The 108145-nt window shown below is 38.3% G+C and overlaps 4 protein-coding genes across 4 annotated transcripts; 3 read left to right on the top strand and 1 right to left on the bottom strand.

Moving 5' to 3' along the window:
- The first annotated feature begins 600 nt into the window (after window positions 1–600).
- Window positions 601–43182, top strand: LOC135479804 (run domain Beclin-1-interacting and cysteine-rich domain-containing protein-like). Its single transcript, XM_064759710.1, has 12 exons — window positions 601–638; window positions 6462–6621; window positions 7505–7730; window positions 16740–16846; window positions 35347–35539; window positions 36100–36840; window positions 37655–37776; window positions 38227–38400; window positions 39338–39380; window positions 40156–40212; window positions 41268–41321; window positions 42738–43182. The coding sequence occupies exons 1-12, from the start codon at window positions 601–603 to the stop codon at window positions 42824–42826; spliced, it is 2004 nt and encodes a 667-aa protein (XP_064615780.1). The 3' UTR covers window positions 42827–43182.
- Window positions 43179–54073, top strand: LOC135479803 (run domain Beclin-1-interacting and cysteine-rich domain-containing protein-like). Its single transcript, XM_064759709.1, has 12 exons — window positions 43179–43194; window positions 43727–43772; window positions 44432–44570; window positions 45007–45084; window positions 45600–45673; window positions 48117–48181; window positions 48686–48986; window positions 49236–49314; window positions 50236–50310; window positions 50915–51008; window positions 51958–52030; window positions 52782–54073. Exons 1-12 carry the CDS (start codon window positions 43179–43181, stop codon window positions 52879–52881), a joined length of 1140 nt encoding a protein of 379 aa, XP_064615779.1. The 3' UTR covers window positions 52882–54073.
- Window positions 54074–64579: 10506 nt separating this feature from the next.
- LOC135479361 (protein Star-like) lies at window positions 64580–71561 on the top strand. The gene is made up of 3 exons (XM_064759185.1): window positions 64580–65154; window positions 67967–68161; window positions 71136–71561. Exons 1-3 carry the CDS (start codon window positions 64786–64788, stop codon window positions 71490–71492), a joined length of 921 nt encoding a protein of 306 aa, XP_064615255.1. The 5' UTR covers window positions 64580–64785; the 3' UTR covers window positions 71493–71561.
- A 7265-nt stretch (window positions 71562–78826) lies between these two features.
- Window positions 78827–102680, bottom strand: LOC135479138 (protein O-mannosyl-transferase TMTC4-like). Its single transcript, XM_064758892.1, has 16 exons — window positions 102225–102680; window positions 100565–100781; window positions 98316–98403; window positions 97619–97725; window positions 95838–95975; window positions 91142–91303; window positions 90181–90383; window positions 88006–88183; window positions 87516–87572; window positions 87228–87299; window positions 85597–85676; window positions 84728–84835; window positions 84048–84189; window positions 83009–83123; window positions 80652–80834; window positions 78827–79098 (listed from the first exon to the last, which is right to left on the bottom strand). The coding sequence occupies exons 1-16, from the start codon at window positions 102638–102640 to the stop codon at window positions 78950–78952; spliced, it is 2415 nt and encodes an 804-aa protein (XP_064614962.1). The 5' UTR covers window positions 102641–102680; the 3' UTR covers window positions 78827–78949.
- Window positions 102681–108145: the final 5465 nt, after the last annotated feature.

Raw genomic sequence — 108145 nt, 5'->3', positions numbered from 1 at the left:
ATTTCTAGTATGGAGCCACCTCACTGAAACACCATGCTGAAGACACTAAACATGACACTCCATCCAATCTCATTGTACTGAAACGGGCATGACCAGTAATGAGTTAATCATTAGGTGAAATACACTAACTGATGTTTAAGTTGTCTGTATGATGATTCTGTGTTGAACCCCAACAGTATTTAATAAAAGGTCAAAGAAAATTGATTATAAATAAACTGGAATGTGGAGTTGGTTGACATCACTGAAAACTTCTGGGCATTCATCAAGATGGTATGCATATCTGTACATCACACGGAAAAGATCATCAGTAAGTCACCAGAGGTCATTGCTTTAGTCATTTAGGCACTTGTTTCCTAGTCACTGCTAGTGAAAAATTCTTGAGTAGGCCTATGGTGTTTGAACAACAATCAAATAAATAAATCAATTGAAAAAGAAAAGAATTGAAACAAAAACCTAATAATGGTGAGTCTAAAATACTAGTGTAAATGCTGTGGGTCGTTTGCCCCCAATTTGACAGCACATATAGGCTATTTATGCAGACGTGCGCCGAATACGAAACTGTGGCTTTAAATCTACGTGTTCTTTCACTTGTCAATAAAGATGGCGGAAAAGTCAGACGACGCCGACAAAAATGGGTGGTGAGTTTCAATTATTTGTTACTGACGCGTGATGTGGACTGGACGCAGGCTTCTGCTTAACATGGAATAGTCTTCATATATTCTTCTCGCTACCCCAGTTTTTACTTATGTGTTTTGGTAAAAAGTCTTTCTGTGTTGACATGAAATCACGGGGGGCTGGGTGTTGCGGGAGTGCATGATGTAGATCATCTGACATTCACTCATTCAGTTCCGCTGATCACAGTGTCAGACTGTCTGTCACTCGGTCAGTGTGTGATTCTCATTTATGAGAGATGAAAATATTCGCCAATTTGTCTGTAGACTACAAGTGTAGTGGTTTTATTTGTTGTATTTTTGGGCGGTATGTAATGATGTACAGTGTATAGGCCCCGATATTGTGAAAGTTCAAATGCCCCAGCTATTGTACATACATGTACATGTACATGCTGCAGGCAGGAGTATTTCTGTTATTTGGGCTGTGTCAGATTCAAATCTTTTTGGCAGATGACAGGAAAACATACTGTGACATATTTAAGTGTGAAATGGAAACTAAATACTGACTTTCCGTGAGAGTCATCAAAAGCATGATGTTTTCTTCCATGTAATTTAGTCCATTTCAGTGAGTTATTTTAAAATTTTGACATTCAACATGACACTGATGACTGTCAGAATTTTAAATAACATGCTGGAGTCTTTTGAGATGGACTAGGAGCAAATAGTTGCTCACGTAGTTTTAAATATTACATTCAAATAAAGACGTAATATAAATCTAGACCAAACAAGGAAGCTTTCCCTTCTGCTAGCTGTGAAAGCTCAAACATTGTAAAGTGGAACACGAGCATGCACCAGATAGATATAAATGCATTGTGTGCTCCATGATTATATCTGTCTGTAGAGTTTTTGATTGATCATTATCATGATTGTACCTATCCATTTCTGGAATAATCCAATAAAATGTGTGTGAATTTCAAGGACGAATGGCAATCACATTACATATTTAAGAAAGAAGGCTAAAAGCAAGGATTTAGCCAGCTTTCTAATGTACAATATACTAGCATTAATAATTATCATGATTATATCTATAGTTTACAAGGACAGATCCTTTGTTTTGTGTCCAACTTTGCTATTTTTGAATCCCCATGTTATACAAGTTTTGGCATGAAACAAAATTCTGGGCAAGTGAAAATATTCCGGAGCAATCAGTTTTAGGATTTTTGGGTTGATGGCAACCAGTTGAAAAAGTAAAGTTACACCACTGCTACATTTACACTTATCAGAGCCTTCTACAGCTTTTTAATTGGGCTAAAATATTTTGAAATAATAACATGATTAAGAAACAATTAACTTAATGTCTTGTATTTATTTTTGCATTGTCATATAAGTGAAATATTCTTGATCATTTTTGACCAATCAAATAAATATATTTATTTGCTTATTTGATTGGTGTTTAACGCTCTACTCTAGATTATTTCACTTATACGTTGGCTAGCAGCATTTTGGGAGGAAACAGGGCATAGCCCTTTGGAAAACATAACCATTAGCAATTTGCTGGCAGACCTTCCCATTCATGACCATAATGGCTTATAGTGTACTTATCAATATTTGTACATTCAGAATACATGATGAATAGGAAGAATTTTTAAGAGTGTTTAACCATGCAAAATGTCCTTGTGTTTGACCCTGCTTATGTATTAAACTCAGATAACATCCACTTCCATCATTAATCTTTTCCACATTGCATTCATCTCATAGCATACATGTAATTTGTATCCCTCCCATTACACACACGACAGGTCAAGGAGTTGTGACATGCATGAGTGTTTGCCATTGCCATGCACTGTAACGCATGCCAATTAGTTACGCTTGGCCTTTTGAAGTTCCTGTGCAACCACTTAATAGTCATGCTTGATGCAAACAAAGTGGACTCCTTGAAGTGAACTAAGCGAGCAAACATTACCTAATTTTCTTGGACTGTCTTGTGGATATACACATAGACATTCCACTATTAGCTAAATGTTGGAGAATTGTCACATTGGTGTGACAATCTACCATGTAGTTCATTGAAAGGCAGTAACCGGCAGTACTTTTTGTGGAGAAACAGAAAACCTTCTGTACTACTAATCTTTTTATTCTCTGTCATGTACATGTACCTGTAGCTGGCCACTTTTCAAGGGGAGCCTTGTGCTGAGAAAATTCATTGAAATAAAAGAAAGCTAAAATGTTTATTAAGGTTCATCATACAGACAACTGAAAGTTATACATGTATGTAAAAGTACTTTCATTTATTTCTTATTTTTTCTTTTTAAGAGTGTTGAAGAGCACTCAAATATTTGAATACTGTGGTGGGCTTTATGGGCCATATTGACAGTATCTAGGAACTTTGATGTCACACCACCTTTTTTTATTCCTGATGTTCACTAGATAAAGGAATTTTTGGGAATCAGTAATCTTTTACTCATGGGAAAAAAGAGTTATAAATGCAAATATTCAGTGTCATGATTAGAGTTGGAAGAAGTTGAACTCCTTGTGACGGCAGAGTTCCTAAACTCTGATAGTATGATCCATAAAGCCCACCATAGAATTCAGATGTTTGAATGCCTAGAACTCTCTTCACAAAAATATATGTAAAAAATATGAAAGTATATTTTTGCATAGTTTGAAGTGGTCTATTTAGTGATACTTACATCAATTTATAGCTCAGTCTTTTCCTTTGAATTTTTACTGCCAGCATGTAATAAGTTACGAAATGTCAAAATCTTTAGTCCGTGAGCACTGTAAAGAATCATACAACTCCATAAATCAGAACATATTTTCATAATAAGAAATATTGAACAGTAGCTGAAAATGTATAAATTTTCAAAATTTATGGAAATGGCTCTAATTATGTATCATTTATCCATCTTTTGTTTGCTTGTATCTTACGTTAGTGAAACATTTGTTTTCAAACATATATATGAAATTAAATATAAGAATTTATAAGAAAAAGTAATATTAGTTTATACATGTGTACAGTAATTTACATGGATCTTATTTAGATAGGCTTGTGTAGCTATTTTTTTTTTTTTTCTTTTTTCTTTCCAAGCTGTATATTTCGATAGCTTTATTAGTTGATCAGCAGCTGGACAAACCATGAAATTAGAATTGCTATAGTGGTTTCCATACTACTGATATTTTTAATCTTCAGGTGGTCAGTCGATCACTTGATCAATCATTGTGAGTCAACAAAACTGACTCAAGACAACTGTCAATTTCTATACTGAGCAGGTCCAGCAGAAATACTGATACATTTACTTGAGACACTGGGGTCACAAAGCAATCTTACACTCATGTCAAATTTTCAGGCCACTTAAAATTCTTATTTCTGATGTAACAAGGTGAAAATGTTGTTTGATAGCGTAAATTCAGGGTAAGTTATTGTATAACAAAGTTTAGCTAAAATACGGGAAAGGAACATACCAAATTTAATGATTGAAATTTTGACTTAGGTCTATATAAAGATCGCTTCGTGATTGAAATTTTGACTATAAGTCTATGTAAAGATCACTCTGTGATCCTGGCCCCAGGTCTTAAGCTGAGTAAGCAAATTGTTCAATAAGTTAGTCAGTGTGGGTTGACAAAGCTGATGTTAACACAGCTAACTGTAACAGCTTCCTTACTGAGGGTTCATGCGAAATATACCAGTACTTTTGGCCTTGAAGGGAAACTACTCCCTTGTCTGTATGTCTTAAAACCATGTTAAATGATAAGGATCAAGATAGTTTGAATTGCTTTCCTAAATTGCTCAAAAAAAGAAATGGAATTGCATTGAAACTGCTGTTGTTAGTTTCAGAGGATAATTAAATATGGAATTAAAAGCATTCTGCCATTTCTAATTTTGCATGGAGTGACGTCCTGCAAGAATACTGGACATCAGCCATCGCTGATGTATAGCCACAAATGACATCATTCCAGCACAACTGACATGACCGACTTACTCTACCTGACTCTGCCTGATTCATTGTCTAATCAAAAATATTGTGACATCTCTTCAGGGGAACCTGTTGGTGTTCAGTAATAAAGGGTGGATAAACCTGAGCCAGCCGGCAATTTCCAGGGCCTGATCAAGAGCGTTTTTGAACCCCTGAGAAGGGTTCGGGAGTCTCAAGTTTAGGATTGGAAGTGATAAAAATTTTCATATTTTTTGTGTTATTTGCATATACAGAAGTGGTGAAACCTACAGATTTGCAAATCAGAAAAGGTACTCAAACTATTTGGCTAGATAGGCCCTTGTTTCTAAATGCACACAACATGGCATGGTTGAACTGATACCTGCTGTCAAGGGAGGCAAATCCTTGCAAAGGGAAGCAATAAATATAATCTGTATATGCAGAATTCCAAGGGTTTCACTCACATGTGTATATACATGCACACGTAGTCTTAAATTCATAAATAAGTCAATCAGTCATTTAATCAGGATGAACCTGGTATATACAGAACCAGTGTCAGTGTCAGTACCAAAGGGTACATCCATAACCACATGTAAATGCAGGTACATTTGCCCCAAGGTAAATGAGTCAATCGATCAAATAATGTCAATAGATGTAGTCATATCTGTCAGTTGCTTAGTACATGTAAAGGAATTCATTTATTTGTGTATATGTATACTTGATATCCAGGTAATGAACCATATATGTGTACATAGAGTTCGGCAGACCATGCTGGAGGGATTCCACCCATGGGTGTCCGCAGTGATCAGCTGTTTACAGCTTCTAGTGACAGCTGGCAAGTGTAAATCTAACCAGATGAATCACCCCACAAACCTACAGTAATCTACATATAAATGTACATATATATATATATATATATATCTATGTGTACATGTACATATACTTGTGTAAGGCCTGTACCAAGTAAACTTTATGATGTGTTACGAGAGAATTTTACAGGATACAATAGGATGAGGTGAGAAAAATTGGTCCTATTTATAGCCTGATGCGTTATGTTGGGAACATCTGTGATCAATATAGTCTTCTATCGGAGACAGGTAACAGACTGATTCATGGACTCAGACAGCCCTTTTGTAAACAGAGCTGTTACACTTTTTATAAACATCCTGTAGACATTTATTCTGAACCAAGGTGGATTTGATGCAGTGCTAACTTTCATGATGTCTGTCTTTTTGCAGCAATAAAAGATGTCTGAGAACAACAAAATCGGCATCAGCAGTGTTTCTTTGGTGTAACTCCCAGTATAAGAAATTTGAAAATGAGAAACCTGATTTAATTTCTGATTAGTGCATTTTATTTATTTATTTATTTATTTATTTGATAATTGGTTCAATACCATTCTCAAAAATATTTCACCTGGTGGTCAGTATTAGGGGTGAAGAAAACCAGAGTTCCTCAGGGAAAAAAACACTGACTTTTGGCAAGATTCTAAGGAACTTTCCCACGTTACATACAGATATTCACACCATATTGATGGAAGACAAACTTGTAGTAAAACCTGCTTTTTGTGACTTTAGTACATGTACAGTATGTGCATGCACTTACGTATTTGAGTGGAGATTACATACAAAATACCCTGTGGTTTCATAACAGGACATAAAGCTACTTTTCAGCCCATGCGTGTTGTTACCTGTACACCTAGATATACCCATGCAGATGTACCAAACACACCCTGACACAGTCGGATTTGAGTTGCCTAGTTTCTGCTCGATTTAATCAGAGATGATGCAGGTGCAGATCCTGGGACCCAAACAGCCCCAAAGCTCACAGATTGGTGCTGTGGAATACCATGGTAGCCTTTTGTTGTCAGAAACACATTGGTTTGATTAATAATCTTAATGACTTGTTTCTGTTTCAGTCCTGACTTGCAGACATTGTTGTTGGGTTTGAAGAGAACAGTAGAGGGTCTTTTAGCGACACACAGTAACAATGTGTGGTCAACATATGGAGGACTCTCGCGGCTTTGTGTTGCCGTGGAGAATATCCTTATCCATCGACTTAAAGTTTATCACTACCGGGTAAGTAGAATCTTAAAGTTTTATATACCAGGCTTAGAATCATGAAGCTAACCTAGACTTGCATGTGCATGTAAATCACTCTTTTTAGTAACTTCAAAACTGTTCACTGTACTAAAATTGTGGCTTACATTTGCCATACGTGTACCTTAGAAATTTTTGTTTATAAGTTGTCTGAGACGTCTATGACAAAATTGCAAATAATTGTAATTCATAAATAAGTTAATACTCACCAAATCTTGTTTAAATCAAGGACAGCTGTGTGACATTGTATAGAATGTCTGAAAAATGTTTCTGATCAGTACATATCTAATTTATAGTGTACAGTTTGTAGCTGCATGTGAAAACAAAATCAGATAACTGTGCCATGGTGAATTTAAATTAAGGGTGAAAACACGACCGACAAAAACAGTTAAAAAAAGGAAACAGAGCCAGTATAGTGATGCTGGACACAGTAGCGACTCAGTCAAGAAAATGACATTTCTGTGAATAGTGAAATGTCTCAGCATGCCATTAAACATTTGTAGGCCTACATGTCCATGTTCTAGTACATCCTGTTTCGTAATCTCCTTTAAAGGGCCTATTTTAAGGGCATTTTTCTGCAATGACTGATAAAGTTAGTACAAAACATTTTGATTAGTGACTAAGATGACGAATTGACAGAGCCTGTGTATATTTACAACAGTGGATTATTGTGCCTGGATTTAATTCAATGGATGCATTTTCTATTTGAAGGTTCATAATATCAAGTATACTACATGTAGGTTACAAGTAGAAAAAACTTAAATGCCAAAATATATTTACTTTCTATTCTTTTCTACAAAATGAAAACCATTAATTAAGTATGAAAGATAAAGTCAACCTCTTTTTTTTCCACCTTATCCAGGGTGACTTAGGCTGCGTCCCTGACTATTGGCCGTTCATCCAGGGACTGAAGTGGCTACAGCCCACCAGCGCACCCACCATTGACCGTCTGAATAGGACGGCCCAGACCACAGAGCAGCTGGGCAAGGGACCAGTGTGGGTAAGGGAGAGCTTACAGGCTCATACCTTGTCCTCACAGCTGAAGATACTGGTGATGAATTACGCTCATGTGTCCCAGTTCTACCATGGTAAGTTGTTCAGGTGTCTATAAGACATAACATGGAGAAGTTGATCCCTGTTAGGGCCTGATCCATTATACTGATTTTGAACCCCATGTTCGTTTATAGGGTTTGAGAATCTTTAGTTTTGGTGCTTATGAACAAGTAGTGATAATAACAAATCTTTAATATTTCCAAATATTTGACCTAAAAAATCACCTCAAATCTGCCGTTTTCAAAGCAGATAATAGGTATGAAATGTTGCTTTTAGGGCTGAAACATTTTTCAAGAGGAGTGTCATGATACCTACCAAATAAACCCCAGAGCACCTTAATGAGATGAATAAAACTCTCAGGATTAGACAAAATGAGTAACTTAATTCATGGACAAAATTTTAGGTCACTAATTGGATTACTCTGATGGAATTATTCTTGAATGTCAGGTCGGCTATGTAATACCATTTTCTTGTACCATCCCTATCAGGGATTAGAAACTCCTTATTCTGTCCAACTTAATGTTAGGACGCCTGTTTATGCATGCTTAACCTTTTATCTCAGTTCACTCCCTGACTTCCACAGGTTAGAACCATTCCAATGTTGCTCATGTGTTTGTTGATCTGTTGGTTTCGTCTCATCTTTCTAGCAGGGTGGGCCCAAAGCCTAGCCTACATTATTAAAGTGCCACATCACTGTAATGCCATGCCAGGGACACCGGCGATGACACATTACCCTGTATCAGTATACTAATACATTTCCATGTACAAGCAGCACCTAGCCTTTTTTTTGAAAGCTAAGCAGTCAGCAGCAAATTAACAAGTTGACCCATTTTAAAGTCTTAAACTTAGGTATGGCCTGGCATGGGATTGAATCTTATAGTCACCCACTTACAGGATTCACTGACTTGAAGATGTGAATGGTGTTTGCATCCAAGCCCACACATTGATTTCCTTTCAACATTGAGCCATTTGAAACACCTTTATTTTTTTCAAATTATGCTTTGTGAAATGTGCTAAAACATGGTTTTCTTGCTGTTAATGCACATATAGGTTTTCTGGTCTTTTGCCTTAATTTTGGAAATATAATTTAATAACATGTCATTGATTTTTTTTTTAAATGTTTGTACTACCTACATGTACATGTATATGTCATGTATGTCTGCTTGTCTAGTTGTGCAGTTGTTGACAAAATGGACATGTGCACATACATGTACCCTAATTCTTTAACTTTTCCAACCACCTCTGCAACCAATCTTTTGAATTCTAGCCCGCTGCCATTTGCGGGCCGTGTGCAAATATACATATTAAATAGAGATGACTTTGCAAACAACATTGAATGTGTCGGTACCTTTACCTCCCCACTTAATATCAGTTCATACTGTGTATGTTTACAAATAAGAAAAGTTGAGTTTGTTTACTTGTTAGATTTGCTTTTATGATTTATACATAGGCAAACTATCAGAACTTCCTTCAGTGATAAAAGTGTTACTTCACACAGTTTACAAATATCGCTTCTATTTTTACATTTTTGATAGTTTATACCCTTGGAAAACGAAACATTTGTTTCATGATGTTCCAATCTGAGCTCAGCGGTGTGACGTCATAATACATGTACGGTGTACTTTTACATTCCTGCATCACGCAACAATAAGACACTGTCGTACATACACAGCTGTGAAGTATCCAGGTCAACTACAGTGGCTTAAGCTTGCTGTTGATTGATCTAAAATGCAGGACCTCTGCGGAGGGAGTGAAAGGAACAGCAGCGAAAAGCTGCTTCAAATACACCTTTTTGTCTCATTTTTCTTCATTTTTTGGAGTAGATTAGACTTTAACACCTTCGTCTTGGTGTTTTTGGTGTACAAAAGCAGGTTCAGTGGTATCGGGTTAGACAACAAACACCACTACGGCAGTGTTAAACCCTTAAAATTCTGCGATCGCTTTGGGCCATAGAGGAACAATTTGCATAGTTTTATGAAGCTTGCATCTTTAGTGACACAGACAAATCATTTTATCATTATTTTTATAATAATAGTGCATAAATTCTACTGAAAAAAGTTCATCAGAGGTTGAAAAGGTTGAAGATTTACAATATACAGTGTATAAGGTTGAATATTAGAAAAAGTGTATGGGTTAAATCAAACAGACTCATTGTATTGATACATTTTTTTAAACAGATACCCAAATGCATTTGTGTTGGTGTAAGTTGTGAAACTAAAAGAAAAAAGGTCTAACAGCAACCTGCGGATGGTCGTGGGTTTCCCCCGGGCCTTGCCCGGTTCCCTCCCACCATAATGATGGCTGCCATCATGTAAGTGAAATACTCTTGAGTACAGCGTTAAACACCAATCAAATAAATAAATAAATAAATAAGAGAAAAAATGTGTGTTGTTAGAAATCCAAAAACATTGGCAACATCGTACACCAAATATACATGGCTGAGCATTATTTGTGAACATGGCCAGGTACATCTAAGTTAGCGGTACAAAAGTTAGAAAGCACATCAAATGGAGTGGTTAGAAATTAAAGGTCACAACGGCAATACATATAGTATAATCATATACCTACACATCAAACGTTTGATTTGCTTAAATTCAACAATTAGAGAAACCTGCAGATAACATACTGATCATTAGAAATCTAAAGATTCTCTTTAGACCTATTTCAGTGTCAAAACCATTGTGTCTTAAAAGGAAAGTTAAATGATAGTGAACGAGATAGTCTGAAGTCAATAACTACAAAAGTTTTATGTCGTTTCGAATTTTGGCTAGTGTGATGTCATGCAGGAACACGAGGTCACCCATCACTGACACATAGCCACAAATGACGCTGTACTTTCAAATGCTGTTCACATCATCCCAGCATAATTGCCTTACTCGATGTTTTTTACATGATTCAACATTACATCAGGAATATTAATACTACACAATAAGAAAATTTTACAAAATTTATGGAAGATTGTGTTTTTTGAAGATTCTTGTCTTATAGGAACTTATAATTAAAGTGTAAATTCTTTAAACTATAGAGTTTCTTCTCACCAATTCAATACGACCTTGTTTCAACATTCGTATAGAAAGTGTTCATGTGTCCCAGTGAATTAAGTCTGTGGTTAATTGATTAATTGTTAATTAAAGGCTGGATGTAAATAATTCATCTTGTCAGAAATCAAAACACATATTGACAACAGCGTACTAAAACTGTTTCTTTGTGTGCATCATCATGTTGTCTGAGTGATCAGATCAATTCCTTGTCCGCAAATTCATAACAAAGTATGAATCATGTCTGACCTATTTCCCGTGCATCCCAGCTATTGTTCCTTTTCTGGGTGAAGTGGCCAAGTGACCTACTTTACTGGAAGCTGATTGGATGAGTTATTCATCTCAGGAAGGATGACTTACATTTATTGTAGGAATGATGTGATGTGTTATATATGTAATGTTTTGACTCTTATCTACAGAAAATATATCCGGTTAGTTTGGAAATTGCTTTTTCTGAGTGCAGGTGCTGTCAATTTGTCTACAGTATAGTGTTGCATTGCTGTAAAGTGTGGCATCCTGAATGTTAGTGATATGTATGGACAATGTACATGTAATTAAGGAGCTATAATGAAAGTATCCTTTGTGATTTTCCAAAGATACAAATACATGTATCTTCAGTTTTAACATGTATGTTGGTTAATGGATGCATGGTAGGTATAATATACATGTGTGTATATATATATGTATATCTTATGTAACACTCTGGACAATTTTCTCTTTACCATTATTTGTTTGAAATTAATGGTCATGAACTATTTTACTTTTTCCAATTTATCATGGTGTAAATGTACTCGAACTATCACGGCTTAGTTAGTAACAGGTGATGTCTGTATCGCACTCCAGTGTCCACGAACTGTTTCCTGTTTTTGTAAGAAAGCTTGACGTGGATCATTGGTGAGATCATTGGTGAGATACAACCGCTTGCAGTTAACCACTGGATCACTCCCAGTCATAGGCAGGAAATTTTTAAGTTCTTTTTCAAGATTTCTCCACTAATAAAATTGACAGCCTTTTATCCTTGCTTTTGCATGGATACTGCTTTTCAGCCTATGAAAAAAATTGTAATATGAAGACCACTGTATGGATAAATCGCTCAGGCTGTGTATTTTAAGTGTGCACTTGTACCTCATTTTGCTAAAAAAAAAAATAATAATAATAATTTTAATTATACTTATGAAGACAGTAGAGCTACTGTAATTCTTCAACCTTTTCACTGGGTTGAAAAATGTTCCTCGAAGTATAGTCCAAGAGCATTATTCTGTGTAGACTAATAATTTTATTGAAGTTCGGGAGGCCTATAGTTGGCAACCCAACCCATACCGTTTTGTGCCTAATATCAACTCAGAAAAAATGCTAGGGGCCTCTGTGGCTCAGTTGGTTAGTACATCAGGGCAGTACAATGACCCAGGAGCCTCTCACCAATGCGGTCGCTGTAAGCTCAAGTCCAGCTCATGCTGGCTTCCTCTCCGGCCGTATGTGGGAAGGTCAGCCAGCAAGCTGCAGATGGCCGTGGGTTTCTCCCGAGCTCTGCATGGTTTCCACCCACCATAATGCTGGCCGCCATCGTATAAGTGAAATATTCTTGAGTACAGCGTAAAACACCAATTAAGTAAGTAAATCAGGTAGAAAAAATGCATTTAAATCACACTGAAAGTTGCTCCTTCATGTGCAAAACGGTTGAGGAATTACGGCAAGTGCATTAGTGTGTATTTTCTGAGATGGTGTAAGAGGAGGCTGTATGTGTTTATGTTTATTATCATTTGTGAGTGTACAAGTAGGACATGTCTTTTCTGGTGGACTTGTTAAATGCATGGCCTACCTGGGTGCTTCAGTTTTTAGCACATTAACACAGAAAAGACAGCTAGATTTGACAGCAGCTGCTATGCCCCTTTTTGATGTAGATTTTATCACTATCTTGTTAGAGTAGGCTCGGGTCTTTTACATTTTTATTGATTTATAAAAAATTCTTTTATATTTATTTTTCAATTTATTTATTCATTTATTTATGTGATTGGTGTTTTACACCGCACTCAAGAATATTCCACACCACAGTGTCGACCAGTATGATGGGACAAAACCAGGCAGATCCTAGGGGAAACCCATGACAATCCGCAGGTTGGTGGCAGACTATTTTTTAATGTAAATGATGGTAACCTATTTGATTTATTTCATTAGCGTTAATAATGTTGTACTTCAAAAGAAAAATCCACCTGTGTGCGTGTATACAGTGGTAGTCAGGTTTTTGGTTGTACCTGTTGTACCAGTGAGGAGTGCCTGGAGTAAACCACTGACCTCTGGAAAGTTACTGATTAACATACTTACGCTGTTCAAGGCAGTAGTAAAAGTTATTATTGCTATACATTGCATTCAGTGAGTCAGAACTCACTTCCTTGTTAAAAATCCTCATACAAGGGAATTGCAGGATTGCCTGGAGTAAAACACACTGACCTCTGGCAACCTAGGGATTAACATTCCCACTGAGGCTGTTAACACAGTAGTGCAAGTTATTATGTTATAGAAGTGTTCTCTCCTTCTTAGTAAAAAGTCTCTTTTAACAGGGCCTGGAGTAAACTCTGACCTGGCAAGTGACTGATTAACATTTCAGATTAATTTCAGATTTGAGGGTAGCCAGTCCTGGATTTGAACTCACAGCCTCATCAGTCACATTGTTCAAACCTTGGTTGAAGCTCAACTATTGTGTTTGTTCACGGATAGACTTTGCCCCCAATCTTCCTATTTAGTATTGATCAGATCACTTAATGAATAGCTGACCAACATCTGCCACAAAACTGTGTTAATGGTCAACCATTATGCTTATTATTGGGGAATTAACGTCTCTGTATTATTATGTTCGCATATACAGTACTGAAGTCACACGCCTGCTCGTGGACTGCGTCGTTCGATTAACCTCTTAACCATATTTTGGGGGTATGCACAGAGAACAAGGTTGATATGATGAAGACGATTAACCCAGTGACATACATGGATATAATGTAACCAGCGGCCAATTCTAATGCTTGTTTACAATGATATCAACTGCTGAGTCACAGGAGGTGTCGGTTCAGCCCCAGAGTTTAACAGGGAGTCATCAAGATACTCCGTCTTCCACCTTTCCATAAAGGCCACTCCAATTTAAATTGTTGTTTTACAGGTGACACAAATATTTTTGCAATGGCTGAGGAGGTGTAGAAATAAAAATGAACAATCAAAATCGAATTTGTGAGAAATTTGGACTGTCCCAGATTTTTTTTATGTTGAAGACATATACATGTATGGGAAATCTTTGAAAAACAGGAAAATGAGAAAAATATCAGAACTGGACAAAAAACTCACAGCGAGTTCACATGCAGGGAACTCAAACTCTCATCGACTGCATTGGTGAGAGGCTTTTGGATCATTACGCAGCACTGACATGCTAACTACCTCGGCCAAGGAGCCTGTACTTGTATGACTGCCGTATGATTTTATGACATTAAAATGTGCACGTGTATGTGTCTTTTTTTCGTAACATATAGACTTACTTGTAGATTTACAGATTTTCACAGTTTGTATCATCATCAGTGGAGTTTATCATATTTTCCTGCTGATGGACTGTATGTGACCTAAACTTCCGACCATCCATAAGGTACTCATTGTGCCGCATTCTGATAATTCTGTAGCTCTTAGAAAGGTGTCTTGAGGTTTGTTTGGAATGTAGGACAAAATCCTACCAGAAAACTGGTGGGGGGAGACATTTGTGGCCTAGGAGGTTAGGATACCAGTGCTGCACAATGATCCAAGAGCCTCCCAACAATGTGGTAACTACATGTAGCTGTGAGTCTAGCTCATGCCGGCTTCCTCTCCAGCCAAGGTCTGGCAACAAACTGCAGATGGTTGTGGTTTTTCTCCAGGCTCTGCATAGTTTCCTCTGACCATAATGCTGGTGCCTGTTGTATAAGTGAAATATTCTTGTGTATGGCATAAAACACTAATCAAATAAAAATAAATAATTACTAGAAAAATGTAAGCTTTGGCTCCAAAAGTAATGTGTTTTGACCCATGTTTTTAACCTGAAAAATGCTTTTCTTGTTGAATTTTTAAAGAGTATATGTACTCTCCAGTAGCGAGGCATTCTGGCATTTTTATTGTTTGTTGCTGCGCAGATCTCGGACACTATATCAAACTGTATTGACAGGCTTGTGATAAAGATCACAGTTCTGAAGGTTCAATAAGCACAGACTTACATATAGGAAGAATAACGACAGCTTGTGCAGACAGCGTGGCATATATACTATGGCCAGGGTTATTGCCCTGAATTACTTATTGTAGTGGTTAGGTGTTAGACTTGACAGCTGGTTGGTTATCGCTAATAATAATATCACACTGTTTACTTCTGAAGACATCTGCATGCTTTTACAAATGCATGTTACTGTCTTGCTGGTTTGAATATACATGTACACATAGCACTGAAATTCATTAGATTGTGCACCATACAGAATCTGGCTGGGACAAGTTTGAGGTGACATTTTTTTATTTGCTTGTTTATTTTGACCAGTCTTTATTAACGTCGTTCTTTCCTTGATTTACGCGCCTACAAAACCTGACAGTAGCCTTATTCGCATTGAATTTTGTTTCACATTGTCTGGTTGTTTGCAGCCAGTTTAATGAACTTATTTTGATTTCTCTGCCTTTTATTTTATTGTATTTATTTATTTTATTTTTTCCATTTTTATGCAGATGAATTTATGGTGGAATTTTTTTGTCTATTGTTAATATTGTTCCAGTGACAGTTAAAGGGTGTTCAATTCAATCCCAGCCTTAGACACTGTGTTTCGGGCAGAAATTCAGGTGGTCTTATATATACATGCTGTTTGTTGAAGATTACTCACCCTCAACAAATATGACATACATTGAGATCGCTTCAGGTGAAAATCCCAGGGTCATTGATGGAAAGTTCATTAGTTATTTGCCAAAGGCCGATGGCTTTACTCTGTGCGCTCCAGTTTCCTATGAATGAAATATTCTAGACAGGTTCATGCAGACCTGGAAAACCCTTGAAAGTCATGCAGTTTGAAATTAAAATTTCCAGACCTTGAAAGTCATGGGATTTGTTTTCAGGTCATTGAAAGTCATGGAAAAAGCTTACCTGTGTAAAGATTTGCTTGTTTTAGGTCTCAAATCTTAGGATTTAAGTGGAGCAAAATTGTAATTTGTTATTGATGATTCTGTTGTTTGCACTTTATAACATTGTGAGATATGTGCAAATGGCTAATGCCTGGTCAAATGTCCACCAAAAAGCAGAAAACACTATATGTACACAGTGCTGATCAGTTTAGAACAATTTTATGTGAGGAAGGTCCTGGAATGTATGTATTTTGCTAAACAAACCATTAATTCTGCTGAAAAAGGTTGCAGAATGTTTATAGTGACATCGAATGTTTTCAGTATTATAGATCAGTATCTGCTCTAAACTCGATCAGTTTTGATAAATACTGTTGTCAGCATCTGACTTGCATTAACCTAATTAAACTCCTATGTCCATTGATAACTTTGTATTCATGACTCAGAATGCGCTTGCTTTTGTTAGTGTTGTGTATGTATTTGACACAAAGTAAGGAGGTTGAATGCAGGACTGCATTCGTCCTTAGCTTAGTGCATTCGTCCTTAGCTTAGTGCATTAAGCAGCAAAGCCATTGTATTTCTTCTACCACACCAAGGATTGTAAACATTTCTCTGAAGTTAGTCTTAAAACAGTCTTATTTGTGTTCCAAGAATTTCCAAGAATGGTTGGCCCTTTCAGGAACCTAAATTGTCTCTGTGCTGTATATTGTACATCAAACTTTCATGCAATCTCAGCCTTTATATGGTGTGGACACATCTTCAATTTGAAGGTCATGTTTTCTTTTGTAAGCAGTTTTAGATACTTTCAGCTAGGCAGTGTACATTGTACTTATGCCTGCAGACTGTCATACTACACAAGGTGGTAAACAGGGCTTTAATATACGGCAACTTCTCTCTCTGTTGTAGATGATGCATTCCTGTGTAACAGGGACTACTTTCAGGCCATGTACCTGTGCCTACAGGCCGTAGAGTTAAACAAGGTCTCCCTGCTGACAGAGATTGACTTAAGCCTGGTAAGTTGTACTCCTTTATCCTTCTTTCCCAGTTTCATGTACTTTGCTACTATTTAAGCATTTACATGAACAGTCAATGAAACCCTTTAACTGGGGTGAATTGACAAGAGGCTCTATTTCAGGGGTTATGTGTGACCATTTGTGACTGTTTTATCACACTGACATCAGTGCTCTGGTTTTACTGTCTATGCAGTACGTTTATCACACTGTCATCGCTGTTCTGGTTTTACTCTCTATGCTGTACGTTTATCATACTGTCATCGCTGTTCTGGTTTTACTCTCTATGCTGTACGTCTATCACACTGTCATCGCTGTTCTGGTTTTACTCTCTATGCTGTACGTCTATCGCACTGTCGTTGGTGCTCTGGTTTTACTCTCTATGCTGTAAGTTTTTTTGTTATATTACTTGTATATCCAATGCAGTTCAGCATTTTTACCATTGCATAAACAACTTTATAAACTCTTTAACTTTGTGACTGCTGATAATTTGATCATCCCCACAAAATTACCTGTGTTCTGGCTCATTTTTTCTTTGTAATTGTCCATTACAGAATATTTTCAGGAGAAATCTCAAACAAATAAATCACTCCAACACATTCATACTCTGTGCTGTCTTTAAATTACTGTAAATTGACAAAAAATTCAGCCATTGCAAAGTAATTTAATAGTTTCACCTGATTCTTAGTTCTGTTGATTTTAAAAAGTTGTTTCAGCATGAAAGATAATATTTAATAACCCTTATTTGCCTTGTGAAAAACACTTTTTGGTGCAATTTCTGGGGCATATACATGTACGCTGGATGGTTATTGCAAGAATCAAAGAATTAAGCAAACTAGGCTGAAAGAACATTTTTATTTTTTTTTGGGGGGGGGGGGAATTCATGAAATTTGAAAAACTCTTCCATGAAATGATAAACTTGAAATATTGTGCAGTACATGTGTATATGTATGTTTGAGAATTTTTGGATGGATCCCAAACCTGATATTCTGAGGCCTTGTGTAAACAAACTTTTGTGTTTTTTTTTAACTATACCCTATCGAATATACCTTCTTCAGAGCACATAGGCTTTTTAGTGAAATATGCATGGTGTCTGCACTGCTGAATTTGAAAAGACTGCTCTGTCACTTGCATATGTTGCCATATAGCTTATATTGGTCACTTGAGTAATTTCACCACTGAACAGGAGTAACTGGAATGCCACTTGTTTTATATGCAGCACCTTGTATATTCTGAAGGCATTATTCAGTGTTAACAGATAAAACTGCACTTTTTGTGAAGCCCTGAAATTGGCCAATCCAACCAATGTAGTTTTGTCCTCAAAATCATATTAAAAATGTGGATAAGTGGCACTGAAAGTTGCTATACAAAACTGTTTAGGAATTAGGACACACCATGTATAGGTTTATGTAAAGGTTAATATCACAAGAGGTCAAGGTCATGGCGGTCAGCACTTGGTGTAAAACACCCAATATTATCTGATGTCACAAAAGAAGTTTGTTTAACGTTTAGTTTTGACAGCTTTTTGGAAGCAACAAGAAGCTGTACCAGTCGAGATCTGCAGATGTATAAATTTTTTTCATGTCATATATCTTCGATATAGACCATTCACTTATTGAGAGCCTCCTTGTAAAATGTAGCAGCAGTGTTGTGAATTTGTGCTAGTTGCTGTACATACATGTATCAATTCACCATCTTCGTGTTACGGTATATGTATACATATGTAGATGTGGTGGCAGCAGTAGTAAGGGTGATCACCACCAAGTATCAACTATTCTTTGCTCTATTTTTCTAGAACAAATAATTACTGTGGTACCAGCTGGTATTTCAGAATTCTGGACTGCATTTACTGTATGTACATGACAGATACAACTCACACATGTACCTAAAAGTGTGTGGTACATGTCCCTCAATGAAACCCACTCTTTCTCACTTTACCAACATTTTTGTTAATTTATTTTATTTCAGAAAACCACATTTTAATAAATAAGTGCTTTAAGTGACCTGGAAGCCCTGAAAACTGGCTTGCTTTTATCAGTTCAGAGGCAGCCAATTTTTAACGATGACCGTTTGATATGGGTACAGAGAGAAATGTACTCAGCATGTGTTAACTTTATCTTACTCTATCTAAACTGAAGAATGCATGTATAACATCGCCATCATTCTGCAAAGTTCATGTGCATTGGAAGTGGAAAGGTGAAGTAAAGCCTTCATGATATTGTACATGTTAGACCAAGTCTGTAATCACAGAATTCTGCAGCGTGAAGTTTAAATACCTGATTTTGGTAGGATTTTAATGAACTATCACAAATGCATGTACATGACCAGAAGTCGACTTCGTATGTAGTGTGTTCTTTACTTCCTGGGAACATGGACAATGTGTACATGTGCCTTCATATATATCACCAGAGAAATAGGTTTGTAAGTTATTAGAAACACATTGGTAGTCTGATGTCAGACAACAAGCTGTCAGTCAGAGTGAGAATATTTATATAAGGTTTGGGGAGGGGGGGTGGAGTGAGGGCAGGGAGGTAAATGTACATGTAATTACTGAGGGAGGGAAAGAAAACAGGGGCTGGAGGTGGGGGAGGGGAGGTCTCACTGGTTCTGACCACACAGATACATGCTGAAGGCAGCTTGGTCTAGTACATGTATATATAGCAGAGATACAAAGCTGAACCATCTTCCTGAGGCTGTCCCATGCTCATTCTTGTTCAACCATATCAGACTAGGTTTGTCTTTTCTTTCTATGTAGATGTGTTCTTAGCTTAAGGAGTAGATTAATTGACAGGATTGCTTGGATTCATGCCCTAATTCCTCAACCTTTTCACATATGAAAGAGCAAATTTCAGTGCAATTTATGTATGATTTTAATATGATGTATGGAGACAAAACCACATTGACTGGGTTGCCCAGTTTCAGGGCTTCACAAAAAGTACAATTTTGTCAGTCTACACAGAAGAATGCCCTCAGAATTTTCTGGAATAAACACTGTGCAAACATGCGAAAAGGTTGAATATTTACAGTATGTGTACATTTTGTTCTGTGAAATAAGTGTATACACACTGTGACTACAATTAAATGGTCTTCATTTGTATTTATGCATATATTTATATATATTTATAAATGTACATGAGAAAAATATGTACATATATATGAGAAAACGTCAGCCATTTAGAACAGGTTTAAAGGTCTTTTGTCTCAACAGATGTTGAGTAATTTGTCACAAAAAAAAGTACAAACAAGTAAAATTAAACATGTTGTACTAATCTGAAAAATGAGAGAGAGCATTATCTTAGTTCAATATTTCCTCATTTATCTTAGTTCAATATTTCCTCATTTATCTTAGTTCAGTATTTCCTCATTTATCTTATACCTTAGTTCAATATTTCCTCATTTAGCTGAGTTCAGTATTTCCTCATTTAGGTGAGTTCAATTTTTCCTCATTTATCTTAGTTCAATAGTTTCCTGCCTGATGATGCTGAAGTATGTAATAAAATACTGAACCTGAATATGAAGCCTCATATCTTTCCAGTGAACTATGCTCTTCAAACTTATCAGTGGAACTATGTACAGGTTTTGGGAAACTTATTAGTGGAACTACATGTATGTACAGGTTTTGGGAAACTTATCAGTGGAATGATGTACATGTTTTAGGAAACTTACCAGTAGAACGATGTAACCTTTTAGGAAACTTATCAGTGGAACTATGTACAGGTTTTGGGAAACTTATTAGTGGAACTATGTACAGGTTTTGGGAAACTTATCAGTGGAACTATGTACAGGTTTTGGGAAACTTATTAGTGGAACTATGTAAAGGTTTTGGGAAACTTATCAGTGGAATGATGTACATGTTTTAGGAAACTTACCAGTGGAACGATGTAACCTTTTAGGAAACTTATCAGTGGAACCATGTAGAGGTTTTGGGAAACTTACCAGTGGAACGATGTACAGGTTTTAGGAAACTTATCAGTGGAACTATGTACAAGTTTTGGGAAACTTACCTGTGGAACTGTGTACAGGTTTTTAGGAAACTTATCAGTAGAACTATGTACAGGTTTTTAGGAAACTTACCAGTGGAACGATGTAACCTTTTAGGAAACTTATCAGTGGAACCATGTAGAGGTTTTGGGAAACTTACCAGTGGAACGATGTACAGGTTTTAGGAAACTTATCAGTGGAACTATGTACAAGTTTTGGGAAACTTACCTGTGGAACTGTGTACAGGTTTTTAGGAAACTTATCAGTGGAACTATGTACAGGTTTTTAGGAAACTTACCAGTGGAACGATGTACAGGTTTTAGTAAACTTATCAGTGGAACAATGTACAGGTTTTGGGAAACTTACCTGTGGAACTATGTACAGGTTTTTAGGAAACTTATCAGTGGAACTATGTACAGGTTTTGGGAAACTTACCAGTGGAACGATTTACAGGTTTTGGGAAACTTACCTGTGGAACTATGTACAGGTTTTTAGGAAACTTATCAGTGGAACTATGTACAGGTTTTGGGAAACTTACCAGTGGAACGATTTACAGGTTTTTAGGAAACTTATCAGTGGAACTATGTACAGGTTTTGGGAAACTTACCAGTGGAACTGTGTACAGGTTTTTAGGAAACTTATCAGTGGAACTATATGTACGTACAGATTTTAGGAAATTAGTCAACTTATAATTTTAATGGCATGTGTTAACTGGCTGTGAATTCCCCTTGAGTTTTGGCAAAATTGAAGAACAAATAATTCAGCATCATGGAAATTCATCAGACTATCATCACTATTATTATTATTATTATTATGGTACTAAGCTACAGTATCAGAGGTTATGCTGTTCCTCAAGCTATCTTTGCTTTGTTGTATTTACACGATTCACCTGCAGCAGATAGAGGTCAGTGACCTGGCGTATTGAAACTTACATCAATAGACCAAGTTAATTCTTTCATTATATCCCTTGAAAGACCCTAAGGGCGTGTAATTATACGGTTTACAAGTATGTTAAAATTAGTTCTTAGCAGGCTCATGTGGGCATCATTTACAACAGAAAAGCCTATATAGATGGGAAAAACTTACATGTATGGTTGAAGGGAACAGCCTGTTGTTGTGAAGTTAGGCCTGTATATTGGTGATGTGAATTTAGGCATATTGATTGGAATAGCCTGTTGTTGTGAAGTTAGTGATGTGAAGTTGGTGATGTGAATTTAGGCATATTGATTGGAATAGCCTGTTGGTGTGAAGTTAGGCCTGTATATTGATCATGTGAATTTAGGCATATTGTTTGGAATAGCCTGTTGGTGTGAAGTTAGGCCTGTATATTGATCATGTGAATTTAGACATATTGATTGGAATAGCCTGTTGGTGTGAAGTTAGGCCTGTATATTGATGATGTGAATTTAGGCATATTGATTGGAATAGCCTGTTCTTGTGAAGTTAAGCCTGTATATCAGTGATGTGAATTTAGGCATATTGATTGGAATAGCCTGTTGTTGTGAAGTTAGTGTTGTGAAGTTAGTGATGTGAATTTAGGCATATTGATTGGAATAGCCTGTTGGTGTGAAGTTGGGCCTGTATATTGATCATGTGAATTTAGGCATATTGATTGGAATAGCCTGTTGGTGTGAAGTTGGGCCTGTATATTGATCATGTGAATTTGGGCATATTGATTGGAATAGACTGTTGGTGTGAAGTTGGGCCTGTATATTGGTGATGTGAATTTAGGCATATTGATGGGAATAGCCTGTTGGTGTGAAGTTAGGCCTGTATATTGATCATGTGAATTTAGGCATATTGATTGGAATAGCCTGTTGGTGTGAAGTTAGTGATGTGAAGTTGGTGATGTCAATTTAGACATATTGATTGGAATAGCCTGTTGTTGTGAAGTTAGTGATGTGAAGTTGGTGATATGAATTTAGGCATATTGATTGGAATAGCCTGTTGGTGTGAAGTTAGGCCTGTATATTGATCATGTGAATTTAGACATATTGATTGGAATAGCCTGTTGGTGTGAAGTTAGGCCTGTATATTGATCATGTGAATTTAGACATATTGATTGGAATAGCCTGTTGTTGTGAAGTTAGGCCTGTATATCAGTGATGTGAATTTAGGCATATTGATTGGAATAGCCTGTTGTTGTGAAGTTAGTGATGTGAAGTTGGTGATGTGAATTTAGGCATATTGATTGGAATAGCCTGTTGGTGTGAAGTTGGGCCTGTATATTGATCATGTGAATTTAGGCATATTGATTGGAATAGCCTGTTGGTGTGAAGTTGGGCCTGTATATTGATCATGTGAATTTAGGCATATTGATTGGAATAGCCTGTTGGTGTGAAGTTGGGCCTGTATATTGATCATGTGAATTTAGGCATATTGATTGGAAAAGCCTGTTGGTGTGAAGTTGGGCCTGTATATTGATCATGTGAATTTAGGCATATTGATTGGAATAGCCTGTTGGTGTGAAGTTAGTGATGTGAAGTTGGTGATGTCAATTTAGACATATTGATTGGAATAGCCTGTTGTTGTGAAGTTAGTGATGTGAAGTTGGTGATATGAATTTAGGCATATTGATTGGAATAGCCTGTTGGTGTGAAGTTGGGCCTGTATATTGATCATGTGAATTTAGGCATATTGATTGGAATAGCCTGTTCATGGGAACAGCTTACTGATGGAAAGAGCCAGTCTATAGATTTTAGTATTGTTTTGATGGAAGTATGTGTAGATTGAAAAAAAGCCTTTTATGAGCTGTACAACTTAGTGCTGTGGTAATTTCTTTAAAGTTAGAGTATATACATGATTCAGAGAAAACTGATCCTGTAAGCCACGCCCAAAGTTTAACTGGGGTAGACTCAGACTCGACACTGTCCAGTGTGTAAAAAGTACAGTAATTGTACAAAGATGGCTACGTGTATGTACACATCAGGTAATATGGTTCACATATATGTAGATATGCTAAAGATGTAGGCGTTTCGGGCCTGTATGGTCATGTCTACCCTCATCAGTAGTCAGCGCTAAAGTGGAATGTTATCTGCAGAATTTCATGCAAGTTTTATATCTCTGTGGTGTCAAGTTGTGGACGACCTCTGGATTGTATCCAGTGTGTAAGGGTTCGCCTAGATAGAGAGAATAACCATGAGTAGGCAAACAACTGGAAGTGTCAGATAGTCATGACAGCGTAGGCAAACAACTGGAGGTGTCAGATATTCTTGACAACATAGGCAAACAACTGGAGGTGTGAGATGTTCATGACGGCATAGGCAAACAACTAGAGGTGTCAGATGTTCCTGACAGCATAGGCAAACAACTGGAGGTGTCAGATATTCTTGACAACATAGGCAAACAACTGGAGGTGTCAGATGTCCATGACAGCATAGGCAAACAACTGGAGGTGTCAGATGTTCCTGACAGCATAGGCAAACAACTGGAGGTGTCAAATATTCATGACAGCATAGGCAAACAACTGGAGGTGTCAGATATTCATGACAGTGTAGGCAAACAACTGGAGGTGTCAGACATTCTTGACAACATAGGCAAACAACTGGAGGTGTCAGATGTTCATGACAGCATAGGCAAACAACTAGAGGTGTCAGATGTTCATGACAGCATAGGCAAACAACTGGAGGTGTCAAATATTCATGACAGCATAGGCAAACAACTGGAGATGTCAGATATTCATGACAGCATAGGCAAACAACTAGAGGTGTCAGGTATTCATGACAACATAGGCAAACAACTAGAGGTGTCAGATGATTATGACAGCTTAGGCAAACAACTGGAGGTGTCAGATATTCTTGAGAACATAGGCATACAACTGGAGGTGTCAGATGTTCATGACATCATAGGCAAACAACTGGAGGTGTCAGATATTCTTGACAACATAGGCAAACAACTGGAGGTGTCAGATGTTCATGACAGGACAGCATAGGCAAATAACTAGAGGTGTCAGATGTTCATGACAGCATAGGCAAACAACTGGAATGCCAGATGTTAATGACAGCGTAGGCAAACAACTGGAGGTGTCAGATGTTCATGACAGCATAGGCAAACAACTAGAGGTGTCAGATGTTCATGACAACATAGGCAAACAACTGGAGGTGTCAGATATTCTTGACAACATAGGCAAACAACTGGAGGTGTCAGATGTTCATGACAGCATAGGCAAACAACTGGAGGTGTCAGATGTTCATGACAGCATAGGCAAACAACTAGAGGTGTCAGATATTCATGACAGCATAGGCAAACAACTAGAGGTGTCAGATGTTCATGACAGCATAGGCAAACAACTGGAGGTGTCAGATATTCTTGACAACATAGGCAAACAACTGGAGGTGTCAGATGTCCATGACAGCATAGGCAAACAACTGGAGGTGTCAGATGTTCATGACAGCATAGGCAAACAACTGGAGGTGTCAGATATTCTTGACAACATAGGCAAACAACTGGAGGTGTCAGATGTTCATGACAGCATAGGCAAACAACTGGAGGTGTCAGATGTTCATGACAGCATAGGCAAACAACTAGAGGTGTCAAATATTCATGACAGCATAAGCAAACAACTGGAGATGTCAGGTATTCATGACAGCATAGGCAAACAACTAGAGGTGTCAGATGATTATGACAGCTTAGGCATACAACTGGAGGTGTCAGATGTTCATGACAGCATAGGCAAACAACTGGAGGTGTCAGATATTCTTGACAACATAGGCAAACAACTGGAGGTGTCAGATGTTCATGACAGGACAGCATAGGCAAATAACTAGAGGTGTCAGATGTTCATGACAGCATAGGCAAACAACTGGAATGCCAGATGTTAATGACAGCGTAGGCAAACAACTGGAGGTGTCAGTTGTTCATGACACATAGGCAAACAACTGGAGGTGTCAGATGTTCATGACACATGGGCAAACAACTTGAGGTGTCAGATATTCTTGACAACATAGGCAAACAACTGGAGGTGTCAGATGTTCATGACAGGACAGCATAGGCAAACAACTAGAGGTGTCAGATGTTAATGACAGCGTAGGCAAACAACTGGAGGTGTCAGATGTTCATGACAGCGTAGGCAAACAACTGGAGGTGTCAGATGTTCATGACAACATAGGCAAACAACTGGAGGTGTCAGATGTTCATGAAAACGTAGGCAAACAACTGGAGGTGTCAGATGTTCATGACAGCGTAGGCAAACAACTGGAGGTGTCAGATGTTCATGACAACATAGGCAAACAACTGGAGGTGTCAGATGTTCATGAAAACGTAGGCAAACAACTGGATGTGTCAGATGTTCATGACAGCGCTGTTAACATGTTGAATGCTATATAACATCTAAACAGAGCTGGGTGTACCTGTAGTATTGTAACACTGAGATTATGGGGGCCAGTGTGTTGGTATCCCATAGATAGATGGATTTTGGGTGTGTCGTTTTTTAACAGTGTGAAATTCAGTACTTTCCAGGTGAACTGCTGTGCAGTGTGCCTGGAAACAGCGTAATGATTGTGGGGATGTGGGATAGCATATAGCAAATTTTGCATAACGGCCTAATACTCTTGACTTAGAAGAAATTCTTCTAGCAGCTGTGGTGGACCGAGCATATACGCTTTGGCCACTCTGGCGTCTCAAGCTTTTTTGCGTCGGGTTTGTATATACACTTGTAGAGAATGTGGCTGTTATCTGCAGATATACAAACATCCATACACAAGCTAGCGAGCTAGTCTCTGTGCAGGACAAATACAGATCAGGCTAGTTTAATATTGTAGGAGCGCGGACCTCAACTAGAGCATGAAACTATAAGCTTTGAGCAAAAATTCAGAGAAAACTGATTCAGTAAGCCACACCCAAAGTTTAACTGGTGTAGACTCAGACTCATATGAAGTCATATGGGTACTATACTGCATTCACAGTTGCAAAAGACACAAGTAAATTATAGTATAATCTCTTCAGAAACAGTTGTATACACAGCTGAAATAGACACAAGTAAATTATAGTACACTCTTTTCAGAACCAGTGGTATATACAGCTGAAATAGACATAAGTAAATCATCGTATACTCTCTTCAGAACCCGTTATACATGTATATACAGCTGAAATTGACACAAGTAAACCATAGTATACTCTCTTCAGTACCCACTTTATACACAGCTGAAGTAGACACAAGTAAATCATAGTATACCCTCTTCAGCACCCACTGTGTACACAGCTGAAGTAGACACAAGTAAATCATAGTATACTCTCTTCAGCACCCACTGTATACACAGCTGAAGTAGACACAAGTAAATCATAGTATACTCTATTCAGTACCCACTGTGTACACAGCTGAAATAGACACAAGTAAATCATAGTATACTCTCTTCAGTACCCACTGTATACACAGCTGAAATAGACACAAGTAAATCATAGTATACTCTATTCAGTACCCACTGTGTACACAGCTGAAATAGACACAAGTAAATCATAGTATACTCCATTCAGCACCCACTGTGTACACAGCTGAAATAGACACAAGTAAATCATAATATACTCTATTCAGCACCCACTGTGTACACAGCTGAAATAGACACAAGTAAATCATAGTATACTCTATTCAGCACCCACTGTGTACACAGCTGAAGTAGACACAAGTAAATCATAGTATACTGTCTTCAGAGCCAATTGTATGTTCAGCTGAAATAGACACAAGTAAATCATAATATACTCTCTTCAGTACCCACTGTATACACAGCTGAAATAGACACAAGTAAATGATAGTATACTCTCTTTAGTACCCACTGTATTACACAGCTGAAGTAGACACAAGTAAATGATAGTATACTCTATTCAGCACCCACTGTGTACACAGCTGAAATAGACACAAGTAAATCATAGTATACTCTTCATTGTGGTATGATACGAAAGGGCATGTGATTGTGAACTAAGTTTTGATGACGAGTGTATTTATTAAACGTTTTGTGATTCATCCAGCCAAGTTCAATGAGAAATCCGTAAAGGCATTGTATATAATGAATGAGTGGCAGCATTTTTTGAAGAGGTCAAATATTGCAGTTTGCCTGAAATCTTTCTAATATCATGATGGAAAAAGCGGAAAGTGATAGTGCTGTTTTGATTTTGTGTAATTCTGAATTATTCCAAGTATGATTATAATAAATAGTGTTGGTCATGATTAAATGTGACTTTGTATTAAATCAGGTATTCTTACTTTGAATATTTCATCCAGTATAAATGTAATTACATGTATTCTTTGGTTGAGTTATTCATATTGCCTTCCAGACAGCCTGAGTAAAGCTTGAGTGGATACATGGACTTCTGTGGTCAGATTAAGCTAACCTTTGATGTGTACAAGGACACGCCTCATTTAACAGGCACCTAATGCCCTAGGCTACCTGTCCTTATTATGGGATATTGATAGAACTTGACCTCTATCTAATTCCCTAATTTGTGCCTATGGATTGCTCCTAAAAATTCCACCCAAGTGGTGCGTTTTTAGAGCTTGGTCACAAGTATTAGTTGTAGGTGCGGTAGGTATTGTTTGACATGAACGTTGCAAACAAACCTCAGCATACCTTTCTAAGATCAACAGAACTCTCGGAGTCAGGCATAATTACTAAGGTAGTCAGGGACAGAATTTTACACCTGCATGTACAGTGTAGTTATAAAAAGAAAAATGAAACTAGGAATGCAGTGACTTCTCCTTGCAACCTATGTACTTTCAGCAGGTTTTACAAGTTTGTATAGATATGCTTTTATCTAAGAACTAGCTATTGTGTATGCATGTAATTTATTACTACGAAGCCCATATATATGTATACATGCTCTGAGAAATGTCAGACGTCCTTGGGTTGTTGTTCATTCATTAAGCAGGATTAGCTGACCCGACACAGTTTAAATCAAAGCACTAGTCATCAGCCAATCAGACAAGTCATAAGTTGTTAACTGTAGCTAGTCTGGTGTTTAGTTCAGGCGTGCAGGCATGTGGATTAGTCCAGGGTAAAGGAAGGTTGTTATTAGCATGGAGCGGATAAGCTAGATTACTGTTGAGGTAGGTCAGTTATGATTTCAACATGTTTACCTGAGCTGAACACCTCACCTGATCTCACATGTTCATACCTGCATATGGGTAATCTACTTCCTGAGCTAATTGACACTTGGTCGGATGAGTGGCATGTTTAGGTCACAGTACGTCACAGTGTGAGAGTAAATCTTGTTGACAAATTGTGGTGTATGTAATATAAGGGGTTGGATTTGTCCTAACGTGTTTTGCTGTATGTGTGTCTTGGTGAAGGATTAGGAAGTTTGCCTGGGTGCATGAAGTTACACAATGTACTGGTATGCTGGCCAACCCGTATTCAACCTCTTAGCAAGGTCACGTACTTTTCCCAGCGTTACAAAAATCTCAGGTATACTATGAACAGGTAATCTGTTAATTTATTTTTTTTGATGGTGTTTTACGCCATCCTCCAGAATATTTCACTTATACGACAGCGGCCAGCATTATGGTGGGAGGAAACTGGTAATATGTTAATGAATGGTGCTAATACAGTATCAACATGTATGACTCTCGTGTGTTAAGCTTTGTATGTGAAAATGCAGAATAATTGTATATATTGTATAATTTTAATACTGGAATGTGTGAATTGTCAGAAAAATGGATAGACACACTATGTATGTGTTCATAAATGTGTTTTACCAATCTTTATAGCTGTGTCAGTATCCTTAAATTTATCTTTATATATTAGTGAACTTTATTTTGTGTAATGTGACGATTAACATTAAATACGAGTATAAATGCTTATTTAATCAAAGGATGAGAAAATTAAAGGGACCAGAATAAATTTGTTTATTTATCTATTTATTTATTTGAGTGGTGTTATACACCATACTCGAGAGTGTTTCACTTATATGATAGTGTCCAGCATTATGGTGGTATCTCATACCAGGGCAAAAACATGACCGTCTACAGGTTGCTGGCAATTTTTCTCGTGCACAATCGGAGTGGAAGCCAGCATGAGCTGGACTTGAACTCACATTGACCACATTGGTGAGAAGCCCCTTTGGGTCATTGCGCTGGGCGAGCATGCTCGGTCACAGAGGCCCTCAGTATAAATATAACCCTCGCTTATGGTACTTGAGCCACATTTGAATAGGTAAAGATTTTTTATCGCTCAGACTTTGCTCTTGAATATTTTTGTCAGTTGCACCATGTACTACATGATTAAACGTAATTATTCCATGCGCAGACATACATGTGTGTAGTGTGCAGGGTCAGCCACTTACTAACCATACATGTATAGACAGGAATATTGTTGTGTATACATGTACATATGCATGTACATGTAACAGTTTTGCAGCGTATGGATTTGTGTATACTGTAGTGATATTTGAGTCACTTACTGTAGTGATATTTGAGTCACTTACTGTAGTGATATTTGAGTCACTTACTATAGTGATATTTGAGTCACTTACTGTAGTGATATTTGAGTCACTTACTGTAGTGATATTTGAGTCACTTACTGTAGTGATATTTGAGTCACTTACTATAGTGATATTTGTGTCACTTAATATAGTGATATTTGAGTCACTTACTGTAGTGATATTTGAGTCACTTACTGTAGTGATATTTTATACCTGTATTCACTTGTGTTTCACACATACATTTAGATTTATATGTTTCAGTATTAAGATTTGGTGAATTGATATGGAATCTCGGGTATTGACTTGTGAAGATTGTATCAGGCTGTAAGTGGAAAATGTATTAAAGGCAGATAAGTCTCATGCAGGTGTTTGTTCTTGTGTGGTCATACAGTAGCATGGCACATTAGTGAAGCAGCATTACTCCTCCTAACACAGAAGACTTCAGGACTAGTTCCTAGGGAAAATGGGGTCGCCCGCAGCAAATGTTGGTTCTGACTTTATTATTATATTATTTTATCAACTTGAGGTACATATTAGAATTTTTTTATGGCATGCATCCGTGAGGAAATGCATACTCTTTTCAATGGTATTTGATTAATATTTAAATTTTTTCTTCTCCTGTGAAGTAGATGTCTGCTGTAAATGGCTTAAAATTATCCTCCACTTTTTAGAGGCTAGTAAATGTTACAAAATACTACTTTTGATGCTGACACTTACATTTTTCCAGCAGAATATCATCCCATGGTCAAAGCAAACCTCAAAACACCTTTGTAAACTCAACAGAACTCTCAGAATCAGGAAAAATGGGCATTTTAAATGACTTAAAATTTTTAATACCTATCACTACATGTAATTTACTGACTTTGCCAGTAAAATGTTTTGAGATTTGTGTGGAAGGTAGGGTGATATCCTACAGGAAAAACTGACAGTTTCACACACAAAAAAGTAGTGATTTATTTGCATCTTAAAAGTGGACTCATTTAGGCAGATGTTTAGGTCAGGTAAATTATGCATTAAGGATTTATTTTATGTGATAGGATAGATGTACATGCATTAGCCATGTTTGAAAAGATTATAAGATTTCAGGTGTAGGAAATTGAGCCGAATAGGATGTATTGTAGAGCAAGTATATGTATAGGTAGATATTACAAACCATCCCTTCACATTGACATGCAGTATGAGTTCCATAATAATGGGCCTTTTTTGTTTGCCATCGACACTGGTCATCTGGCTCTGACCTTCCCTTTGTCATTCTGTGTATCACATGCACATGAATTTGTGGTCTGAATTGACCGATTATACCGCACATAAACTACTGACCAGATAATTATATTAACATGTATCTAGGATGATAAAGATAGCATCAGTACTGCTCATCTCCAACCCCAGCTACATGTATTTCAGTACCACAAAACATGTGTTATATCTGTGGTACATCTCATCTGACCCACTGTTCTTGACCACTTACCGTGCATCATACATGTAGTTTTTTTAGGGTAGAGCAGATGTCATCAGTGAGGGTGATCTGTGGCTATCACTGGTCATCTCTTTAGTATTTAGATGATACATGAATAGTGACACACTGTATATAGGTACCATTTGATCCGTTTTGAGATCCATGAGTCCTGTAGACTGCTAGGTAAGTTTGGTAAAAACTTTAATTTTTAGTCAAACTGTTTCTCCACTAATTCTTATGGTCAAGTCATGTATGTTCTTTGAGTAAAATGAATTTTTGATTGGACTGGTGTTTTATGCAGTTCTCAAGAATATTTCACTTACTTGTATATGGTAACAGCTACATGTAGCATTGTAGTGCGAGAAAACAAAGTAGAACCCTGGGGATACCCGCAACTATTCGCAGGCCCTCCTCATGTATGACTGGAGAGGAAGCCTGCCTGAGCTGGGCTTGAACTCACACTGATCGCATTTGAGGGAGGCTCCTGGGTCATCGGGCTGTGGTAGCAAGTTAACCTCAAGGCCGTTTAAGTAGTATGCATAATGTACATATTCATGCTTTGAGAGGTATTTATTTTAACTTGACTGTCAAAACCCAATCATGTATTCCTTTTTCTTTTCATTAAAGTACATGTGGCACAGTAACATGTAATACTTACCTGTAAAAAAAATGTTGCAGTTACAATGTTTTTTATTTGTGTGTGTGTCCTAAGGAATATAAAAAAATTCAGTAGAGTTAGATGCTGATCATAAATCAATTTAAAACTGAGCTGAAGTTTTGACATTGTAACCCTAAAGGCACTAGAGCTCCATAGCAAAAGTGCCTGCGGACATTTTATTGTTGTTCTTTTTCCTTGAACTGTTAAAACAAGGAACGTGTAATGTGTAGATTTGAATGGTACATGCACATATTTGTGTAGATAGAAATTAAGAGCAAGTACCGGTTCGTAAAGGTTCATTAAAAGTTTTAGACAGTATGTAAGCTTAAGGGCAGGTGAAAATGTACTTTTGGTCACGGTCGTTCACCTGTGGATGTTTGTGTGAATCAGACCATGTTATAATAGTGCAGGTAAATATCATTGACCTTAGAGATAGTAGGGTGAAAGCTGAGAAAAAAAGTAGCCCTGTAACATGTACAAATGCTGAGCATGGTTAACCATGGTACTGACTGGTGGCATCTTTAGCCTAGTGAGCATCATGCTTGGAAGATTAAAAAAGCCTGTGTTTAGGATCAGATGTCAGTCTGAGATAAGATTAATAAACACCGCAGGATGTTGACTCAAAATGATCGTGCTAATTATTGTGCATATTGTGTTAATTGGAATTATGTGTAGTGTACAGTGTGGAGTGATTTGGTTGGTGAGCCATCTTTGTTTTGATGTTTTTTTTCTTTTTTTTGTAGCCCACTAGAGGATTACTTCTAGGATTTATACCTAGGGTAACAGGTGTAACTGTATGGTAGGATATGATTTTCTGGAGGTTGTCCAGGCCTCTGTGGCTCATTTGGTTAGCGCGCTAACATAGTGTAATGACCCAGGAGCCTCTCACCAATGCTGTCACTGTGAGTTCAAGTCCAGCTCATGCTGGCTTCCTCTCCAGCTGTAAGTGGGAAGGTCTTCCATCAACCTGTGGTTGGTCGTGGGTTTCCACCTGGCTCTGCCTGGTTACCTCCCACCATAATGCTGGCCGCCATCGTATATGTCAAATATTCTTGAGTACTGCATAAAAAACACCAATCAAATAAATCTGGAGATTGTCCAGGTGTCATATATCACAAGTGGTGTTTTGTCCTCTCTGGACCCGTGAGACTTTAAAGGAAAAGGCCTCTAGAAATGGAAGTAAGAATCAATAAGTAGATTGCTTAAAACTGCACATAAATATACTTCCTTTTATTTGTTTAGAGTTTTGTGGAAAGAGTTAAAGGCACTTAAACATTTGACCTCTAAGATGGGCTTTATGGGCCCTTCTATCAAAGGTTAGGAGCTCTGATGTCACAGGAAGATTATCCAACTCTTATCATGACACTCAATGTTGAAATAACTATTTTTACCCACAAGTGGAAGATTACTGAAATAATGTTCCCAAAAAATTCCTTATATCTGGTGAACATGAGGAGTTTCTAGAAAAGGTCTGTATGGTTTATAAAGCCCACCATAGTTTTCAAATATTTGAATGCCTTTCATGACTCCAAAAAAATAATTGAAAATATTTTTACTCATATTTTTCGGTTGTCTGTATGATGAACCTTACTTCATATTTTAGCTTTCTTTTACTTCAATCATATACTTGATATGCAGGTAGTCTAACTCAGTATTTCAGCATTTTATTTTTGCATCAAGCTTTCTTTTTTTTCAGAGCTGTCAACTACTAGTGTATTACTTGAAAGTTAGTGAATCTACTTGATTATACACTCGTACATGTGTTATCAGGGAATCTACTTGATTATACACTCATACATGTGTTATCAGTGAATCTACTTGATTATACACTCGTACATGTGTTATCAGTGAATCTACTCGATTATTAACTCGTACATGTGTTATCAATGAATCTACTTGATTACACACTCGTACATGTGTTGTCAATGAATCTACTTGATTACACACTCGTACATGTGTTATCAGTGAATCTACTTGATTACACACTCGTACATGTGTTAGCAATGAATCTACTTGATTACACACTCGTACATGTGTTATCAGTGAATCTACTCGATTATACACTCGTACATGTGTTATCAGTGAATCTACTTGATTATACACTCGTACATGCGTTATCAGCGAATCTACTTGATTATACACTCGTACATGTGTTATCAGTGAATCTACTTGATTATACACTCGTACATGTGTTATCAGCGAATCTACTTGATTACACACTCGTACATGCGTTATCAGTGAATCTACTTGATTATACACTCGTACATGTGTTATCAGGGAATCTACTTGATTATACACTCGTACATGTGTTATCAGGGAATCTACTTGATTACACACTCGTACATGTGTTATCAGTGAATCTACTTGATTACACACTCGTACATGTGTTATCAGTGAATCTACTTGATTATACACTCGTACATGTGTTATCAGCGAATCTACTTGATTATACATTCGTACATGTACATCGTACATATTGTACATATTGAGTGACACTCTTGTGTGAAGTGTGAAATAAACATGTAAAATTGAACTTCATCAAACTTCAATGGGAGCTTGAGGGACCCTGTTATTGATACATATGTATTCAGATTGAATTCTGTCAATTTTGTCTCTCTTACGCATGCTTGACTTGTTTCTCAAAGAATGACATGTTCTTGAGAGAAGTGTAAACTTGATACATTTATATAAATATGATTTTATCAAAATTCAGTGGGGGCTTAAGGAACCCAATTGTATATACATGTAGATGTATGTGTTTAGATTGAATTTGTGTAATTTTGTCTCTGTTATACATGTACATGTGTGTGTTTAGATTGAATTTGATTAAGTTTGTCTGTGTTATACAATTGGTTTGTGTTTGTTTTGAAAATGTTTCAAAAATGAGTTTGATGAAGTTTAATGAAAAGCATTACAGATAGAAACCAGTTAACTATTTCCATCGTCTGTATTGACTCTGACACGTTATATGCCTACATGGTTTGTTCTTGTTCATTTCAGATAACACGCCACAAGAGAGTCTCGCACATCCGAAGTGCTTCTCTGCCCATCAACCAGCTCTCCTCATTGGCCGACATGGGGCGGCGGAAAGGTTCAAGTCAGGATGTCTGGGCATTGGCCCCACCCTTCACCTCTCCCAAATCAGAGAGCATCCTGGGACCATCAGTGGAACATGTTCTACCTTATAATATAGGTCAGTGCGTGTTATGTTTGATGGGGCTTACCATGCAGTTGGGAATTTGAACCATTGATCTCTGAGATTTCCCATACTAAGTTGTGTCAACAAGACTAAATGTGGGTGTATTGACCACTAGCCTCACTTTGAAAGAACTGTATTGAGATAGCTGAATGGCTTCAAGACTAAGTTAAATCATACGTAAAACTTTGACATCAACAATCCTGGCTTAGTGGGCGGCATAAAGGTAAATGGTGTCCGCAGCATGGTGTTTTACTGAGGCAGCATTATATATATGTCAGTATAGACACTCTTGATACAAGGTGACTCCTGGATGGCCTGACCAAAGTGATGTTATAAGTCATGTATAAAACTCCAGCAAAGGTGGGGGTGGGGGTGGGGTGTGTGGGGGGGAGTCAGTATCTTTCAAGAAAATATGCGTAATGACAATACCTGGTGTGTGTGTGTGTAGGCAGATGGGTAGTGAGTGCAATATTGTTATTAGTGGAAGGACTTGAACTTTGTATTCGCATGTACCTAATAAATTAAATTATGTATGTACTTTCATTGTTTGGCAGAATCTGCAATGGATGATTCTATGACATCAGCGAAGGATGCCTTGATATCCGTGTTAGAAAAGTCAGGCGGGAGTTCTTCCTCTTTGTCTAACTCTCCTTTGTTGGACACCAGTTTTAGTCTAGTGGACAAGGTAAACAGTGACCCTTTAATGAATGTGGAGATTTTGTCGGGCTCTGACAATTTACGAAAGCTTGCTTCAAGGAAATCCAAACCTCGGAACATGTCTACAGGGAGTTATCACAGTGCCAATGGAAAGATTTCAAATGGCAACGTTAAACACAAATCCTTGTCAGCTTCAGAGTATGCTGAGGAAACATTTTCACGGAGTCCGGACAGCGGCTTGACGGCCACTAGCCCAGATAATTTATTGGACGATATCCTCAACTACGAGCATGACAGCTTTGATCAAGAAATAGCAAATAGCTTTCGAAGCACTTTATCGAGGAATCAGTCAAGTGATTTAACAGTGTCCAAGGGAAATAACTCTTGTGAAAGTGTGAATAACAATTCAGCACAACAACAGCGGAATTCGAAAGTGTTACATCGACCAGTGAAACCCGAAGCAGCTGCATCCAGGCTTAATAGGCAGCCATTGCAGCACTCCCTATCCCTAGTGAACCGGAACAATTCTTGTGTCGATAATCCAAGCGACCAATCAGATTCTACTTTGGTTGAGCCGACCAATCATTCCTCTTCACTCCCAAAGTCTGGACTGCAGAGTCAAAAGTGGAATGAACATGGTAAAAACTCTTAATTGTTAACAGATACAGTATGTTTCATTGAAACTACTTGACAGTTTATAGCACAATTCACATGTATTTAGCAGAAGGTGTCGAACTGGGGAGGGGGCGTAGGAGTCTGTCTTGGAAGTCGTACATCCTGTGATTTTAAAATCTGTATAACATGTGTCTCCAGTTATCCTAGTTTCGCTTATGTGTATATGGTTTAACATTTTTTCGTACAAATGGTAAAGCTGAATAGAGCGACAGATTTTGATTTTAGAGGCTAAGAAATAAAAAATCATCAAAAGTGCTAGGGTCAATACAAGTTTGTGTAATAAAGAAGGTGCTGTGGCATTTATGATAAGGTACACGTTTGTACTTTGGGTCACATGGTTAATCTAATGTCTCATCAGATTATAGAAAAGAAGACATTCAAATATGGAGAATTTCTGGAATTACAAATATTTATTAATGTAAATTTTCCTCCCTAATTCTCATCACATGCACATGCATACTTCTGGCCATTAGTAGAGTCTCATATTCCTTGGTGAACATTCGTCTGCCACCAATGTGGTGTGCACATATGGAAAAGTTTGTCAGTAACTTGCCAAAGGTCGATGGTTTACACAGGACATTGCGTTTTCATCCAACCATAAAACTGAACACCATCAATTTTCATATAAGTAAAATATTCAATAAAATAAACAAACAAATAAATAAATCTTAAAACTTGTTGCTATCATATAATTTTGTTTTTTTTTTTTTTCCTTAATTTATTTATTCAATTTCTTTTTGATTGTTTTTGTAATGGCAGCGTTTCTTTCCTTGTTAGACTTTAAACGTGCAAGCTTTACCGAGAACACAGAAGGGTATTTTCCCAAACCTGCTCAGGGACAGTCCTTACGGAGTTACCTCTCTTCTCAGGATTTTCACACCTGTGCCAACATAGACAAGGTCTGTCAATTTGCACCTGAAACCATAATTATTCATTTGTTGTACACATGTTCTCGCTGAAGCTGTTACAACTGCCCATGTCAGAACTTCAGTTTGGATCATTTGAGAAATATTTCAGGTCTTAAGCAACTTCTGTAAATTTCTGTGTAGAATGTATCTGACCATGGTTAACAAAATTTATTAAAAACTTTTTGGGGGGGCAGTAACAGTATAATGTCCAAGGACACAAAAATGTGTCTGTTATTTTGAAATACTTTAGCAGTGCATCCACAAATTGAATTACAAGGTAACATCAAGACTCAGTTTGGATGACCCATTAATCATGATTATCTCCCTTTGCACAAAACTTGTGATGGATAAAACTAAGGCCAGCCTTAAATGGCTAGGGTGGGGTTTTAGGTTGCAGAGAACTGGTTTGCTTCAAATGTATCATTTGTCACATGTTTGCAGGAGAATGCTCACTTCAGTATATCAGAGGCGCTGATCGCAGCGATAGAGCAGATGAAGTGGAACCACGTGCTGACTCCTCGCTCGGCATCGGATCATGAGGAGGGTGACTCTGATGAGGAGATCCAGGAGCTGAAACAGAGGATCCGGATCCGCCGACGAGAACGACTCCACGAGGTAAGGGACTTGTTATATTATCCAGCATTAGACAAAATACTCCAGTTTTCATTGGACAGAAACAGTGATGTGGGGGATGTGTATTTACCCGTTTGGTGCAGCCGATGCCATATTCATTTTCTGACTAGGTTATCTGTCTTTATTCAGCTGTGAAAACAATAACAGCCCTGAAGCAATTCACCTATACATCAGCCTTCTGCGTTGAATTAATATGCCCTTTGAAGGATAAATTTGTCACACAATTACTCAGTGACACAATACAGAAAAAATATGAGGGTTACAGACACCATATATTACCATATCCTGTCACTGGGTAACCATGTGACCAATAATATATGGTGAGAGACTGAGGAATTGATTTACAGTTTTTGTAATCTTCAATCAGGAACGAGCCCATGAGGTCAGGGATATGTCTCTGCATTTGCTTATACTTGGAATTTTAGTTTTCAATTGCCAACAAGAATGACCCCCTTGGAGAGTCGGGGGCAGGGGATATTTTGTAGAACATACATGTACAGGTAGTAATTTTCATTGTTGAATTGAACACAAAGTTAAGTGTCAATATCTGGCAGATGCAATCATTGGTGTTTTCCTGTTGGAGGTGGACTGTAGCATTATGTATTCACCAAGTGATCAAAGAAATATGAGGTATTCTTATTTTTAAAAAAATTATAACCATCAATCCACGAGGCAGAGAGTTTTGCTTAGTGTCAGATTGTTTCGTAGAGCAGTAATTCTTTTCAGTAATTATCAGATTATTTACAGAACATTACTTGCAATCTGCTGAGGGCCATGTGTTTCTCCCAGGCTCTGCCTAGTTACCATTCACCATAATGCTGGCCGCCATCATATATCAAGTGAAATACTCTTGAGTAGGGCATAAAAACTCCAATGAAATGAATGAGTAAATGTTAATAAAGGCCATTCTACATTCCAGAAAGCAAAGGGCTATCGGCTGTTAAGTGATGGGAGAACAGAAAGTAAGTCAACGCAAATTCTTTACATTTTAATGTTGTGTGATTTTTTTTTGTTGGTGGTGTCAAGCACAAAAGACCAAAACTGTTACAACAAAATGCCATGTGAAAGTTTAACCCAAAATGTGACAGAAAAAAAACCCCATCCTGTGATAATTAACCAAAATCATGTCAAAATGTAACAGAAAGACTATCTGACAAGTTGACCAAAACTGTCACAGAATGTGAAAAAGGCAGTTGAAGAAGGCAAAGCAGCTGCAACAGTTTTGTAACATGACCCATAAGATTTCATTGTTTTTGTGAAATGTGGTGAATTGTGTATCATGTGTTGAAGCTTGCATGTAATATGTCCTTTTCGTATAAAATCAAACTATTTGGTCACAAGTATTGTCATATTTCTCTGAATGCTTTCCACTTTCTAAAAAATTGTTGTTTATTGTTTTTGGTGCTATAGATTGTGTGAAAAAGATATTGTGTTCTTTTTGGTTTAAATGTCATCAAATGCACAAATGTTGTTTTTTGTGAATATCAGTGTTGGCCAAAAAAAAAAAGGGGTGGGATTTAAATGGTAGCGGTTACCAGCTGTGGATGTTTTCATGAATACATATAAAGGTATGTGACTTATGGCCCATTTATTTATGCATCCATTTCAAGCAACAGGTGTGTACCTTTTGATGACATTGTAATCTATTTGAGTCATAGTGCACTCTTCCGTTTTATTTGGCAGTTTTATTTTCTTGTATATTGTTACAAGTTGTTATTGTTTGTGTTGATTTTATAGCCACAACGAACAGTTCTTATTCTCCTACGTCACCCAATGAGTCTTACGAAGGGTCAGGTAAGGGGGCATCGCTTAATTACCAAAAATTTAGCTGTTGGATCACAAATTTGGAACAGTGCATATAGTTGGATAAACATTCATTCTATACTTCACCTAGGCTACACCATTTTAAATATTTGTTTATGGGCAGGGTGAATCTTTTTCAATGTCGGTGGGGGCTATGGAATGAAAAATAAACTGAAAACATCGTCTAATGTGTGGGAAATGTGTTAAAGACATATTTACGTGATCGGAAAGCCACGAAATATAGGAAAATCATTAAAAAATAATTATAAATAAATAAAAAGGTAGATTTACTGTAATACTATTTCTGGATTTTGTGAGTGTTGACTCACCCATAAAAGACCAAATAAAATTGGCGTTTTTCCATAAAATAATCGTCTTTTAATACTCTGTCTGTAAAAACAAACATCAACCATTGGCTGATTCACTAGTGTGGGGTTTTCTACAACCTGAAACGCAGTCATATACTCTATCTGTAAAAACAAACATCAACCATTGGCTGATTCACTAGTGTGGGGTTTTCTACAGCCTGAAACACAGTCATATACTCTATCTGTAAAAACAAACATCAACCATTGGCTGATTCACTAGTGTGGGGTTTTCTACAACCTGAAACACTGTCATATACTCTATCTGTGAAAACAAACATCAACCATTGGCTGATTCACTAGTGTGGGGTTTTCTACAACCTGAAACACAGTCATATACTCTATCTGTAAAAACAAACATCAACCATTGGCTGATTCACTAGTGTGGGGTTTTCTACAACCTGAAAACACTGTCATATATGTGAAGTATTCTCGTGTGCTGTGTAAAAACACTGCTCAAATCAATAAATGTGTATCATAATTAAAACATACATGTAACTTTCTTGCATGCATGTATTACCTTTCTTTCATGTATGTATTACATTTCTTCCATGTAGGCATTTCACAAAATATCTCCTTCTAGATGAATAATATGTCATCGTGGGGATTTTCCATATGTGATACATGTACCTTTCATTGTGGGTGTTGTGGTTTGTAAAGAGTTGTCTCCCCTTGTTACAGATGAATCTGGATCCAGTGACGATGATGTTGATGACAGAGAGATAGAGCTGACACGTGAGTCATCATTACGCCTCCCAACTTTGTACAGAAAATGTTCAAAACTACAATTACAAGATATCAGTGTGCAATTTCCTAGAAGTAGACTACAAATAAATTTATGTTTATTTGTGATGTTGGAACTCTTAAAAATGCCAATTTTCTGTTTGTCTATAAATTTTCATGAAGCCTGTAAAATTCATGTTAAAAATAATGCTGAATAATCTATAAATTCTTGTACAATTTGTCCTCATCTATGACTTCACAGTCTGTCAGTCACTTCCACTAATTTCCTGATATCCATCCCAGATGACAAGCGATGACAAGTGAATTATAAATTCACTAATAAGTGGCCAACCCGATTCCCATTGTATACAATTCTCAAAGTTACTGTGCCTTTTTTTGTGCAAATCAATAAACCCTTCAATCAGCCAATCAGTCTACCTATTTCTCTGATGTTTGTCATTTATTCGCCAATCAGTCAATCAATCAATCAGTCAGCCTGTTTCTCCTCCCCATTGGGTCACACCCAGTCACTGATGTGTCAGTTATCAGTCAATTAGTTGTTCAGTCAGCCTCTTTCTCTCCCCAGTGGGTCACACCCAGACCTCTAATGTTTGTCATTTATAAGCCAATCAATCAATCAAACAATCAACCTGTTTCTCCTCCTCAGTGGGTCACACCCAATCCTCTTTTGACTTATAAGTAAATCAATCAATCAGTTGTTCAGTCAGCATGTTTCTCTCCCCAGTGGGTCCCACCCAGTCACTAATGTTTGTCACTTAGCAGTAAATCAGTCAATCAGTTGTTCAGTCAGCCTGTGTCTCTTCCCCAGTGGGTCACATCCAGTCCTCTAATGATTTATCAGTAAATCAGTCAATCAGTTGTTCAGTCAGCCTGTTTCTCTGCCCAGTGGGTCCCACCCAGTCAGTAATGTTTGACACTTATCAGTAAATTAGTCAATCAGTTGTTCAGTCAGCCTGTTTCTCTCCCCAGTGGGTCCCACCCAGTCACTAATGTTTGACACTTATCAGTAAATCAGTCAATCAGTTGTTCAGTCAGCCTTTTTCCCCTCCCCAGTGGGTCCCACCCAGTCAGTAATGTTTGTCATGTACCAGTAAGTAAGTCAGTCAATCAATCAATCAATCAGTTGTTCAGTCAGCCTGTGTCTCCTCCCCAGTGGTTCACATCCAGTCCTCTAATGATTTATCAGTAAATCAGTCAATCAGTTGTTCAGTCAGCCTGTTTCTCTGCCCAGTGGGTCCCACCCAGTCACTAATTTTTGACACTTATCAGTAAATCAATCAGTTGTTCAGTTAGCCTTTTTCTCCTCCCCAGTGGGTCCCACCCAGTCAGTAATGTTTGTCACGTACCAGTAAGTCAGTCAATCAATCAATCAATCAGTTGTTCGATCAGCCTATTTCTCCTCCCCAGTGGGTGATACTCAGTCCTCCAACCTGACCACCCTCAAGGACTCTGGACTTTCCCTCTCCATGGCTTCACTCTACTCAGGTAGGTGTTAAGCAGTCAAACATCTACCTGATATTGAGCTCTTATATGATGTGTATCTACACCTTTACATTTACCTGCAGACTTACCCTAACTCTTCCCTTTCACAAAACTTAGTTCTTTAAAACTTTGTGTTTAAATTGTTGACAAACTTAGTATTAGGCAATATTCTACATCTGCATAGGTTTTTTTGTGTTCTTCCACAGAATCTTCTTTACAAACAAAAAATAAAACCCTTGTAATCCAAAACAAGAGGAAGTAACTTGGAATTTTAACTCATGTTCGCTTGCCTCCTGAAATTTATATCCTCTTTATGAAACTACTCAGATATAAGTTTGTAGTCTCTGTAGTGTTAGAACTTGAACAATGGTCAGTAGTTTCTGTATGGCCTGGCAACAATTTGATTAAAGCTTACCTAATTCTTACCCAAATTCTTCAACCTTTTCAACCACCCCTGAGACTGATATTTTAAAAATTTCAAGAGAACCGCAGGGTGTAGAGAAATAATTGCACTGTTAATATGTAGCTTGCATCTTTAGGGACACAAACAAATCAATTTAGCATCATTTTCATTATAATTGTATTCATAAATTTCACTGAAAAAGATGCTGAGGACATCGAAAAGGTTGAAGATTAACAGTAGTTAGTTTCATTTTTATGCTGAAGTACTCGTACTGTATTTCAGGAGTTTCAGTAGCTTGGATTTTTTGTTTGATTAGGTTTTTACGCTAAACCCAAGAATATTCCACTTACACAGTGTGGAAGGATCATGGTTGGAGAAAACGGGAGAAACGTGGCTAGAAGCAGTGGTCATGAATAAATGATTATGGCTTGAGAGTATTTCAGCCGTATTGTGACAAGCAGTGGTTATGAGAGCTAATGATAAAATTTAAAGTGTAATGTGTGTGTTACAGATGCTGATATTGTGCGGACCAACACAGTTATGGTGGAATGGCAAAGGTAAACCAGAAGAGAACATGGTCATTGAAATTACATTGTATTGAACCCTTAGATGAATAAGAATTATGTCAAACTGTGGACATATCATATTAAGAATCAGTGCAGGAACGGGTCAAACCATTCTCAGGACTGTGGTTAATGACCTAAAATTTTGCCCCAAAAAGTGCATTTTTAAAGTCAATAATAGTCATAAAATTACTTTTGTTACTAAAATTTACCCTTTTTCCGGTGGATTTATCTTGCGACCTTTCAAAGAACCTTCAGAATACCTTTCTGAGATCAACCCTTAGAACCTGACAGAATAAGCAAGTTAACAACAAACAAAATGTTATATCGTGTACAGTAATTATGGTGTATGTAAGAAATTTAGAAAACTCCTTCCTTCAAATTTCTTCATTCAGTTTATGGAATCATCATCTCTCTACCTCACCTAAAGTGTTAGGAAAGGTCAGGTGAGGAGTTACTGCTTATTTACCAAAAATTTGGGTCTCAAATTTAGAATAGGTGGTCTACTTGGACAGAAGGTGGTTAATCTACAAAACTACATCAGTTCTCTAACTTGTAAAAGATGGTGAGTTCATATTAAACTAGTATTAAATGACTCATGACAATCTCTGATGGGTCACAACCTGACTTTTCTTGTACGTTTTCATTTTCAGTTCTATATTGGAGAGTACAGGGTCATATGTGTCGGCTGAGTCTGTGGCTATTTCCCTGCTGAAGAAGTTCTCTGAGAAACAGTTACCAAAAGCGTCAGACCTGGAGTGGCTTGTGTCAGAACAAGATGCTCCACAAGCCGTAAGTTGTGCTAGTACAATAGCTTAATCAACTCTAGATCATTAAAAAAATCTTGTCTCTGCAACAGGACGTTCTGTTGCTGTTTTCTGGCAAAAACACAGTTTCACTGTTATTTCAAGATTAATTTTGAACAACTCAGCGTCTGGATACAATGTCAACAGCAAGAAAAAGCTGAACTGTATCATTAGTTTCTGTACACTTCCTTTCTGTTTCTGTACACTTCTTTTCTGTTTCTGTAAACTTCCTTGCACTTATGTCTTTGTTACTGCTATTGTATTATATATTTGAGCTTAGTTTTTTTAACTTTAACTGAAAAATAAAAAAAACAATGTACACATGAAACTGATATTTGTTAGGTTAATATTGCCAAATATGCATGTAATAGATGCACATGCACACCTTGTGAATTGAAATATGAACTGTTGTTTTTGCACAGTTACTCCCCCTTCCTGACTCCTATCCCATCTCACCTGATGATGGCGAAAACTCTGATCTTTTTAGAACAACAAAAAGAGTAAGTGTTTTGATACAGTTCATATAAAATAATATTTTTGGAACCTCAGTCGTTAAATTCTGTTTAATGTACATTGAAACAACACAAAGTATAGCATTTGCTAGAGAATTGTCTTGTTCAGTTTGAGTGCCAGATATTGTAAACTATAAGATACACATAAAAAAATAGAGACTAAAAATAACAACTAACTGAACATGCTAATATACCTTACATTTCTAAGAGTCTTATTCACCACCACATGTTACTAGAAGCATTGACAGGATTCTACACATTATGGAACCAAATCTAACAAGATCTAGCTTTTCATAAAGCTGCAAACACTGCGCTTCACGCTGTAACCTCTCCATACTTAAGTTTATACGTGTACCTGTACCTGGTATGTGTTGTCAAATTTCTGTGTACGTGATATCAATTTATAAGTGAGGCACATGTATGGTTTCACTCAGAGGTGAAGTTCTCTTTTGATTTGAATGATTTTGGGGCACTATTTCAACTGTTTATCTTTGTCATTTCAGCCACGTATCCGAGGCAACTTAGAATGGGCTCCACCAAGAGCTCAGATCATCTTCAACATTCAGCCGTACAGGAAGTAAGTTCAACTGCCCTCTTTTTATTAATTTTATCACTTGTAGACATTCTGTACGTGTGAACATTTTGGAGAAAATTATAGTGTGTACTTCGCCCTGCAGAAAGAGGAGTAAATCAACTAGGTAATTAATTAACTAACTGCCTAATTAAATAATATTTAATAATTAAATAACTAGATTTTTACAGGTAAACTAAAAATGTATATAAGAGAAATTTGTTATAAACGTCTGTTTAGCGTGAGTTTTATTGTCCGTGTAGAACTATTTAAAACATTTTTGATTTTCATCAATACAGTTTGGATGTTACGTGATATATTGTGATACAGTTAGAATTGGGTTTTGGGTTGGCTTGGGGTTTTCTTGCATGGTTATACTAAAGTGTCATGATAATATGATCATGTTCAAAAGGTTTTATTGGGATACGAGACAAAGGGATATAGAATGCTTGTAACTCTTCAGTTGCATGTGCACACACATGTATATGCATTCACTATACATACAGTAAATGACCTAAAGCTTTGCCCTGGGACTCGGAAGATGTATCGCAGGATTCACTGCATTGATAGGGGCTGAGCGCCACAGGAGAGCATCAGGGTTGATCTACTGACAGTTCAAGAATGTAATAAACAAGCTCACACTTCACTTCACTGAGTAGTTAGCCTGTGCACCTACCACCAGCAGTTCATGTTTTTCTCAGTTTTGATCATAACAATTTTAGTACGTGCACTTCGCAGCAGGTTGATTGTTATATTATCCTTGTTGTGTGACAATTGGGATTTTGGGAGAAAATGCTGTGGAGATTAAGGGTGATTAGGCCTACCCAGTACCTTTACGCATGTGCAGTGTCCTGTCAAATATCCGTTTTTAATCTGTAAGGGTCTCCGTTTACAGAGCTGTTGCAGAATTTAGCACACCCCAAATCCATACATGCAAAAAGGCCCACCAGCAGACAAGATGAAGATGTCAAATTGCGATCAACGTGACACCTACACACGTGCATGTGCACAGCTCCAGCTATACATTTCTTGTTCATTCTGGCATAATTTGAAAAACTGTCAACCACTGCCCATATTTGGTAAACATGAGTACTTTATTTACTTAATATTCAATCGACTCCCCTCAGACGAAATTTTAGTCCTACAGATTGTTTTTATCTACATGTAGATAGATACAATCCCCTTACAATCACAGGACTCAACATTTCTGTGTGTCTACCCATCTGTCATAGGTTTTTTTGCTGGTGAAGGGCAAAACTATAATCTTACTGCTTGCTAGTGATACGTGTGTCACGTCTGGGCAAAACTGTATACAGGAAATCATAAAACATTTTGTTTATAAAGCCATTGATGGTGTTGTGTGAACTGTTAATGTGATAACAATTCAAACAAATCCTGTCTCCCGATATCCTGGACTCGAACACAGCGCTACCGAAAGGGGATAAAAGTATATCATGGTAGTTTTGGGAATCCCCGTGTGGAGTATGTTTCCTGTGTTTAATGGAGATATTAAAAAAAACGGGGGAAAAGGAACTCTTCTGCAATAGGAAAACGGTTTCGACTGTAAAGAAACAAAATGTGCATGTAAACTGACATTCTAAATTGGAATTACATGGACACGGGAAGCTAATGACAGATCAGGGCCACATCTAGAGTCATTTTGGTTCTGGAAAACGTTTGGGCTCCCAAACTGTTTGCCGCCCAAACTAATCAAGCTTTATTGAAACTAGGACATAAATTAAACAAAAATGTGATGGTTTACCAATAAAAAATTTAGTTTTTATACAAATTTCTTTTACCTCACAGGCTTTAAAGCTCTTAGAAAGCATCATTTTAAGTTGCATTTTTCAAATTTCTTTATGTACAGTCAGAATGTCACCATTGAAGTTTGGGATCAGAACATTTAATGTTTTTCTAGATATGGCCCTTAGATATTTCTCAGTGAAATGCATTTTTAGCTAAAATACATGTATACACGTATTCATTGCATAATGAGGGCTCTCAGCAGACAACCGTTCACCAGATAACGATGTGAGGTGACTTTCAGGTAGCCTAACCCGAATAATCAGTTCGTCTACAGTGTACGTTGTGCATGCACATTTCTTGTTAGGAGTGATCATGCTTTGAGACAGTGTTTTAAAGGTTTGTTCTTTCTTTATTTTCATTCATGGGTATATTTAGAGATGTACATGTAGGCCTGCTAGATGGGAGATTTGCACACCTTAGTTTTAGTGACTTGATCCCATGTGGCGAGGTTTAGCAACCAGAGTTGCTATGTGCCATGCACGGTAATCGAACAAGCAGGCAGCTAATCACTCTCTTCTGTGGTCTGGCCACCAACTCAGATTATGTGAAAGTGAAGGACAGTAACTCGTGTGAAACATTAGGTCATTTTACTCGATGCATTTTTTCTCAGTCACTTACCCATTGCTGTGTTTGTTTCTTTCAGGCGTAATGTGATCCTGGCCAAACAGAACGACCGCTGTGCAGGCTGTGGTATGAAGGTGGAACCAGGTGAGTCTTATGTCCTATACAGATATAGTACATATTATGGAATTGTTAAAAGATCTTAATATTATGGATCTGTTTAAAGATGTGACAACAAATAATTTAGCATCAGCTTTAGAACAACGCCCATCAGCATGTAGTCCACACAGAGAACAAAGAGCTACATGTAGTTAGACGATGCCTACTTCTGAGAGCTAGGTCACTAGCCATTGTATTCTAGTATCTTGTTGCTTCATACAGTGCTTCAATCGAAATTCAGCATCATTTTTACTTGAATGGGCAGAACCATGATTTAACATAAATCCCTAGTTTGCAAGAGAATATTATTTGCACAAACTTTTTTTTTGGAAACCTTTTGTTAAATGAAAACTTCACTTGATTGCTCGTTAAGTTTGATGGTTTCTGTACTTGGTCTACATTGTGGTGTATTAACAGTAATAAATAAACAATTTTGAACTTTGTTATTGCTATGCACAAATTACATGTACATTTTACTTCCAATGTTGCCAGGCTATGTGAAGAGATTTCGGTACTGCGAATACTTGGGTAAATACTTTTGTCAGTGCTGCCACACAAACTCCCTCTGCTACATCCCTGGTCGCATTCTACAGAAGTGGGACTTCACGCGATACGCCGTCTCAAACTTCTCGCGGGACTTGTTAACTAAGCTGTTTGACAACCCTTTGTTTAACCTAGAGGACGTCAACCCAGGCTTGTATAGGAAAGTGGGATCGTTGACCGGAGTGAGAGACTTACGTACACAGTTACATCACCTGGGAAATTTGCTGAGGATTTGTAAATCAGCCAACAGGTAAATGAGCAGGCTACTTGACAGAAGCTTTATTTCTACCTTAAACATTGAAACCTAGTCTGGCAAATTCAAACCTAATCTGGCAGATTCAAACCTAGTCTGGCAGATTCAAACCTAGTCTGGCAGATTTAAACCTAGTCTGGCAGATTCAAACCTAATCTGGCAAATTCAAACCTAATCTGGCAGATTCAAACCTAGTCTGGCAGATTCAAACCTAGTCATTTCTCTCTCTCTCTCTCTATCCCCCAGATTGTATGAGGACATACAAAGGTTACCTTCCCACTGGACAGACGAGAGTCAGCTCTACTCTGTGGCAGATTTGCTCAAGGTATGGTCTGAGTAAAGATAAATCTAGGAATGTGTGAATCAATGTGGTACTAGTGTGTGCATACCTTTGTTCTTCAACCACCACTCCAGTATTTTGGAACATTCTGAGAGAACTATTGGGTGTAGTGAAATCATTTGCACAGTGTTATGATGCTTTCATCTTTATTGACAGAAACAGATCATTTTGGTGTCATTTTCGTAATTTATTTATTTATTTATTTGATTGGTGTTTTACGCCATACTCAAGAATGTTTCACTTATATGATGGCGGCCAGCATTATGGTGGGTGGAAACCGGGCAGAATCCACGACCATCTGCAGTTTGCTGGCAGACCTGCAGGTTGCTGGCAGGAAGCCAGCATGAGCTGGACTTGAACTCACAGAGACCGCATTGGTGTAACGCACACTCTAGGGTTCGTTGTAAACCAGTTGTCTTCCACCACTATTATGATGTGCATATCTATGCATCATAATTAGGAAAGTTCATCAGTATGTTGCCAAAGGTCAGTGGTTTATGCTCGGCACTTTGGATTCCTCCAAAGAAACCAACCATCTTTAACCTTCTTTGTACAAGTGGAAATTCTTGAGTATTTCAACAATGAAATAAATAAATAAATAACTAGACCTGATAAACCATGTGTTACATATACATACCTGTATATACCTGTATATACTTGTATATACCCTAATTCCTCAACCTTTTCGCCTATCAAAGAGCAACTTTGAGTGCAATTTATACACATTTTTTATTTGATTTTGTAGAAAAAACTACATTGGTTGGATTAACCAATTTCAGGGCTTCAAAAAAAGTATAATTTTATTGGTCTACACAGAACAATGCCCTCTGAATATACTTGAATAAACATCTTGTAAACATGCAAAAAGGTTGAAGAATTACAGCAGTGAGTTGTACTTGTTTGTAGGTTAAGTCAGGAGAGATGCAGCATATTCTGAGGGATGTCTTTGGGAGAGCCTCGGGTCATGTGACAAGCTGTGAGGTGAGTTGGTGTGGAAACACATCAAAGGATACCCCAAGATGTGCATTATTTATAAAACCTTTTCTTGCCAGGGAATTATGGTAATGTTAATGGGGTTTTTTTTCAGAGCACATCTTTTTCATGATGGTAAAGAATGTTTCTGTAATATAGAGCACCCATATTAGCCCCAGCCATCAGAACGGCCTGAAATTTTTCACTGCATTGAATGTAAACTTTGAACATATTCATTTCACGCATTCCATTCATGTAATAAGTGAAAAAGTGTTATCAGATTTTTGATGAGCCCAAATTAATCCCAAGACAGAGTAATATAATCTAAAGCCCTGTTTTCCATAGCGTATGTGTAGCCCATAATCCAGGGGATAATCTCGGTGTATAAAAGTTGTACACATGTGCATGAATATTCAGTTTTCAAGTCTTTTCCCGTCTGAGGACCTTACCAAACTGTTATTCAGGGTCGACCAAAGTATAAACAGACTTGCCATAGTTTGTTCTTTTCTGTTTCTTTTTTGCCTGCAGTACTTCTTTGGACCCTAAACACGTGACTGACTATAATGCATTCTGAAATGTATTATTTAATTCTGTAATCTCTGATTTGTTACAGTTCTGTCATGGGATGGGGTTTATCTGTGAATTCTGTAACAATGCCAAAGATGTGATATTTCCGTATCAGCTGAACAAGGTCACTCTCTGTGATGGTGAGTCAGGTATTTGAAATGATAGAACCACATCTGAGAAGTTAGAAATCTAACTGGTGTGTTTATGAAGCATACTGATAAATATTGTATATAAAAGATTGGCATGTGAAAGAAGCACATAAATGTCTTAAAATGGCACTTTTGATACCAAATTTCAGTTTTTAAGAGAAATAAACCAAACTTCACAAAAAATTCCTTAGGTGGATGAATCATTCAGACAGTATCGAGCAAAATGTGTCACTTGAATAATGCTAAACTTTTGGGGAAATACAGTACATGGATATGCAGATACTAAATTTCACTTATAAACTGTTGGTTTTGGTGCTGTAAGTGGGAAAGTCTGGCAGCAACCTGTGGATGGTTGTGGGGTTAACCCGGGCTCTGCCCAGTTTCCTCCCACCATAATGCTGGCCGCCATCGTATATGTGAAATATTCTTGAGTACAGCATAAAACACCAATCAAATAAATAAAATCAATCAATTTTGGTGCTGAAACATCCAGTAAGATATCATCCTACCTTTCAAGCAAACAGTAAAGCGTATGTCTAAATATCAGGAGAATGCTTAAAATCAGTGAAAATGAGTTAGAACGTGTTCTCTATGTTCAGAGATGACCGCTAAGATTTATTATTATTAGAAATGGTTTAGTTTAGGGTATACCTGTGTGTAAGTGTAGGACAAATCTGAGATCATCAGCTCATGTGGTGTGATCAATTCCAGGTGTTACAGGCATTACTAGCTCAAGCTTTGTAGCATGGAATTTGCCAACTTACATATGACCCTGGAGGTACAGTGGTTTCTTCCATACCTTTACACTGCTGTCATTATTGTTTGAGTGAAATGCTTTAAGATTATCATAAAACATAAATTTTTCAATCAACATGATATCAGAAATTGACACATCTTTGATTTTTTGTTGTTTTTTTGTTTTTTTTTTTTTTTGTCCTAGGATGTAGAGCGTGTTACCACAAGACCTGTTTTGTCCCAGAAAAATGTCCAAAATGTGCCAGACTTGAAGCCAGGTAAGTTTTGTAGTTTCGACCTTTCACCTGCTCAGAGGTGTTAGCTTTTGACTTGTGTGTCCTCACAGTTTTTTCATCTAATCTACAGCAATTGCTAGAATTCTGTCAAAACCCTTTCCTCAGTAAATTGTTACATTTTAATCTGTAACATTATCCTGTTAAAGAATGACACTTTTTTATTGGCTGTCCTTACAGTGGTTTTATGTTCTTAACCCTGATGGTTTCCTTCTGCGCCTGCCAAGAAGCCAGAATTAATAACATCACCCTATTTTGATATATTTACATGTATCTTTGTTTGGTTAAAGTCTTACTCCTGTAGGCTCATTGTGAGTTTTAAGTCACCCATGAAGATAAGGCCATGAGCAAAAATCCTTCAGTAAACTTGAACGTGATTGTCGTAAATAAGTCAGTAAGGTGACAGCAATTTATTCTGTGTGTGACGGACAAGCCAACACTAAAAAGTCCAAAAATGGAATGAAAGTACAACTGAAAATGCACTTCTTTATTTGTCCATTCGTTATATTTTTATGATTTTAATACATTGGAAAAAGATTTATTCTGTTTGTAAAACAACAATTTAAATTGGTATGGCCTAAATGAGTAAATGTTTTTGCCTTAATGCCATGTTGGCACTTTTTCAGTCACATCATGGTGACGGACTAAATCAGAGAGACAGCACTGAAACATCTTGCATGGTCATGGTAACTTTTGGCTCTTTGAGAAAACATATCTTTTTTCTGAATTTTTGCAGACGACAAAGATTGCTAATGGTTACACCTTCCCCTGAACATGAGCCATCGCGACAAAACAACGACAACATAAAACCCATACTGAGTGAAGGTGACAGCTGATATTCACGCAATTCCAAGCCCACACCAAAAGACCGTTGAGCGCATTCTTCCAAATGCTTGTGTGTGATATTTGGTACAAATTTGTGATATTTGTAATACTTTTGTCCGGTGACTTTTTCTACAAGCCACATGTAAGTGTAGACAAGGTATCCGACCAATCTCTATTGGTGCAGGTCACAAAAATGACCAGTTGCTGACTTTGCTCAGAATTGGATAAAACAGAAAATGGACCATACACAAATGTGCAATGCAATGTTGTGATATTTTTCTATGAAACTTTTTTGTTTTTGTTGCTGTTGTTGACATCATTTAATTTGTATTGCCCAGGATCTCCCAATCAGCGTGTATGTTGGTGAACATAGGAAAGTGTATTCTTGCGGCTTTGCATACTGTATTTTGATTGGTATTATCTGGTCACGTGATCATGACCGAAACGACTGTCTGTTTTCCGGGATTTTGTTGAGTTGAGAGATTATTTGCGTAAGGTGATTTCTGGTAAATTTTATTTAAACCTATGGAGTATTTTAGGGAGGATCCAGGAATTGGGACCATTGATGGCCGTGGTTATTTCGGCCAAAACCCCCCAAAAAACCAATGAGGTCAATGTTAAATCTTCATTTTAGAGCCACAGGAACAGCAGCTGTCATGGTTTCCAGTGTGCTCTGCCCATCTGCCTTAGCCCTATGAGTTGCTTATAAGTTATATAAGTAAAACATTCCTGAGTAAGGCATAAAACAACAACAGTCAAATAAATAAATCATTAAATTAGACAGGTGTCACTGGGACATTGCTCGGAAACTTTTGGAACACATTTGTTAAACGGTGCTATTTTGTACATGTGTCCTCATCCATATAAGTTATTTTGCAAACATTTATTTATTTCACTTGCCTTCTATAAGCATCCAAATTATTAATGTAATGACATATATTGTAAGTTATTGCATTTGTTTTGAATCATCATCATTTTGCTTGGTTGAAATGTTGCAAGTCTGTGTAAAAGGGTTATGTTTAATATTTTTCTTATCCATGAAATCGTTGCTCCCGGTTGCTTCATATACATGTATGTTACCGAATCAAAATATTTTGTTATTAGGAACATGTTGCCAGTCTTTCCTGATTTATTCAACCGGTCAGTGGGGGTCAGCTGTTGCTGGGTTTTGTCTGCGACTAGTGAGATGTTTGTCAGGTACCTGGCTAATTCTTGATTGAAACAATTAACAGCATAATTGTAAATGTGCTGCCTGCATTGACTGACTTCAACCAGCAGTTAGACGCAAATCCAGTGTAAAGTAGATGTGCTTTCTAATACCTATTTGTACATTTATTGAGGTTTTTTTTTTTATAACAGTGCCAAATTAAAGCTTAACTCATTGTTTACAGCTGTTTGATGGCTAACATGAGTTTTCCCACAGTTTCTTTTAGTGTGGGCGGAGGGGGCGGAGGAGGGGGTGGGGGTGGCAGGGGTGGACAGGGAGTTCAACTCAGAAAACTTCATATTCTAAAATAATTTCTTGGCTTTAAATGTGGTAAATTTCATTTGTCATTTTATAACTGTAAACGTACATGTAAAAACAGCATTCCACCACCCCCCACCCCCACCCACTGCCTTACTCTAACCCCAGTTTGTTTGTAGGAAACTTTATTTACCTTTTTTAAGCTTACATTTCTTGTTCACTTGAATGAGTGCTATCATTCTCTGCCAATATCAGTAAACTGTTCTTATTAAGTACATTACTGATGTGCCCACAGTTTTGTCAAATGCTGATTTCCAAAATGCATTTATTTACATGTATAACAGTGCAGCATAATTGCTGATTTGAAATATCACTGGTTAGCACTTTATGTCAGATTCAAATTATGTGTGTTTGATTTAGGTTGCAAACCTTGAATTCCCTCTTAGGTCATATGATGTACATTCCAGATGAATTACAGCAGAGGCTGACATAAGTCACCAAAATATTTTTTATGTTGAACCTGAAGTTAATCTGTCCTGCCCAAAATTTACACAATTTATTATTCATTCATACTTACGTTTACGTTTAATATTTTTAGTTTCTTTCTCCTTACAAACTGCATTTGCTTACATGTACATGCAGGTCAGTATGCAATCTTGGTATAAGAGCTTATTTACATTGGAGAGCAGGAAACTCAGGTATGTCAGCCTGTAAACTTGGTATCTGGGTTGATCCAGGAGCCTCTCACCAATGCGGTCGCTGTGAGTTCAAGTCCAGCTCATGCTGGCTTTCTGTCTGGCTGTACCTGGGAAGGTCGTGGATTTCCCCCAGGCTCTGCCCCGGTTTCCTCCCACCAAAATGCTGGTCGCCGTTATATAAGTGAAATATTTCTTGAGTACAGCATAAAACACCAATCAAATAAATAAAAAATATGGTATCTTGGTATAAGACCTTATTTACATTGAAGAGCAGGAAACTGAGGTACACAAGCCTGTAAACTTGGTATCTTGGTATAATAGCTTGATCACATTGAAGAGCGGGAAACTCAAGTATGTCAGCCTGTAAACTTGGTATCTTTGTATCTTTGTATCTTGGTAAAAGAGCTTTTTTACATTGAAGAGCAAGAAGCTTCAACATTCTGCCTCACCCCCCCCCCCCACCCCCACCCCCACACTCCCACCACACATCCACACCTCCAGTCTTTCCCACCCCACCCACCCCCACTATTTTCCCAGCAACTGCTTCCTCTCCTTAAAAGGCAGCTTGAGTTGAAAATTATTGTTGCTAAAGTGCTATTTATTACATGATTGGTTTATCCAGATATTGTATATATGGAGAAATCTTTATTCTGCTATGCCTACAAATATATCATGATATTTCCTGTGTTGTATGAGAATTGTATTATTGAAGTATATTATTTATTTAATGTGCATACATATACTATACAGTATACACACATGACTGATTCTGATTTGGTATCATTATCATTTGTTTCATCTGCAACAGCTATATGTGGCATGCCAATAAAATATAATTCTGTTTTTCATAAATGCCCATCTGCTTACTGTTTACGTGTGTTCTTCACAACTGTGGGATACATGGGGCACAGGGCCGAGATGGTTGGAGTGCCAGCGTGGCGCAATAACCCAAGAGCCTCTCACAAATGTTGTGGCTGTGAGTTCAGTTGATGATGCCTTCCTCGCGGGTCGTAGTTGGGAAAGTCTGCCAACAGCCTACGGATGGTAGTGATCCCGCGTCCCCCCCCCCCCCCCCCCCCCCACTTGGGTCTGCCTGGTTTACTTCAACCGTAATGCTAGTCGTCGTCGTGTGAGTGAAATATTCTTGAGTACGAGCTAGAACTCCAATCAAATAAATAAATAAATACCTATTGCACAGTTTGTACTAAGTCTGAAATTCTCCAGCCCTCGGTGTTTGCAGGGACCTTGTTGGCTACAATAAACGGTGGTTTTTGTCGCACGTGTGAAAGATATTCAATTATTTGTCAAAGGCAGAGCCCTAGCTAGCGTTTTATCGAGTGGCGCTCCGCCATGCTTCTTGGAACGTCCACCATCCCTCTGTGAAACCGCATTACCTAGCCCCATGCCTAAAAATGTCCTTGGTAAAGTATTTTTTCCTGTTTTTTTAATTTTCTGTCGAATAAAAAAACGCTATGCACTATAATTCCATCGGCATATGATCGCGTACATACGTGTAGTTATTTTTCGCCTCCAATTTCCGAGAGTTACTTCCAAATCGGAAACCCATTAGTTAAGACATCTTGTGGGCCTGAGGCATGGTTTCCGAAGTTCCGGAGTCGGCTGGCTGCGCTAACGCTCAAATTTTGTAAATTGGCCAAGCCATTCCTTACTGAATCGTGAATTACATGTGTAGGGCCTAGAATGACGATGCATGTTCACACAGTAGCATGACGAGTTCAGCTCGGCTGTCTATGAAGTGTCAGTCCACCCTAGAACAGTGTTTTGAAGGCAGGATGATTTCCCCATATAAAATTTCAGTTTAACCTCCAAAGGCAATATTTTAGTCTTTCAATTGGCTCCGAAAACAGGTGTTTTCTGATGAAAGTTTGTCAAATATGCCAGTGCGCTGACTTTTAGTGCAGCTTACTGTTGAGTCCCAGATTAATGTTAAACCTTACACGATTTTGATGTAGGAAATTCTTTTCAGTACAGACATAGTGCATGATCCCTGATAAACTGTTTGCTTTCTGTTAGGGAAATTTTTGCTGCTTAGAGGGACGGTTAACCTGATATACTTTAAAAAGTAATTGATCCTGTTTCTTTTTAACTGAAGTCCATCCTTCAATTGAAGAACGTTGAACACAGAAGTTAGTGAAAATAAACCTTGGAAGGCAGGAGTGATAATAAATCTTGGAAGGCTGGAGTGATAATATATGAACGACTTTGTTGTCACAGCAACTACGGAAATGATGGGCTTCCAAAATCAGTTTCAATTAACATTTTATTTATTCTGTAAGATGTTTGACTGAATGAATGATTGTTTTACGCTACACTCGTGATTATTTCACTCATTTGACGGTGGGTCAGTATTGTCAGATGGGTGGAGGTAACCCCTAGAAGAAACCGGGGTAAACCACCGATCATTTGCAATTCACTGACAAGTTCCTCACTTGTCTTACAGCAGCCCCGTTTGCACAGTTCTACAAGCGTCGGCATCCACCTCGCCACCAAACCCCATGAAATTAAGCACTAAAATGCCTGCGCTGGAATGAGAAAATTCCCTTCCGTGGTGACCCCGGAATTATGGTCAGATGTCATATCTGTCGAATCTTGTACAGCAGTAAGCCTTGCGATTAAGCATCCCGATTGACTATGAGGATTACAAACCTTACTAAAATATAATATTTTAGGCCACTTAATCTATCCTGATGTTAGATGTCAAACTACCCTTTTGACGCAACGAAAGCATTTCCGGCAATGCAAGTTTTCTGGCGGACGGGGGCCGCAGGCCCCCGGACGCCCGGCTCATTTGGCTGGGACGCTCTTCCCCCATGCCTTCACCAAATCCTAGCTAGAGGTCTGAAAGGTCGGTGGGTTAACCCAAGCACTCCGGCTTCCTCCACCCATAAAATGGACCATCATTGCATAAGTGAAAAATTCTTGAGAGGCTTGATATCTAGTCATCTCAATGGCCCCTAAATTTACTTGGTCGCCGTGGTAAAACTTACATTTTCTTGAGTACAACGTTCAAGGCCATGCAATAAAACAAATAACTAAACTGCAACGCTTTCAGTTCGAGCAAAAAAATGGTTGCACAATGTTGTCAGTGAAGCCCTCTGCGTTATAGCAAGAGAAATTTCAGTATGGTTGACAAGATGTCTATAATTAATCCTGTTTTTAATTAACAAAAATCCGCCTTAATGAGTGTTAAAAGGAAATAAGAGTTATATTGTGCATTTCAATTAGGATTAAATTTGAGGGTCAAAGTATTATGATTACATGTATTTATTGAAGCTGAACCTGCGGTGATAGCTGACAACCCGGGCTCTCGCTGGCGCATTTGTCTGTGAAACCAACAAGTCACAGGCTCGAACCCAACTCTCGTCAGTTTGTCAGTGGCTTTCAGCCAGGAGGTTTGTTAGACACAAATACCTGGCAAATTTAGGGAGCATTAGTTTACTCAGGTTTTGTCAATCCAAAAACCTGAATGGCGTCGTAAAAGTGAAAAAAGTAAGCACGGCGTTCAGCACCAATCACGTAAGAACTTGCGGATGGTCGTGGGTTTTCCCAAGGCTCTGCCCGTTTTCCTCCCACCTTAATGTTAGCTAACCACCATTGTATAAGTGAAATATTCTTGAGTGCGGCGTAAAACCCCAATCAAATAAATAAATAAAACCAATCAAGTAAGTAACATATGCACATAGACCTAAAGTTTATGGAAGGGGATGCCCGCAAAACCCTTCTCCATAAAGTTTTGCATAAAATTTTCTCTACATAGGAAATCCCCTACAACTATATGGGCAGTTTCTATAATAAGCCCAGTGATTTGTCGGTTACAACTGTAAACAGAGAACAAAAGATCGAGACTTCAGTTGGAATAGAACGATGTATTGAAAACAGAGGGTTCTCTGTTTTCCCTAACACCTACTCTGGACATCAGTCAACTTTTTTCCCTGTATATGAAAGGGTATTGAATAGCATCTATATGTTGAGTCCATACTGCAGGATCAACACGTTTATTTATTTGATTGCTGTTTTACGCTGTACTCAAGAATATTTCACTAATACGACGACGACCAGGATTATGGTGAGAGGAAAGCGGGAAGAACACGGGTGAAATCCACGACCATGGGTCCACAGGCTGCTGTCAGACCTTCCCGCGTACGATCGGAGAGGAAGCCAGAAAGAGCTAGACTTGAACTCAGAGTGGCTGCATTGGTGAGAGGCTCCCGGGTCATTGCGTTGCAGTACGTAACTCTGTGTACATTGCGGCCCTAGGCTATATACTCCAGTCCTAACGAATACGCTGGCAGTGCTCGAACCGATCGATTTCTTAAGGATTGAATTTTTAATATCCATTCTTCTGAGAGTATTGTGTATGTGCGCCTAACCACCGAGGCATTCCAATTATAACTCCCATGCGCGGTCTGCCGGTCTGAAGGAGACTGAATACCAGGTCAGGCTCGACTGAAGGAGAATCGTGCCTGTGATGTATAAGGTAGGTTATTTGTAGTCCACCTGAGCGCGTGTATATTGCTGTCAGTAGGTGGTATACATGCAGGTGCACATACTGTCATGTGTATATGGTCTCACTGCTGACGCGAATGTCACCTGTCACCGGTCGGGTAAGACACTTACAACAACCTAGTGTGTTTGTTTTTTTTAGCGTCCATCAGGTGATGGAGCATTCGTGGGTTTTGGAATGCATACAAGTATGGACACGTGGGTTTTTACGTTCAGTAGACCTAAACAGGTAACTAATAGACGGGCGATATATTCTAAGGTGAACAGCGCCTACAACTTCATAGGTGTGAAAACAACGGTACCGGTATGTACATCTTAGCTCCATGCTTGATGGCTGGGAATGTACCTGAGTAAGGACACTCCCGCATGCAAGCGTTAGCCTGCTGACCCTCTTCTAAAATAAGGTGGTTGCCGCACATGCTTCTTTGATGGTGAACCCGTTAGTCCTACTGTGTACAACTTACCTGCATGTAAGTATAATGCTGTGCGGTTAGAATCTAGTTTTGGAATCTAGATATACATTTACATGGAAGGGAGGAGGCATATGACCAGATGGACGTAATTTCACTTCCAGAAAGATCAACACGTTTTGCTCAAAAGTGTATTATCTGTGACTGTTTGTTCGAAAGGTTTAATCATTCCCATGGCACGGTAGGCTATTGTTTAAAAGTTTATCATCAGTGTCTGAGTTCAAACGGTTTTATCATTCTCAAAGCATTGTATAAAAGTGTATTATCAATGTCTATGCATCTAAACGGTTTTATCATCCTCAAAGAATTGTTCTAAAGTGTATTATAAATGTCTGTTTGTTCAAACGGTTTTTTCATTCTCAAACTGTTGTTCAAAAGTGTATTATCATTGTCTGTTTGTTCAGACGGCGTTACCAGTTTGGCAGTATTGTTCAAAAGTGTATCATCAGTGGCTGTGTGTTCAAAATGTGTTACCATTCTCACATTATTGTTCAAAAGTGTATCGCCTGTCAGTGTGAAGTTCAATCAAACGGCATCATTATTCTAAAATTGAGTATTGTTCATAAGTATGCTTTCAACGACTGTTTGATCGAAACGGTTGTTCAAAAGTGTCTAGACTGGTAGGCCTAGTTCAAATGGATATTTAATTATCAGGGGCTGGTTGATCAAAGTTGTATTAAGTAACGTAGGCCTAACCCTCATATAAATAGCGGTCTTATTATCCTTCGCACGTATGTTACCTAAAAGCGGAAGTGTATATATAGGACAGATGTGAGCTCATGTATACATACCACGTTTAAATTGTAATACAAATCGTCACGGGTTATTTTGGGCGCTTTAACCACATTCAAAAGACTGCGAACATTTGCAAAGGCTATAAAGAATCTTGAATGACCGAGAAGCTTAAGGGCGTAGCGCAGACATTTTGAGATCCAGCCGTATGTAGGAAATTAGAGATACAGGTGAGTTAAGCTTAATTTTGTGGTACCTTCAGTTGTATTTAATAGAGCTAACATAGATTCTGCACCCAAACTTTAAGGCCGCACAGGTAGGATATAGGCGTGTTTGAATAGTCGCTGCTAAGCTGTATAACAAATATAGCGTGCCATAAGAAGAAAAAAAGTGCGCATGCATTCAAGAGTATACTTAATATAAAAAAAATACCTGAATGCATATGTGAAGCTTGAAGCACATGTAGATTATAGTTGTTAAAATCATCCAGACATAAGTTTTCATGCATCAGTTGGGATGGTTTATGAAACATGATTTATGATAATCACAGATTAATGCCGTGTCTGAGTGTAGTCTGAGTGTAGTCTGAGTGCCGTGTCTGAGTGTAGTCTGAGTGCCATAAAAACAAAAACATAGTTATATATCGTTGTCTGTGCGCCAAAGAACACATTTACCCAAGCCAGGCATATACCTTCATGTGTGAAGCCATTCACTTGGGGGCATTTCATTTAGCCCTTCACACACTTAAAAGATAATAAGGCTTTTTATGAATCGAAGGGCGTCCACGTGTGGAAAAGGGTAGGTCTAACGTATCGGCATGTGTTTGGCCATGGTGTTTAGAACTGTCAACAGTTAAAACCATTTGTCACATATAGGACTATATATGTAACTAATGTAGTAAACCTGTTCATATATTCCAGACATATAAGATTTCATCCATCAGTCTGGATGTTTTATGGGACAGGATTTATAACTGATAATCAGTCTTCGCAGAGATCTAAAACGTGAAACATTCAGCGTTTGCATGACGCATTGGTCCTTACCTGTAGTAGTCTGTTTATAGTTTTCGCCGCTTAAGTATCAATATAACGATTTAATATAGTATTATACAAATAACATGTTATATATAAGTGACATAACAATATTTATCAAGGGATAGGATCACGATGAAAACCTGAAGGATGGGGCGATGCGGGGGGATCAAGGCCATTTTTCCAGACTTTTCATGTAAGATCCCATCTAGTTTATATATAGTTCTTAATAAATAATATCCAGTAACAAACAGTGAAGTAAAATAGCTCTCACCATACATAACATTGGACGCCGTCTTGATTTTTTGATACCATTAAATACTAATATTTTATAATACTGGTCGCCGTCGTATTGTTATTTTACGGTGTAAGATATCAATCAGAAATCAAATGAAATGAAATAGTAATACCGATTTCACAATACTTTTAAAAGACAAATTATACTGACGGTTTTTTTTTTACGGATTGGTATAGGACAGATATTTTGGTTGCACTTCTTTTACGAAACATCCTCCTATAGGGGTGATTATGATTTTTTCGGTGAAAACATATATCAGGGATGAATATATTTTTTAACTAATGTTTATCTGAACCGGTCGATCGGATCCCCTTTAATAAATATTGCCGCTTGTAAAACCCTGACTACACGTCACACGATATATGGCCTGCCACAGGTAACAGACAAACGATACGTCATCAAGACAGCGGCCAAACGGCATTATAGTAAATGTAGTTAGTTTACACAACCACCAGCGAGTGCATGAGGATAATAGACAGTATACGGCCTACAATGCAGCAGGCAACCGCATAGAGAGTAAAACTAGAGCAGTGACAAACCATGTAGAATAGGTTTCCGGTTTCACAAAACTTCCAGAGTTATGTATTATTTACCATGTGTTCTTTAAGTTTTGCTCTTTAAAAGTTGCAGTTTGAAGAGTTCAGTCCCTGATCTGACCTGTGTCTTATTGTGCATTCAGACATCTCTTACTGTCTCGTTATCTGTTCTGGGGCATATACACTTTCTAGATGTTCAATGGCGCACAGCAGGATGCACTATAGGCACAGGGGCGACAAGTTAACCTCTGTTCAAAGCTCCCATTTTGACGGCGCGCTGTAGCAGGCATAGGCGAAGGGCTTTACCATGTACCTGTCTCGGTGCTAAAATGGACAATACAGCATGCATTATCCACTGACCATTGTATATGGCCGGAGCGGTCAACCCTTTAAGCTGTTAAATCTCACCAACCTTGACCACGCACACCTATCCAAGAACCACGATTCACCGTATCACTCTGAGCTGGTATTGTCTTGAAACATACATGGATTAAAGACGATGTTATCGTTGTTATCGCCTGTGTACCATCTCACAGTTTGTTATACTAGGACAGTCTGTTTACGCCGATAGGCATATAGGGGATTTGTTTTGCCGGTATATGAAGGCCCAAGGCACACGACCAAATATTTTTTGTATATCTAAGGGATTTGCTGCATGTGCCGGTATACCCAAGCGCTCAAAGGCGCACGACCAAACAGAAATCTTTTGTGATGTTCCGAGAAACGAATCTAGTCCAACGAGAGTTCACAGTAGGCCCTTTGACTTTCCTTTTCTCCAGGTATCAGCAGCGATGTATTTAAAGTTCGTCATGAAGGGCGTACACTAAACAAGACCAACCCATAGTCAGGTTTTCTTTAACTCTTCACCGCTTGCTAATAAAATATTTACCTGATGAATGCTCACTGAAGAGCCGTCCATGTTAGATTTTATCAGCCTGTCCTGAATCCATGGGCCAGTACAGGTGATCATGAGAGCTAAGTGCACACATAGACCTATACAAGCTAAAGGTACGTCCGCTAGCAGATAAAACCCGAAGTGTTGACAATCTTGAAGCACAGTTTCTATATGTACATTTCTCCACATAAATCATTATCTCTAAACGAGGTAATGAGATTGTAGAACATGAATATGGTAAGTCAAATAATGCGACATGTATGCAAACATAAATAGGCCTATAATCACTCGTTTTAGTGGTATTTATGCCAGCATTTACTAAAGATATAGACTGTTTACTGAGCAGGCTTACTGTTTTCCAATATTCCAGACAATACATTATGTCGATTGTTCCTTGATCTGAGCATGTATGTCTGATCAAGTCATTGAACGGAGCATTTCAATATCCTCTGCTCATCGGTGACAGCTCATTCACACAACGGCTTCTACACCATTTAACTTCTACAGACATGCTATTTGACCGCTTAATAAATCTACAGGTGTCGTATAAACGATATTCCGATATACAGTCCTCAACCATAATGGGCGTTCCAGGCCATGAATAGCAACAGCAATTTCCAATGCAACCATCAACACAAACCATCCATAATTTAAGAAAGTATTATAGTAAGAAATTAAATATATAGGACGGAGTCTTATAGAGAAAGCTGTCAACAGTTTTAAATGCGCAAGTTATTTATTAAGATTTTGATATTCAGAAGACAAATGAAATAGTTGACATGTGGTGAACGTTCGTACAGATGACTAAATTAATTTTGGTTATATGGTCGTTTCGATATGGATTTTCTTCTTGTGTATTATTGTATTTTTATCTATTTTTTCATAGTTTTACGAGGTGTTTTAGGCCACGTGCTCAAGGCCGAATGCGTTGTACTGGATGTTCAATGAAAACAGCACATTCCGTTGATGCGGGAATTTCAGGCAAAACGTGGATGCCACGTGTCAGTGACAGCTGAAGTTAACAGACGTTCAATGCGCAGCAAGTACACATTTCCTGCATGACAAAGACTGAAATCTATGCGCTGTCGTAAAAAAAGTATGCACTGTAGGGCATAAAACTGCAGATGAAAGGCTTCGATGGTGTTTAAGGAGGCGATGAAACTTACCGGATTTTGATACGTTGTTCTTAGCTCACAGATTGAGGAATTGAGACCGTGTGGTATATGATAAGGTCGGACCGGTAAAAAAAGAAGGTAAATTACATATATGAGTATGAGGGTATTCGCAGTAAAACCCAAATTGATAATCATCTTTATAATTGTCGTGGTGGTTTTGTTATACCTTACCTTCAAGTCAACCTACAGGCCAAGTTCCGGGCCCCTGTCCACCATAAAGCTTGATGCTGGATCAGTTGGACATGGATATGCAACAGTGGTCATCTCAACCCAGGACCTGGAAGACAGACTTCGCAAAGGAGAGAAAATTGATGAGAACAGTTCAAAACTAGCCGAGTTGATCCGCTTTAAATACATAGCTAAAGCCAAGCCAGATCGGCCGTATAACTTGCAGGATGTACAAAAGAAGGATTTCTCAAGAGGGCAAAGTATGTTTATCGAGGAAACGCTGGGGTCGAAGGTAAGTTTATTTCACTTCACCACATTTATTTATTTTATTTATTTTATCGGTGTTATACACATCACTCAGGAATATTTCACTAATGGGACGGCCAGTATTATGGTCGGAGGAAAGCGGGAAGAGGCCCAGGAAAAACCCACGACATCCCCAGGTGGCTGGCAGACGTTCAAACGTACGACCTGTGAGGAAGCCAGCATTAGCTGGACTTGAACACACGGCGACCACTTTGGCGAGAGGTCCTGGGCCATTGTGCTGCGCTAGCCCGCTGACCAGGACATACAGGACACAGAGTTCTACACACGACGTCCTATTGTGCCTAAGAGGCCTACACCCATGAACGAAGTTAGCAGGACCTTAATTGCTCAGGATACCCCCGAACGCAGTATTAGGTACATTTACGGTGTTTTTATGTTTTTATACTGGAAACGCCGAGCCTATATGCTACTGAACGTGGCGAAAACCAAACAAAAGCATTCTCACTGGTTTCTACTTCATAAAAGGCAGTTTATCATTGTTCTAGAAAAAGAACCGATGGCTAATAGCTATACCCTGGGGGATGAAGTTGTAAGCCGATGGCATAACAAAGAAAAGCAATCAGCAAATCAATGAGGTTTTTTGATGACCTGTCCGCTTACAATGGTTGATCATTGATCATTTATCATCGCGTCGCTTTCCGATCAGTGTAGCGTTAAGGTATTTTAGCGGCCATTATTAAAATGAACACATATTTTCAGCCGTCAAAAGGCTTATCTAGTCTACTCTCCATCTGCTGTAAAATGTTGTATTAAATAGGCACATTTGTCTGCATTTGCTCAAAGGAATTGTTCAGGAGATAAAATGTATTTGTCTTTTCGGGGTGCATCAGAATAGGCCTACATACACATATATACTTGCCGTGAGCTCGTCACATCCAACCGATGCGTATAGCTTGATCTAGGCGTCAACGCTTCCATTCGTACACCAGTCATCAACTAAAATCTTCGTCAAAATAGACATTGGTATACCAGCTGTCAACCAAGATGGACGTTCCAGGTCAATAATCGGAAAGCCAATTCCCAAAACAACGTTCAACACAAACCACCAAAGAGATTTAAAAAAAAAGTATAAAAATACAAAATTAAGACGGATTCAAGCAAAGACAAGCAGTCAACAGTTTTTAACCAGATTGGAAAGACGCATGGAATGTTCTAGGCGAATGAGTGGAATCAGTATATATAAATCGTGCACCATGATAGTTTATAAGTTATCGATAATCAGAACATGTATTTCATTTGCGCTTTAATTGCAACTGTTCATCCATCGTGGCGATCTAATTTAACACGACGAACATACAGACAAAGTCAAAATACAGAAATGTTTTCCGCGTGCAGTCGTCAATGGCAACTGTTAAGAAATAGGGCAACATATATTTACCCCAGTGATCGATATGCGGAGAAATGTACTCCTGACAACTGTTACAAATGCTACACAGTGTGTGCTTCATTCTCTTTAACTGATTATGGATTTGTTTTAATGAGTGTTTTATGCTGTGCCAAAGAATATTTCACTTATAAGACGGTGACCAGCATTATGTTGGGAGGAGACCGAGCAGAGCTCCGGGGGAGCGTTTCTATATCCCGTGTATCAATATGCTCCTGCGTTATACGAATGTTTATCATAATATACAAATGTACGATTTTATTGTGCAAAGGTCATTTCCTGGTGTATTTCTTGTATATTTAATTGGTTGTTGCGCAATATACTGAATTAAATGAAAGCACAACAAATGCTATAGCCTTGGGATTCGTAAGAAAGTTGGAAACAAGCATTATCGGCCCGAGCAATTTTGTTCTGACGTGGTTGATACATGTAACGTTATTTATCCCGCACCATACAAAATACTCCGCTTTTCGTTGGGCAACATCGGTCACGTGGGGTACACATATATTCTCGAGTCCTGCAGACGATGTCAAATGTGTCTGCTGAGTATCTCCCTTTGTTGGGTTGTAAATACAATGGTCACATTGCTCTGGCGACTTACCTATACATCGGGTCTTTGCAGGATAAATTCGTTACATGGTTGTTCAGTGATAAGATGCAGAAGTATATGGTGTCAGCAATCCTTATATTGGCGAGGCGTCAGTGGAGTAACCATGTAACTAATCAAAGCATCTTTTGGAATTATGGAATTCTTACGAAGCACCAGAGAAGCCCGAGCGAAGATGTGGCGTCACTCGCGCTCCACGCTCATATGGTTAAAAGACAAAAGAGCGTTCCTGTGACGTTAACGGAAGCAGCTGCGTTCTCTGTTTATAGAAATAACTCGAGCATGATCGTTAAAATTCATAACATGTCGGCGCTGTCGATTTTCTAAACAAACGCGATTTGGCTTACATTGGACAGCGATATCTCGTTTATGCAGCATCACAAAAATAAAAAGGTATTGTTTTTTATGTTTTATATTTGGGTACTTTATCGATGCATATGCTTTTGTGGTTTTCAAATTTTAACTGACTTTTTCAAAAAACTGAATTTAATAGCGTCTTGTTTCCTTTTTGTCCGGATTTTGAATGTTGTCATTCTCATGTCAAAAGTCACATTGCATATTGACTATAACAGACAACGCTAAAATGGACTACAATGCGTGAGTATAACACAAGACTTGACCAAAACAAATGCAATAAAGCATGGGACGTTGCATTTGTCGCCAGACGACGTGACTGGGTGCATCGACTCGTCAATTGTAAAACCCCACTTGACGTGGTTTTATCCAATGAGGGGAACAGAAAGGACATGCGGTATAATAAATGCAAATGCTTTCTTTCCTTTTCAGAAAAATGGCTTTTTCATCGACATAGGGGCTGGGGATGGGGAGAAGGATTCTGTAAGCCTATATTTAGAGAAGGAATTAAGATGGACGGGTCTCTTGATCGAGCCTGACCCAGCCAAACAACAGGACCTGGCTCTTAAAAATAGGAAAGCAGACATTCTGCACGGCTGTGTCAACAACGAGAAGTTCGCCATGCAGGTGCGTAATGTATTTCTTCAAAATTGGTCAGATGTGAACATCAGTCCATGAAAAACCTCTCCCTTGTTATGATTCGGGTTCAAGCTATTTGGTTCATTCCTGGGGCCTGTTTCACAAAACTTCTGTAGCCGTCAAAGGTCTGATAGTCGATCAAGGATCACTTAGCAGACCACGGAAAACAGGCAACGGAAAAAAAAATCGACCGGCCGTTTCACAAAGTAAAGCTGTCTAAATCTTAGCTGGCTTACCACAGTCGACTGTGTTGCCGCTCTGCAGCAAATCTTATTGGTAGAATCCTCGATTTGGCTTCAATATATACATAAACTAAAGTACTAAATGTGTAAATAAGAAAAAAAAGACGATAATTTCTTCATCGTTTTAGTTCTTGAGATTGCAAATGATGGACAATAACTCTCACAACACAGTCGAAACGAAACAGCAACAACGTGTCCGTTTTGGTTATTTGTGAATTTTAAAAGACCTTCATTTCTGATAGAAGCTGATTTCTTCCTATATTTCACACATGAGTAAATAAACTTTCAAAAAATGGGACTAATAACACTTTTAAAGCTGAATTCGTTTCCTCCTAACCACCTTCGTGTGTGAATAAGGATTTTGGACCAACTTTCAAAATCTATGACAAAAAGCTTTAGTTGATAGCCAAATAATTTCTTATGTTGTGAAACAGTCTAGACAGAAATGCTGGTCGGCTGACTGAGTTTAACCTTTAAACTTTTTGTGAAACGAGCCCCAGTCTTTGTGATGACACTTTAAGGGCAGAATGGAAGGTATTACTCAATTATTGCAAGGGCGAAAAATCCCACCAAGAGGGCCTATAAAACAACAGAAGCTTATACATGTATCTCTCGTTACAAATCTTTCGTTTTCTCTCGTTTAAAAATCTTTTCTTTCATTTTTCCCCAGATTTCCTTTCCTTTATAGCTTCAGTAGTAAAGATCATACCTGAAATGTGTTTAAATCTGTACCACATGTAGGCGGTAATCACAGTTCCCACTCCTTGTGACACTAACGGTGGACACACTCAGTACTGAGTGTTGTGAACTGTGATTACCGACCACTTTGTTTTCACGCTCCCATAACTCATGGATTATTGCCCTAAAACGTGAAAATCTGGTGGAAATTGAAGCCACAATTGATAAGGAATACCTACCCTAATCGTTGAGCTAACACTTTTATTTAATACTGAAAGAAAAACGAAATAAATTGCTTCGTGTGTTTATATTTTCGTTGTGTATATATACAGTACCTCTCCCTGTATATAATCGACCCAGATATGACAATGGCATCATTTCTGTGTACCGTTTTCACATTGTACATTCAGCAGCCAGTACTGGGGGGTCGCTGTTATATTTACAATATGCCTCCAGATAAATAAACCGTAAAACAAACCATTTACTGAACGACGTTTATCCTTGTTACAGGGTCGATACCATGTAAATGCCCGCTTCGCAAAATGCGTTTGCCCTAATAATGAATAATGAGTAAAATCGATGTTCCAAACGAATTGTTTGTATAGAATCTTTCCTAATCGGAGGTCATGCCTTTATCTGATTATCCAAGCGGTAACTAAAGGGGAATATAATGATGTGTATGTCAGTTGCGCTTGTTAATGTGGAGTTACACCACAATAATTTATGTATGAATGAGGTTATTGCAGCAGATTATTCTGTTGAATATATCACACATATTCTATTTGTGTCTAATAATTCAACATTATTTATTTATTTATTTGATTGGTGTTTTAGGGCGAATTCAACATAACGATTCTATTAGATTGGGTTAAATATGATACATTATCGTGCTATAACAACAGAATACATTCTAGCATAGCAGCAGACAAGAGACTTTTCTGTTAAATTTAACAGATTATTATTTTTTTATTATAGCTGTCTGTCAGAAAATCGTCTCTGCATGCAAAGGCAGGGGCGAACAATAGGCTACACAGATTTTACCCGAACTACTTTAAGTGGGAAACTTTCCCGATGGCGACTGTCACCATTCAGATTTATAGTGAAGCTTGACTGATTCATGCATTATGCGAAAGACGCCTGGCATGACACCAAACATTAAATACCTACTGTTACCATTCTATCTCATTTATATTGCATGAAGCCTGACTGAATCATGCATTATGCTAATAACACCAAACATGACACCAAACGTACAATAGATACTGTCACCATTTTGTCCGATTATATTGCATGAAGATTGACTCAGGTAATGACATCAGACCCGACACCAAATCGCGCAGTGTAGCGACGATCCCCATTCCGTCAGATTTATATTGCATGAAGCCTGACTGAATCATGCATTGTGACACCAAACATGACACCAAACATATTAATAGCGTCTGCCACCATTCCGTCAGATTCATGATGACACCTGGGTAGACCGAATCATACATTATGCAAAGACACCAAACATGACAACAATTCCAGACGTGAAAGGATTTATTTAATCTGCCCATGCAGATACATATGAGCAAGAGTTAACCACCCAGACACACAAATAAAATGTGTAAGGACTTTAAAGCGCGATCGTACGTGCGAAGATCTGCCAGCAACCAGCGGATGGTCGTCTTTTTCCCCGGGTTCTGCCCGGTTTCCTTCCACCATAATGCTGGCCGCCGTCGTAGAAGTGAAATATTCTTAAGTACAGCGTAAAACATAAATCAAATAAATAAATAAATAAAAGCGATCACTCTGCTTATCTTCTTGATTTGGATTTAATGTGGCTTTGAGTATTATATGCCGGTGTTCTTGCATTGTTTTGCTGTGAATGTCAATTTTATTTATTAAGTGCCTTCTGTGCTATTTACATGAAAACAACAAAGACAAAGGTGACCAAGACAAATCCGCTTGACGCAAATTCCGATGTGTTCTTCATACACCAGTTACCTAATTGTAAATTTCTTCAACCCATACTTTATACCATCTTTGTTTTATCGTTGTAGAAAAAGATCAAAGAAGGGCACTTATTTACCGATAGTGCTTCAGACCAGGACCAAGAAGGCTACCCAGTGATGTGCTTTCCATTTTCTGCCATAGCAACCGCGATTGGCAGACGGCACATCGACCTTGTTACCATAGATGCGAATAGGAGAGAACTGGAGATTTTAGAAACCATTCCGTTTAACCTAATAGAGATAGAAATTCTCAGTGTGGAATTTCAGGAAGATGAGGCCAACGACATCATTCAGTTTATGCGGAGCCAAGGCTATAAGGCAATAAATCTGATGGACAATAGAATTTTAGACAAACGAGATCTAATATTTAGGAGAAGGTCAACAAATGAAAACTCTAATGTTTGATTACAAAATGTATATAAATCATATATTTCTGGTTTTAACCGTGTACAAAACGTGTAAATAAAATGTGTATTACGAACGTGTAATAACGTGTAATTAATAAAACAGATAATGTTTTCATTCTTTCTCTTGAAAACTTAAAACGAAATGGCTGTTCGTCGGGTAAACCCAACATGTTATATCTGGTAAACTAGTGGAAAGAGAAGCCATATGGTTACCTTCAGACGTGGCTAGTTTCATCAGGCTTCCGTGTTTTCACTGGCCCATTTTTGTCAATTGTCTCAATTAACTGCTCTTTATAGAACGGTATAGGCCTATATATTTCCCAACTAAGAAGGCTTTAAGATTCATCGGGCCTAGGTGTTTAGGTGCCAACGCGGAATGATCCAGAAGCCTCTGACCAATGCGATCAATGTGAGTTCAGGTCCAGCTCCTGCTGGCTTCGCATCTCCGGCCGTACGTGGGAAGGTTTGGAAATAACCTACGGATGGTCTTGGGTTTCCCCCTTGCTCTGCCCGGTTTTCTCCCACCACAATGCTGGCCGCCATCGTATAAATGAAATATTCTTCACTATGGCGTAAATAAATAAATAAATAAATAAATTAGGAATTCGTACACCTAAAGGCATCCTCGCGCTGCATACTGTTAGAGATGCTGTTCTGGTTTTACTCTGTCTGCTGTGTGTTTTTAATTATATTAACAATCTTTTAGTTACCTGACGACGAGGTGTCATTTGGTGTAGGCCCCTATGTTTTGTGCACGCCACCGAAGTATTATGCCGAAGACACATAGACATGACTACCCACCCAGTCAAACACAGGGTCTATGCCAGTCCTGTTTCATTGTACTAATGTCTTAGTGTTTAGTGCCAATCGAGGCAGTAGCTATTTATTTTATTTATTTATTTGATTGGTGTTTTACGCCGTACTCAAGAATATTTCACTTATACGACGGCGGCCAGCATTATGGGTGGAGGAAACAGTGCAGAGCCCTGGGAAGACCCACGACCGTCCGCAGGTTGTTGCCAGACCTTCCCACTTATGGCCGGAGAGGAAGCCAGCATCTGGACTTGAACTCACAGCGACTGCATTGGTTAGAGGCTTCTGGGTCGTTACGCTGCGCTAGTACCATTTTTAAAACCTTTGGTTCGAGGCCGATAAAGCTGAACTTGGTACGCAAGTTTTCTGACACCAGCGATCACTGATCAATATCGATATAGGTCCTCTTTTATTTAGTTTATATATTTTATTGGTGTTTACGACGTACTCAAGAATATTTCACTTGTATGACGGCGGCCAACATTACGGTGCAAGGAAACCGGGCAGAACCCGAGGCAAATCAACGACCATCCGCAGGTTGTTGCCAGACATTCCCACATACGGCCGGAGAGGTAGACAGCATGAGCTGGACTTGAACTCACAGCGACAGGTGAGAAGTTCCTTGGCTATTGCGCCGGGCTGGCACCGTAACCACCTCGGCCAAGCAGGCACCCCAAATCCTCTTTTAAGTGAACGCTTTCCATCAGACAGAGGGTAAGAAGTTACTACTCGATTTCCAGACATCCATTTCCTGTCACCAAAAAGAAAAAAAAAAGAAAAAATATCTTACAGCCTCTTTACTTCAAAATATGAAAAAACAATCCACATATCTCGTTTGACCGTAAAAATGGAATAAATAAATTCGCAAACCAAAAGTTGGTGTCACCACTGATGGTTTTGCAGTCCTGTTTCAATAAACAAATATGTATTTATAAAGAAATAACTCGAGAACTTTTCTTTGACGAAGACAGCAACCTCAAAAAGATGCAAAGAAGACGCTGCACTCATGGCAACCCTGCATAGAGCACCATGCAGTTTGTACCAGTGAGACTGACTGCATGGTATGGTCGCTTAACGCTGATGTCTATATAAGATCAAGAAGTTTATGGCTTTGAGGGAAACGTACAAAACGTAAAAACGTACAAAAACGTGAAGGAATATACTTTATATGTTTCAGAATGTGAAAAAAGAAATATATAAAGAACAATGTACAAAGTACAAAGTCGTGTTTAGAAATGAAAATGAAAGTTTTCAGTGTATGCATTTCATCTAACAAAACAATAAAAACAGAGCAAAACAATAAATTCGGTAACAAAATGTTTTTTTTATTAATAACGAAATACCAAAGAATAAAAACATAACATCAATATTGCTGAAGTTTATATAAAGATTTTGCGTACCTATCTTCTTTACAGGGAGACATAACTGTACGTGTCTGATTGGAGGTATGATGAAAACGCGTAATAATTCTCTAAAATCCCGGACTACTTTCTTCACAGGATATACAGTTCTATTGTATATACTTTGTTTAAAAGCCCCGGACTATTTTCTACACCGGCTAGAACTACAGTCTATATAAACTTGACGTAAAACATGGCCGCTCAGAAGAGCTCCCTATCTCGTTACGGGATTATAGGTTACAATACTGTATATACCAGATTAAGTTAACAAAGAATTCGTATATACATCACACAAAAGATATGTTTGGAAGTTTATGCCTTAATCCTACAATATAATATACATCAACGTCATCTGGCAGTACGGATGGATAGACAATTCAAATGTTGTAAAAAGTTGTGCCAAATTAAAGTGCAATACTCTGCTTCTCGTATTTTCTCGTGCACGCATAAACCATATATCTCAAACTTTGTAGGAAGGCCGCTACTACAGACTACATAAGTTCATGCTGACTGCGGCTATATGCCTATACTAGAGACTCTTAGATTCTTCGCTACCGTTTCAGCCACATTCATATGGTGTGATTTGTTGAACTGACTCGTAGAATTCGACAAGTCGAACCACATCTGGACTAACAATTAAGCCGGGTCTGTGAACACGGTTCGCTTTGTCGCAAGAAAACAAGACAAACGCTATTTTATTTCACACAGTGCGATGTGTCAGCTTCTACAAATTGTATGAGATAACGTTTGTCCCGTTTTCGTTCGACAAATCTAATTCGACTGGTCGATATTAAGGCATACACTGCACAGTGCGACCGGGCTTATCTCATACAATTTGCAGAAATGGACAAATCGCAACGTGTGAACACGGTTTATAAAAATATTGCTTATCCTATTTTCATCAGACTTGACTAAGTGGAGTTCGACCGGTCGAATTTACAAATGGCACCACGTGACAAGACTTAAATGACATTATTAGCTCACAAATGTTTGTTGTATTTTCTGGTTACAATTTCCTATTCTCGAAATATGGTACAAATATTTCCTAATAATAGATGAATTATTATTCATACCTATACATGTATGTAACATTAATGCTAATATACGTAGGCCTATATCTGTATTATGTCATATACATATATGACCCAAAACAAGTATGCAATGTAAGCGGAACTTTTTTTTATCAATAAGAGGTGACATAAATGGTTTGCACTTGCAGACAATAAATATTCAAGCGTAGATTGTTTAATACTATATATATATATATATATATATATATATATATATATATATATATATATATGTAGTACCATAAAATGGACGGTATAGCATGAACTTCTGTTATGTATTTTTTATGTCATTTCACGGTATAACTGTTTATGCATACAAAACAACGCACTGTCAGAAAGCTTGAATCAAAATACAGTCAGCTAATACCTATAACATGGGAAAATATTTCACCAAATTTCATTGAAAGCTTCAAAGATTTTCCCAGCAAACGTAAATAATTAATACATGTAACCTGGCAATGTAAGGAACATAGGCATATGGCAATATTGCATAAAACATCAATGTATCATAGAAATGCATATAAAAACTAAATACTAATTTGGTTGAATTTGGCAGGTCACAACAGGAACATATGAACATTTCAAAAATGGCAAAAGTACAAAGATAAGGCGAGAGACACTATAAGGCACAAAATGGCTTTGTAAGTCTACATGTAAATAAATGTAGATTTCTGCCCCTATAAAGGCATCCCTGGCACAGATTTAGAGAAAACCAGACCAATTAGAAGTCCTTGGTAAGGGTTGGGTTGAAACAATTTCTCAACTTAAGACCAACTCTCGATGGTAGAAAAAAGTACTGTTGTGTTTGTGAGACAATATGGATGACAATTTGATTTATGTGGATTCATCAAATAAACTGAAGTTTTGCTTAAATTCTTCGATCTTTCTCAGTAGAAAACTTTACAACTGAAATTTTTACTTAAACCAGACTAAAATAATTTTAACAGAGATTAATTTACATATTTATTATGGGTTGACTATACAATCTGGTTTTAACAAGCCAGTACTTTGGGGGAATTTGTCAACTTCCAGCTATGAGTACCAATACAGTGTAATGTCACAATCTGCCTGAAAAATCCTGTTGATTTAAAGCAATGCAATTTGGCACCATACAATTCACATGTATTTCACTGAATAAGACCGCAACATATATACATATATATATATTGAAAATTCAACCAAAATTTGATATTCACATGAAGTAAATTTGATTATATTGCTAGTACAACAGCTAAAAGTTTAGTTCTCAAAACCTTTGATTATCTTGCCAAGAATATAAAGAAAATACCAAAAATATACATGCCTATTAAGAGATCTTTTTGATTAGAATATTCATGCCATATGCACATTTAAATCTTCCGATGAAAAACATTAAAAAAAGAAAAAAAAAACACAATCCAGCATAAAGTTCATGACAACATCTTTACACAATCCAGCATAAAGTTTATGACAACATCTTTACACAATCCAGCATAAAGTTCATGACAACATCTTTACACAATCCAGCATAAAGTTTATGACAACATCAGTTCGTGATTTTGGCAAGTTTTATGCATGACATATTTTATCAGGGTCTTAATTTGAGAATCACAATGCATGTACATGTAACGTAAGGCAAAGGTTTGGTATAATACACTCAACATCATAAAATGGAAGTCGGCATTTTCTTGATGAAGAAAAATATATCTAACATTCCTTTTGGGTTGATTGAAAACTTATTGTATCAGAAGACTCTTTTTTCTTACTGATGAGCATTTAGATAATGTTGTCTCCATTTTTGATTACAAGATACGTTTATTATAAAATAATTTTTTAAAGTAAAATTTAAGTATAAAACCAGAATAGTGATTAAAATATCAACACACCGAGTGCATATATTTGCCTATTGAACATGCCAACCAAGCATGCTCCCTCTCGAACTGATTGGACCGAGGGGCGAAATATGGCAGCGACAACTGCCTGTAATATCAAGTTTTCTGATTGGCTCACACCATATTTCGACTGGCAGTCTGATTACCCAAAACTGAACAGCCAAGGAATTAACAGAACAGTCACTGCATCACAACAAATGGAATGTTTTTGCGGCGTAATTATTGCCAGGAATGTTGCATAGAAAACTGTATAGAGAGAAATGTATAAATGATTAATGGTGCGAAATGCCATCAACAATATAACGAAAAGGTTAAAATGATATTTAAAATGATATCTGTAAAAGATGTTTCCCAGAGCAAGAAATATGTAATGTTCGTGCAAAGAACATATTAAGCCCTCGCTCCTTTGTCTTACATTAGTATGGTCCCCTGTACTGCAGATCAGTCCCTACCCTTCTGTCTTGTATGTTAGTATAGTCCCTTTTGTTCTGTCTGTACAATAGTATAGTTCACTGTTCATCCATCTGTCTGCCCAATTTCATCATCTTTTACACATCTGTCTATTACAGCACATGTAGTCCCATCCTTGCTCTGTACATCTGCACAGTCCCATTCTCTCCTTCTACATATAGTCTCTTGTTATTCTGTCCGTAAATCATGAACCTTTTCAACCATGAACACACTTTTTTCAGTGGAATTTTGCATACAATTTATGAAAATCCCCAAAATTGGTGTGTCCGTGTCATAAAACTGCCAATTATTTCTCCACATCCTGTAGTTCTATCAGAATGTTCCAGAATACTGACTGCAGAGGCGGCTGAAAAGGTCTAGGAATTAGAGTAGTCCCCTGTCTACCTGTGCTATTTTATCGTCTCTTACACATCCGTCTGCCTGTTCATTAGAATACATGAGCTCCCACTCTTGCACTACATCCTTACATCTGCATGACCCCATTCTCTCCTTCTGTACATAGATATAGTCTCTTATCTGTACATCTGTACTGTCCCCTGTCTTTGTGTACATTTATTAATACATGTAGTGTAATCCGTTGCCCTTCTGTCTCAGTCTGTACATCTGATTAGTCAGGTCCTTCTTTCTGTACCTATGAATGGTCCCACCCTCTTCTGCCTGTACCATCAGTACAACACCTCCATCCTTTAATCTGTACCTATGAATGGTCCCACCCTCTTCTGCCTGTACCATCAGTACAACACCCCCATCCTTCAAGATGTACCTCTAAATGGTCCCACCCTCTTCTGCCTGTACCATCAGTACAACACCTCCATCCTTCAATCTGTACCTATGAATGGTCCCACCCTCTTCTGCCTGTACCATCAGTACAACACCTCCATCCTTCAATCTGTACCTATGAATGGTCCCACCCTCTTCTGCCTCTACCATCAGTACAACACCCCCATCCTTCAAGCTGTACCTCTGAATGGTCCCACCCTCTTCTGCCTGTACCATCAGTACAATACCCCCATCCTTCAATCTGTACCTCTGAATGGTCCCACCCTCTTCTGCCTGTACCATCAGTACAACACCCCCATCCTTCAATCTGTACCTCTGAATGGTCCCACCCTCTTCTGCCTGTACCATCAGTACAACACCTCCATCCTTCAATCTGTACCTCTGAATGGTCCCACCCTCTTCTGCCTGTACCATCAGTACAACACCCCCATCCTTCAATCTGTACCTCTGAATGGTCCCACCCTCTTCTGCCTGTACCATCAGTACAACACCTCCATCCTTCAATCTGTACCTATGAATGGTCCCACCCTCTTCTGCCTGTACCATCAGTACAACACCCCCATCCTTCAATCTGTACCTCTGAATGGTCCCACCCTCTTCTGCCTGTACCATCAGTACAACCCCCTGTCCCTCCCCCAAATCCTTCAATCTGTACCTCTGAATGGTTCCATCCTCTTCTGCCTGAACCATCAGTAACCCCCCCACCCATCTCCCCCTCCCGCCCTGCTGCTCCCACCATCCTCAATCTGTTCATCTTTATGGTCCCATCCTCTTCTGCCTGTACCATCCGTATAACCCCCTTCCCTCCCCCAATCCTTCAATCTGTTCATCTTTATGGTCCCATCCTCTTCTGCCTGTACCATCAGTACAACCCCCGTCCCTCCCCCCAATCCTTCAATCTGTTCATCTTTATGGTCCCATCCTCTTCTGCCGCTACCATCAGTACAACCCCCGTCACTCCCCCCAATCTTTCAATCTGTTCATCTTTATGGTCCCATCCTCTTCTGCCTGTACTAACAGTACATACTCCCATCCTCTTCCATCCATACATCAGTATGGTCCCCTGCCTTTCTGCTTGTATAACATCTCAAGGTTGTTCCGGGGACTGCCAGGTCCCGTTTTCCCTGGGTTCAGCTCTATGGCTCTGAGGTACATCTTCTCAGCTTTAGCTGGCTTGTCCCACCAATGATATAACACACCTGAATATACAACAATGTGGCGATAAAAAACAAATCAAAATGGTAAGCACTGGGTTTGAACTTTTGATACAAACATAGAAATTGACATTTTCCTCCCACCATAATGCTGGCCGCTGTTATATAAAAGCGAAATACTCTTGAGTACATCCTAAAAAATTAATCAAACAAATTTAATAAGAATCAACGAGAGCATAATTCTTGGAAAATTGTGGCATTAGAATGACTATATAAAATCATATTTTTAAATCTTTTCTTAAATTTTTTTGGGACATTTCCTTGAGTCCTGGAATGCATTTTGAAAGGGAATGTCCAACATGGCCTTTTGTCTTGACATAACAGTAAACTCATATGACCTATGACTTACCGTAATGTTTTGTGTTTCACTACACTGTTCTCATGGAACATCCTCTGAACAATATTTCTTTTTTAAATTGTCTCTGATCAACTACTACATGTAACTATAGCAACGCATATATAGCAATTACTTAGGAATCACTACTATGTTTTTGTTCATTACAGATGACTTTTTCAATGTTGGTTGTAACATCGTTTTCAACATGTTCAAACCAAATCACGAACAATAAAATTAGCCAACTTCATACAGAAGCTGTCATCCATAAAGTAATAGACCCAGGAGCGGTTGCTGTGAGTTCAAGTCCAACTCATGCTGGCTTCCACTCTGGCTGTACATGGGAAAAACTGCCAGTAACCTGCGGATGGTCGTGGGTTTCCCCCGGGCTCTGCCTGGTTTCCTTCCACCATAATGCTGGTCGTAAAAGTGAAATATTCTTGAGTACAGCATAAAACACCAATCAAATAAATAAATAAATAAATAAAGTAATACTGTATTTCACCTAAATGTGATACATTTTGCTTGATTCTGACATTCTGATTCCAATAATGCCATTTAAATAGTATTTAGAGAAGTTAAATTAATTCATCAGAAAAAAATGTGACAAAAGTATTATTTTAAAGCCTTCATGCTCTTCTGAAGATGCATATTCACATACCAAACTTTTGGTGAAATATGGTAAAATTCACAATAAAAAAAAAAAAAAATCTTAACTTTAGGATGTTATACCCAGGTTCATTAAAATGGCTTAACTGTACCCCCATTCCGCTTGAGGGCCTGGAGGAAGTGTTTCTTGATTCTTGTACCTCATAGGGTACATGTGAAGTCTTGATTAATTTCTTATCAGAAAAACTTAAGTGTTGCCCTCACAAGTAAGGTCTCTTAAGGCCTCTATGTCTTTTGAAGGTGCATTTTTTACATACCAAACTATAGGTGAAATACTGTACATGGTATGTTGACTAAAGCTGCTATATTGTGTTAGGTCTGCCAGCAACCTGCGGATGGTCGTGGGTTTGCCCCGGGTTCTGCCCAGTTTCCACCCACCATAATGCTGGCCGCCATCATATAAGTGAAATATTCTTGAGTACGGAGTAAAACACCAATCAAATAATAAATATATTGTTTTATATTGTTAATATAAAATATAAAAGTTCAGAAATAAAAAAAAAAGAATGCCCAAGTTAAAGTGTCCCAAACTTACCGAGGTTTGTTAAAATGGACGGGTTGTTCCCATCAAGCTTGAGGGCCTGGAGGAAGTGTTTCTCGCTGGACTCATACTTCTTGTCCTTGCCGTAGTTATTTGCCATGTTAAGGTGGACGCTTGAAGCGTCTGGTAGAAAACGCAGTGCTTCCTTCCCTACAGTCTCTGCCTCTCTCCACCGCTCTACGGTAAAATGTACAGAGAGGACATTTGACTGATTGACTTATTAATTGAATAAATCACTGGTTTTTAGGGCTGTGATCAAGAGTGTTTGACCGATTGATGGTGACTACATTTATGGATGTAATAAACAGGACAGGACATCTGACTGATTGATTGATTGATTGAATAAATCACTGGTGTTTAGGGTCGTGATCAAGAATGTTTGACCGATTGATGGTGACTACATTTATGGATGCAATAAACAGGACAGGGCATCTGACTGATTGATTGATTGATTGAATAAATCACTGGTGTTAAGGGCTGTGATCAAGAGTGTTTGACCCAATGATGGTGACTACGTTTATGGATGGAAGAAACAGGACAGAACATCTGACTGATTGATTGATTGATTGATTGAATAAATCACTGGTGTTTAGGGTCATGATCAAGAGTGTTTGACCGATTGATGGTGACTACATTTATGGATGCAATAAACAGAACAGGGCATCTGATTGATTGATTGAATAAATCACTGGTGTTTAGGGCCGTGATCAAGAATGTTTGACCGATTGATGGTGACTACATTTATGGATGCAATAAACAAGACAGGACATCTGACTGATTGATTGATTGATTGATTGAATAAATCACTGGTGTTTAGGGTCATGATCAAGAGTGTTTGACCGATTGATGGTGACTACATTTATGGATGCAATAAACAGAACAGGGCATCTGATTGATTGATTGAATAAATCACTGGTGTTTAGGGCCGTGATCAAGAATGTTTGACCGATTGATGGTGACTATATTTATGGATGCAATAAACAGGACAGGACATCTGACTGACTGATTGATTGATTGATTGAATAAATCACTGGTGTTAAGGGCTGTGATCAAGAGTGTTTGACCGATTGATGGTGACTACATTTATGGATGCAATAAACAAAACAGGGCATCTGATTGATTGATTGAATAAATCACTGGTGTTTAGGGCTGTGATCAAGAATGTTTGACCGATTGATGGTGACTACATTTATGGATGCAATAAACAAGACAGGACATCTGACTGATTGATTGATTGATTGAATAAATCACTAGTGATCACAAGAGTGTTTGACCGATTGATGGTGACTATATTTATGGATGCAATAAACAGAACAGGGCATCTGATTGATTGATTGAATAAATCACTGGTGTTTAGGGCCGTGATCAAGAATGTTTGACCGATTGATGATGACTATATTTATGGATGCAATAAACAGGACAGGACATCTGACTGACTGATTGATTGATTGATTGAATAAATCACTGGTGTTAAGGGCTGTGATCAAGAGTGTTTGACCGATTGATGGTGACTACGTTTATGGATGGAAGAAACAGGACAGGACATCTGACTGATTGATTGATTGATTGATTGAATAAATCACTGGTGTTTAGGGTCATGATCAAGAATGTTTGACCGATTGATGGTGACTACGTTTATGGATGGAAGAAACCAGACAGGACATTTGACTGATTGACTGATTGACTGATTGAATAAATCACTGGTGTTAAGGGCTGTGATCAAGAGTGTTTGACCAATTGATGGCGACTACATTTATGGATGGAAGAAACCAGACAGGACATCTGACTGACTGATTGATTAATTGAATAAATCACTGGTGTTAAGGGCTGTGATCAAGAGTGTTTGACCGATTGATGGCGACTACGTTTATGGATGGAAGAAACAGGACAGAACATTTGATTGATTGACTGAATGAATGACTTGTTTTTAAGAATCTTCCCAAGAATTTTTAGCTGATATGATGGCAATCAGGTTAATGAGTAGGAGGAACCCGACAGGACATTTGAAAACTAAAAATCACATCTGTTTTTTTGAACTTTAAGGAGAAAATTTAACAGTCAAATGACAGAAATTACATGTGAAGAAATGCAACAAAAAATGCACCTATTCATCAGACTTGTTACAAAGAAAATTTTCATTGTAAGTATACGAACAGAGCATTTGTTTTACCAAGAGCATTTAATACAGTTCTAGCTCATCCATTGGTCAGAATTTCTTGGATCTTATTGGTCGGAATGTATCCCTACTATGGTTGGTCAGAATGTCACTCATCTGATTCGTTGGAATATCATTCATCTAAGAGTCAACACAGCCTAACTAATTCAATACTGTATCATGAAGTCAAGCTCACTCTGATTGGCCAGTAAAATCAGCATGTTGTTCCAGGCATTAAGGTGCGTAGGTCTCTGCAGAGTGGCATTCCTCCAGGCTATTAAGGCATCAGTGTGGCGCTCCATGGACAGATACTGACAAAACAACAACAACAAAATGCCGTCATACATTAATTTAATTATTTATTTATTTATTTATTTATTTGATTGGTGTTTTAAACCGTACTCAAGAATATTTCACTTATATGACTGCAGCCAATATCAGGGTGGGCGAAACCTGACAGAGCCCGTGGGAAACGATCATCTGCAAATTGTTGGCAGACTTTCCCACATATGGCAGGAGAGGGAGCAAGCATGAGCTGGATTTGATCTCACCCTAACCGCATTAGTGAGAGGCTCCTGGGTCATTACGTCGCATTGTTGTGCTGATCGTCATCCATTAAAGGTTATTCAATATTTCTGTTCATTAAAATTATGTTTTTGTACTTACAAAGCTAAAATTAATTTGCCTTTAAATATGGATGAATTCCTATACTTAGACATTAAATGAAAATATCAGCCTCATCTCTGCATGTTGCCATTCAAAATCAATCATAAAGTTTTCTAAAGTTTAACTTTTTCAGTCTTTAGAATGATTTTATCACTATAAATGGCACATGTACAAGTTTTGATATTTATTAGAAAGCAATAATTTGAGTTATTCCTGGTAAATACAGATAATTTGCAAATATGAATTTTTTTTTGCCAAAATCTGCAGTATAGCTTCTATTTTTTTTGTTTCAAATGAGTTGTGGTACAAGATTATAAATAAAAAAAATGTTTGCCACCCCACCCCCAACTCTCTTTGTAGTTATAGGGAATGTCACGTATCTAAACACACATACATGTATAGTGTATACTGGGAAGTTTAGACCTGCTCAAAATTTAATGCAAGGGTAATTGTAAATTGAAACAACTGCTCACACATACTCAAGGACAGATAAAAAAAATCATGACATCTCCATCACAGTAACTATAAAGCATAAAAATAGGAAAACCTTAACAGATGCACCCACTCACCAAGTTACCCAGATTATAGTAACAGTCAGGGTATTTCCTGCGGTGAGAAATAGCCGTGAAGTAACTTTTCTCTGCCTCAGTGAATTTATTCAGAGACGCTTGGACAATTCCCAGGTTCATCCATGCAGCAGCGAAGTCTGGCCTGTAAGGAAATATTGACTGACTGACTGACTAACTGACTGACTGACTGCACAGCTAGAACATTAACTGGGCTGTAAAACTCAGAAGTTCTGATTGTTCACCAGGCAATTCCCTGATAAACTTTTGAAAATGCATCCATTACATTCACAGGCATTTCATTTAAATAAATGCATTTTCAGATGGTTTTCACTGTATGCAAACATTGTTCATATCTATACATATTGGTAACTCAAGCTATACTGTCACAGTTACATTTTACTTTCAAAAATGTATTTCTAACCTGATTTTTTAACTTTAAAATTTAAAATCAAAATGTATGAAGCTAGATGGTCAAACCTAGCTCATATTGCACTACCTCAGCATGGATGCATGGGGCTAAAATCTATCCACTTAAAGCATGTATTTAAGAGTTTAATTTCGATCACAAAGCCTGAAATGCTTTTTTTGTGCTACAGAACTTAGGTTAGCATTATTAAAACCTAGAGAAACTTTCACGATTCAGTACCAACATTTTCATTTTCAAAGACAATGACATTAACCTGATTTTTACAGCCCTGGTAAGTATGCTCTCAGCTTCTTGGTTGTCTCCCCTGTCCTTCAGTATGTTCCCCAGGTTATTCATTGCTTGGTCGTATTCCGGATATAACCTGTCAAAATTTTTGAGAGAACACTAAAACCTTGGATCGCATCTGCCCTTAATGACCTGAAATTTTGTCCATGACCAACTTATTCATATCCCCCGATTCTGACTGGCAGTTCTGCTGATCTTAGAATAATGTTTTCAGGTTTGTTGGGAAGTTAGGATTATACATTACTCGAAATATGTAAATTTCAGCATCAAAAATAGTATTTTATAACATTTATGAGCTTCAAAAAATATACTTTTGTATTTTAATTTTAGGTAACTTAGGGTATTCATCTGTTACCCTAATTTTTCTAAACTTTTGGACAGATATTCAACAGTGTTGAAAGTAGAATACTGCATTTCTTTACCAGCCTTTTGAAAAAGTAAAGATATGAGTATGTTGATCATTAGATGGTCTCACCATGTGAGTAAAAAGAAACTCAATATTCCTGCTACAATTACATATTACATTGGCTAAAATGAGCAGATCAGGAGTCCCAAAATTTAGAAGAAATACGCTAGTCTGATGATATCCTGAATCTAGACAATAGTAGCATATATCAAATATTAGACAAAGGTTTGATTTATTTACCTAAAGGCACTGTTATTTATTTGTGTGAGTGCTGCTGTACTCTACACTATTCCACTGATATGACACCGCTCAGGTTTATGGGTCAAAGAAACCATAAGCCCAGGTAGAAACCATTACCTTTTCTAGATACTCAACGCCCTGCCATGCTTAAGTAGTATCAGTTATAGTATGGATATCAGCAGATGACTTACTCTATGGCTTCCCGGTACTTCTGGATAGCATACTCTTCATCACCTCTGTCTGACACAACTTTACCAATGTTATAGTGGACCTAAAGCAACAATGAAGCAATGACCTAAAACCATTTTTTTCATTTATTCAGTGTTTAAGTGCTACAATGTACTGATTAGAGTCACCATACCATAAAGTGACGATGTGGAGGCACTAAGGGATTTCACCATGATAATGTATCTTTATTTATTTGGTTGGTGTTTTACGCCACACCCACTTATACAACTGCACCCAGCATTATGGTGGGAGGATCTTAGCCACCGTTGACAGTGGATATGCTTCTGTCTTTAGTTTTCAAAGTTGCTTTCAACATTGTTTTAATCAGCGCTTTATAGTGCTTCCCTGTAGCACACCAGATCCAATGACAATATATTTACATGGACAATGCTGCCTCACTGGAATGCCATGCTGAAGACACCAAATGCTGCACACAGCCACATGGTATCTGAACATGGCTTAGGTCTGGTTAATCTGCCGCTTCAAGATCTCCTGCATGGAGGCTTAATTTCTAGACAATGTGTTCACTACAGAAACCTGAAGTTTATATAACTGATAAAGTTTATAACTAAAAGTCTATCAATTAAAATCATTAAAAAACACTCACAAAGCCTATAAAACTAAAACCAATAAAACAGTTCAACCTTCCGTCTTTAGGCCCCTTGTAGATGTACACAGGCAAAAAAGAATTATTAAAAAAGCCCAAACAAAACATAACTTTCTATTGCTGTATGTTGGCGATCCTTGTATGACTGCCAATATACAGGAGCTAAAAAAAAAGCTTAACCTGCCATCTGAGAATGTGTATTTACACACCATACCTTAGACTAGAGAGCAAAGAAAAAGCCTAACCTTCAATCCATGTGTGATAGCATAATATACAAGAGCTAAAAAAACAAGCTTAACCTGCCATCCGAGAGTGTGCATTTACACACCATACCTTAGACTAGAGAGCAAAGAAAAAGCCTAACCTTCAATCCATGTGTGATAGCATAATATACAAGAGCTAAAAAAACAAGCTTAACCTGCCATCCGAGAGTGTGCATTTACACACCATACCTTAGACTAGAGAGCAAAGAAAAAGCCCAACCTTCAATCCATGTGTGATAGCACAATATACAAGAGCTAAAAAAAAGCTTAACCTGCCATCCGAGAGTGTGCATTTACACACCATACCTTAGACTAGACTGCAAAGAAAAAGCCTAAACTTCAATCCATGTGTGATAGCACAATATACAAGAGCCAAATAAAAGATTAACCTGCCATCTGAGAATGTGCATTTACACACCATACCTTAAACTAGGGAGCCCAAAAAAAAAACCCTCTAACCTTCAATCCATGTAAAAAAAGCCCAACCCCCAATCTATGATTGAGAACCCATTATACATGTACAGAGGCTAAAAGAAAAAACTTATCCTTCAACCCATGTATGAGAGCCCATTTCACAAGAGCTAAAACAAGAAAGCTTAACTGGACACCAACACTGACACCCACACTTTCCTCCCTCTCACAATACCTAGCCTAAAAAAAGAATTTTCAAGTACTGCAGACCACTGGTATGTGAAGTGTGCATTATTTTCACCTGAGTACTCACCTTTGCATTCAGGGGACAGACTCTAGCCCCTGCTGTGAACAGGACCAGCTCATTCCTCCACTCAGCACTGCGCTGTAACATCAATTAAATCTCAGTTAATTAAACAATGGACAAATTGACTGATTGATTGATCTTTTTAAAACTTAATGCCAGATTCCATATGATCGTCATCAGTTTTGTGGCCGGATGAAAATTGAAAGCCTTAACCATACACACATTGGTACTTTGTGCTGTTCTCATGAATAATTAACTCACATTGTAGCAGCTAAGAGACCGGAAAACAATTACCTGGATGCACCGTGAAATCATAATCACCACTAATACAGGTAATACCAGCCTTAAAACCTGGAAATGAAAAACATTAATCAAGATATGAATGACAACAAAATGTGCAAACATTACATCATCAAGTTCTTGCATGCATGTACATATTTTTAAAAATCTTAAGATTTTGTAGTGTATTTTCAAGCATTAAGAAGGTCAGGAATGTGTACTTGTTCACAGCAACCCATGGTATACTGACTTGGATTAAGCAGCCACACCTGAGATTTTTGGCAAAAAATCCATATTTGCTAATCAAATTAAGTTTTCTGTATTTATCAAAATAGCACAAATTATTGCCTTTCAGTGAATTAGACTTGAACAGGTATGGCCTCCTTGCAATTTATTCTTTTTTTATGATGTGCACCACTTTCAACAGTCTCCCAACAGCAATGCAGTCAAGAAAAGCTGTGGTCCATGTTTCAAATAAATAACTACATAAACAAATGTATCTTACTGGAATAGAGGCTGGAAAGTGTTTGGCCATGCGCTGAACTCCAGTGGCAATCAGCAGACAGAACCCGGCCGTGGAGAGATACAGAACCCGCTCAGCGATGACAAACCCTACGCGGAAAAGCAGGTTGGTGGCTGGTAGGAAGGGGATGACCAGGAAGGCTAGGCCCAGCAGTAACACCCTGTAACACACAGTCTCAAAGCTACTCTACACTGACACTACGCAGAACAGCAGGTTGGTGGCTGGTAGGAAGGGGATGACCTGAAAGGCTAGACCCAGCAGTAACACCCTGTAACACACAGTCTCAAAGCTACTCTACTCTGACACTACGCGGAACAGCAGGTTGGTGGCTGGTAGGAAGGGGATGACCAGGAAGGCTACACCCAGCAGTAACACCCTGTAACATAGAGTCTCAAAGCTACTCTACTCTGACACTACGCGGAACAGCAGGTTGGTAGCTGGTAGGAAGGGGATGACCTGAAAGGCTAGACCCAGCAGTAACACCCTGTAACACACAGTCTCAAAGCTACTCTACTCTGACACTACGCGGAACAGCAGGTTGGTGGCTGGTAGGAAGGGGATGACCAGGAAGGCTAGGCCCAGCAGTAACACCCTGTAACACACAGTCTCAAAGCTACTCTACTCTGACACTACGCAGAACAGCAGGTTGGTGGCTGGTAGGAAGGGGATGACCAGGGAGGCTAGACACAGCAGTAACACCCTGTAACATAGAGTATCAAAGCTACTCTACTCTGACACTACGCGGAGCAGCAGGTTGGTGGCTGGTAGGAAGGGAATGACCAGGAAGGCTAGACCCAGCAGTAACACCCTGTAACACACAGTCTCAAAGCTACTCTACTCTGACACTACGCGGAACAGCAGGTTGGTGGCTGGTAGGAAGGGAATGACCAGGAAGGCTAGACCCAGCAGTAACACCCTGTAACACACAGTCTCAAAGCTACTCTACTCTGACACTATGCGGAACAGCAGGTTGGTGGCTGGTAGGAAGGGGATGACCAGGAAGGCTAGACCCAGCAGTAACACCCTGTAACATAGAGTCTCAAAGCTACTCTACACTGACACTACGCAGAACAGCAAGTTGGCGGCTGGTAGGTAGGGGACGACCAGGAAGGCTAGACCCAGCAGTAACACCCTGTAACACACAGTCTCAAAGCTACTCTACACTGACACTACGCAGAACAGCAGGTTGGTAGCTGGTAGGAAGGGGATGACCTGAAAGGCTAGACCCAGCAATAAAACCCTGTAACACACAGTCTCAAAGCTACTCTACACTGACACTACGCAGAACAGCAGGTTGGTGGCTAGTAGGAAGGGGATGATGAGGAAGGCTAGGTCCAGCAGTAACACCCTGTAACTACAGTAATCCAAAACAGTTCTTATAAAGTCACAAATATAACTTCAACTGTCCTCACATTTCCAGTTCCTAACTACTGTACCTCCTTGAGACATGGCCTCCCCTAGGCCTGGTCCTTGTCCGTTGTTTTCATGTTATTGTTATGCTAAATGTGAATGACAGCTCAGCATTTTGAGCAACTCTAGGCCAATAACCTCTTAATAAATTGCAATTTACATCACTGCAGTTTTTTTTTTTTTTTTTTTTAACAAATTAAGTTTAAGCCATACTACTAGGAGGCGTGTAAATTGCTACTGTTTGACAGCATTTTCATGAACAGTTAGAATAAAACCCCAAAAGAGATGGAGAGACCATTTTTCACATTGTTTTTTATGTGTGACCATCCACCAGAACATCGCACAGTCCTCGCTGTTCTGGTTTTACTCTCTATGCTGTAAGTCTTTTATTCTGCTTTAAGTCTTTTATTATAATGTAAACACAATAGCTTCACATCTTTAAAGTTATCACCATGTAGTCCACATAACCTGTTTATCTTTTCACTTTTATTGGCTGTGTTTGTTTAAATTAAACATGAATTTTCCAATTGGATTTTAAAACAATTTTTCCAATAGGATATAACTAAAAAAAAAAAAAATCTGGAGAAACTCTAAGAATCAGGCAAAATGAGTAACTTGTTCATGGACAAAATTTTACGTCTTGCACATACAGTATTAAATAATAGGGTATAATAAAATTTAATGACCAGGTGTGAAAAGGTCAAGATCACAGAACTTTATACCTCTAGCTAAAGACCCATAACTCACCGTTCATGATGAGAAACTTCTTCTTTCCAGCATGAATATATGATGAGACCCATAAAGGCCCAGAATGCAATAGCAGCAAGGATTCTTGGATCAGCCAATGAGGTGATGACAGGAATACAGCCCATGGACCAATCAAAACAGAGCCACCATGGATTGACCAATAGCCAGCCATTCATGGCATAGAGATAGTGGTAGTTGACTGTCTGTGAGAAAAACATGAACAGGTGCTTGTATGATGGCTAGTTCACCATGAATAATTTCATTAATTCATATTTTGAGGGATAATATTAATTAATGTCAAATACAGGGGCATCTGTTGCCCTGGGTTGTCTGTTTGAAACAGTGAAACTGCCACAAGCTTCATAGCCAGTTTTATGACCATAAATATTTTATCAATGTTCATAGATGTAACATCAGGAGCAAATAATAATCAAACTCTTGACAGTCTTTCTTGTTGTACATCATACTATTCTGTTCTACAGAATGTTTTCAGTATTTATTTATTTCATTGTTTTTTAACACCATACCCTTGAAGTTTTTATTTGAACAAACCATAATGGAGTGGAGGAAACCATAATGCCCTGAGTGCATGGTGAAATATAAATGACCAACACTGATGCAAAACACATTTATTTATTTATTTATTTGATTGGTGTCTTACGCCGTACTCAAGAATATTTCACTTATACAACTGCAGCCAGCATTATTGTAGGAGGATACCAGGGAGAATCCGCACCCCCCAACCTCCCCCCCCCCCCAAAAAAAAAAACAACAACAAAAAAACAAAACAAATGGGTGCAGAAACAGTGAATATAGGTGTCTACACAGAAATGAATATCCATAAAGATCAATAATCATATCAGTATGTTTGCAAACATGGCAAAAGAGAGTCAAACAAACATATGTAGAGCTTTACTTGCTTGAAAACACAAAATCAAAAACAGCAGAAGAAGTCACTTACTCTCATCAGAGTGCCATTGACAAAGGAATGTGGGTTGTCCATCAGCTGAAAAGTGGGAGGAGCTGACCCCATGACCCTCCAGCGAACAACCAATAAGATGACTCCAGTGAATAACAAGATGCAGTGCCTAAAGATCAAGGATTTCAGCCATGGAGGGTAAGCCTGGAAAACAGATATTGATAACAGTGCATCTAAAATTTACATGGTGTTGTCATCAATATTTGCACTTTAACAGCAGATCAAACTTTGCACTTGAACAGCAGTCACAAAATTTGCACTTTAACAGCAGCCATCGATATTTGCATTTTAATTAAAGTCATCAAAATATGGCAATCAGCCATTTCACAGCCAATTTTTTAAGCTTTCAGGGTCATACAATTTAAGAAATTGCATAGTATGAGGTAATATTTTAGAGTTTATGAACTGTATCATGCCTATTATTCACATGTGTTCATACATGTTTGATATTTATTTATTTATTTATTTATTTGACTAGTGTTTATGCCATACTCAAGAATATTTCTCTTATACAACAGTGACCAGCATTATGGCGAGAGGAAATGGGGCAGAGGTCTAGGAAACCTATGACCATTCGCAGGTTGCTGGCAGACCTTCCCTTGTACAACTGGAGAGGAAGCCAGCATGAGCTAGGCTTGAACTCACAATGAGTTCAAAGCTCCAAATTAAGGTCACCACGAATAATACATCAGGAACAACAACCTTTTTCCCAGGTACAGAGCAGCTTTCAATAGTAGTCAATCTGGCATTACCTAATTTCCTAATTTTCATACTTTATCTAATTTTACAATCCTGGTATATTATGATGCACGATGTAAATCTTCACCCTTTATGATGTCTACAGCATTTTTTTTTCAGTGTTATTTACGCATACAATTATTATGAAAATGACACTAAAAATGATTTGTTTGTGTCAATGAAAGATGCAACCATCATAAAACCATGCAAATTATTTCTCTACAATCCACAGTTCACTCAGAAATACTCAAAATGTTCATCACATAGGTGGTGGAAAAGGCAGAAGAATTACAATGTAGCGTAAAGCTGAGCACATGTTTTCCTAAATGCAAACCTGTACATTAATACAAGACAAAACATAATATTCATGCTGGCTTCCTCTCTGGCAGTAAGTGGGAAGGTCTGTCAGCAACCTGAGGATGGTTGTGAGTTTCCCCCGGGCTTTGCCTGGTTTCCTCCCACTATAATGCTGGGCGCCATCGTATAAGTGAAATATTCTTAAGTACGGCGTAAAACACAAATCAAATAAATAAATAAATCAACAAAACATAATACAGCACACGCCTCAGCTCAAATGCTTGAATACATGCCACTTCAACATTTAACACCCACACATGCTCTACGTGAAAAGAATACTGTATTTACTGTACTGTTCTGTACAAAGGCACTTTCAGAAGCACATAAAGCCATTAAAATGATACTTTTAATGCTAAACACTTAAGTTCTCTGATAAGAAATGAATCTAACTTCACACAAAACTTCAATCAAACTTTAACTGGTTCTAAAAGGTGCGGGGTGGGGGGTGGGGGTGGGGGGGTTACTCAGAATGTAACAAAATGTGTCACTTTAAGAAAGCTAAATTTACGTGAAATACAGAACATATAATTGATAATTCAATACAAATTGTTTACAAAAATCGTTCTCTGTGAATTCTGGTACAATGTGCTGTCAAGTACAAAAGAATAAGAGTTACATGTGAAACAGACTCACAGACAGTAAGACACACAGACCCATCTCTCCTTAGATTTTAAATTCAGTTCATTTCATCACTCAAAAAATGCTACAAAACTAATCTACACGATACACATACAGATATTTGTTCCACTGCAAAAAAGACACTGCTGTTTCCCGGTTAATAACTAGCAACACACTGTTGAAACATGAGCCAAATGTAGCCAGGCAAACATAGATACAAAACCCACCATCTCACTTTAGAACACTGAGCTAACATCCAGTTTATTTCATCACTCCATAAATACTACAAAACTGATTTACACAATACACATACAGATATTTGTTCCACTGCAAACAAGACACTGCTGTTTCCCGGTTAATAACTAGCAACACACTGTTGAAACATGAGCCAAATGTAGCCAGGCAAACATAGATACAAAACCCACCATCTCACTTTAGAAGACTGAGCTAACATCCAGTTTATTTCATCACTCCATAAATATTGCAAAAACTGATTTACACAATACACATACAGATATTTGTTCCACTGCAAAAAAGACACTGCTGTTTCCCGGTTAATAACTAGCAACACACTGTTGAAACATGAGCCAAATGTAGCCAGGCAAACATAGATACAAAACCCACCATCTCACTTTAGAAGACTGAGCTAACATCCAGTTTATTTCATCACTCCATAAATACTGCAAAAACTGATTTACACAATACACATACAGATATTTGTTCCACTGCAAACAAGACACTGCTGTTTCCCGGTTAATAACTAGCAACACACTGTTGAAACATGAGCCAAATGTAGCCAGGCAAACATAGATACAAAACCCACCATCTCACTTTAGAAGACTGAGCTAACATCCAGTTTATTTCATCACTCCATAAATACTACAAAACTAATCTACACAATACATATACAGATATTTGTTCCACTGCAAACAAGACACTGCTGTTTCCTGGTTAATAACTAGCAACACACTGCTGAAACATGAGCCAAATGTAGCCAGGCAAACATAGATACAAAACCCACCATCTCACTTTAGAAGACTGAGCTAACATCCAGTTTATTTCATCACTCCATAAATGCTACAAAACTGATTTACACAATAACATATATATGTAATTATTCAACCTATTCGCATATTTGCAAGGTGTTTGTTCTCGCATATTCTCAAGGTACCATTCAATGTTGACTGATAAAATTATACTTTTTGTGAAGCCCTGAAATTGGCCAATCAAGTTTTGTCTCTTAAATCAAATTACAAATGTGCACAAATTGCACTGAAAGTTGCTCTTTCATATGCGAAAAGATTGAGGAATTAGGGTATAAACATTTTTGTTGCACTGCAAACAAGATGCAATGGTAACACACTACTGAGACATGTATCAAATTCACAGCATTCCAAACTTCAAACAATTTGTAAATGAACAGTTGTAAATATATATACAGTTTTCCACATCACGATGTCATTCACATGCTTCAGGTTTGAGTTACCATGTTAAGTCTGTTACAGGAGAGCCCGCAGTGTGGTAAAAGATCAGAAAATAACAAGAAAATATGAGTAAACAAGTTTCAGTGCCTTTCAGAGCAAAGAAAGCCGCTAGCTCACCAATGCCACGCCTCCTGTAGGCTTCTAGCATTCCACTACCATTCCACTAGAATCCCTGATAGAGATCACAAAACTTTTGAGCATGTTTCTGAGCACGATGCGCCTTTATCAGGCCCATGCCATGGCTTCTGAATCCCTTTCCCCACATCCTCTCATCCCTATCATCCAAGTATATCACTTTCCCCTATCCCCATCTACCCATTCCTACAACTCCATCTCCATCCCTATCCCCCTTCATCTCCCCTCTTCTCCTTACCTATCCCTCATCTCCCATCATCTCCCCTCATCCCCCATCTCCCCTCATCTCCACCCATGTCCACCCATATCCTCCATCTCCATCCATATCCCCCATTTCCATCCATATCCCCATACCCATCTTCATCCCTCCTTCAACATGTAGTTCCCAATCCTTATCTACATCCATACCTACAACTCCATGTCCATCCATATCCCCCATCTCCATCCATATCCCCCCATCTCCATCCATATCCCCCATCTACATCCATACCCTCCATCTCCATCCATATTCCCATATCCATCTTCATCCCTCCTTCAACATGTAGTTCCCAATCCTTATCTACATCCATACCTACAAACCCATCTCCATCCATATCCCCCATCTCCATCCATATCCTCCATCTCCATCCATATCCCCATATCCATCTCCATCCCTCCTTCAACATGTAGCTCCAAATCCTGATCTACATCCATAGCTACAACTCTATGTCCATCCATATCCCCCATCTCCATCCATATCCACCATTTCCACCCACATCCTCATATCCATCGTCATCCCTCCATCTACATCTAGTTCTCAATCCTCGTCTACATCTATGCCTACAACCCAAGCTCCACCCCCACCTTGACTGTTATCCCCATTTCCTAAATGTATTCCTACACCCATATCAATCCTCATCCTTAATTTCCATCCCTTATCCCTTATCTTCATCAATATCCCCATATCCATCCTTATCCCTCCACTTAGTTCCCAATCCTCATCTACATCCCTGCCTATGTCCGAACTGACTGGTGCAGCCACAACAGTTACGATGTAAAACAAGATACAATAAGTCGTAGTCCCCTCGCGAGGATATTTAGTGCAGGGTTTCTTCAAACAAAACAACACCTTCAACAAGGGATCAAAAGCAAAGAACATTTTACACACAGAGGAGATGTATTGCATCTTCTTTCGAATTGTAACTCCCGTGGCTGTGTCACTGGATTCAAGGTTACATGTGGCCTACATGTTTGCTACTCAACTATCCCAATCATTTCCATACAGTTCACAGACTTCCACATGTATTTCACTATTTTTAATAGAGTAAATCCAACACCCAGAAGTACCCTTACTTTAATATACGTACCTTCTGACTGTCGGAAGGGTTCACAATGTTGTTGTTGTTGTTTGGAGTCATTTTGTTGGAAGCCTGTTGTTTTCTCGTGAAAACTGTGAAAATGTTGATGCGACAAACTTGAATAATATCATACGCACTGCACAATCCCTGGAAACACACGACAAAAAAAAAAAATAAGTCAATAAAAACAAATGAAAAGGTATAAAATTAACATATGTATTCTGGTTGGAGAGACTTTATTTACATAATATCTGGTTTTCAGTGGCAGAACAGGTCAGGCTACTTCAGAATGGGTCAGCAGTCATGATCAATGAAGTTGGAAGTTCAAATCCAGCTTTCAGTTCAGAATGGGTCAGCAGTCATGATCAATGAAGTTGGAAGTTCAAATCCAGCTTTCAGTTCAGAATGGGTCAGCAGTCATGATCAATGAAGTTGGAGTGAGTGAGTGAGTGAGTGCTTGGGGTTTAACGTCGTGCTCAACAATTTTTCAGTCATATGACGACGAAGGAATCCTTAGGGTGCATGTATGTGTAATGTGCCTCCTTGTTGCAGGACGGATTTCCACCGCTCCTTTATTTAGTGCTACTTCACTGCGACGACTTTTTGAAGGCAAGTAAGCCGCCCCGCCCGAGCCATTATACTGATACGGGTCAACCAGTCATTGCACTATCCCCTTCATGCTGAACGCCAAGCGAGGAAGTTACAACTTCCTTTTTTAAAGTCTTAGGTGTGACTCGATCAAGGACTGATCCTGGATCTACTGGTCCCGAAGCAGACGCTCTACCAACTGTGCTATCCAGGCCGGTTCAATGAAGTTGGAAGTTCAAATCCAGCTTTCAGTTCAGAATGGGACAACAGTCATGATCAATGGAGTTGGAAGTTCAAATCCAGCTTTCAGTTCAGAATGGGTCAGTAGTCATGATCAATGAAGTTGGAAGTTCAAATCCAGCTTTCTGTTCAGAATGGGAAAACAGTCATGATCAATGGAGTTGGAAGTTCAAATCCAGCTTTCACTTCAAATCCAGCTTTCAGTTCAGAATGGGTCAGCAGTCATGGTCAATGGAGTTGGAAGTTCAAATCCAGCTTTCAGTTCAGAATGGGTCAGCAGTCATGATCGATGACGTTGGAAGTTCAAATCCAGCTTACAGTTCAGAATGGGTCAATAGTCTTGATCAGTGGAAGTTGGAAGTTCAAATCCAGCTTTGAGTTTAGAATGGGTCAGCAGCCATGATCAATGAAAATGGATGTTCAAATCCAGTTTTCAGTTCACAGATGTAAACTGGGGAAATAGTGTTCAGTAATGTATTACATGTATGTAAAACACTGATCACAAAAATTCTATAAATTTTAGTTTTCTTCTATAGGTTAGATATCTGTTTCAAGAATGAACAGGCATGAATCCTTTGTTGTGGCATAAACAAATGCGGTGGGAAATTTTGAATGCACTGTAACCTTTGTCTGTTATACAATTCAGCTAAATTCACACATTTTATGTGAATCTTTGTGACACATAAAACTGTAAGCAAACTTGAACATACGTTTGAGTCAGGCACTTGGAAAAAAAAAATATACAGAAAAGAAATAAATAAGCTGAACCTTGGGATGTTTCCATAGTCTGTAATGTTTTGGCATAGACATAAACGAACATGTGCGTTTGCTTGTCCCATGAATGTATCGTTCTGCAGATGTGGGCAGATGCACTCTCTAAATCAAACAACTACCTGCAAATCCACACTAATGATTGTATTCATGAATTACATTGAAATCATAACATAATCAGCTGAGCTTACAATGACAGTGATTCCTTGCTCTTTGCATAGAACGGACAAAGAACAGAGCAGCATGCTGAGGAGTAACCAACAAGGGGAGCAACTCTCAGGTCGAACTGACGATGTACCTGTAGATCAAACGGAGAAACTTGCGATTTGGGAGATTCACAAATAAAAATGCATTATAAAAAGCACTGGGATAATATATGCACACCCAAATGGAATGTTGGTAAAGGCCAAAACAAGTCACAATTAAAAATATATTTTTTAAAATTTACTGATTTCATCAATACAATCAGGAAGAACATGTCAGTTATATGACAGAGGTCAGTTTTACGGGTGGTGGAAACATAAGACTACTCCCTCAAAGTCACAGGTTTATATTTTATGTGGCTTTATCTGGGAAGGTCTTCCAGCAACCTGTGGGTGGTTGAGGGTTTCCCTTGCGAGGCTCCACAAGGTTTCCTCCAACCATAATGTTGGCCATCGTCGTAAGAGTGAAATATTTGTGAGCACAGCGTAAAACTCCAATTAAATGAAACGCACAAATAAAAATATTATATTGTTTTAACAAATTATGGTCAAAATGTCATAAAATCTCACAAGGATTTCCTTTACTCTGATTCCTGACACCTGTCAATTTTCAGTCACAACACTGCATGTTTATGCACACACTTTAAGCGCCCCCTACAGGAGATTATGTTTGTGGTAAACTTACCTGAATGACAAGCTTTCACATAGCTGAGGAAAGAGGCAGCAAACAAAAATGCACACAGCAAATCTGCTCTCCCAACAACTCCCGCCACCTGGCAATGTTCACAGAAAACACATCCAACTTGATGACCACAAAAAGCTGCTTCTGATATATGCATTTATAAATATAGTCAAAGTTCAATAAAAGATCAAATTTTTTATGTTTCACTCCCTATACTAAAACAGTTACAAGCCATGAAAGTCATTCTTCAACCTTTTTCACGTTTGCTAGATGTTTATTCCAGCATATTATGATGACACCATCCTGTGTATACTGATAAAATTATGCTTTTTGTGATGTCAACCCAACCGATGTGGATTAGACACCAAAGATAAGCTAAAAAGGGCCCATAAGCTCTTCCATATGAGAAATGGTTGAGGAATTAGGGTATGCTGTATATAAATGCATTGGTTGACAAATTTATTTATTTATTTGATTGGCGTTTTGCGCCGTACTCAAGAATATTTCACTTATACGACGGCGGAAAGCATTATGGTGAGTGGAAACCGTAGCAGTGCCCGGGGTGAAACCCACGACCAACCGCAGGTTGCTGGCTGTTGACTTGAAGGATACATGAAAAGGATAAATAAATATAAAACTAATATAAACATGAATACAAAACTAAGATTGTCTTTCTATGCCAAGCGAAGAAAATTATGCCCCGGAACTTTTTGTTAAAAAAAATCATTTTGGGGATATTTTTATACTTGTTAATTACCCCTCTAAATTATGCATATTGTCCGTCAACGGTGAGATTTTTTCAGAAATTATGTTATCAATGATCTTGCTCGGAACTCAACACCCTGGCAGTGCCTCGAGCCCGGTGAACTGTGTAGCTACAGTGTGGGTAAGGTGACATGTACATAGGAACTTCTATGTGGCTTTTTAATGGCTTTTTAAGGCCAGCTTTGCGCCCCCTCAATGCCCCTACACCCGCCCCCAGTCGGTGATAGCCGTTCAGTCTGTTCCCCATAGAGTTCTTTTAAGACAGGGAGCATCGCTGACATTGCCGCTGCAAGCTACTTAATTTCCTGGGGCCTAGACAAAACTGTATTTTAAAGACATTTTTTCCCCCCAATGTGAAAGTTGATAATTTGTTTGTACTGTTATATGTAATTAAACATGATAATCTGGCCATTAAGAAATAAAACCAAAGCCTTTCATGTATCCTTTAAATAGACCACATTTATGTGCAAGTAAATGTTAAAAAGTTAAGAATCCTTCCACTACTTCTCAAAGAGCATTTTTACAGAACATTAATTGCAGTACAAATTACAAAAGAGGAAAAATTGATTCTTCAATGCATACCCTAAATGACCATACATTTCGTCCGTAACTAACTGGCCCACATTTCCTGATTCTCAGGGTTGCACTGATTTTAAAAAGGTGTTTTGAGGTTTGTTTGGAACATGGGTTGATATTCTACTGAAAAACTGGAAGTTTCAGCACCTAAATAATATTTTGTGACAGTCTTTGCCTCTAAAACTTCACTTTTGTGGGCAAAATTTTAGGGTAGCTTGTTTTTCTTATGAAAAGATTAAAGAACCAGTGTACATGTACATGTTCTGTCCCATGTATACATGTACATGTTCTGACCAATGCATATGTATACATGTACATGTTCTGTCCCATGCATACATGTACATGTTCTGTCCCATGTATACATGTACATGTTCTGACCCATGCATATGTATACATGTACATGTTCTGTCCCATGTATACATGTACATGTTCTGTCCCATGTATACATGTACATGGTCTGTCCCATGTATACATGTACATGTTCTGACCCATGTATACATGTACATGTTCTGACCCATGTATACATGTGCATGTTCTGACCCATGTATACATGTGCGTGTTCTGACTCATGCACATGTATAAATGTACATGTTCTGACATGTATACATGTACATGTTCTGACCCATGTATACATGTACATGTTCTGACCCATGTATACATGTACATGTTCTGTCCCATGTATAAATGTACATGTTCTGACCCATGTATACATGTACATGTTCTGTCCCATGTATAAATGTACATGTTCTGACATGTATACATGTACATGTTCTGACCCATGTATACATGTACATGTTCTGACCCATGTATACATGTGCATGTTCTGACCCATGTATACATGTGCGTGTTCTGACCCATGCACATGTATAAATGTACATGTTCTGACATGTATACATGTATGTGTAACTTACACTTTCAACGTGTATAGGGTGAGCAGCAAATAAGACAGCACAGAACAAGGATGAGCGTGGCGCTTTGAATGTCAAAGAACCCCCTGGTGTTTGACTGTATCCGCCAATCAGAACAGAGAACACAGCCAGAAACAATAAGGAGACGACGGAATGCAGAAGAATATTAGTGAGATGGAATCCCCAAGGGTGCAGACCTCCAGCCAGAAAATAGTTCAGTCTGAAAAAAAATGATGGAAAAATCTTATGAGGTTATTGTGGTCAAATCCTGAAAAAAAAAAACATGGGAGAAAATGAAATGTATAAATTTTGATAGCCGCTGAATCTTTCAGACAAATATGTTCAACAGAAAAACTGGATAACTCATCTTAATTTTTGTTCTTAATGTTTGATCACACTTTCATTGTCTCATTGTGAGAAGTTATTCCCATAATCCAATTACCCTAATTCTTCAACCTTTTCAACCACCACTGTGACCAATATTTTGAACATTCTGAGAGAACTATAGCCTTTTGGGGTGTAAACAAATAATTTGCACAGTCTAATGATGCTTCCATTCTTAGTGCAAAGTTTGAAGATTTACAGTATTCCCATTATTTATACTGCTGACTCACTGAAGTATTGTAGTGTAGACACTGAATATGAAACATAATCACAACAAAATGACACTGTGCAATGCCTGTAGTATTCATGACGAACAGATCTGGTGCATAACACCCATTAAACCAGATTTATTTATTTATTTATTTGACTGGTGTTTTATGCTGTATTCAAGAATATTTCACTTATATGATGGCGGCCAGCATCATGGTGGGAGGAAACAGGGCACAGCCCGGGGGAAACCCACGACCATCCGCAGGTTGCTGCCAGACCTTCCCACGTACGGCCTGTTAAACTTGATGTAATGGCATGTAATATACATGTAATAGATGCATGAAAATATTTTATGCAACTTCTGATGGTGGCACAAATCTGACAGCTGTTCTGTAATTTCTCCCGCTTATATTTATGTTTAAAATCCATTCACACCTAGTCTTAACTGAGACATATCAAAGACCCTAAAAATGGTACTCAGCACTCCGCTCTGAGAAGTTAGAGCAAAGGACTCACCCTGTCACAAGAAGACACCAAATATGTGCATAGACCTAATGAAAAAATTTTGCTAAATACGACCCTAAACCCTTAGCATGCATACATACATGTATATACAGACTCGCCATGTTACTAAACAAACACCTAAGGACACATTTGTCGGCAAGTCTTAAGTACTGTAAAAGGCAAAACCCCAAGCATAAATACATATATGTACATCCTCTCATATTTAGAAGCATTCATTTTCTTTTGCTTTTTTTAGACTTTCCCATACAAGTATAGTAAAGCTTTTCCTTTATGATCCAATGTTAGCCTATAGATCACCAGATCCAGTTAAAGCAGCTGCAAGGAAAGCCAAAATATATGTACACATCCTGACATGTACAAACCATTACATATAAATATATGTACACATCCTGACATGTACAAACCTTTACCTATAAATTTTAACATAACTTTTTTTTCACAAATCGCACTGCGTGGACCATTTCCTTTCATTCCAAAAATAAATGAGAGAAAAAAATCATGTTAAATGAAAGTATCAAGACATTAGGGAGTAAAGTACCAGTACCTGAAGGTCATCACAGTCAATGGTCGGTAAGACTTGTGGCTGGTGGAAGAGTTTAATGTCCTGCCCCAGAAATCATGTGAGAACAGTAGAGACAGAGGAGTTTCTGGCAGGAGATCCTTGTTATTTAGAATAGCTTCATTGTCATCAAAGACAAATTCCCCTGAGACACTGTTAGCAAAACAGAGAACAGCGATGACTGCAATGCAAGCTGCAGCTGACATGAAGCCTAGCTTAGGTACAGGAATGTAGTCATCCCAAGATCTGAAAGATCCTTGGTCTCTGTAACTGATGCTGCCATCATTACTTGACACATTGCCTGCACCGTGGCCATTTCCAGGTGTTTTCAATCGCTCACGGTTCTGATTCTTGTCAGTGGACTTCTTGGAATTGTTGTTGCCAGCCACATACCTCTGCATCTTTACTGTCTCCAATGGTATTAAAGCTCAACTGCATACCTTGGCCTGGTGAACAATAAAATCAAAAACTTAAAGAAAGTTACACCAGCTGATTTCTGCTAAGTTGGGAGGGAAGTACAACATCTTAGTCAACTGGTCATATGTGCTTGACACGGGACATGAAGAGTGCCTCTAATCTGGTTCACAACAGTTATCTGGTGTTGCAAACATGTAATTGTAACTCTCATTTGTCACGAGTCTGCTAGACGGTATAAAATCCGATAAGGGCCAGTAAGGTGCGTAATGAATACCACTACACTCTATGCTGTCTAACCTCCAGCACTGCATCAGTGCTTGAGCCAAGATGTTGGAGCTAGGATTGGAAAGTTTCCGAATTGGATAGGTGAGGTGATGGTCCGTCTTTTTTTTCTTTTTTCCCCCGCCTTCCTGGCTAAGAATTACTTATTTATTGGAAGTAACTGTGTATGTATATCTCCCTAGCCTGTTGCCTTGAAATGCATAAATTACAAGCCCCAACAGCCAAAACGTGCCTAAAAACAGTGTACATGTGAAAATCTTACCGAGTTCTCTGGCTAGTTGTTTGTTTACACCCAGGTTCACAACTTCCGGTTTGCCGGAGATGCCCTTCTACGTCACTTCCGATAGGTACGGTGCCCATTCTAGGCTAACAGCAATCCCGTACCAATTTTATCAAACACTTCATTCTCATAAAAACTTATATTTTCTGAATGCTGAGTACAGGATCAATACAAAATTGTCAGTTTTCATAGGCTGCTGGCAATATCTGAGGCGGTAGCCTCACGCAAGGGCGAGTAACTCGTCCGGCTAGTTTCTAGAAAAGGCTAAAAAAAAACGTAACCTCACTTCAGAAAGGATGTCAAAAATATTAAAACAAAAATGTTTATTTCTAGATAAATAATATCTCTTGCGAACAAACGGTGGAAATTCATCGATTGCGTTGACTGGTGTTTTACGCCGAAAATTTCACCTATACGACACGCTCAGCATTATGGTGAGAGGAACCCTGGCATAGTTCGGGGAAACACACGACTATGTGCAGGTTGCTTCCAGGCCTTCCCACGTACTGCCGGAGATGAAGCCAGCAATTACAAAGCTTAGGAAAATTGTGCTTGTTGCAGTCTCTTTTATTCGTAATGGTCTTTCACATAATCACATGTTGAAATAAAAAAACCTGGAACACTCCTGATTATCTATGAGTAAAGCATGAAGTCGAACTGTAATACAAGTTCTGTCACAAGTAATGAACTGAAGCTCCAACCAAGCGCAACTCTTTTTTCTTGGTATTGATGTACCCTTCTCCACTGTTCCCTGGGGAGAGAATGTGTAGGTCACCATCTTTGGAATCATCCAATAGTCTGTAGGTGTACATGCCTCCATCACCTTCAAACACAATGGTGTACCTTTCAATGTAGTAAGTAGGGCATAACAGATATGACTTTACCATCCCAAACACCCTCTTCAAGTGTATGCTCTAGTGGTTCCCCCATCCTAACTTATCCCACTCAAGCTCATTTGTGCGACCTTCAGTTTGTTACCTCAGTTAACCCATGTTTCTGGTACCGTTCAATGTCCCCAGTCTTTCCCAAGAAAAACCAAGACGGGTGTGTATCCTGACATAATAGCCTACCATCTTTCTGATTTTATGTTGAGCTTAAAAGTTCTGGCCAGACTTTAACATCCATAATTTCACTGTAAGGAAATGGATACTTTATTCCACTTAAAAAAGTGGATGCATCTCCTGATATCTGCTAAAAGTAATCAAGTAAATTAGGTCTAGGACATTTGGGGATTAAGCCTAGGTCTAGGACATTTGGGGATTAGGTCTAGGTCTAGGACATTTGGGGATTAGGTCTAGGTCTAGGACATTTGTTTCCGATTCCAACATGCCACAAAGGGACTGTGATCAACTTGGAGATCAGCCCTAGTACCTTGCACCCGGCTGTAATTAGAGAAGCCTTAAGTGGTGTCAATTAACACATCTCGCTGCAAGTTATTCTGCGCTTCATTGACATCTTCTAGAAATTGAATAATGCGATCATCGTGATAACATGTTATCTGTGCCAGAAGACACACAGTGTTGATGGGGATGCCTCTGAACCTTACATACCTCACCGGCCCCTTGCTTTGACAGTAGTCTTGGAATGGGCCAAAGCAGGCACTGTTTTGATCTCCCAATTTACTGAAGCGTTTGCTTGCTGCAAATATACACTTAAATCAACAGTGGTTGTAATATATGTGTTGTAGGATATTGCAAATTTTCTCGTCTCATCGGTATAAATCGTGGTGCTCTCTTCACTAAGAAAAGACTGGACCGAGTTATCGACCAGGGCCCACTTGCACGAAGCCCTCTTAACGTTAAGAGCACGTAACTACTATGGCGACGTAATGTCTACAGTACTGGTTGTCATGGTAGTTACGTGGTCTTAACGTTAAGAGAGCTTCGTTCTAGTGTGCCCAGAATATTACTAGGAATTCTGTTTGGTTGATTCCTAACCAGTTTGACTGGACAGTCATCACAGAGGAAATTCTGTGATTGGGGACATTGTTATCAGTATGGCCCTTGACACATTCTATACATTGGGGACAGTAGACTTTCTTGTCTTCATCAAAGAAGGGAACTTCAACGGTATCCTCTAACAAGATTAAAGCGTATTCTAGAGACACAAGATGATCACTGTAGTCGGGTTTCATGTCTTTTGTTTGCTGTTGCAAAGACTAAATTTGCTTTGCCTGTGCTTCACATCTGTCGCTGGAAACTGACAAGATCTTCTGAAGATTATCTACCTCCGAAGTGAGTTTTCATTTCTCCGTGTTACAGGTCGTCAACAATTTGCGGTTGTCACTGAGGTTCTTTCTTAACTTCTTTATTAAAGGCTCTGACAAGTGAGGTTTCGTAATACTTTGACTGGTAGCTGTGGACTGGGGATTCAGTCTATCCAATTTTCGGTTGTCAATGATCTGTGTTGATTTTTCCTTGAACTTTTTGGCTGCCCTTCTCTTTTGTGTGAAAGTTTTTCCTCTTCACCCTCAAGTCTCTGATGCTGCCGTGATGACTTAAAACTGCTCGTGTGTATGTTTTTCTGCATAATGTGGGAGTTCAGATGCCAGACACGCAGCAATAGCTTCATTTGTCTTTTCCTCCTCCTCTTCATGTTTGCTATCATCGTGTGTCCGGCCTTGTTGACAAGTAAGCCGTCTGTTTATTACAGGACCGTTTGCATGGTATTATTGTGGTTGAATGCCACATGTCTTTCATCAGTTAGGCTTTAGTGTAAGCCTGTATAGGTCACAAGAATCATGTATGCGCAATTCTGATTTTGGGGATCGAGAGTGTAGAATTTCGGGCATTTTGGGTCATTCAATGTATAATTATCACTAGCTGTCTGTGATCTGGGATAAGACACGATAACACGTATAGGGCGATCAAGATGTATATATATATATAGGCCTTCACTTATCACAGGTCCTACGGCATATCTCTGCTGCCGTGCTAATCAGATTTGTTAGATTTAAATGTGTGTCACAGTCTGTGGTAGAATCTGTGGGTTTATACAGCTTTATAATGTAGACTAGCCTCGTATTACATGTATTCTCGGGTGTTCGAATAATACGGCCTACTCCGTATGTGCTCTGCCGAATGGAAATCCACAAACCCTTCATCAGTGAGGTCGATCACATAAAGACTCAAATCCAGATTAGCTCGGTTGTGGCTTTAAGTCAGGAAGTTTCTCATTAGGAGGTGCGGAGCCTTGTTTCTCCTGTTGCGGCTCTGTCCGATTTCGTCCCCATCTTTAAAGCAGACGGCTGTCAAATATATTCTTTAGGGACGATGTGCACTAATCAAAGTAATAATTAACTTGGCCACATTTGACTGAAGATAGCTATAATGGGTCTGTGTGCGTGTACATTTGTATGTAAACTTAGACTTATTTAGAACAAGACTGAAGAGTTGAATGTTTCGAGCATACAATTATTAGCAATTTCTGTTCGAAAAACTGGGATATGATATCCCAAACAAAACCTTGGATATTGTTATCAAAACAGAAGAAAACCTGGGACATTGTATATTCCAAACAAAAGAAAACAATACCTGAGATATTTTATTTTAAACAAAACAAATCAAAACCTGAGACATTTTTTCATAAACGAAAGAAAATGAAACATTGTACGATGTAGCCCCAATAAAGAAAACCAAACCCGTATTATCGGCATTCCAGACAAAACAAAACCAGACCTGGGATGATGTATCCTAAAGAAAAGGAATTAAAACCTGGGATATTGTGTCCTAACCCAAAGAAAGCAAAACCTGGGACATTGTATCCCAAACAAAAGAAAACAAAACTTGGACATTGTATCTCAAACAAAACAAAACCTGGGATATTCTATTCTAAACAAAACAAAACAATATCTGGGATGTTGTATTCTAGGCAAATTAAAACCTGGGACATTTTATCATAAACAAAAGAAAATGAAACATTGTATGAAATATCCCCGATAAAGGAAACCAAACCTGGGATATAGTATTCCAGAGAAAACAAAACCGAGCCTGGGATAATGTATCCTGAAGTAAAGAAAATAAAATCCGGGATGCTAGTATTGTATTCTACAAAAAATATCCTAAATGATCATAAATTTCGGTCATGACTAATTTTCATGACTAACTTGCCCATTTTTCCTGAATCTGAGAGTTCTATTGATTATTGAGGTTTGCTTTGAACATGGGATGATATTCTACTGGAAAGTTTTAAGTTTCAGCATTAACAACAATATTTTGTGCCATTTATTTGCCTGTAAAAATGCACTTGTGTGGGCGAAATTGTAAGGCAAACCCTGGGATATTGTATACCAGACAAAAAGCAAAACCTCGGATATTGTTTCCAGAACGAAAGAAAACAAACGTGGGCCATTGTGTCCGAGACAAAACAAAACACGGTATATTGTATCCAAGACAAAACAGATCAAAACACTCGTGTGCACTCTTAAACTGGCATTTGTTGAATTATTAAAATGCAAATGTTAAATTCAACATTTTGTAAGTGCTAATATAACACAACGTTTTAAATGCTGTAAAATGTACGTGAGTATGCACATTAGAATTTGCTACGCAGCGTAACAATTGTTTGTAAGCTGTTACATAATGCTATATTGAGAGATTGTTAACGCCTAATGGTTGGAGAGTCTGCCTCGAAGCAGGAAGATCCAGGGATAAAAAAAGCGTGGGATCATTCCATGGACAACAAAAACAGTACTTATTGCTGCCTCGCTTGGCGCTCAGCACTGAGAGGGTAAAGCAAGGAAATATCACTGGTTGGCCCGGTGTCAGTATAATGGGTGGAGTGTCATGTCTTGTGTCTTCGGCATAATACTTCGGCGACAGCACTTTGACAGCATGGACTCTCCCTGCCACAATATATGTACACACTCCTAATTACTCCTCGCCGACTGAAAAATTGTTAAGTACGACGTTAAACCCCAAGCAAACAT

This window comes from Liolophura sinensis, chromosome 12, assembly GCF_032854445.1.
Source record: "Liolophura sinensis isolate JHLJ2023 chromosome 12, CUHK_Ljap_v2, whole genome shotgun sequence".
NCBI lineage: Eukaryota > Metazoa > Mollusca > Polyplacophora > Chitonida > Chitonidae > Liolophura > Liolophura sinensis.
This window is presented reverse-complemented; position numbering and strand designations above follow the sequence as displayed.

Coding starts and splice junctions, on each gene's coding strand:
- LOC135479804 (XM_064759710.1), top strand. CDS start 601: ATGGCGGAAAAGTCAGACGACGCCGACAAAAATGGGTG. Junction 38,401..39,337: donor GACGAGAACGACTCCACGAG/GTAAGGGACTTG, acceptor TCTACATTCCAG/AAAGCAAAGGGCTATCGGCT. Junction 41,322..42,737: donor CAGAGAGATAGAGCTGACAC/GTGAGTCATCAT, acceptor TCTCCTCCCCAG/TGGGTGATACTCAGTCCTCC.
- LOC135479803 (XM_064759709.1), top strand. Junction 43,773..44,431: donor GTTATGGTGGAATGGCAAAG/GTAAACCAGAAG, acceptor TTTCATTTTCAG/TTCTATATTGGAGAGTACAG. Junction 52,031..52,781: donor TGTGCCAGACTTGAAGCCAG/GTAAGTTTTGTA, acceptor GAATTTTTGCAG/ACGACAAAGATTGCTAATGG.
- LOC135479361 (XM_064759185.1), top strand. CDS start 64,786: ATGAGTATGAGGGTATTCGCAGTAAAACCCAAATTGATAATCATCTTT. Junction 65,155..67,966: donor AGGAAACGCTGGGGTCGAAG/GTAAGTTTATTT, acceptor TTTCCTTTTCAG/AAAAATGGCTTTTTCATCGA. Junction 68,162..71,135: donor ACGAGAAGTTCGCCATGCAG/GTGCGTAATGTA, acceptor TTATCGTTGTAG/AAAAAGATCAAAGAAGGGCA.
- LOC135479138 (XM_064758892.1), bottom strand. CDS start 102,640: ATGCAGAGGTATGTGGCTGGCAACAACAATTCCAAGAAGTCCACTGAC. Junction 84,190..84,727: donor ACCAGGGCTGTAAAAATCAG/GTTAATGTCATT, acceptor ATTTCCTTACAG/GCCAGACTTCGCTGCTGCAT. Junction 83,124..84,047: donor ACTATAATCTGGGTAACTTG/GTGAGTGGGTGC, acceptor TTGTTTTGTCAG/TATCTGTCCATGGAGCGCCA.